This window comes from Heterodontus francisci, chromosome 7 (genome assembly GCF_036365525.1).
Source record: "Heterodontus francisci isolate sHetFra1 chromosome 7, sHetFra1.hap1, whole genome shotgun sequence".
NCBI lineage: Eukaryota > Metazoa > Chordata > Chondrichthyes > Heterodontiformes > Heterodontidae > Heterodontus > Heterodontus francisci.
This window is the reverse complement of record NC_090377.1, coordinates 101,352,451-101,469,786: the sequence shown is the minus strand read 5'-3', so window position 1 is coordinate 101,469,786 and position 117,336 is coordinate 101,352,451. Positions and strand designations below refer to the sequence as shown.

Genomic DNA, 117,336 nt, shown 5'->3' with positions numbered 1-117,336 from the left:
TTAAGAGGCCTATTGACAGCAATTTTATTGTCAGGTTTGGGTTTTGCAAACAGCACACGGGTTTCACGGTGCTTCAGAGGCTCACCTCCTTCAAAGAGGCAACTTGGAGGCGGGAGATCATTGCTGGCTGCAAGGGGAGGCCATCAGGACAGGAACCATCAACTGCCAGGCAGGGTGGAGAAGGGCGGGGGGGCATTGTGTGAGGAATGAAGGCAAAAATCTCAGAAATGTGGGGGGCATTGCAAGGGGGTGCAACGGGCAAGTGCCACCTCATCAGAGCTGGCAAGTGGGGGGAAGGAGGGGGTGTCCACTGGCAGAGAGGGACTTTTATTTAAGGAGAGGTCATCTATTTTGGGCCTCATTCATCCAGACTTCAAGGTCCCGATTGAAGAGGAGGTGCAGCAGAGTGGGAGAGAGGGCCAGGCACTTGCAGTGGGACTGCAACGACCTTGAGGTCTCAGGAGGGTCAGCAGCAGCCTCCAGGTGGTGGAGAAGAGTGCAGAGGAGAAAGACAGGTAGCTTCTTCACACAGAAGAAGGTATCCTCCTGAGAGGGTCTACAGGTCGCTGCTCAACTACCTGCAGATATCCGAGAGGCAGTGCCAACAAAGATTCTGCCTCTCCAGGGAGGCCGTCACTGACCTATGCGCTCTGATGCAGGTATGCTGTGCCAGGGGACTTGGTGGAAATGCAATGCCAGTGGTGCTGAAGGTCACCGTGATGCTGAACATTCCAAGGATCCACTGGGGACATATGTGGCATCTCTTAGTCAGTGGTCCATTGGTGCATCAAGGAGATTACCATTGCCCTTTTCAGGAGGTCTGGCAACACTTCCGCACAGATCCCAACTCTCAGGCCAAGAGGGCCATCAGGTTCAGTGCCATCACTGGATTCCCGCAGGTGCAGGGTGTCACTGTATGCATTTGGTAATCAAGGGTTCTGAACACCAGCCAGCAGCCTTCATCAACAGGAAGGGCTTCCACTCCCTCAATGCACAAATGGTCTGCGACCTCCATAAATGGATCCTGCAGGTCTGTGCACGCTTCCCAGGAAGTTGCCATGATGCCTACATTTTGAGGCGCTCCCAGGTGCCAAAGCTTTTCAGGCCTCCCTCCCACCTTCAGGGATGGATCCTTGGAGACGAGGGGTATCCACTGAGGACATGGCTACTGACGCCTGTGAGGAACCCATACACAGGTGCAGAAGAGAGGTACAACGCCTGCCACAGGATAATGCGAGCAACCATAGACAAGGCCGTTGGTCTACTGAAGATGAGATTCCAATGCCTAGATCAGTCCAGTGGAGCACTTTAGAATGCCCCATCAAGGGTTCCACATATCCTGGTGGTCTGCTGTGCATTGCACAACCTGGCACTGCAAAGGGGGGGAACCGATGAGCAACAAGGATAGCAAGGAGCATATTGCCTCCTCGGATGATGAGGATGCGGAGGGGCAAGATGAGCAAGCAACACCAGATGAAGGACCCCAAGGACAACAGGAGAGTTGCGATGCCCTTATACATTCGTTTCCTTTGATCCTTACTGCCAGTTATACCTTGACCAATAAAGACCTTTATGCAGTCCTATGGTTGCCTTTCATTCTTCTGGAAGCATTTGCTCATTGATCATTTGCGCAATACTGAGTTGGCCAGGCTCCAAAGTTCACCCCTTGCAGCATGATGTTTTGCCTCCAGCCTCTTCACAGAGGCTAGGTTGAAACAAAGGGCCAAAGATCCAATGGAATAAGAGGGAAATCATGTTTGCTTTAGAAAAACAATTTCGTCAATTTTATAGCAGACGCTACCCTTTGCATCCATAGCACACAATCATCCGTGATAACCCCATGAATCCAGGTGCTCTTCTTTATTCTTTTGTGTGCATTCTTATGAAATGCTCCCCCTGCATTGTCAGCTGAGGTGGAGGCAGGTTGCTGACCTTCCTGTGCCTCGGCTAGGATGACTGGTGGTCGTCGACTGGATGCTTTAGGCCTGGAGGGCTCCAGTATGCTGAGGGCCTCCTGCAGAGAAGCAATACCACACTTTGTGGTCAGGGATGAAGGAGGATCTGGCAGAGGAGCAGCTGCCCGCATCAGGAGTACCCTGAGAGGAGCCCCCCAGCTGCGGGAGGCAGCCACTTATCCTCCTTATAGCAAGGCAAACGTTTGCCTCCCCGCTAACCTGAGAATGTAGAGGACCTGGTGGTGACCCCAGATCCCCTATCACCCTTTCGCCTTGCCACTGATGCTTTGTGCCCATGGTCAGGATGAAGATATGCAGATCTGCACGAATGTCCTGCAGACACTGAGTGCTTTGCTGGATGTAGCTCCCCATAAGAGCTGCCAATCTCTTGATGGAGGACGCCACTCGTGCACCAGTCAGAGAAAGGCCGAGCTCAAGGCCTGGATGGACTTTTCCATCATTCACTCTTGGATGCACATGGCCTGTGGCATATCTGCCAGATGTTACCCGACCTCTCGCTGCAGCTGCTGCATTTCCCATGATGCTTGTGACACCAAAGGCACATCATGAACCTGGGGCTCAGCATGCACCTGGTTTCCCACAGTCCTCCAATTGTCAGAGACCTGGGCTGTCAGCTTCCGTCAGCTGCTCAGGTGTATCAGGGCTGTGCTCTCCAGCTTGTGTGCCCAAATCTTAATAGTGATCGCAAATCCATCGACGTGCGAGATTCTGCACTGGTGAAGGGTGCAGGGGGTATGAGGTCCAGAGGACCTTCTGAGGTGCCATTCTCTCCTCAGAGATAGCAGGCTCTCCCATAGTCTCGGAGGCTCTTCAAGTAGACACTGTGTGACCTGCATGAGAGAACAGAGACATGTAAGGGTAAAGGGCCTCCCATCCCAACATAGCATACACCCTTATTTTGTAGATCCCCGCATAGAACATATTGCCTGATGAGCAACAAGGATCCATTGCTGCAGATTTACCCTTGTGCTGCATGACAATTTTACTGTCTTGGGAAGGTACCCCTGTCTCTCCATCCACGATGCTCCGTCCGTCCTGCGGTCCAGCCAACTCCATGGCCTCCTTCTCCATCGGGCTCAGGACATGGCAAATTGGCAACCCATTGCTGGTCTTGGCCCCCTCTCTGCGATTATGTGCAATCTTTTCCTGCAGGCAGAGGAACGGATGCTGTTGGTCCCCCAGCCATAACAATTCCAAGGCATAGCTGGTGGTAGTCCAGCTGCCATTAATGCGGTGCACCAGATGCCTCCTACATGTGGTCCCATTCCAGGGATCTCGCATTAACAAGCACCCCCCTTTCAGGGCTATTTCACAGTCAGTTTGCATGCACCCCCTGACTCCACAGAATCACAGAATTGTTGTAGTGCACAGGGAGGCCATTCGGCCCATTGTGTCCGCACTGGCTGTCTAAAAGAGCAATTCCCTCAGTTCCATGCCCCCGCCTTCTCCCCGTAACCCTGCACATTCTTCCTTTTCATATGTGTCTAATTACCTTTTGAATGCTTCAGTTAAACCAGCCTCCACCACGTTCTCAGGCAGTGCATTCCAGACCTTAACCACTCGCTGCGTGAAAAGGTTTTCCTCATATCACTTTCTCTTACCAGATACTTTAAATCTGTGCCCTCTTGTCTGCGATCCTTTCGCAAGTGGGAACAGTTTGTCTCTATCTACTCTGTCCAGACCTCTCATGATTTTGAATACCTCTATCAAAGCAGCTCTCAGCCTTCTCTTCAAGGAAAACAGTCCTAATTTCTCCAATCTGTCCCCATAACTGAAATTCCTCATCCCTGGAACCATTCTCGTGAATCTTTTGTGTATTTTCTCCAATGCCCTCACATCTTTCCTAATGTTTGGTGGCCAGAACTGGACACAATACTCCAGCTGAGGCCGAACTAGTGTGTTATACAAGTTCAACATAACTTCCTTACTCTTGTACTCTATGTGCCTATTAATAAAGCCCAGGATACAGTATGCTTTATGAACTGCTCTCTCAACCTGTCCTGCCACTGCCAATGACTTATGCACATATACACCTAGGACCCTCTTCTCCTGAACCCTCTTAAGAATTGTACCCTTTATTCTATATTGTCTCTCCATGTTCTTCCTACCAAAATGAATCATTTCACATTTCTCTGTGTTGAATTTCATCTGCCACCTGTCTGCCCATTCCACCAACTTGTCTATGTCCTTTTGAAGTTCTACACTATCCTCCTCACAGTTCACAATGCTTCCAAGTTTCATATCATCCGCAAACTTTGAAATTGTGCCCTGTCCACCAAGGTCTAGGTCATTAATAGGTATCGGGCAAAGCAAGGGTCACAACACTGATCCCTGGGGAACTCCACTACCAACCTTCCTCCAGCCTGAAAAACACCCATTAACCACTACTCTTTGTTTCCTGTCACTCAGCCAATTTCGTATCCATGTTGCTACCATCTCTTTTATTCCATGAGCTACATGTTTGCTCACAATAAAAACAGAAAGTGCTGGAAAAACTCAGCAGGTCTGGCAGCATCTGCGGAGAGAGAAGCAAAGTTTACGTTTCAGGTCAGTGACCCTTCATCAGAACTGGCAGATATAAGAAATGTAAAAGATTTTAAGCAAGTAAAGCAGGGATGGGGCAAGAGATAACAAAAGAGAAGGTATTGATAGGACAAGGTCACAGAATAGCTGGGTCTGTTTTCCCTGGAGCGAAGGAGGCCGAGAAGGGACATATAGAGGTATATAAAATTATGAGGCATAGATAGAGTAGATAGCCAGAGTCTGTTTCCCATGGTAGGGGGTGACTAAAACTAGAAGGCATAGATTTAAGGTGAGAGGGAGGAGGTTTAAAGGGGATCAAAGGGGTAAATTTTTCACACAAAGAATAGTGGGTATCTGGAATGAGCTGCCTGAGGAGGTGGTGGAGGCAGGAACAGTAGCGACACTTAAGAGGCATCTGGACAGGTATTTGAATGAGCAAGGCATGGAGGGATATGGAATTAATGCAGGCAGGTGGGATTAGTGTACATAGGCATTATGGTCGGCATGGACGCAGTGGGCCGAAGGGCCTGTTTCTATGCTGTATGACTCTGACTAATAGCTGACCAGAAGGTCATGGAGCAAAGGCAAACAATATGTTATGGTGTGCTAAAAGACAAAGCATAAGTACAGATAGGGTGTTAATGGACTGAAAACTGAACAGCCACAAGCACAAACTTGAAAAAGTAGAAACAAACTAAAATAAAATAAGCACAAAAAATAAAAGAAAAAATAACTAAAGATAAAAGTAAAATGTAGGGGCCCATCATGCTCTGAAATTATTGAACTCAGTGTTCAGTCCGCAGGCTGTAACGTGCCTAATCGGTAAATGAGATGCTGTTCCTCGAGCTTGCGTTGATGTTCACTGGAACACTGCAGCAATCCCAGGACAGAGATGAGAGCAGGGGAGTGTGTTGAAATGGCAAGCAGCCAGAAGCTCGGGGTAATGCTTTCGGACTGAGCGGAGGTGTTCCGCAAAGCGGTCACCCAGTCTCTGTTTGGTCTCCCCAGTGTAGAGAAGACCACATTGTGAGCAGCGAATATAGTATACTACATTGAAAGAAGTACAAGTAAATCGCTGCTTCACCTGAAAGGGGTGTTTGGGGCCTGGGATAGTGAGGAGAGAGGAGATAAATGGGCAGGTATTACATCTCCTGCGCTTGCAGGGGAAGGTGCCGTGGGAAGGGGACGAGGTGGTGGGGGTAATGGAGGAGTGGACCAGGGTGTCGCGGAGGGAACGATCCCTTCGGAATGCTGACAGGGGAAGATGTATTTGGTAGTGGCATCAGGCTGGAGGTGGCGGAAATGGCGGAGGATGGTCCTTTAGATATGGAGGCTGATGGGGTGGAAAGTGAGGACAAGGGGACCCCTGTCGTGGTTCTGAGAGGGAGGGGAAGGGGTGAGGGTCGAGGTGCGGGAAATGGGCCGGACACGGTTATGGGCCCTGTCAACCCCAGTGGCAGGGTGTGAAGACAGGCTGTCCATTCCATTTTCCCAGTTTCTCTGACATATTTGCTCTGATGATGCTACTTTCCATGACAGCGCTTCTGATATGTCTTCCTTTTTCCTCAACCGAGGATTCCACCCGCACTGGGGTTGACAGGGCCCATAACCGTGTCCGGCAGGCAAGGTGGGAGGTCCTTTTCACCTGCGATAGGGTAAGAAGAGGCCCTCCCACCTGAACAAGGCAGCCTGGCCGGAGATGGCAGAGGAGGTGAGCAGCCGTGAGCCATCCGGCATCAAAGGGTTCAATGCCGGAAGGAGATGGATGATCACTCTCCCAACCAACCGGGGCCCTCTAGGCTCATGCGCACAGGGTATGACCGCGAAAGTCAGCCACAGCCAAAGGACCATCATATCAGCAGCCTTCCTACAGTCAGGCTGCTAGTGCAGAAGTGGCACCGTGCAGGAGCATCCGCAAGCATTTCCAAAAAGCATCGTGACACAAATGGGTCTGCATGGGTGACACAACAATGTAGAAAGGCCGAAAACAAAATCTTCACTAACATGTGCGTTGCTTTCACTGTGTGAATGAAGTGTGCCAGCATGTACTGATCGTGGCTCCTCCCGTTACATCATTGGCCTTTCAGAACTGCCAATGCATGGAATAACATCATTGCCATGCCACTTTCACACATGTGCATCTCCACGGATGCAGTAATATGGACAATGGCTCAGTGTCCTGCTGCCAGTAATGGAGGACGCAAAGATGTTGCAGATATGGACTGCTGCAGAGGAAGTGAGCAAGAGTGATGTGTGGCTTGCAGAGCTCATGTTGGTTCCTATGGAGCAGAGGGCCTTTCTCTTATAAGCCACTGCGTACATCCCTAGCTCACTGCTAGCCATGCGTACAGAGCCTGGGTGCCATCTGCCCTCCAAGGCGCCTTTCCTGTTGTAGGTCCTCAGCTTCCTCATAGGCAGTGAAGGAATCCTGTTGACGTCTCTCCTCATCATGCCAAGGCTACTCCCTATTGGGTGCGTAGTTGTGCAGAGCACAGTGAGCAGCAAAGAAAGGAGCTGACCTTACAGGGCACCACCCTATCTATCCAGGCATTGGAAGTGCTTTTTCAGCATTGCAGTTGCCTGCTCAATGGTGTTTCTTATAGTTCAGTGGCTGGCATTGTATCTCTCCTCTGCAGCAGTGGCAGGGTCTCTCACTGGTGTTAGGAGCCAGTCTGCAAAGGATAGCCCCTTGTCTCCAAGAAGCCACCCCTCCATTTGAGCCAGTTCACTGAACAGTGGCAGCTGGGACTGGCGAAAGGCGAAAGGCCCAGTTGTCATGGCAGCTTCCTGAGAAGCGAGCCCAGATTTGCATGAAGCATCTCTGGTGATCACATACCAGCTGCACATAGATGGAAAGGATTCCTTTAATTGCAACGTCTGCAGATGGTAGCCTGGCAGTTAGCCTGATGGCCACATAGGTGCAGTCTATGAACCTTGAGGACTGTGGTTCTCTGGCAATGGTGCCGAGACCGATGGCCCTCTGGGCCTGGCTGTGAGGGTCTGTCCTGAAGCGGACATACTTACTGGCCCTCCGGTGCAGAGCAATGGTGTCCTCCCTCATGCAGTGATGCACTGCTGACTGTGTGACCCCACAAAGGTGGGCCCCTGAAATGCTGCATATGCATCAAGCTTAAGAGCCACTGCCACTTTGAGGACTGCAAGCATAGGATGTCGACCGAAGCCCATGGGATGCAGGTCATTGTTGAGCAGGGCAGTAAGACGTGCCACTACCCTCTCTACATGCGCAATCGCCTCTGAAACTGGTGCACTGACATCCAATGGTATGTCATGTGCGACCATAATGGCGAACTTCTCAGGAAGCTGCCATGACAACTGGGCCTTTCGCCAGTCCCAGCTGTCACCACTGTTCAGTGAACTGGCTCAGATGGAAGGGTGGCTTCTTGGAGACAAGGGGCTATCCTTTGCAGACTGGCTCCCAACACCAGTGAAAGACCCCACCACTGCTGCAGAGGAGAGACACAACGCCAGCCACTGAAATACGAGGGTACTGTGTACCCTCCCTTCCAGTATGCAGAGTGAGACCCCTGTATATTCCCCCTCCATTCTCCCTTCCAGTATGCAGAGTGAGACCCCTAAGAATCCCCCCTCCCTCCTTCCTTCCAATATTCAGAGTGAGACCCCTGAGTATCCCACCCTCCCTCCTCACTTCCAGTATGCAGAATGAGACCCCTGAAACAGAACTTACTTTCCGTCGCTAAAACTTCTGCCTCTGAGGGCCAATCGGCTTTTTTGTTCGTGAATGGGACGGCACGTGACGGCTGCTATTCAAAGTACAGTGAGAAAGTGTGCAGGAGAGTCGGTGGGCTGCCTAATCTGCAGAGGTAAGTACTGTTTTTCATATTCTAATTGGGGTGCCGCTGCCAAGTGGTGGAGGGGCCACACCGAGGTCCCCCCGCCGTCGGTAATTTGCAGTGGGCTCTTCTTGATGTTGCGGGTTGAGGCGGGCCTCTCCCCGCGAAATTCAGCCTGCAATGTATTTTTAGAAATTTTTTATGAATAAAGTATATTTTTGGAAAAAAAAATTAGGATTGGTAATAAATGCTGGCCTAGCCAGTAACGTCCACATCCGACAGATGAATAAAAAAAATTTCCAGTCCTGGCAACATTCTTGTAGAGGATGCAGTTACATCCTTTCCGGAATGAAATGACCAGAACTGAACACAGTATTCAAGTTGTGGCCTAAGCAATGATTTATACAGTTCCAGCATGACTTCCCTCCTCTTATATTCTACACCTTTGCTAATAAAGGAAAGGATTCCATATGCCTTCTTAACCACCTTATCGACCTATTCTGCTTTCTTCAGGGATCTGGACATTCACTCCAAGGTCCCTCACTTCCTCTACACCTCTCAGTATCCTCCCATTTATCGTGTATTCCTTAGCCTTGTTTGACCTCCCAAATGCATCACCTCACACTTCTCTAGGTTAAGTTCCATTTGCCACTTTTCTGCCCACCTGACCAGTCCATTAATATCTTCCTGCAGTCTACAGCTATCCTCCTCACTATCAACTACACGGCTAATTTTTGTGTCGTCTGCAAACCTCTTGGTCATGCCCCTACACTTACGTCCAAATCGTTAATATATGTCACAAAAAGCAGGGGACCTAGTACTGAGCCCTGCGGAACGCTACGGTAAACAGCCCTCCAGTCGCAAAAACATCTGTCAACAATTACCTTTTGTTTCCTGCCATTGAGTCAATTTTGTATCCACCTTGCTACATTTCCCTGGATCGCATGGACATTTTTTTTAACCAACCTGCCATGTAGGACCTTGTCAAAAGCCTTGCTATAATCCATTTAGACCACATCACCTGCACTACCCTCATCAATCTTCCTTGTTACTTCTTCAAAAAATTCAATCTAGTTAGCCAGACAAGATCTTCCCTTAACAAATCCTTGACAATCCTTGATTAATCCATATCCTTCTAAGTGACAGTTTATCCTGTCTCTCAGAATTGATTCCAATAATTTGACCACAACTGTGGTGAGACTGACTGGCCTGTAATTATTCAGTCTATCCCCCGCTCCCTTTTAAAACAAAGGTGCAACGTTAGCAGTCCTCCAAGCCTCCGGCACCACATCTATATCTGATGAGGACTGGAAAATTATGGTCAGAGCGTCCACTATTTCCTCCCTAGCTTCTTTTAACAGCCTGGGGTACATTTCATCCAGCCCTGGTGATTTATCTACTTTCAAGGAAGCTAATCCCATTAATTCTTCCCTCCCTATGATCTTTGATGCAGTGTAAAATGGATTTGGAGGAGACATGTGACCTCACACCAAGTCTGTCCAGAGACAAGCCAGGCGTCTTGGTTACCATGACAACAAGGAACCCAGATCAAAGACTCTTCTGAAAGCAGAGTACAAGGTTGAAATATCTAAAGGACAATGGGTTTCGCTCTCTCAGACTCTCAAATTGTTAACAGGGAGCCAAGGGCTCTAAAAGTGCAAAGTCGAGTTGCAATTGTTAACACCTTTTCACATCTTTTGCTCTGGTCAGACGTATGGACTCTGAAAATTGTAAGAGGCAAACGACTATTGACTTTTTGTTCTGGATAAATTCAACAGGATTTCCTAGGTTTGGCAGGCTGAAATGAAGACATGAAGACCAGCAGTGGCAGCCTCAAAGAGAGAGAGAGATAATCAACTGCTCTCAGATCACCGATGCAGCAAAAGGCTGCTGACACGTGAACCTAATTTGAAAGTTGATGTTTGCAGAGGAGAAAAGACCAACAGGTCACCAGAGATTGCCTTATTAACGGAAGACCAGTCAAATGTCCTCGAAAGAAGTGTGCGAAGCGGACATTTGTTTTTGAGAAGGACTGGGATATCTGACCCATTGCAACTGGGAGGAGTTTGGGACTTTTAACTTCAAATATACCAATTCACTGAGAACAGTCCATAATGTATAAATGTGGTTTGGCGTTTTCAAGTGTTATAAGAAGTTAATGGGAAATGCCTTTGTCTGTAATTTAGTGTATTAGCAACCTACTAAGTACTGTTTAGTTCATGTTTTTTTAGTTTAATTATAGTAAAAGTCTTAAAATGCGATATCTTATCTTGTAATTCTTTAATTGGTCTGGGGAGTTCATATCTCTTGTATAAAGTTAAGTTATTGAGGTTGTGACAATAGGCACAAATCCTGAAACTAGGCGGCTTTGGAAAATTATGTTTAACACACCTGCAATTTCCTTCTCTATTTCTATTAATACTCTGGGGTGGGAACATCATATCCTTAAGATTTATGGGGTACCACAAGGATCAGTACTTGGGCCCCAGCTGTTCACAATATATATCAATGATTTAGATGAGGGAACTAAATGTTATATCTCCAAATTTGCAGGTGACACAAAACTGGGTGGGAGGGTGAGTTGTGAGGAGGATGCAGAGAGGCTTCAGGGTGATTTGGACAAGTTGAGTGAGTGGGCTAATGCATGGCAGATGCAATATACTGTGGATAAATGTGAGGTTATCCACTTTGGTAGCAAAAACAGGAAGGCCGATTATTATCTGAATGGCTATAAATTGAGAGAGGGGAATATGCAGCGAGACCTGGGTGTTCTCGTACACCAGTCGCTGAAGGTAAGCATGCAGGTGCAACAGGCGGTAAAAAAGACAAATGGTATGTTGGCCTTCATAGCGAGAGGATTCGAGTACAGAAGCAGGGATGTCTTGCTGCAATTATACAGGGCCTTGGTGAGGCCACACCTGGAATATTGTGTGCAGTTTTGGTCTCCTTATCTGAGGAAAGATGTTCTTGCTATAGAGGGAATACAGCGAAGGTTTACCAGACTGATTCCTGGGATGGCGGGACTGACGTATGAGGAGAGATTGAGTCAGTTAGGAATGTATTCGCTGGAGTTCAGAAGAGTGAGGGGGGATCTCATAGAAACCTATAAAATTCTAATAAGACTTGACAGGGTAGATGCAGGAAGGATGTTCCCAATGGTGGGGGAGTCCAGAACCAGGGGTCATAGTCTAAGGATACAGGGTAAACCTTTCAGGACTGAGATGAGGAGAAATTACTTCACCCAGAGAGTGGTGAGCCTGTGGAATTTGCTACCACAGAAAGCAGTTGAGGCCAAAACATTGTATATTTTCAAAAAGGAGTTAGATATAGCTCTTGGGACGAAAGGGATCAAAGGGTATGGGGCGAAAGCCGGAACAGGCTACTGAGTTGGATGATCAGCCATGATCATAATGAATGGCGGAGCAGGCTCAAAGGGCCGAATGGCCTACTCCTACTCCTATTTTCTATGTTTCATTAAAATGTGCCCCATCATGGTCAGTTACCTTCAAAACTGTGCCCAAATTGTGGAAATGTTCATCGAGTCACAGTGCCATGTCCAGCTCGAGGGAAAAGATGTGCAGGTCATCAAAGACAAAGACTTCATCGGCTCGACATGTGGGCCAGTCTCTTCTCGAGGGTGTAGTACAACATGTACTTACCAGCACAAAAAGAAAAGGACCAGGTCACTTGAAGGAACGCTCAGTCGAGATCACAGGCATCTCAGTGTCACTTCTTATCGATGTTGGTGTGAAAGGGTCTATTTTGAGTGACAAACTCTACCTTCGGTATTTTTCGCAATTCTCTCTCACTCCTGAAACAGACATTCTTCAAGCTTATGACTACACTATCATTCCAGTTTTGGGGACGATCACAATTCCAGTTTGCTACAAAAATGTCACCCCAGACAGGTCCACTTTCTATGTAGTTAAAGGCTGAAGCGTTATGGGGGTAAATCTTTTTGATAGGCTTGGATTCAAACTCACTGACCCTACCGGAGCACACATTAATGGAATTGATAATGCAGATTATACACACCAGTATCCTTCCATATTTACTGGATTTGGGGAGATCAAAGGGTACTGTCATGCTCCTTGCATCGACACATCAATTCTACCAGTTTCACAAAATTTGAGGCGGTTGCCGTTTGTAATCCGTGCTGAAGTGTCACAGGAGCTGAAACAACTAGAAGCAGACAGTATCATTGAGCGAATCGACTCATCGCCATGGAAATCAAATTGCACGTCAGAAAAATGGTGAAGTTAGACTATGCATTGACCTAAAGGCAGTCAACAAAGCTATCATACCAGACAAGTATCCACTTCCTACAATTCAAGAACTGTCAGCATCATTTCTTGACACCACAGTCTTCACAAAGCTTGATATGCAATGACGTATGAGGAGAGGTATCTTCAGATACCTCTAGCAGAACAAAGCCGATATCTTACAGCTTTTATTACCCATGATGGTGTGTTTCAGGACCGCAGAATGCCATATGAACCAAGTCCAGCACCTGGAGCATTCCAGAAGATAGTTTATTCAGTCATGTCAGATGTTGAGGGGCATTCAACCTACTTGATAACGTCATTGTCCACGGAAGGGACAAGGCTGAACATGATCAACAATTATCAGCGCTGCTCATTCACTTACAAAATACAATTTGATGCTCAACGAGGACAAATGCATATTTGCGGCACCTGAGATTGACTTTCTAGGTTACAGAGTGACAGCAGCTGGAGTAAAGCCTACACACTCTCTGACCGGAGAGACACCATCCGAACTTAAGATAGGTCGTGACATTCACATGCCACTGACCATTCTTAAGTCATCACTACCAGTTAACGAGAATGTCAGAGCGAAAGCAGATGAAATCATAAAGCGACAAGGTAAGATAAAAGCATACATTGACAAACATACAGGCGCAAGAGAATCACAATTTAAAGTTGAATATTGGGTTCGAATGAAACGGCCAAATCGCACCCATAAACTTGCTTCATCAGTATCAGGTCCAAAGCAGATTAAACGTTTGCTCGGTACCAATGCTTATCTGTTGGATGACAACAGCAAGTGGAATGCAAGACGTTTAATGGGGAGCAGACCAGGATATTTTGAGGATAGTGGTTATGAGGATACATTTCTTTTCATTGATCATCCACCTCATCAAAGTGATCAAACAGATCCACAATCTCAAATTCATAACTAATCCCAGACCTAAGAGACCTTTCTATATCAAAGACTATTTCTGTACTTAGTGAAAACATACAAGTTGGACCCTAAGAAATAAGTTGATGTATATATGTTTGTTGTTTAGTATGCTTTAATTCACAAATAATGCCTTTAGTCAAAAGGGGGAAAATGTAGTGTTTTATTGATCTGGGTTTGATTGTATTAGTCTGTCCTCTTATTTGTGTTAACTGTGTTTGATTGCTTGCTCAGTACCTTGCTGTATGGCAGCGAGGCCTGGACAACGTATGTCAGCCAAGAGCGACGTCTCAATTCATTCCATCTTCGCTGCCTCCGGAGAATACTTGGCATTAGGTGGCAGGACCGTATCTCTAACACAGAAGTCCTCGAGGCGGCCAACATCCCCAGCTTGTACACACTACTGAGTCAGCAGCGCTTGAGATGGCTTGGCCATGTGAGCCGCATGGAAGATGGCAGGATCCCCAAAGACACATTGTACAGCAAGCTCGCCACTGGTATCAGACCCACCGGCCGTCCATGTCTCCGCTATAAAGACGTCTGCAAACGCGACATGAAATCCTGTGACATTGATCACAAGTCGTGGGAGTCAGTTGCCAGCGTTCGCCAGAGCTGGCGGGCAGCCATAAAGACGGGGCTAAAATGTGGCGAGTCGAAGAGACTTAGTAGTTGGCAGGAAAAAAGACAGAGGCGCAAGGGGAGAGCCAACTGTGCAACAGCCCCGACAAACAAATTTCTCTGCAGCACCTGTGGAAAAGCCTGTCACTCTAGAATTGGCCTTTATAGCCACTCCAGGCGCTGCTTCACAAACCACTGACCACCTCCAGGCGCGTATCCATTGTCTCTCGAGATAAGGAGGCCCAAAGAATGTGTAGGGTGTGGCTTAAGAGTTAAAACTGAAACTAGAAGGTTCGACAGCAAAAGAAAACACACTGCTCTGAGGACACATTGTACTGAAATTGTGTAAGAACTGATATATTTTAAAGTGCTGTAAATAAACCAGTTGGTGGTTTAATACAAGTGTGAGATCTGTATTGCTGAAATAAATCAGATATACATACTATATCCAGCGACCCAGCGCAAACAAAACACCAAGCACTGGAACACCCTTTCCAAATATCTTTATCTCTCCGCCTCCCTTCTTTCTTGTAAGACAATCTTCAAATCAACCTCTGGCCAAGCTTTCAGTTACCCCCTCCGAATATCTCCCGTCCATTCCGGAGGTGCCTTCGCAGCTTTTCCGCGTTAAAGATGCTACATTAATGCAAGTTGTTGTTAGAACAATCCAAGCCGCTTAGATCATTCGGTTTAGCCTTTATTGATTTTAACAGTTTCACTTCATCATAGCCACTCAAATATTTGGTCCCAAAATACTTTTTTTTTGCAACAAGTTTGACACAAGTCGCTGTTAACCGGTGAAGCTGGTCGATGTCAGTGAGTGGCGGTAGTGTCCGACAGTCGGCGCTGCTGCCGGCGGGCGTGGGGGAGGAGCGGAGCCGCCGCCGTCAACACAATTACAGCGACGTGTTCACTGTATTCCTGCCAGCGTCAGAAGCAGCAACTGCCGCCGGCCGCTGGCAGGAGACATGGCATTCGTAACGGCGAACTGGAATCCTCTTGGGGATGGGTTTTATAGGTCAGTGTCGGCGGAGCGTCCGGCCCACTTGGGCCGCATGACTGTGAACCGAGGTCTGGGGTAGGATGAATCTCGTGACTGAGGGCGGCCCTGCTATATTTCCCGGGCCCGGCTTGACTCCCCGGCTCTTGCTTTACTCCCACATCCATTTGTTTTTGCCGTGCCTGTTTATCTCCGGAGGGCGGTGCACCGGATGGCTGGACCACTTGCTCGGGATTCGGGCTGGTTGCAGTGTTTGGGTTTTTGCCTTTGATTTAGAATATACCTCAATCCAATTATGAAGCTCTTCCTTTCCAGTGAATAATGGAAGTTCTTGAAAATTCACTACATTGGGAAGATTTTACGAAATTTTTTTTTCTAATTGAACTTCACTTGCAAAGGTGATACTTTTGCACATTTGATGCCATCTCCGTGAAATAATTTTGCATTTCGTGGAAGTAATGTAACAATAGGAAAGACAGTTGCATCTGAGACAAAAAGACTTACATGACAGCCAATCCTTCCATTAATGTTGTTTATATTAATATGTAGGCAAGTAAGAGAATATGAAACGGAAACAGAAAGTGCTGAAAATACACAGATGGTCTGGCAGCATCTGTGAAGAGAGAAACAGAGTTAAGTTTCAGGTCTCGAGTTCTGATGAAAGGTCACAGACTTGAAGCGTTAATGGCTTCTCTCTCCGTACTTGCTGCCAGACCTGCTGAGTATTTCCAGCATTTCTTGTTTCTATCCCTCATGTACTTAACTAGTTTCTTCCTAAAGACACTGTGCTGTTCATCTCAACTGCTCTTCTGGTACCAAGTTCCATATTCTCTTTTATACAAGCAAAATACTCCATTTGCTGTAAATCTGAATAAAAACAAAGTGCTGAGAAGAAACTAGTTAAGTACATGAGGGATAAAAACAAGAAATGCTGGAAATACTCAGCAGGTCTGGCAGCATCTGTGGAGAGAGAAGCAGAGTTAATGTTTCAGGTCAGTGACCCATCTTCAGAACTGGCAAATATTAGAAATGTGAAAGGTTTTAAGCAAGTAAAGTGGGGGTGGGGCAAGAGAAATACAAAGGAGAGGGTGTAGATAGGGCAAGGTCACAGAATAGGTGACCAGAAGGCCATGGAGCAAAGGCAAACAATATTGTTAATGGTGTATTGAAAGACAAAGCATTAGTACAGACAGGGTGTTAACGGACTGAAAATTGAACAGCCGCAAGTACAAACATGAAAAAAAGTGGGTAAGCAAACTGAACAAACTAAGATGAAATAAAATTTTAAAAAAGAAAAATGAAAAAATAACTAAAAATAAAATGGGGGGCCCGTCATGCTCTGAAATTATTGAACTCAATGTTCAGTCCGGCAGGCTGTCGTGTGCCTATTCGGTAAATGAGATGCTGTTCCTTGAGCTTGCATTGATGTTCACTGGAACACTGCAGCAATCCCAGGACAGGGATGTGAGCAGGGGGGAGTGTTGAAATGGCAAGCAACCGGAAGCTCGGGGTCATGCTTTCGGACTGAGCAGAGGTGTTCCGCAAAGCGGTCACCCAGTCTGCATTTGGTCTCCCCAATGTAGAGGAGACCACATTGTGAGCAGCGAATACAGTATACTACATTGAAAGAAGTACAAGTAAATCGCTGCTTCACCTGAAAGGACTGTTTGGGCCTGGTATAGTGAGGAGAGAGGCGGTAAATGGGCAGGTATTACACCTGCGCTTGCAGGGAAAGGTGCCGTGGGAAGGGGACGAGGTGGTGAGGGTAATGGAGGAGTGGACCAGGGTGTTGCGGAGGGAACGATCCCTTCGGAATGCTGACGGGAAGGGAGGGGTAGATGAGTTTGGTAGTGGCATCAGGCTGGAGGTGGCGGAAATGGCGGAGGATGATCCTTTGGATATGGAGGCTGATGGGGTGAAAAGTGAGGACAAGGGGAACCCTGTTGAGGTTCTGGGAGGGAGGGGGAAGGGGTGAGGGTAGAAGTGCAGGAAATGAGGGAGAAAGGAATTGAAGGATATGTTGATGGGGTGAGATGAAGTACGGTGGTAGAGGCTTGGGAGCATAAACACCAGCATAGACCATTTGGGCTTAAAGCCTATTTCTGTGGTGTACATTCTATTAATATATTCATGATTTTCTTCCACTTGACATTATTTGCTGGTCATTGTGCTTTTTAATGTAAAATATGTTGCATTTTTTTATAGGAAGTGTAAGCAGTGGAATATACTACTTCGCCTGAGAGTAGTTTAGTTTAGAGATACAGCACTGAAACAGGCCCTTCGGCCCACCGAGTCTGTGCCGACCATTAACCACCCATTTATACTAATCCTATACTAATCCCATATTCCTACCACATCCCCACCTGTCCCTATATTTCCCTACCACCTACCTATACTAGGGGCAATTTATAATGGCCAATTAACCTATCAACCTGCAAGTCTTTGGCATGTGGGAGGAAACCCATGCAGACACAGGGAGAACTTGCAAACTCCACACAGGCAGTACCCAGAATTGAACCCGGGTCGCTGGAGCTGTGAGGCTGCAGTGCTAACCACTGTGCCGCCCCAGATGTATTCCCCTTATTGCTATTGCTGAAGATAGAGACATGTTGTCGAAGCTTTTCATCTTGCACTCATCAGGACCATCATCAAGGCTACCAATGTAAGGGAGAACAACTACTTTAGACTGTATGAGACGTGGGTGCTGATTGGTTAGCAAGTGAACTCTGACTGGTAGAGGTGTTGCCATGGAGAATGCACCAATCAGAGTTCACTTGCCAACCAATCAGCACCCACTTCTCATACGGTATAAAGTTGTTGTTTTCCCTTACATTGGTATTATTGCTAATGATAAGCGAGTGAGCTGTGCAGATCTAGCAGAGGTCTGCTGGGGGAAAAAAAAGCTTCAGCAGTATATTCCTGAGAGGTGTTGGGCAAGTTGATCTTGGCCGGGATGGTAATAGAACCTTTACAGTTGGTCTCTGTGTCCCTGGGCTTGAGAGAGCGAGAATCCACCAGGTTCCTGGTACTGATTGTTATCTAATGACTCCTGTTGAAAAGAGGATGCGGAGAAGGTCAGACTTGATTGTGTTGCTGTAATGGTTGAACACCTGCCAACACTTAATGTCTGGCCGCATACTTCAAAATTGGGCATTTGATTGAGATGGTGGGCTTGCTCAGTACATGTGGAATTATACTTCATGAGTGCCTGACACAAAGTGGTAGAAGTGAATTTGTCTTCTGATCCAATACTCAGTGAGTTTCCAATGTTGGACTATTCTGATAGTTGAAGGAAATTAATCAATGACCGAAGAAGGAGATAACTGTGATCAGTCTTAGAAATGTCATTTCAACAAAGCTGCTGCCAGTCATGATCTGCAAAATTTTGGGTGTCCTTATAGATAGTAAAGGAAAATGCCAGTCGATGTTCAGAAGCGAACAGTTACCATAAATACTCATACAGATGAGTAGTCCTTTAGAGGAAATTGTGTCAACCTGTCAATCATGCGAATCATTGGTATTTGTATGTTTGACGCATCACCTAAGTTTTTTGCTTTGGTAATTGTACATTTTGTTCCCTCTGTAAAGGAAGTTTCACCTGTATTCCGAGTGGATGATAAACGAGGACATCAGTAATTGTTTAATTGCAGCTGCGCCATATGCTGGCCCTATTGGTAAGATATTCTGTTGCTTATTTAATGTATTTTTTTTGCCACGTTCCCGTTTTTAGAAGTGCTGTTTTCCCTGAAGCTAGGTTAGGTATGACTGGTGGTTATGTGAAATGGTCATTAATGTCTGTTGCAGCTTTGATGATCAATGGATCGCGCAAGGAAAGATCTCCAGGTTTTCGGCCTGTTGTGGAAATCTACTCCTCATCGGGCAATCGGATAGTTTCCTTCCCAGTAAGCTTTACTTTGCTATTATTTCTGTTATAGCGGTTTGAAGTTCAAACTTGGCAAAGGAATAATAATATAAAAGCAAAATACTACGGATGCTGGAAATCTGAAATAAAAACAGAAAGTGCTGGGATACTCAGCAGGTCTGGCGGCATCTGTGGGGAGAGAAGCAGAGTTAACGTTTTGGGTCTGTGACCTTTCATTATTGTTTGAATAACAAAAATAGTTCGCATGAATAATCTATACCTTGCTGGAACTGAAGTAACATTTTAAATATTGTATAAAATTTCAAAAGTTTTACTTATAGCATAATAAAACTCCAGAATTGAGTTACATTTTGGTGTAAGATACGTTGTTAATAAATTAGTGATCAGTGCAGCACGACAGCAAAAGTGGAGAAACACATAATATGTTAACTGGTCATGAGTGTCCACCCTCTCCCCTTCCACCAACCACCCCCCCCCCCCCCCCCCCCACCCAAACATTGTTGGGAGAGTTTATCTATTTTTATCTAAGTAGCCATGTATAAACACAAAAAGCCAGTGAATTGTTATTAAAAAATTAGGTGCATCCAACCTTTTACCACTTGCCTAGATGGTCTTGTATCCCTGGTTTATTTTTCTTTGGCTGCGGTTGTGTTAAAGCTAAACTATAAACTGGAAATTAATATTACTTATATTTTCTCTACCTTTTGTCCCTGCAGTGGAAAAGTGGTCTGGTGGTTCACATTGGGTGGACTGCCAATGAGAATCTGCTCTGTGTACAAGATGACGGGACTGTTCTAATCCATGACATTTTTGGCACATTTAGGAGGCACTTCAGCATGGGAAATGTAAGTTGATGTCAAACGTTATACTGTACAAATAAGACCACCCCGTAGAAGAGATTGCACGTAACATTGGTGTGTTTATTCCTCCTACGAACAATCATGCTTTCCCTTTTCCCTAGCCAATGTTCACAACCTGTTTCAGTCCTTACCAGCCTAACATTCTTTCTTAAAATGAATTACTGGCAGCTTCCTTCATTTCTTAGTTAGTAAGCACACTCCCCAGCGTGAAATGGAGATCCCAGTTGCAAACCCTGGTCTGTTATACCAGTATCCCAACAAGGCTGCTGGCATTCACCAGGGCACCTTAGGTCAAAGGAACAGAAGGGGCAGTCAGCCAGGGCTTCTTGTCCTGATCATTATTCAGTGGGCCATGAGAAAAATACACAAGATCATGAGTGAGAAGCCTACTGTTCAGGCTAATGCAAGAAAGATGGCTGATTGACCGATACTTCATGATTAGCCAGAACCTTCTAGAGCCGAGGAAAGGAAGTGGATTGGGGGGCGGGGGAAACACAAAATAACCCCTAGGGAGAATACAGTGTTGTCAGTTAAAACATTTTTGTATAAGCCCTAGAAGAGAAATTTTGTTCCAGTGTCAGAAGAACATAAAAAAACTCATTGCCCTCTTCAAGGAAGAGCAGAGCATTCTCTTGGTGTCTACACCAAGTTTTAATCCTCAGTCAAAACCATCAGAAACAAATTAACTGTTTCTCTCATTGTGGGATTTTGCTGTGTACTGGGTACCAGATTATCTATACAACATAGGACTTAAGAGCTGGCCATTCAGCCCTTCAAGCCTGCTCCGCCATTCAAAAAGATCATGGCTGATCTGATTGTGGACTCAACTCCACTTTCCTGTCTGCCCCCTGTAACCCTTGACTCCCTTGTCTATCAAAAATCTATCTAACTCGGCCTTGAATAAATTCAATGACCCAGCCTCCACTGCATTCTGGGGAAGAGAATTCCACAAACTAATAACCCTTTGAGAAAAAAAAATTCTCCTCATCTCCGTTTTAAAAGGAAGACTTCTTATTCTTAAACTGTGTTCCCTCGTTCTAGTTTGCCCCACAAGAGGAAACATCCTCCCAGTACAACAGAAGTCACATGCACTTCAAAGTAGTTCATGAAACGAGGTGAGGTACTACATAAATGTCATTTTCCTTCCTCCACATAGCTTGGTCAAGAGTAGAAAAGCTTTAGTCTGCACATAACTTCTGCTCTCCCCAACCTGGCAGGCTTGATGGTGATGCTACTCATTCATCAGCACTGACATCTCTTGCTTTGAGCACCACATTAATTGTTTCTAATGTGTGTGATCTGGTCGAAGTTCCAACCAGTTTTTTTTTTAATGAATGAAAAATTGACACACATGAGTTGGAAATTACAATTATTTCCATCCTACTTGGAGAATAGAATTCAAAACATTTTTGAAGCACTTGTCTCTATTGCACATTATGTCTCAGTGCAGCTCCAGTGCCATCGTGCTACTACTAATGGATTACCTTTCGTCAGTGAACTTAAGTGCTATCCTTCTGGTGTGAGCTCCAAAAAAAGGTCCATTGTTAAGTTGACTATAATGTAATGGTCACAGATGTGCATGTATCAATTGACTGTGAAATACAACTGCATCCCAAGCTGGCTGTACTATCTGCAATGATTCTATAATATAATAAAGCAGTTTAAAAATAAATTTACATAATTGTTAATGACTTGCTGTTCAAAACAATATTTAGTAATGAAGTTCATTCATTGCCCTGATTTTGAAGGAGGTGATGCAGAATCGAGTTATGGAGGCCAAGGTTTTCCATACTGCCTATGGCTCAGGAGTTGCTATATTAACTGGTGCTTTTCGATTCACACTTGCCACAAATATAGATGACCTCAAACTCCGGCGACTTCCGGAAGTTCCAGGTAAATATTCTAACATTTAACTGTGGAATTAAATTGCTGCAGTGTAACCCAACTCAGCCAGGCTATTGGATTTATGTAAACATTTGAAATATTTTGAAGCTGTGATATTTGTTGATGCAGTATATCTGTTTTCATAATTCGTTTGAACTCTAATAAGGTTTTGATTCTATACGTAGAAAGTTGAACCTTTTGGGGGAGTGGGGGTTGACACGAGATGTGCAGTTGGATTTTTCTGTGCTGACAGTTCATGATATCAATAACTCTATAATCCCATTGTACACAACTATTTTCCAGCATAAATTTTTGTATCATTGTAAAAGCTGCCTAAAGTGTTCATTGTGAAATTAGTTTCAAAACTCTCCATGGGGCCCATGTTGAAGTTTCATTTCAACAATGGAAATACTTTGAGAGATAATTGTAGGGAGGAGCATAACATTTAAAATAATGGAGTGATATTACATGGGACGAAATAAATTGTGCAGTTCTGTCTACAGAAAAATCTGTCTAAATTGAATGTATATACTACCATTTCTTCCTATTGATCTTCAGCAAAGCAAACGTGTGCATATTCCATGCAATGTCATTGACAGTGTGCTATCAAAATAATGGTGAGGCTAATGGCCTTCGCCATAATTTATGTGCAAATGCTACACCAACTCAGAGGAGGTGCAGAAACATAATTAAATACAGCAATTGTTAAGTTGTTGTGAAAGTTGTGCCTCTCACCTGTTAGCTTCACGAAAAAGGCATCTTACTGTCTAATTCGCCATTCAAATGCATTGAGCATCATCAAAGTACCCTTTGAACAATGTATTAATTGTTAATTATTGCCAGTCAATAGCTCTTGCACTGAAAATTAATCAATACAAGTGCAGAGTCTCATTCATTCAGGTTTTAATTGCTGGAGATTTAAATAAAGTAATATTTGGAACATGGGGTCACAGTCTCAGAATAAGGGGTCTGCTATTTAGCACTGAAATGAAGAGAATTTCCTCACTCAAAGAGTTGAGGATCTTTGGAATTTTCCGTCCCAGAGAGTTGGGAATGCTTAGTCATTGAACATATTCAAGACAGAGATTGGTGGGTTTTTGGGTAATAAGGGAGTTAAGGGATATGGGGACAGTGCGGGAAGGTGGAGTTGAGGTAGATCAGCCCTGAACTTATAGGATGGCGGAGCAGGCTCAAAGGGCCGAATAGGCTTCTCCTGCTCCTATTTCTTATGTTCTTTTCTTTCTCCATCCTGAAACTGACCACTGCTCCATGGCCAGCCCTGACCCAAAAGCCAATGGTGCATTAAGTTGACATTCTTCACTATTTAACAGGCAAAAGGTAACTTTACTCCAATATTAAGAGAAATCAGTGTTAGTATAAAATTAGTAGACTTCAGGACAGTCTGATTAATCCTTTTCTTACAAGCAGAAAGATATGGATTCAGAAAGATTGCAAGGAAATATTACTGAAAGGGTAGTTGGTTATTGGAACAACCTGCCAAGGGAAGAGATCCAAGGCAAAATTATTGAAGTACTTTGAAGGGAAACACATTATGATATTCGCTTGGCCGTAAGAATGCCAAATTTCAAAGGGACAGCAATTTGTACTGCATGAGAAAAGGGTGCTGATTGGTTGGTAAGTTGACTCTGGTCGAGGTGTTGCATTTAAAATGCACCAGGGAACTATTGTCCCCCATTCTTTGTTCATTCAAAAAAGGCACAACATTGCATCTTTTTTGAATTAACAAAGCGTGGGGGACAGTAGTCCCTTGGTGCATTCTCCATGGCAACAACTCAATCAATCAGCACCCTTTTCTCATGCAGTATAAATTGTTGTCCCTTTGAAATTTAGCATTCTTGCATCTGTCCTGATTGCAAGACGAAAGCCTTCGACAGCATGTCTCTCTTTCAGCAATGCACATTATGATATACAACTGGTAGGAGACCAAGAAGGACTAGATGTGATGAGTATCTGTGCCAGCTTTGAGTTTTTTATGTGTTGTAATACTAACTAGGCTAGCAGTATCAGCATGTAAGTATTTTACCATTAACCTCAGATGATATAAAGGAGAGCAAAATATTCCAGGGAGGTTTATTTTGGTATATATGTACTAGCAGACACTAGATTTTACTTTTTAATTTTTTTCTAACAACAGGACTACAGCGCCCACCGACATGCTGGGCTGTATTGATGCAAGATCGACAGACCAAAATTGTTCTGGCTAATGGGAAGGATTTGTATGTCTTAGATAATGCTTCCTGTAAAGCTGTGGTAAGCATAAAATCTGCCTGAACATCATAATAGGCATTTAGAACATAGAACAGTACAGCACAGTACAGGCCCTTTGGCCCACGATGTTGTGCCGAACCTTTAACCTACTCTAAGATCAAACTAACTACCTACCCTTCATTCTACTATCATCCATGTACCTATCCAAGAGTCGCTTAAATGCCCCTAATGTATCTGCTTCTACTACTACCACTGGAAGCGCATTCCACGCACCCACCACTCTCTGTGTAAAGAACCTACCTTTGACATCTCCCGAAACCTTCCTCCAATCACCTTAAAATTATGCCCCCTGGTGATAGCCCTTTCCACCCTGGGAAAAAGTCTCTGGCTATCCACTCTATCTATGCCTCTCATCATCTTGTACCCCTCTATCAAGTCACCTCTCATCCTTCTTCGCTCCAATGAGAAAAGCCCCAGCTCCCTCAATCTTTCTTCGTAGGACATGCCCTCCAGTCCAGGCAGCATCCTGGTAAATCTCCTCTGCACCCTCTCTAAAGCTTCCACATCCTTCCTATAATGAGGCGTCCAGAACTGAACACAATATTCCAAGTGTGGTCGAACCAGGGCCTTATAGAGCTGCAGCATAACCTCGCGGCTCTTAAACTCAATCCCCCTGTTAATGAAAGCCAACACACCATACGCCTTCTTAACAACCCTATCAATTTGGGTGGCAACTTTGAGCGATCTATGGACATGGACCCCAAGATCCCTCTGTTCCTCCACACTACCAAGAATCCTGTCTTTAAGCCTGTATTCCGCATTCAAATTCGACCTTCTAAAATGAATCACTTCACACTTTTCCAGGTTGAACTCCATCTGCCACTTCTCAGCCCAGCTCTGCATCCTGTCGATATCCCGTTGCAACCTACAACAGCCTTCCACACTATCCACAACTCCAGCAACCTTCGTGTCATCGGCAAACTTGCTAACCCAGCCTTCCACTTCCTCATCCAAGTCATTTATAAAAATCACAAAGAGCAGAGGTCCCAGAACAGATCCCTGCGGAACACCACTGGTCACTGAGCTCCAGGCTGAATACTTTCCATCTACTACCACGCTCTGTCTTCTATGGGCCAGCTAATTCTGTATCCAGACAGCCAACTTTCCCTGTATCCCATGCCTCCTTACTTTCTGAATGAGCCTACCATGGGGAACCTTATCAAACGCCTTGCTAAAATCCATATACACCACATCCACTGCTCTTCCTTCATCAACGTGTTGTCACATCTTCAAAGAATTCAGTAAGGCTTGTGAGGCATGACCTGCCCCTCACAAAGCTATGCTGACTGTCTCTAATCAAACTATGCTTTTCCAAATAATCATAAATCCTGTCTCTCAGAATCCTCTCCAATAATTTGCCCACTACCGACGTAAGACTGACTGGTCTATAATTCCCAGGGTTATCCCTATTCCCTTTCTTGAACAAGGGAACAACATTTGCCACCCTCCAATCATCCAGCACTACTCCAGTGGACAGTGAAGACGCAAAGATCATCGCCAAAGGCGCGGCAATCTCTTCCCTCACTTCCCGTAATATCCTTGGGTATATCCCGTCTGGCCCCGGGGACTTATCTGTCCTCATATCATTCAAAATTTCCAGCACATCCTCCCTCTTAACCTCAACCTGTTCGAGCATATCAGCCTGTTCCACGCTGTCCTCACAAACGACCAGGTCCCTCTCACTAGAGAATACTGAAGCAAAGTATTCATTTAGGACCTCCCCTACCTCCTCCAACTCCCGGCACAAGTTCCCTCCACTATCCCTGATCGGCCCTACCCTCACTCTGGCCATCCTCTTGTTCCTCACATCAGTGTAGAATGCCTTGGGATTTTCCTTAATCCTACCCGCCAAGACTTTTTCATGTCCCCTTCTAGCTGTCCTAAGTCCATTGTTCAGTTCCTTCCTGGCTACCTTGTAACCCTCTAGAGCCCTGTATGATCCTTGTTTCCTCAACCTTAAGTAAGCTTCCTTCTTCCTCTTGACTAGCTGTTCCACATCTCTTGTCATCCAAGGTTCCTTCACCCTCCCATCCCTTCCTTGCCTCATCGGGACAAACCTATCCAGCAGTCGCAGCAAGTGCTCCCTAAACAACCTCCACATTTCTGTCGTGCATTTCCCTGAGAACATCTGTTCCCAATTTATGCTCCCCAGTTCCTGTAACAAACAAGAAACAAAGTACAGATTAAAATATATTCAGTAATTGACACATTGACAGTATGTAAGTGTCCTAGACAACCAAATAGGAGACTTGAACTTGAATCCTATTACAGGGTGACAGATGAGTTACAGATATTGATATTGGTGTTGATCTGATTAGAGGTAAGATGCTATCAAATTGTACTGCACCTTGGCACTGACTGAAGTATGAGATATCTCTGGAGTCAACTCACAATTTCTTCAGACTGAAGAATATGCACTAGCTGCTGTGAAGAGGAAAAAAAAATGTGCACTTGGGAGAGTACTCAGTGACAATTGTGATTCCAGATTTATGAGCCAAGTATATGTTTTAACATTTAGATAGGAAGTATTGCCTCCATAGCAACAGTGACTACGTTAGAAATAATTAATTGGCAGTGGAAAACTTTGGAATATTCTCAAGGTATGAGAGGTGCTATGCAAATATAAGTTTAATCATTCCTTCTGTTTAGAAGCATTGAAGAAACAGAAAGACTTTCATTTAAATAGCACCTTTCATGACCTCGGGACATCCCAATGCGCATTCGAGCAATGCAGTACTTGTGAAGTGAAATCGCTGTTGTAATAGAGGAAATTGACAGCTAATTTGAATACAATAAGTTCCCATTCCGGTTAATGGGATAATTGGATTGTCATGCAGGCCCCCAACTGCCAAGAATGAGGCATATTAATTTTGCCACATGGACATTAAATTTCAAATTGTTGCTGGGAAGAGAAGGCCTGATACAAGGGGTTGCCAAGCCTCCTGGCTGGAAAGGCATTTTTGCATACTAGCAGACAGTGTTGGAACAAAGGAGCTATCCCCTGCCCCAATACACAGAACAGGCGTAGTCAGACCATTTTAGACACATGACTATCTGGCTGTTGCAGAGTTTGAACTGGGAGTTTTAAATTGGAGAAACAGTGTTTGAAGACAGAAAGCTCTTGGTTCCTGGACTGAAAAGACCTCCTCCCCTCCTGTCTGCTCCCATCTCTTTCTCACAGAACTCCAAGACCCATTGGAGACACATGAACCCCAAGAGAGAAAAGTCTCCTACAGTGAACAAGGTTTAAGAAGAATACTGGGCCCCAACGAAAAGCAAGATCAACCTACAAAAGGACTCTACAGTGAGCTTGAAGATCCGTAACAAACTCTTCTGATAGTGCCTCAAATCTTTCCACTTTATTTTTCTTCACTTTTCTGTCTCTGTTTGCATGTATGTATCGCGTATGCATGATAGCGTGGTCATGTTGTGTATTCGTAGGCGTCAGCCAAATTGGAGTTTAAGTTTTAATAAATTTCACCTTCTTTAAACCTACGAAAGCCTGTTTGTGCTCATTGCTTTGTAATTGGAAAGTGGTGAACAAGGATTCACCAAGGGGGAGCTCAAAATACAGTGTGTTTAAAATTAAACCCTGTTACTGTAAGACCAGGTGAAGGCTGAGAGGGACCCCTAGACACCTTTCTCACCTGGTCATAACAGAATAATCTGGTTAATGTTGATTGAAGGATAAATGTTGGACAAGAAACTGGGGAGAACTCCCCTGCTCTTCAGATAATGCCATGGGATCTTTTACATCCACCTGAGAGGGCAGATGGGGCCTCGGTTTTATATCTCGTCCGAAAGACACACCTCAGATAGTGCAGCACTTCCTCTGTATGGAGCGTCAACCTAGATTTTGTGCTAAAGTGTTTGGAGTAGGGCTTAAACTTATGACATTCTGACTCCAAGGCAAACGTGCAACCACTGGACCACAGCTGAATTAGATGGTTATGAATGGAAGTAGTAATGACAAATACTTATGATCCTTGTTGACATAAACTGATCCATAAGAGCCTTAGTCCTCTACTAATTGAAAGGTATTAATTTAAATATGTAATGGTGCTAAGGATTATATGCTCCTGAGTAGGCCTGGTGGAACAGCACAATTATATATTTAGCCATGAATTGTTTAAACTCAGACCCTCCCCACAATGGGATAGTCTTAACTGTGACTGTATGATGAGGCAGGTTCTTTAAAGTTGGGAAAATCAAAGAGTAAGCCAACCTGCACCATTTCTATAGATGGCACATAGTTAAAGAGGCGCAGAGGGTTGAGGTCTCTGTACTCTTAGGGAGTGGGGAAAAAAGTAATTGGTCAAAAAATCTTGGACACAACAAAAGTGAATCAAGATTGTAAATGTAATGTTATGAAAGTGCTTCCATTTTTGTGTGTGTGTGGGGGAGGAGGGGGGTGCTCATCTGGGATAACCCAAAGCTGACCACGTGCAATTGTAAGTGGAGTAAAAATAATTGAAAAAAGGAAAAGGAAAAAACAGATTTCTTGTGCATTAGAGTAAAGTTTACATTACCGGAATGGCTTTGTCGGTTGCTGCGACCTTTCTATAGAAGGAGGACTTATCCCTGAGTGATTTGAGAAACTTAACCAAGGTTAGGCAAATAGCATTGACAGTAAAATTGCGGTTAGAGTTAAAACCAGGAGCTAAGAAAGCAGATATAATTAAAGTAATAGCACAGCATTTGTAATTGGGAGAAGAAGGCATTTCTGATGGTAATTCAATTGAATTAGCTAGGATTCAGTTGCAGATGAAGCAGCTTAAGCTTCAACAGGAAAAAAGAAATGAAAAAGCTTGAGCTTGAACAGGAAAGAGAATTGACAATGAAGAAACTTGAACTTGGAAGAGAGAATAGGGCAAAAGAAAGAGAAGGAAGGAAATTTGAATTAAAAATGTACAGCCTATGGCAAGTGGGGAGTCATGGGTGCACCATGTGTCCTAGACAAACACATCTGCAGGAATTTTCATCGGCTGCAGAAGCTTGAGCTCCGGGTTTCGGATCTCGAGCAGTGGCTGGAGTCACTGTTGTGCATCCGCGAGGCGGAGGACTACGTGGATAGCACGTTTAGGGAGGTGGGCACACCGCAGGTTAGGAGCATGCAGGCAGATAGGGAATGGGTGACCGCCAGGCAGTCTAAGAGAACCGGGCAGGTAGTGCAGGAGTCCCCTGATATGATCTCACTCGTTAATCAGTTTTCCATTTTGGATACTGGTGAGGGTGATGGTTCCACAGAGGAGTGCAGTCAGAGCTAAGTTTGTGGCACCACAGGTGGCTCAGCTGCACAAGAGGGGAGGAAGAAGAGTGTAAGAGCAGTAGTGATAAGGGGACAGACATACATTTCTGCGGCAGTAAACGTGACTCCAGGATGGTATGTTGCCTCCCTGGTGCTAGGGCCAAGGATGTCATGGGGCGGCTGCAGGACATTCTTCTAGAGGAGGGTGAACAGCCAGAGGTCATGGTCCACATTGGTACCAATGACTTAGGTAAGAAGGAGGATGAGGTCCTGAAAGCAGATTTTAGGGAGCTAAGCAGGAGATTAAACAGCAGCACCTCAAAAATAGTAATATCAGGATTACTCCCAGTCCCACGTGCAAGTGAGCATAGGAATAGGAGAATTGAGCGATTAAACACGTGGCTGGAGAACTGGTGTAGGAGGGAGGGCATCAGATTTCTGAGACAGTGCGACCAGTTCTGAGTCAGGTGGGACCTGTACAAGATGGATGGGTTACATCTTAACAGGACTAGGATGAATATCCTCGCAGGGAGATTTGCTAGTGCTGTTGGGGAGGATTTAAGCTAAATTGTTGGGGATGGGAATCTGAGAGGGAACTCAGATTGGTGGGAAGCAAAACTGGTAACTTGTCAGGGGTGTGAGAACCAGGGGTAAGTATCAGAGGAATACCAAGGAGCACAGAATACTGGGGCAGCTGGATAGCACGAGAGTAGGGAATAGTAAGTTATTAGGTGGGGTCAAAGTAAGGGAGAAAGGAATAAAGTCTAAATCAAGGTTAATGTGCATGTATGTGAATGCACGGAGTATGGTTAATAAGATTGGTGAGGTACAGGTGCAGATTGCCATGTGGAAATATGATGTGGCTATAACAGGGACCTGGCTCAAAGAAGGGTTGTTAAATATTCCTGGATACAAGGTGTTGAGGAAAGATAGGAAACGGAAAAATGGGGCAGCGGTGGTGGTTTTGGTTAAGGAGAGCATTGCAGTGCTGGAGAAAAAGGATGTCCCAGAGGGGTTGAAGACAGAATCAATTTGATTGAAGCTAAGGAACAAAAAGGTGTGGTTTCGTTGTTCAATGTTCTCTATAGGCCACCAGCTAGTGGGAAGGACGTGGAAGAACAAATTTGCAAGGAAATTACAGAGAGGTGCACAAAATATAGGGTAGTTATAATGGGAGACTTTAATTATCCAAAGATAGACTGGGATAATAGTAATGTAACGGGCAGTGAGAGACAAGAGTTCCTAGTGGGTGTTCAGGAAAATTTTCTACAACAGTATGTTGCTAGTCCAACGAGAAAGGAGGCACTGCTGGAGCTGGCTCTTTGAAATGAGGTGGGCTAAGTGGATCAAGTGTCAGTAGGAGAACATTTAGGGGATAGTGATCATTGTATCATAAGATTTAGGCTGACTATGGAAAAGGACAAAGAGCAATCCAGGGTAAGAATAATTAACTGGGGGAAGGCCAACTTCAATGGGTTAAGAACTGAGCTGGGCTAATAAATTGGAGTCAAAAGCTGGCAGGAAAACAGGTAGATGAACAATGGGCGACCGTCAAAGAAGATAGTTCGGGGACAGTCAAGGTATGTTTCCTCAAAGGGGAAAGATAGGGCAAACAAATCCAGAGTTCCCTGGATGACAAAAGAGGTAGAGATTAAGATAAAGAAGAAAAAGTGTGCTTATGACAGAGGCCAGTTAGAAAATACTATTGGGAACCAGGCTGAATATAGAAGGCCCAGAGGGGAAGTGAAAAAGTGAATAAGAGAAGCAAAGAGAGAGCATGAAAAGAGACTGGCAGCTAGCATTAAAGAAAGCCCCAAAGTTTTCTATAGGCATATAAGTAGTAAAAGGGTGGTAAAAGGAGGATTGGGGCCGATTAGGGACCAGAAAGGGGATTTACACATGGAGACAGAGGGCATAGTTGAGGTATTAAATGAATATTTTGCATCTGTCTTTACCAAGGAAGAAGATGCAACCCAGGTACTGTTGAAAGAGGAGGTAAGTCAGACACTGGAGGGGTTTAAAATTGATAAAGCAGAAATATTAGATAGGCTGTCTGTATTTAAACTGGATAAGGCACCAGGACCAGATGAGATGAATCCGAGGAAAGTGAGGGTGGAAATCACAGAGGCACTGGCCAGAATTTTTCAGTCTTCCTTAGACTCAGTAGTGGTGCCAGAGGACTGGAGAATTGCAAATGTTACACCATTGTTCAAAAAAGGGTTTAAAGATAAGCCCAGCAACAACAGGCCAGTCAGTTTAAGTTCGGTGGTGGGAAAACGTCTAGAAAAAATAATTTGGGACAAAATTAGTAGTCACATTGACAAATGCGAGTTAATTAAGGAAAGCCAGCATGGATTTCTTAAGGGAAAATCATGTTTAACTAACTTGCTGGAGTTTTTTGAAGAGGTAACAGGGTGTGTTGATGGGAGCAGTGCTGTTGATGTGGTGTACATGTACTTTCAAAAGGTGTTTGATACAGTGCCACGCAAAAGACTTATGAGCAAACTTGCAGCTCGTGGAATAAAAGGATTGGTAGCAACATGGATACGAAATTGGCTGAGTGACAGGAAACAAAAAGTAGCGGTTAATGGATGTTTTTCGGGCTGGTGGAAGGTTTGTAGTGGAGTTCCCCAGGGATCAGTGTTGGGACCCTTGCTTTTCCTGATACATAAAAATGACCTAGACCTTGGTGTACAAGCTTGCAGATAAGAAATTTGTAAGCATTCTGAACTGTGAGGAGGATAGTGTAGAACTTCAATAGGACATAGTCAAGTTGGTGAAATGGGCAGACAGGTGGCAGATGAAATTCAATGCAGAGAACTTTGAAGTGATTCATTTTGGTAGAAAGAACATGGGAAGACAATATAGAATAAAGGGTACAATTCTAAAGGGGGTGTAGGAGCAGAGGGACCTGGGGGTATATGCATAAGTCATTGAAGGTGGCAGGACAGGTTGAGAGAGCGGTTAATAAAGCATATAGTATCCTGGGCTTTATTAATAGTTGTCATAGCGTACAAGAGCAAGGAGGTTATGTTGAACTTGTATAAGATGCTCGTTCGGCCTCAGCTGGAGCATTGCGTCCAGTTCTGGGCACGGCACTTCAGGAAAGACGTTAGGGCATTGGAGTAAGTACAGAAATGATTTACAAGAATGGTTCCAGGGATGAGGAATTTCAGTTTTTAAGATAGATTGGAGAAGTTAGAACTTTTTTACTTGAAGAAGAGAAAGGTGAGAGATCATTTGATAGAGGTATTCAAAATCTTGAGAGGTCTGGACAGAGTAGATAGGGAGAAACTGTTCCCACTCATGAAAGGACCTAGGACAAGAGGGCACAGATTTAAAGTATTTGGTAAGAGAAGTAAAAGTGACATGAGGAAAACCTTTTTCATGCAGCGGGTGGTTGAGGTCTGGAATGCATTGCCTGAGATTGTGGTGCAGGCAGGTTCAATTGAAGCATTCAAAAGGGAATTAGACAGTTATGAACATAGAACATAGAACATAGAAAAATACAGCACAGAACAGGCCCTTCGGCCCACGATGTTGTGCCGATCCTTTGTCCTCTGTCAAGGACAATTTAATCTATACCCCATCATTCTCCTTTATCCATATACCTATCTAAAAGCCGTTTGTAAGTCCCTAAAGTTTCTGACTCAACAACTTCCCCAGGCAAGGCATTCCATGCCCCGACCACTCTCTGGGTAAAGAACCTTCCCCTGACATCCCCCTTATATCTCCCACCCTTCACCTTAAATTTATGACCCCTTGTAACGCTTTGCTCCACCCGGGGAAAAAGTTTCTGACTGTCTACCCTATCTATTCCCCTGATCATCTTATAAACCTCTATCATGTCACCCCTCATCCTTCTCCGTTCTAATGAGAAGAGGCCTAGAATGTTCAGCCTTTCCTCGTAAGACTTATTCTCCATTCCAGGCAACATCCTGGTAAATCTCCTCTGCACCCTCTCCAAGGCTTCCACATCCTTCCTAAAATGAGGCGACCAGAACTGCACACAGTACTCCAAATGAGGCCTTACCAAGGTCCTGTACAGCTGCATCATCACCTCACGGCTCTTAAATTCAATCCCTCTGCTAATGAACGCTAACACCCCATATGCCTTCTTCACAGCCCTATCCACTTGAGTTGCAACTTTCAACGATCTATGCACATAGACCCCAAGGTCTCTCTGCTCCTCCACATGCCCAAGAACCCTACCGTTAACCCAGTATTTTGCATTCGTGTTTGTCCTTCCAAAATGGACGACCTCACACTTTTCAGGGTTAAACTCCATCTGCCACTTTTCAGCCCAGCACTGCAACCTATCCAAGTCCCTTTGCAGACGACAATAGCCCTCCTCGGTATCCACAACTCCACCAACCTTTGTATCATCTGCAAATTTACTGACCCACCCTTCGACTTCCTCATCCAAGTCGTTAATAAAAATCACAAACAGGAGAGGACCCAGAACTGATCCCTGTGGCACGCCACTGGTAACTGGGCTCCAGGCTGAGTATTTACCATCTAAGACCACTCTCTGCCTTCTATCAGTTAGCCAATTCTTAATCCAACTGGCCACATTCCCCACTATCCCATGCCTCCTGACTTTCTCCATAAGTCTACCATGGGGGACCTTATCAAATGCCTTACTAAAATCCATGTACACCACATCCACTGGTTTACCCTCATCCACTTGCTTGGTCACCTGCTCAAAGAATTCAATCAGGCTTGTGAGGCAAGACCTACCCCTCACAAAACCGTGCTGACTGTCCCGAATCAAGCAGTGTCTTTCCAGATGCTCAGAAATCCTATCCCTCAGCACCTTTTCCATCAACTTGCCTACCACCGAAGTAAGACTAACTGGCCTGTAATTCCCAGGGTTGTTCCTATTCCCTTTCTTGAACAGGGGCACAACATTTGCCACCCTCCAATCACCTGGTACCACCCCCGTCAACAGAGAAGATGAAAAGATCATTGCCAGCGGCTCTGCAATTTCATCCCTTGCTTCCCATAACATCCTTGGATATACCCCGTCAGGCCCGGGAGACCTGTCTATCTTCAAGTTATTCAAAAACCCCAACACATCTTCCCTCCTAACGAGCACTTCCTCGAGCTTACCAGTCTGTTTCACACCGTCCTCTTCAGTAATACACCCCTTCTCATTCGTAAATACCGAAGAGAAGTACTCATTCAAAACCTCACTTATCTCTTCCGGCTCAACACACAGTCTCCCGCTATTGTCCTTGACCGGACCTACGGTCCCCCTAGTCATCCTCATATTTCTGACATACGCGTAAAAGGCCTTGGGGTTTTCTTTTATCCTACCCGCCAAGCATTTTTCATGCCCTCTCTTAGCTCTCCTAATCCCTTTCTTCAGATCCTTCCTGGCCATCTTGTATCCCTCCAGAGCTATGCCTGTGCCCTTTTTCCTCAACCTTATATACGCATCCTTCTTCTTCCTAACAAGACTCTCAACCTCTCTTGTCAACCACGGTTCCCTCACATGACCATCCCTTCCCTGTCTGACAGTTATATGAAAAGGAAGACTGTGCAGGTTTATGGGGAGAAGGCAGGGGAATGGAACTGAGGGAATTGCTCTTTCGGAGAGCCAGTGTGGACATGATAGGCCGAATGGCCTCCTGCACTATAACGATTCTGTGAAAAAAGCTGGAACTAAGACAAAGGGCTGGCCTTGACGCCAGTGAAACTTCTGGTGAGGAAAGATCTGACTGCAGCCCAGGACCCAGTGGAGAGAAATTTAAATTTGTATAAGCCCTCCTGAAGTTTGAGGAAAGGGACGTAGAGACATTTTTCAATTCTTTTGAAAAGATAGCCAGATAAATGAAGTGGCCGAAGGAAAGCTGGACACTGCTTATGCAAAGCAGGTTGATGGGCAGAGCTCATGAAGTTTATGCTATGCTTTCTGTGGAATCTTCTGCAGATTGAGATGACAAAAAAGGCTATTGTCGCTGCTTATGAGTTCGTCCCTGAAGCTTACTGACAGAAATTTTAGAACCTCCGGAGACAGCCCGGGTGGACTTATATAGAATTTGCAAGAGTAAAGCAAATTAATTTTGATGGTTGGATGCGGGCACTAAAAATAGAGGCCACGTATGAGAGCTGTTGGGAAATAATTCTCCTGGCAGAATTTAAAAATTTACTCCCTCCTTTAGTAAGAACCCACGTAGAGAACCAGAAGGTTTCAACAGCCAGACAGGCAACTGAGATTGCTGATGATTGTGAACTGGTTTGCAAACCAAAACCCTTTGTCCGTCAATCCTACAAACCCGCGAAGGATAGAAGGTGGGTGGGTGAAAGGAAGGCAAGTAGCCGGGGACAAGAAGGGACAGCTGGGAACACCCCGGGGTCTCCTCAGGCCAGAAAGGAACATGCTGAGGCTGGAAGTGAGGTCTGTAAACCCAAGTGTTACCATTGCCACAAGGTGGGACATCTTCATGCAGTTGCGGAGTAAACTGGGTCTGACTGGGGTACACAAGGCCAATGCAGAGAAAGGGGCCCTGGCTGAGGGTACGACAGATCAGGATGTAGCTCTGACTGCAGCAGTAAGGCCAAGTACAAAAACGGCTGTCGGAGCAGGGGTCGTGAATAAGATATATGAGAGTTATAGGGAATTCTTGACAAATGGAAAAGTAATTCCTTATCCCTCAAGTGAGGCAGGTAAAGTTATACTTAGGGCTACAGGAGCCACCCAAGCTCTTTTCCACCAGAGAACGCAATGAATGCCAAGGTTTTAGTGAATGGTATCGGCAGGGCGTATATACCCGTACCATTGTATCGGCTGCACCTGGAGTGCGACCTAATGTCTAGACTGGTAACTGTAGGAGTTGTCCATAGTTTGCCTGTAGATGGAGTTGACCAACTCCTGGGGAATGATTTGGCTGGAGCAAAGGTAGTAGCTTCTCCTTGTCATGAAAAGAATGATCCAGAGTTAAGTCAAGTGGCACAATCGGCTCTAACGGAAGCTGAGGCAAAGGAAGTTCCGGAAGGCTACGATATTAAAAATGGGATTCTGATGAGAGGAAGTGGAGACCTCCTTACAGACCTGCGGATGAAGAATGGACGGTTGTTCACCAGATAGTAGTACCACCCAAGTATTGGGAAACATTTAGGATAGCCCATGAAATTCATTTGGCAGGACATGTGGGTCTTCCGGATCCCCACATCACATACAGGTTGACATTTTTATTGGCCAGGTCTTTCCAAGGACGTGGTGCAGTTTTGTAAAACGTGCCAGATTTTGGGAAAACCATAAGCTGCCATAAAACCGCCACCTCTCATTCCCATACCAGTTTTTGGGAAAACAAAACTGTGGTAGACTGTGTAGGACCTTTACCGAAAACAAAAGCGGGACACTAATACATACTCACTATCATGGAAATGGCTACTTGGTCCCCAGAGGCCATTCCCTTGAGAACAATTTCTGCTAAGGTAGTGGTAGAAAAGTTAACCCAGTTCTTCACTAGATATGGATTATAATTAAGATGCAGTCGGATTAAGGTTCCAATTTTATGTCTAAAGTTTTTCAGGAGGTTATGGGTAATTCGGGTATAACACAGTTAAGTCCTCAGCATACCAACCACAGAAACAAGGGACTTTAGAACAGTACCATCAGACCCTCAAAACGATGATCAGGGCATATTGTCATGAATATCCCCAAGATTGGGATAAAGGGCTAGAATTTCTTTTGTGTGACACTAGGGATTCACCTAATGAATCTACCGGTTTTAGTCTTTTTGAATTAGTTTCTGGACATGAGGTAAGAGGTCCTCTAAAACTAATTATGAAAGGTTTTTAGAAAAGAGTGGCGAATCTTCTGTGTTAGGTTATGTATGTGTGTTCCAGGAACAGCTCACGAGAGCCTGCAAAGTATCTCAGGAGCACCTGAAAGCTTCCCAAACAACCATGAAGAAATAGGCAGCCATGCATGCTAAGACCCGAACATTTCAACCAGGGGATGAAGTGTTAGTATTACTGCCTTGGGTGAACCGCTGAAAGCAAGATTCAGTGATCCGTATAAAGTGGTGAAAAAAATTGGTAAATTAAATAATTGACACCCCCAGATCGCCAGAAAAAGAATTGGCTGTGTCATATCAATATGTTGAAACAATATCATCGCCCGGAGGAGGAAAAGCAAGCACAGGTATGTCAGGTAGAAATGACAGGGAAGGATGAAAGGGATAGTGAGGATGAGGCAGAAGGAGGCCTAGACAATTCTCAAATTGAACCTCCTATTATCCGGTTCGCTAATACTGAATTGTTAGGGAGATTAGACACTATGCTTTCATACTTAGATGTCGAACAATGAGAACAGCTAACAAGGCTACTCACAGCATTTAAAGGAGTCTGTAAGGACAAACCAGGATTTACAATCTTAGCCATACATAATATGGATGTAGGGGAATCTTCTCCTATAAAGCGGCATCCTTATCCAGTCCAGAGTAACAGGCCCAGGTGAAAGCAGAAATCCAATACATGTTGGAAAACCATCTAATAGAACTCAGTCAGAGCTGCTGGAGTTCCCTAGTGTTGTTAGTGCCTAAACCTGACGGTTCAACTAGATTCTGCATAGACTATAGAAAGGTTAATGCAGTAACAAAGGCAGACACGTACCCAATTTCTCACTTGAAAGACTGTGCCAGTTTTCTTACAAAAATAGATTTGTTAAAGGGATACTGGCTGGTTCCTTTAATACCCTGAGTTAAAGAAATATCGGCCTTTGTCACACCAGTCTTATCCAATGCCAACTGATGCCATTCAGGCTAAAATATCTCCTAACCATTTTTCAGAGACTAATGAACCAAGTGGTAGCCAGTGTTCCTAACTGTCTAGTTTACCTTCACGATGTGCTTGTGTACGGTGACACTTGGAAGGACCACTTGGTACGGTGACACTTGGAACAACTAGAAGCTCTGTTCAGAAAATTACAGTCAACTGATTTACTAATAAACCTTTCCAGAAGTGAATTTGCAAAAGCGAGGGTAACCTACCTCGGGCATATAGTAGGGCAAGGACAAGAGTTGCCAAGAACAGCAAAAGTGCCAGCATTGATGGAGTTCCCTACCCCTAAAACTAAGCAAGAAATCATGAGGTTTTTGGGGAGGGTGTGGTTTCTGCCACAAGTTTGTACCAAATTTAGTGCTATAGCTGCTCCACTGATGGATTTGCTTCAAAAAAAGAAAACCAACGTAGTGTGGTCAGGGGAGTGCCAAGCATCTTTTGAGAGGCTGAAAGCCATTATGATTAATGAACCAGTGTTGGCTGCCCCAAATTTCACTCAGCCCTTCAAGGTAGCAATTGATGTGAGTGACCTGGGGGTCGATGCAATCCTGTTACAAGGTGATGAATCAAGCATAGAAAGACCAGTGGGATACTTTTCCACAAAGCTAATCGAAACCAAAGGAGATACTCAGTGGAAAAAGAAACCCTAGGCTTATTACTAGCTCTTAAGTATTTTGAAGTCTATGTCTGCCACGACTGCAGAGAGACACTGGTATATACAGATCATAATCCTTGTGGAAAAATTCAAAAACCAGAATGCCAGACTATTCCAGTGGAGTTTACTAATTGTAACTTTATCACTTAGAGTATCCACATTGCAGGGCAACAAAATGTAATTGCGGATGCTTTGTCTAGGATTTAAATCTGCTTTGAGTTATTTGAGTGCAAAGATGGTACAAAGCAGAATTGTATTAGCTACAGGTAAATGAGTGAGTGTGTAAATATGTTTTAATTTTTTTCATCTTGTGTTTTTCCATACTTTGGAATGAAATGCATTTAAAGATGGCATTTCATTCCTCCAAGGGTGGAAGTGTTATGAAAGTGCTTCCATTTTTTGTTAAATATTTTTTGAGGGCTCATTTAAATTGTAGAAATGGATTCATTTTGGAAGGCTTAAGATTTCATAGAAGGTGGACTTTGTTTTCTGTTGCACATTCACTGAAAGGATACTGAGAGATCTTGTTTGAAAACAAACCTTTACTGGATATGATATGCCTTAAGCTCAATAAACAACAGAAACCTTGGTGACTAGAGAAGATGTTTACAGAGAAGTGACATGTCAAGATTTGAGGGTCAGGAATTGGTTTTGCTTCTGAGATATTATTTTGGTTCTGTTGCGATGTTGAAAAGCAGTTGGTTTTGTGGCCTGCTGAAAAGAAGCCCCCAGCTCATCTTTCCTGCACCTCTCTAAGAGTCCCTGAGAAATCCAGAGTGTCTGCTCCTCTTTCTCCACCTCGTTGGAAAAACTCTGCGAATCCAGAGTGTGATAACTGAAACCATTGATGCCACATTTCCCCTGGAAAGCCTACCAGACTAATTCTCGACATCTCCAGAATAAACTGCTCCAGAAAAGATCCCAGTAACCTGACTCTAGACACCAGGATCAAAAGGGACAACTGACATCCTTCCATATCTTTTTTTTTTCTTCAAGGATTAGCAAGTATTTGGCCAAAGTATTCCTTTTGCTGTAAAAGACCTCTGCCGAGAGAATTTTTTTTTTCCAGCGTGTGTATGGAGTATTTGAAAAGGGAACTTTCATATTTCAATCTGCTTTGCTTCGTTACGGGATAAGTCTTGTTTTATAATCTGATAATTTTGTTGTTTATTAAAGAAACCTGGTTGGTGTATTTTTATTCTGGGATAAAGAGTAGAGTATATGATTGACCGTATTGGTAACTGGGTAAACATTTAAAATATATGTTGTGACCTGTGGCGAAGTGGAATCGGAAAAGAGAGTGCACTCCTCCCACCTCGGTCGTAACATGAACTTAAATTAAAAAATCACTTTTTCTGTTGTAGACTCCTCCTGGCCTTGGACCGCAAGTGTGTGCATTTACCCAAATTGCTATTTCGTTCAATTATAAATGGCTTGCTCTGTTTACAGACACTGGTAACATTTGGATGGGTTCTTCTTCATTGAAGGTGAGCTGAACAGTCTAAGCATGATTGTAATGACATTTTTAGCTGCTGTGAGATGATCAAATGAACTAATTTGTTGATGTACTAGTTTCAGCATCATTTTACAGAGAACATAAAAAAATAGGAGCAGGAGTAAGGCCATTCAGCCCTTCAAACCCACTCCACCATTCAATGAGATCATAGCTAATCTTCTACTGAAACACTATTTTCCTGCCCTATCCCCAAAACCCTTGGTGTTTTTAGTATGTAGAAATCTGTCACTTTCCATCTTGAATATACTTGACGACTGAGCCTCCACAGCCCTCTGGGGCAGAGAATTCCAAAGATTCACCACCCTCTGAGTGAACAAATTCCTCCTCATCTCCGTCCTAAATGGCCTACCCCTTATTCTGAGACTGTGTCCCCTGGTTCTGGACTCCCCAGCCGGGGGAAACATCCTTCCTGCATCAACCCTGTCAAGTCCTGTAAGAATTTATATGTTTGAATGAGATTACCTCTCATTCTTCTAAACTCCAGATAGTTATAGCCCAATCTATTAAATCTTTCCTCATAGGACAATCCCTCCATCCCAGGAATTAGTTTGGTGAACCTTCATTGCACTCCCTCTATGGCAAGTATATATTTCTTTTGGCAAGACCAAAACTGCACACTATACTCCAGGTATGGTCTCACCAAGGTTCTATATAATTGCAGTAAGACATCTTTACTCCTATACTCAAATCCTCTTGTAATAAAGGCCAACGTTCCATTTGTCGTCTTAATTGCTTGCTGTACCTGCATGTTAGCTTTCAGTGACTCATGAACAAGGGCACCCAAGTCCCTTTGAAATTCAATACCTCCCAGCCTCTCAGCATTTAAGAAATGCCCTGTATTTCTGTTTTTCCTCCCACAGTGGATATCCTCACATTTCTCCACATTGCATACCATCTGCCAAATTGTTGCTCACTCGCTTAGCCTCTCCAAATCCCCTTGAAGCATCTTTGCCTCACAACTCATGCTTCCAACCAGTCTTGTGTCATCTGCAAACTTGGAAATATTACATTTAATCCCCACATCCAAATCATTGATATAGATTGTGACTAGCTGGGGCCTAAGCACTGATCCTTGCGGTACCCCACTAGTCACGGCCTGCCAATCTAAACATGACCCATTTATTCCAATTCTGTCTTCTGTCCGTTAACCAGTTCTCAAGCCATGTATATTCTCCCCCTCCACCACTCCCATGTGCTCTAATTTTGTTTACCAACCTCTCGTGCAGGACCTTATCAAAAGCTTTCTGAAAATGAAAATATACCACATTCACCGGTTCATCCTTGTCTATTCTGCTGGTTACATCCTCAAAAAACTCCCAACAGGTTTGTTAAGCATGATTTCCCTTTCATAAATCCATGTTGACTCTGCCCAATCCTACCGTTATTTTCTAAGTGTCCTGTTATCACATCCTTTATTATAGATTCTCACATTTTTCCTATGACTAATATTAGGCTAACAGGTCCGTAGTTCCCTGTTTTCTCTCTCCCTCCTCTCTTAAATATTAGGGTTACATTTGCCACCTTCCAATCTGCAGGAAACATTCCAGAGTCTATAGAATTTTGAAAGATGACCACCAATGCATCGACTATTTCTACCGCCAGCACTTTCTACACTCTGGGATGTAGATCATCAGGTCCAAAGGATTTATTTACTTTAGGTCCCATTAATTTCTCTAGTACCTTTTTTTTTTACTAATATTAAAATCTTGTAATTCCTCATTTACACTAGTCTGTTATTTCTGGGAGATTCTTCGTATTTTCCTCCGTGAAGACAGACACAAAGTATTTATTTAGTTTCTCTGCCATTTCTTTATTCCCCACGATAAATTCTCCCGACTCCACTTGTAATGGATCCTCATTTGGCTAGAGAGTAGTCAAAAACAACAGTTTGCATTTATATAGCCTTTAATACAGTAAAAACATCTCAATGCACTTTGCAGGAGCATTGTCAAACAATATTGGACACCGAGCCACATAAGAGATTAGGACAGGTGACCAAACATTTGGTCAAAGAGAGATTTAGAGAGAGAATCCCAGAGTTTAGGGCCTAGGCAGCAGAAGGCAAAGCTGCCAGTGGTGGAGCAAATAAGATTGGAGATGTACATGGGATCAGAATTGGAGGAGTGCAGAGATGTCTGAGGGTTGTAGAGCTGAGGTAGAGAGGGGCAAGTGCATGTAGGAATTTGAAAACAAGAATGTGTATTTTTTAATATGAGGTGTTGCCGAACTAGGAGCCAATGTAGGTCAGTGAGCACAGGGCTGATGGGTGAATGGGACTTAATGCAAGTTAGGATACAGCAGCAGAGTTTTGGATGAGCTCAGGTTTTTGTAGGGTGGAAGATGGGAGGCTGGCCTAGAGATTACTGTTCCCTCTAAATTTGACTATTCCAAAGGCATGGATGAGGGTTTCAGCAGTAGGAGAGCTGAGGCAGTTGCAGAGTCGGGCGATCTTACGGAGGTGGAAGTAGGCAGTCTTTGAGATGGAAGAGCTGTTGATTGGAGGCTCATTTCAGGGTCAAATACAGCACCAAGGTTGCAAACAATCTGGTTCAGCCTCAGACAGTTGCCAAGGAATGGAATGGAGTTGGTGGCTAGGGAACAGGGTTTATGGTGGACACCAAAGACAATGGCTTTGGTTTTCCCAATATTTAGTTGGAGCAAATTTCTGCTCATCTTGTACTGGATGTCAGATAATCAGTGTAACAAATCAGAGGCTGTGGCAAGGTCAAGAGAGGTGGTGATGAGATGGAGTGAGTGTCGTCATATGTGTGAAACCTGCCAGTGTGTCTTCGGATGACATTGCCAAGAGGCATCATGTGGATGAAAAATAGGAGGGGACCAAGGATAGATCCTTTGGGACTCCAAATGTAATAGTCTGGGAGCAGAAAGAGAAGCCATTGCAGATGATTCTCTGGCTATGAAAAGCTAGGTAAGAAGCAGGTGAGGGCAGTCCCACCCAGCTGAACAATTGCGGAGGGGGGTTGGAGGCAGATGGCGATATCAAAGACTGCAAGTCGCGCAGGATGAAGAGAAATAGTTTGCCACAGTCACATAGGTAATTTTTGACTTGATAAGGACAGTTTCAGTACTGTGACGGGTAGAAACCTGATTGGAGGGATTCAGGCATGGAGTTAAAGGAAAGATGAGTACGGAATTGGAAGTGAACAACATTTTCAAGGACTGTGGAGAGGAAAGGAGTTTGCAGATGGGCCAGTAGTTTGCACAAACAGACGTCAAATAAGTTGAAGGTGAAGCAGGGACAGAGGGACCTGTGGGTTCAGCATAGCTGTTTGAAGGTGGCAGGACATATTAAGAGAGTACCTAGCAAAGCGTATGGGATCTTGGGCTTCACAAATAGAAGTATTGAGTACAAAAGCAGGGAAATTATGAAGGACCTTTATAAAGCTCTGGTTTGCCACAACTAGAGTATTACATTCACTTCTGGTTACCACACTTTAAGAAGGATGTGTGGGTTCTTGAAAGGGTGCAGAAGAGATTTGCTAGAATGTTTCCACTGATGAGGGATTTTAGCTACAAGGTTAATTTGGAGAAGGGGTTGTTTAATTGGAGCAAAGGAGGTTATGAAAGGTTTGGATAAGGGAGACAAAGCAAAGCTGCTCCCATTAGCTGATGGTACAAGGATTACAGACAGCAGGCATGGACTTGATGGGCCTTCTGTGTTGTAATGACTCTATGACTCTAGCAATTACAGCTCCTAAAATTCTAATTACACTGTGTTCACTATCAAATTAGCTTGTCATGACGATTATATAATCTGATATGGCACAGTTAAATATATATAACTATTTCTGGCATGGAAAACTGTTTCATGGGGTGCACTTATGAACTATGAAAGAGCAGGGTATGCGCTGGACCCTGTGGGATTTGGGGGATACAGTACTTCTGTGAGGGGTAATGATAAGTGGAGTAAACTGGAAAAAGATCACACAAAGGTCATAACCCTTTGAAAAGAAAAGAGTAGAGTTGAGGTTGCTAAATAATGTTTTCTGTGGCTGCTTTATTGATCTAGTTGTACAAAACAAAGAGATAAATATTGAGGATTTATTTGCCATATTAATAAGTAAATACTTAAAACTTGTGCTGCTTTATTTCTAGGACAAATTGTACGTGGTTGACACAAACCTCCAAACACCACCTAAGCAGTTTATCTGGTAAGTAGTACATTGGCACACACTGTTAGACATGGCTCATTGAGAGAGTAGTGACCAACAGAGAACTTCTAAATTTACTAATAGCCGAATTAGTAACTTTTTTATTCTCTGTCTGCCATCCTCTGAATTAGAGCTAGTAGGGAGTGTGTAAGAGCAGCCGGGAGGAACTGCTACATCCCTTCCAGCAGAGAAGTGGCACATCTGCTCAACACCCTCCGCTGAATGGCACACGTGTACTGAGGCGCTCTCCTTATGAAGAATTGAGTGGAAATTTACCTTTTACCAGTCTGTGATAGTGTGTTGGAGGATGTTAGATGCTCCACATCTCCTGAGTCTTCCCAAGTTCTTGCAATGTATCATCCCACCTCCTTAAAAATAGAATCTCAGCTTAATGTCTCGTTCCAAAAGACAGTAGCTCTGACAATTTGAAACTCTTCCTGTACTGCAGGGATTGTCAGCCTAGGTTATGAGCAAGGTGCAGGCCTTGAATAGGGAATTTCCTATCACTGATGCAAGGGGGAAAGTCAATCTGTTCTGCTGTTGTGCAACTCTTGGAAGCTGGTTTATGAGTATAAATGGAAGATACCTTAGAATTATATGCTTAGCCACATGTCTGAGTTGGGAAATGGAATCTTGAACTACTGGGGTGAGAAGTGATGCAGAGACTCTATTTTAACAATAGTAATGTTCTAAATTGCTTAAGAGGAGATGATTTATATATGTTTTATTGAAATAATTTACTTGGAGGAGTAAGAATAAGCACAGATCCCACGTTTGAACTTTGTTAACCTGTTTTTAAGGAAATTCCTCATTAGCCTATTGGATGGCTTTCAGAAATTAGCTTGCTAGTCAAATAATATTGCTAAACCCTCCGTCTATCTAGCTGATTTTGAGCCTGATACTCAGTGTGCATTAAAATCCTTTTTGAAGACCTTTTTTGTTCATTTCTGACATTATTATAATTTACAGATTAAATTTAGGAGCATACAGAGTTATAGGACTGGAAAAGTCTCCTTTTGGCTGCACCAAAGTTCAAAAAATATTGTATACTTTTTCAATTGCAAATTGACTGTTTAAATCCTGGATCCTAAATGTTCTAACTTATTTGTATGCTGACCTATTAATATATTTGCTCTGGTAGTGTTTGGCAGTGAATCTGTGTCAGCAAAATTACTTGCACTGTAAAATTTACAGTAAACCAACAATTAATAAATTCTAAAACCTCTTATTTAACAATGTTGGCTTTGGTAACTTTTCTCTTTGCATTTTCAGGTGTAGCAGACCCAAAAGCACCAATCCTACTGTAGTTGGTATTTGGGATAAACTACTTTTGATAGCAGGAATTTCAAAGGAGACCATTAAGTATCCTTATGCTGTTGCTACCATTGATCCCTGTAGTCATTGAATGCTGCCTCTTGCTTTCAAAACATAGGGGCATACAGGACTAAAAAGGCCATGTTAGTCCATCAGGTCAGTGTTAGGGTCCAAAAAATATACAGCAAATAGTCACACACTCTCTCTTGAAGTTACTAACACAACCTGCCAGAAGTTGCATGTATTTTCAAAACTGGAGTTTTAGTAGTTCTTTGCTGAGAGAGTGAAACTTTTTAGGATTGGAGTGAAGGAGGGATGGGGAAAGAGAGAAAAAAGATAAAGTTGGCAAGGACGTCTTCTACTGTGGAGCAACATTAATTCAGGTAATGGAGAAATCCATACTGAAACTCGGCTACCATTCCCCATGCTAAAAATGTAAGTAGTATACTGCAGTGCTAAGAGAGCGAGAAAATCAGCAAAAATATACGTAGCTCCTGTTGCAGAACACTTACAGTAGTTTTCTTTTACCTCAACCGCTGGAGAAGGAGACAAATACAATAATGTTGTAACCAAGAAAAAGTTCTGAGTTATCCTAAGTATCCATCATTGAGTATATTTAAGGTTGAGATAGACAGATATGTGGTTTCTCAGGGAATCGAGGGATATGGAGAGCGGGTGGTAAAGATGATTTGAGGCAGATGATGAGCCATGATTGTACTGAAGGTTGGAGCAGGGTTGAGGGGCTGCTATTTCTTATGTTTTTTTCATTAATAAATAAGAAATCTGCATTGGATTTACCTTGCTGTCAAGTAAAGTGTAGTTGTCTTACTGAGTCATAGTCATAGTGTTATACAGCACAGAAACAGGCCCTTCGGCCCATCGTGTCTGTGCCAGCCATCAAGCACCTAACTATTCTAGTCCCATTTTCCAGCATTTGGCCCGTAACCTTGTATGCTATGGTGTTTCAAGTGCTCATCTAAATACTTCTTAAATGTTGTGAGGGTTCCTGCCTCTACCACCACTTTCAGGCAGTGTATTCTAGATTCCAACCACCCTCTGAGTGAAAAGGGTTTTCCTCAAATCCACTCTAAACCTCCTGCTCCTTACCTTAAATCTATGCCCCCTGGTTACTGACCCCTCTGCTAAGGGAAAAAGTTTCTTCCTATCTAACCTACCAATGCCCCTCATAATTTTGTATACCTCAATCATGTCCACCCTCATCCTTCACTGTTCTAAGGAAAACAACCCTAGCCTTTTCAGTTTGTCTTCATAGCTGAAATGCTCCAGCCCATGCAACATCCTGGTGAATCTCCTCTGCACCCTCTCCAGTGCAATCACATCCTTCCTATAGTGTGGTGCCCAGAACTGTACACAGTACTTCAGCTGTGGCCTAACTAGCATTTTATACAGCTCCTTCATAACCTCCCTGCTGTTATATTCTATGGCTCGGCTAATAAAGGCAAGTATCCCATATGCCTTCCTAATTCTTATCTAATGCCTTATCTACCATTGCTGCTGCCATCAGTGATCTCTGGACAAGTACACCAAGGTCCCTCTAACCTTCTGTACTTCCGAGGGTCCTACCATCCATTGTATATTCTCTTGCCTTGTTAGTCCTCCCAAAATGCATCACCTCACACTTCTCAGGATTAAATTCCATTTGCCACAGCTCCGCCCATCTTACCAGCCCTTCTATATCGTCCTGTAATCTAAGGCTTTCCTCCTCACTATTTACGACACCACCAATTTTCGTGTCATCTGTGAACTTACTTATCATACCTCCTATATTCATGTCTAAATAATTAATGTACACTAGAAACAGCAAGGGTCCCAGCACCGATCCCTGTGGTACACCACTGGTCACAGGCTTCCACTCGCAAAAACATCCCTCAACCATTACCCCTATTTCCTGCCACCAAGCCAATTTTGGATCCAATTTGCCAAATTGCCCTGGATCCCATGGGCTCTTACCTTCGATCCCATGGGCTCTTACCTTCTGAAAAGTAGGTAATTGCATGATGTTGGTTAGTTATGCCGTTGTGTTCACTATATTATTGTGAACATTTAAATCCTTAACCGAAGTTCAGATTTTATCAAGATGAAGATGTTCACTTAGTGCCTGAGATTGATGGTGTTCGAATCATTAGTTGTTCTAGTCATGAATTTCTACATGAGGTCCCACGTAAGTACTGTGGTTATTCAATAAGGAACGTGGTACTAAATATTTGTAGTTTAATCTTATGAGCGTACTATGTGTAAGCTTGGAGCTTTCCACTAAAGAGAGAATGCTGGAAATAAGCAGCATCTGGAAAGAGTTAACAGGTTAGTGTTTTGAGTGATATAGGTTCTACGTTTGATATGCTATCCCATTTTTATCTCGTTTAGATTCTGCCAGATTGATGTGTATTTCCAGCACATGCTGTTGTTTGAGCCCTATTATTCTCTCTTATCTTGAATTTCTAAATTGTTCTTGGTACTCAATGTATCTATCAGTGTACTCTGTAACTGGTGTTAGGAAGTGCCAGGCAAGACTCCTGCAATTTCTTTTTTTCCTTATACAGGTCATTTGTACTCTATGCTCAGCATCTCATTGTGATACTATGCCTGAGGTTGGTGACTAGCCACATGCAACATCACGAGCATAAACCAATCTGTTGCTGCACTTGTCTATATTGCGTGAAGCAGGCTTTTTATTTCATGATGAGTGACTGATATCAGAAACATCTCTTTCATTAAAAAAAATCACATGATTTGAAACATCTCAGAGCAGCATTTTCCACGTTGCACAGTGATTTCAAAGTTGGGTACCTGTCTTCATTGGGATTGCTGTCTTATCTTTAAACATAGTTTGGTGACAGTAGATTATGTGGTTGTACAAGCTTCTTGTGTCATTGGTTATTTACTTTGCTGCTTTCAGCTGCTTGTCAAGATATTTTCAAAATTGCCTCAATGGCACCTGGTGCACTTTTGCTGGAAGCTCATAAAGAATATGAGGTATGTTTTGCTGTTAACCTTTCCTGTAATTTTGTGTTTAGGGTCATTTACCCCTTAATCACAACTATTCTATTTTGACCGATGAAAATTAAAGTGGGTCATTTGTCGCATGTATGTTTTATCCACCACCCTCTCTAAACTACAGCTCATCCAGGACTCTGCTGTCCATATCCTATCCTACACAGGTCACGCTCGTCAATTACCTTGTTTTTGATGACCAACATCGCATCCCAGGCCCCCAACATCTCAAATTTCAAATTTTTGCTTTTGTTTAAACACCTTCATGGCCTTATCCTTCCCTGTCTCTAATAACACCAGCCCCCCCCTCCTCTCCCCCCTCCCCCTCCCCCCCCTCTCTCCCCCCCTCTCTCCCCCCCTCTCTCCCCCCTCTCTCCCGCCCCTCCTCTCTCGCCCCCTCCTCTCTCGCCCCCTCCTCTCTCGCCCCCTCCTCTCTCGCCCCCTCCTCTCTCGCCCCCTCCTCTCTCGCCCCCTCCTCTCTCGCCCCCTCCTCTCTCGCCCCCTCCTCTCTCGCCCCCTCCTCTCTCGCCCCCTCCTCTCTCGCCCCCTCCTCTCTCGCCCCCTCCTCTCTCGCCCCCTCCTCTCTCGCCCCCTCCTCTCTCGCCCCCTCCTCTCTCGCCCCCTCCTCTCTCGCCCCCTCCTCTCTCGCCCCCTCCTCTCTCGCCCCCTCCTCTCTCGCCCCCTCCTCTCTCGCCCCCTCCTCTCTCGCCCCCTCCTCTCTCGCCCCCTCCTCTCTCGCCCCCTCCTCTCTCGCCCCCTCCTCTCTCGCCCCCTCCTCTCTCGCCCCCTCCTCTCTCGCCCCCTCCTCTCTCGCCCCCTCCTCTCTCGCCCCCTCCTCTCTCGCCCCCTCCTCTCTCGCCCCCTCCTCTCTCGCCCCCTCCTCTCTCGCCCCCTCCTCTCTCGCCCCCTCCTCTCTCGCCCCCTCCTCTCTCGCCCCCTCCTCTCTCGCCCCCTCCTCTCTCGCCCCCTCCTCTCTCGCCCCCTCCTCTCTCGCCCCCTCCTCTCTCGCCCCCTCCTCTCTCGCCCCCTCCTCTCTCGCCCCCTCCTCTCTCGCCCCCTCCTCTCTCGCCCCCTCCTCTCTCGCCCCCTCCTCTCTCGCCCCCTCCTCTCTCGCCCCCTCCTCTCTCGCCCCCTCCTCTCTCGCCCCCTCCTCTCTCGCCCCCTCCTCTCTCGCCCCCTCCTCTCTCGCCCCCTCCTCTCTCGCCCCCTCCTCTCTCGCCCCCTCCTCTCTCGCCCCCTCCTCTCTCGCCCCCTCCTCTCTCGCCCCCTCCTCTCTCGCCCCCTCCTCTCTCGCCCCCTCCTCTCTCGCCCCCTCCTCTCTCGCCCCCTCCTCTCTCGCCCCCTCCTCTCTCGCCCCCTCCTCTCTCGCCCCCTCCTCTCTCGCCCCCTCCTCTCTCGCCCCCTCCTCTCTCGCCCCCTCCTCTCTCGCCCCCTCCTCTCTCGCCCCCTCCTCTCTCGCCCCCTCCTCTCTCGCCCCCTCCTCTCTCGCCCCCCTCCTCTCTCGCCCCCCTCCTCTCTCGCCCCCCTCCTCTCTCGCCCCCCTCCTCTCTCCCCCCCTCCTCTCTCCCCCCCTCCTCTCTCCCCCCCTCCTCTCTCCCCCCCTCCTCTCTCCCCCCCTCCTCTCTCCCCCCCTCCTCTCTCCCCCCCTCCTCTCTCCCCCCCTCCTCTCTCCCCCCCTCCTCTCTCCCCCCCTCCTCTCTCCCCCCCTCCTCTCTCCCCCCCTCCTCTCTCCCCCCCTCCTCTCTCCCCCCCTCCTCTCTCCCCCCCTCCTCTCTCCCCCCCTCCTCTCTCCCCCCCTCCTCTCTCCCCCCCTCCTCTCTCCCCCCCTCCTCTCTCCCCCCCTCCTCTCTCCCCCCCTCCTCTCTCCCCCCCTCCTCTCTCCCCCCCTCCTCTCTCCCCCCCTCCTCTCTCCCCCCCTCCTCTCTCCCCCCCTCCTCTCTCCCCCCCTCCTCTCTCCCCCCCTCCTCTCTCCCCCCCTCCTCTCTCCCCCCCTCCTCTCTCCCCCCCTCCTCTCTCCCCCCCTCCTCTCTTCCCCCCCCTCCTCTCTTCCCCCCCCTCCTCTCTTCCCCCCCCTCCTCTCTTCCCCTCCCCCTCTCTTCCCCCCCCCCCTCTCTTCCCCTCCCCCTCTCTTCCCCCCCCCTCCCCCTCTCTTCCCCCCCCTCCCCCTCTCTTCCCCCCCCTCCCCCTCTCTTCCCCCCCCTCCCCCTCTCTTCCCCCCCCTCCCCCTCTCTTCCCCCCCCTCCCCCTCTCTTCCCCCCCCTCCCCCTCTCTTCCCCCCCCTCCCCCTCTCTTCCCCCCCCTCCCCCTCTCTTCCCCCCCCTCCCCCTCTCTTCCCCCCCCTCCCCCTCTCTTCCCCCCCTCCCCCTCTCTTCCCCCCCCTCCCCCTCCTCTCTCCCCCCCCTCCTCTCTCCCCCCCTCCTCTCTCCCCCCCCTCCTCTCTCCCCCCCCTCCTCTCTCCCCCCCCCTCCTCTCTCCGCCCCCTCCTCTCTCCCCCCCCCTCCTCTCTCGCCCCCTCCTCTCTCCCCCCCCTCCTCTCTCCCCCCCTCCTCTCTCCCCCCCTCCTCTCTCCCCCCCTCCTCTCTCCCCCCCCTCCTCTCTCGCCCCCTCCTCTCTCGCCCCCTCCTCTCTCGCCCCCTCCTCTCTCGCCCCCTCCTCTCTCCCCCCCTCCTCTCTCCCCCCCTCCTCTCTCCCCCCCTCCTCTCTCACCCCTCCTCTCTCACCCCTCCTCTCTCACCCCTCCTCTCTCACCCCTCCTCTCTCACCCCTCCTCTCTCACCCCTCCTCTCTCACCCCTCCTCTCTCACCCCTCCTCTCTCACCCCTCCTCTCTCCCCCCCCTCCTCTCTCCCCCCCCTCCTCTCTCCCCCCCCTCCTCTCTCCCCCCCCTCCTCTCTCCCCCCCCTCCTCTCTCCCCCCCCTCCTCTCTCCCCCCCCTCCTCTCTCCCCCCCCTCCTCTCTCCCCCCCCTCCTCTCTCCCCCCCCTCCTCTCTCCCCCCCCTCCTCTCTCCCCCCCCTCCTCTCTCCCCCCCCTCCTCCCCCTCTCTTCCCCCCCCCCTCCCCCTCTCTTCCCCCCCCCTCCCCCCCGCCTTCAGCTGTCTAGGCACAAAGCTCAGGAATTCCCTCCCTGAACCTGTGTGCCTCACCACCTCCTTTAAGAGCCTCTGGGGCCAAGTTTTTGGTCATCCCTTCTAATATCCCCTTTGGCTTGGCACCCATGTTTTCTTTACACCTCTGAAATGTCTTGGGACTTTATTTTTTATGTTAACTTCACATTTGAAAGGAAAATAGATTTTTAACAGCCCAGGAATCCCATTTACTTTTTTTCTGGCTTTTTTATAGCTTTTTCTATCTGCACTCCTACCTTTTAAAGATCTCTGTATTTGCATGCCTGGATCTCGCTTCATATCCTCTGTTAAGCATCTGACTGTTTTCTGGACATTTTCTTTCACTGTTTAGATTAGAGATACAGCACTGAAACAGGCCCTTCGGCCCACCGAGCCTGTGCCAAACATCAACCACCCATTTATACTAACCCTACACTAATCCCATATTCCTACCAAACATCCCCACCTGTCCCTATATTTCCCTACCACCTACCTATACTAGTGACAATCTATAATGGCCAATTTACCTATCAACCTGCAAGTCTTTTGGCTTGTGGGAGGAAACCGGAGCACCCGGAGAAAACCCACGCAGACACAGGGAGAACTTGCAAACTCCACACAGGCCTACCCGGAATCGAACCCGGGTCCCTGGAGCTGTGAGGCTGCGGTGCTAACCACTGTGCCACTGTGCCGCCCCTTCTGTTCTTTTTCCCAAAATATACTACTACACATTCCTTTGCAATGCATTGCATTGTCACTCATCTGCCCACTCTGCTAGTTAGTCTAATATGTTCTCCTGCATTCCTTCTCACAGTTTGTCATGCCCTTTAACTTCAATATCATTTTATTTGTGCCTATGTTCAAATTATTTACAATCCCGAAGATTCATCATTGTCTGCAAAAAAATTCTAATAACCCTAAAATCCCCCAAAAGATTAACTTACCACTATTCTCTACTTTCTGTATCCTTACCATCTTTTTAGCCATGCAGTACATTTCCTTTACTATCACATGTCTCCATTTTTGTAATAACTTTTATGTTGCACCTTGTCAAACACCTTATGCACTGTGGTTTCCTCAAAATTAAATTGTTAAATTATTGAAGCACTGTTGCAAATTTAGGCCTTTCTAAGTATTCATTGATTTTGTTACTCCAGAAACTTAACCCACAACTGAGGTATGAATAACTAGTCAATGATTTTGCTTGCCCGTCTTTTGAATAATGCTGTAACATTTGCTATCCTTCAGTTTTTTTGGCACAATTCCTGTGGTTATTAGTTCTGCTACCTCCTTCCATCCTCTTGTACTGTTCTGGCATGCATACCATTTGGACCTGGATAATTTTCTGTTTTCAATCCATTACCTTTTTTTAATAGCTTTCCCTTGAACGTCAGTAGATTTGCAGCATTGCTCGCAGTGAGTTCTTCTCCCATTGTGTGTATGTGTCTGTCTTTATCACTCTTTGTTCTGTTTGACATGTCTGTGTGTCTCTTTGTTGCCTGCATCACTCTTTCTCTATGTACTGATTTTTTTCCCTCTGTGTCCCAATGTCTCCCTCTGTTCCTTGATTTGTCAATGTGAAGAGAAAAATTAGTAGGAGATCCATTTCTGTCATCTCACCACCTTTCTCGCAGTCTACCATATGTCTGATATCATTCTGCCTTTCTGATGTATATTATTCTTTCTTCCAATCTGCGTCTGTCCAATGTGTCTATTTGTGATGTCATTTTTAAAATCTCTGCTATCTTTTTTGGGCACATCCCTGCCACCGCTTTGCAACTAGCCCGTTTGAAATTTTTTTGAGACATGTCCACGCCAGACAGAAGAAATATTGGGTGAACTAAATCACAAGGGAAAGAACAGGCAAGGTGCACACTGTCTCTCTCTGTCTGCCTTGATTTCTTGTGTCTTTTCCCACCCAGTTTTTCTTTGCATGAATTGCATGCGAGCATGCAAGAGCAAGATAGGTGAGCAGGGTTGTCACTTCTCCCTATTGCCTGTGTGTCTCCTGGAATAGGGCATGGATCCTCCAGGTGCTGTTGTTGAGATTAACAGAGTCATCTTAAATTCAACTCAGCACCAACTTTTCTGAACTGCTTGCTGGGGATGGATTCAATAACGGAGAGTTTTCAGAGATTGATAGAATTTACAGCACAGGAGGAGTGTCTATGTCTGTGCCAGTGCCTTCTCCTGTAACTCCATTTCCCCAGATCCTTTTATATTCCTGCCATTCAGAATGTGAGCCCAGGAGGTGGTTTTGAAATGTTGGTGCTGAACTGACTTGAGGACAATGTACTCTGAGAAGTGTCCAAACACTGAACCCACATTGCCTTTTAAGATCTCTCTGTTTGGTTCGGGTTGATCTCGGCCAGCTGGTTTTACATGTGAAGTGCAAGTAAAGTTCAGCTGTGACTGAGGCTCCCAGTTGTGAGTTGTCACCTTTCCAAAGGACCTGAATCCACAGGGATGGGGAGAGAGAAATCAGGCCTATGAAAAGGCCTAGCATTAACTGAGTTTGATGAATCTTTGGAGGAAAAAAGCTTTTTATTTATGTCTTACTGAAATTAACATATTATAATTTTGGAGAGCATGTATCTTTAGTATGTCTGTTAGATTAAATGCCATCTTAATTTGTGTTCATAGAAAGAGAGCCAGAAGGCAGATGAGTATTTACGAGAGATAAAGGAGCAAAACCTCTTGTTTGAGGCTGTACAACAGTGCATTGAGGCAGCAGGCAACGAGTATGAACCTGAGATGCAGAAGACTCTGCTGAGGGTAAGAATGGAATGATGCATATCTTGTAGATGTGGTACAGCACAAGTTAAAACCAAGAGAGTTCTTGTCCTGTGTGAAATATTATTGTAGTTTAAACCCTAGGGGGAGGTGTAATAAATTCACATCACTGTGATGTGTTTTATACCAAAGTTTATGATTATTTTTCTCTCCATGTATAGCTATTCTCTAATTTATATTGATGCAATGTTTTTGAGTGAAGAGTTACAGCACAGAAGGAGGCCTTTTGGCCTGTTGTGTCTATTTGCTTTTTAGTAATGGTTCTCTGCAAGAGCCACCCTGCTAGTCCCACTCCCCTGCCCTTTCCCCATAGTCCTGCAGATTGTTTCTCTTCAGACAATTATCCAATTCCCTTTTGAAAGCTGTGATTGACTCTGCCTGCACTATACTCAGGCAGTGCATTCCAGATCCTAACCAATCACCGCATGAGGTTATTCTTCACGTTACCTTTGGTTCTTTTCCATTCATCTTAAATTGGTGTCTGCTGCTTCTTGACCCTTCTGGCAGTGAAAGAAGTTTCTCCCTTTCTACTCTGTCCAGACCCTCATGATTTTGAGCACCTCTATCAAATCTCCTCTCAAACTCCTTTAAGGAGAAAAACCGCAGCTTCTCCAACCTATTTACATAACTGAAGTCCCTCATCCCTGCAGCTATTCTTGCAAATCTTTTCTGCACCCTCTGGAATGCCTTCACATTCTTCCTGAAGTGTGGTTCCCGGAATTGGATGCAATACTCAATATGCAAGATCAAACCAGTGTTTCATAATGGTTCACCATAACGTCTTTGCTTTTGTACTCTGTGCCTATAATTATAAAGCCCAGGATTCTGAATGCTTTATTAACCACTTTGTCATCCTGCCCTGCCACCTTCAATGATTTTTGCAGATACCCACTGTTATGGCCAGGTGGTTGATGGCGTAGCTTGTTCCCACTGTTCACAGCCGAACTGACGACAGCAGATGTTTTTGTTACTAGTATTTTAACAAGTTGCAGGCCTGTCTGCTGGTTATCTGGTATTCATTGGGCTGTTGCAGTCTCCTGGCGGTTTACTTTAGGTTTAAGACAGTCCTGATGTCTTAGGTCAATTCTAACCAATAGAAAAGTTGTTTTTGGAAAGGCACTCTCTGTCTTTGCTGTAGCTAGCTTCCAACTTGTCTCAGTAGGGTTCAACTGTGTGGGCTGGAAATGATCGATCTCTCTCTCTCTCTCTCTCAGCCTTGCTGGAATTCAAGATGGTTTTTTGTTGCACTATGTCACTGAGGAGAGACCAGACTGATGATGATGTCTCTAGTCCTGTCCTGAAAAGACTCCCCTCTCACACTCTCACACCCCCACTCCCACCTTTGTTCCCTAAGACAATTACATTTTAAGGTGAATTTTTACCAAGATTGGCTTCGCCCATGTGGCTTCAGGTTTCATTTCTTGCTGGGCTGTATAATGGCCTTGAAGATGGTCCCATTCTGAGGAGATGAGGGTAGTTCACACTCCATTGTAATGGAGGTTGTTCTGCGAAAGGTCTTGTGTTTGAGTATAGCTCACATCTAGGTATGATTATCTGTTGCATTTCCATGCAAAAGGGACTTAATTGGTTTTTATACTTAGTAGACACAGATGTGGATTGAGTGCACAAGATGCTGAGGGTCATGTGTCTTGTCCTGTATTTTGTTGACAGCACATGGACCATCTCTTTAAAATTATTCCAGTTTTTTATAACTCTTCAGTTTGGTTCCATGTTATCGTCGCTGCACTTCTCGTGAGTATGACAAAACCCAGATCCCTGTGCCCCTGCACACCCATTAGCATTGTATTCTTTAGTTTATATTGCCTTTCCTCATTCTTCCTATCAAAATGTATCACTTCACACTTCTCTGTATTAAATTTTATCTGTCAACATGTCTATTCGTTCTACCAGTCTGTTTATGTTCTGTTAGAGTCTATGACTATCCTCTTCACAGTTCGCAATACTTGCAAATTTTGTGTCATCTGCAAATTTTGAATTTGTACCCTGTACACCCAAGTCAAGGTCATTTAATTTAGATCAAGAAAAGCAGTGGTTCTTGCACTGATTCTTGGGGAATCCCACTGAATACCTTCCTCCAATCCAAAAAAACAACCTTTCACCTCTACCCTCTGTTTCCTGTCACTCAGCCACTTCGTACCGCTTTCCCTTTTATTTCATGGGCTTTCCTTTTGCTGACAAGCCTATTATGTGGCACTTTATCAAATGCCTTTTGGAAGTCCATTTACACCACATCAATCGCATTACCGTCATCAACTCTCTCTGTTACCTCAACAAAAAACTTGATCAAATTAGTTAAACATGATTTGCCTTTAATAAATCCATGCTGGCTTTCCTTAATTACTCCACATTTGACCAAGTGACTGTTAATGTTGTCCTGGATTATTGTTTTTAAAAGTTTTCCCACCACTGAGGTTAAACTGATTGGCCTGTAGTTGCTGGACTTATCCTTGCATCTTTTTTTGAACAAGGGCATAACATTTGCAATTCTTTATTTATTTTTTAATTTGTTTTATTTTTATTTTTTTAGAGATACAGCACTGAAACAGGCCCTTCGACCCACTGAGTCTGTGCTGACCATCAACTACCCATTTATACTAATCCTACATTAATCCCATATTCCTACCACATCCCCTAAATTCCCCCACCACCTACCTACCTACACTAGGGGCAATTTACAATGGCCAATTTACCTATCAACCTGCAAGTCTTTGGCTGTGGGAGGAAACCGGAGCACCCGGCGGAAACCCATGCAGTCACAGGGAGAACTTGCAAACTCCGCACAGGCAGTACCCAGAATCGAACCCAGGCCGCTGGAGCTGTGAGGCTGCAGTGCTAACCACTGCACCACTGTGCCGCCCTGAAACAGGCCCTTCGGCCCAGTCCTCTGGCACGATCTAAGGAGGATTGAAAGATTATGGCCAGTACCTCTGCAATTTCCACCCTTACTTCCCTCAGTATCTTGATGCACCTCATTCAGTCCTGGTGAATTTTCAACTTTAAGTACAGCCTTTCTAATACCTCCCGTTTATCCATTTCTGGCCCAAGATTTTCACAAGTAGTCTTGTGATTGAGGTCTGAACATGTAACTGAATAGGGGGAAGTTTCTATTCTATATTACGAAGCCCAATTTGTTCAGCTTGATGGACTGTCCAAGAATACTACTGGAACATTTCAGATAGTAGGCAAATGTGAACTTTTGGTTCTACAGTAATGAAGTTTACTGTATTCTTGAAGCCTTGCATCTTTTGTTCTTTTAATCTTCTGAACCAAACTTGTAATATGTTGTTGATTTTAAATTCTGATCAATAACAGTATCAGTTGATGTACCATCAACAATATTGAGCTGGTGATTGTGGTAGAAAGTAGGTTAAGCTGATGTTCCCAGATCCTATGGTTCCATGAGGATTTCTGGTTCCTGTCAGCCTGTCATCTGACTTCTGTTTTTTATTAACATGGCCTTTTATTTACTAACAAAAACATTTTCAGCAGTGATTGCATTGTTTATTTTTCTTTGGGCAGCAGACACACTTTCCGACGTTAACTCAAGGGATCCCTGGTAGTGTCTCAATATTTGTAGAGGATGCAAAGGAATATAGAAATGTGCTAAGCATAGCTCGCATACAAGAGTTTGAAAACTATTGGGCTAAAGAACTCCCCTAATTGATTAGTGAGCTCATAGTGACTTGCAAAAAAGCATGACTGAATAATGGAAAATTCTTAACTTTAAGGTACCAGACAAGATACCTTCTAAATCTTTTTGGGAGTGCGCAGCTGATTTGCTTAAGTGTGTGGCCCCTTTAAATTTTTTTTGTGCAACCATGCAGGCATGGTAATTTAGAGGGCTGACTCGTGTGCGGCTTGCATGGGAACTTTCGGGTTGCCGTGTGGCCATGAAACTTAAGACGAAACTTTGGTTCCGGGTTCCATTCCTGTTTGGAGTCTGGTTGCTTTTAGCATGAGTGATGAGTAAGATGCTCCAATAGCTTCAGTATCCATGAGTTCCTGTCCCTAATCACTATCCATTGCAACTTGTTGGTAATGTGGATGCAAGTTGAAAACTTGGAACAGCCTCAGCAGTGATGCCTGCCAGAGTCAAATGTCTGCCGCTAATCGCTATAAGCATTCATGGGTGAAGAATGGTCATTTGGACGTAGTACTGTAAGGTGACTGGTAGTTATAAATTGGTAACCTAGCAGGGAATCAAGGCACTCAGAACAGAATGGCAGAAAGTTGACATGGGTGAAACAAAATAGTATATTAACAATTTATTGTCTTATTGGGGAGGTTAGAAGGCAATGTGATCATGTTATGAGAGCAGTGGCATCAATTCAGGATCATCCAAGGAAGGATGTTGTGGCAGAGTGTGCCTCTTCTGCATGATCATTAGGTTTTTGAGACTTCAGAAGCAGGTTGTATTGTTGAGCTTCCATTCAGCAAATCCTTTGAGAGAACACTGTCAGTAGTGCAGAACATCTGCTCTTTGTTACAGTTGCATAGACTGAACAGCCGCTAGCCAGAAACCTACCTTGAAATTAGGAATTTTCCATTATTCAGTCATTTTTTTTGCAAGTCACATGAAAAACCTTTACACAACAGGGATAATTTTCTAGATGTCCAAATCAGCCCACTATGTAATCTATAACTAAATTTTTGCTTATAGACCTTATGTGAGCTGTGGAAGTATACAGGACTTAGAACATTTCAGTGCAGCTGACTAACTCCAGAGTTCAAAAATGGAATGTGCAGTTCACTATCTATATCCCTGAATCAGTTTTCTCTATAGAGCTATATATAGCTATTTTGCATAGCAACAATTAGACATAAAAGACTATGATGATTTACTGCACCTTTAACCTTGGTATATCTGATTGAGGTTTTTGCAATTCCTCCTATTTTGCTGTCTCATTACCATCTGAAGTTGAAATGATTGTTTCTTTTTGATAACAAAATTTAATGACATGACTGCTATTGTAATGTAGGTAACTGCCAGTGCGTTGCATCTGGTAGTACAATATTGTAGATCTTGTAAAGCTGACGCTCTGCTTTGCAAGTGATTTTATTGTGGTAATTTGTGACCATTCTATATCATAGTTATGACCATCTGTCGCATTAATTTCCTAATCTGGAAAAGAGGAGGAATTAGATGTATGAAATTCAAATGTATAATATATACTGACCTTGGTGATGTTTACTTTGGACATAGGCAGCCTCCTTTGGTAAATGCTTCATCAGCAACTTTCCACCAGATACGTTTGTGAAGATGGCCCGAGATCTACGGGTATTGAATGCCATTCGAGACCATACCGTCGGCATCCCTCTCAGTTATCCCCAGTATCCTTGTATGTGATCTGTGACTAGGGTGATTTTGTTGCACAACAGTTTTTGTTTAAAAAAGTTTTTTTAGAACTGCATATATTGCAACAAAAGTTTTTGTGTCCAGTTATTTATTTAGTTGGATACATTAATTTCTGCTTGTGATGTTTCACTAAATATATTATCTTTCATTTATTACCATTCTTAATAGAATTCCTTTTGTCTATTTACAATGAAACAATAGTTTTCAAGGTGCAATCAAAATTGCAAAAATACCTCAATTGTGAATAGTTAGGGGGCAGTCTTGTAGTTGTACTAACACTGCTTACTGATTCCATTCCCGTTCAAAGGGCCCAACTTCTCGTTCTAGTCTTGACTGTCACTTGATCTTGATTCCCTTCAATGGACAATTTTGTGTGTTAGTGTGAGCTAATAGATTATGTGGTGCGGTTGTTTAGGGGGCAAAGACCCCACCAGTCCTGGCTTCTGGCATCACGGCTTCTATAGGCTGATAACAATAACAGAGCTGGTGGTCCAGGAGAACGTAATCTTCCAGGACATCCAATCTCCCCACTGTAGGAGGAAGTGTTGCCATAGATAATGATGGCAAGGATGATGAGCAAAACATTCATTTGAACAAAAATTGAGAAAAATTGATATTTTAATGATCTCCGGGATTCCAGAACTATTACAAATAAAGAATTCCATGTACTTGGAAGTGATTGAAAGACTTAGTGAGTGATTTAACTGACATCACAAAGTAATCGATCAAAGCTGTCATCTGAATCCACAAATTTAGATCATAGCCTTTAAAATAGCCTTGCTTTTTCTTCATATTGGCAAGTATACGGAGACAACAACGATGTTGATATAGGCTAACAATGTCTATCTTATGTGAGTTTATTGAGTGATAATTTGCCATTGATTATGCAGAATAACACTACTGGAATACTGCAGTATGCTAATTTAATAGTGGTATATCTCTGATTTGGGGATAAAGGGACATTGTATATCTTATCAGTTGGTTCTCCTGTTTCTTACCAGTAAGTCTTTAATATACATCATACTTTATGGTATTTGATCTAATTTGTTTATAGCCTCTTATTTTGGGCTCATTTTGTGTCATAAAGCTGGTAAGCGTTTGATTATTTTCAAGTTTATCTTTAACTTACAAATTCAGATATAAGCAGCTCACTATTGAAGTTCTAATAGACAGGTAACTTATGGATTAGTCAGTGTGTCTATTGTTTTGTAATGATTTGCTTCAAAAAGATGCAGTTAAGCCATTTTACCCTACTGAAATGGTGGCAGACTGATTTGATCACAGCTCTCTTCAAATCTGTTGACAAGCTGACTCCTAAATATGTGACCGTACTTTGGGGTGATATTAGATTTTACTAACATTTTGGCAAGCATAGAGCTAACCAAAATCCTGCCATATAATAATTCTTGGACACAGTGCTACATTTGACCTCTACATGGCGTATAATGTTTCTATAATTAACAAAGAGTTAATAAGGGAATAGTTTCAGTCCTGCTCATCTTTTTCATCTCCTCAGATTAGTTTTGCGTAGACGCTATCCTCTTGCAATAAGGATTTGTAAGTATATGAAAATATCAGAATTTCAGGGAGCAAGTCGGATCTTGGCTCACTGGGCCTGCTATAAGGTAAATGTTTCATCTTTGCTTCCCCTGTCAAGAATACGTATTGACTAATCTACCTTTGTCTTTACACTTTATTTAAATTAAAAACATCTTTTTACCTCTGTTATGATGGCAAACCTGTGATGAGATTTGCTGTCAAATGCAGAATCATAAAACTTTGCACTGGTCATTTTGCATATGAGCATCTGTAGGTTTCTAATCATTGGGGCCCAAGACTGCACTTGCCTTCGCCCCACACCCAAATACGTTTGGGTTCCAGCATTCACTCAATGAGCTGGCAACCTGTTCCACAGGTTTACTAATCTTTGGGAAAAGAAGAACCAGCTAGCATCCAACCTAGAACTGCCCTTGCACAACTTGTAAGCGTGATTAGCATTCATGAGAGGGATTGTAGCATATTTTTTGGTGCAGGAGATTGTGGCTGCTGTCCGTCTCTTCATTATTGTTCCACTGTTCTGTTTTTATCCCTCACAGCTGCATGTTTCAGTAACTGTGGTTAAGGTAAAGACACAAAGTTGAAATTCAAGCAGGTGGGGAAGTTGGAACATGAGGACTCAGTGGGGAGAGCAAAGCATTGGGACTCATACAGACTTTAAGTGGTCTCAGCATTGTAGAAATACAGCACAGAATGAGTTGTTTTGGCCCATCATGCCTGTGCCGACTCTTTGAAAGGGCTACCCAGTTGGTCCCACTCTCTTCCTTTGCCATAGCCTTGCAACTTTCCCCCTTCAATTAAGTAGTCTTGGAGCATTTTCTTTTCATTTTTGGAATTTTCAGGTCTAGCAAAGTAGCAGCTCTGATCAACAGTTAAAACCAGTCCTTGCTTTGTAAATTCCATGTTCCAGGGGAGACGGCAGCGTAGTGGTAATGTCGCTGGACTAGTAATCCAAAGCCCAGGCTAATGCATGGGGACATGGGTTCAAATCTCACCACAGTAGATGGTGAACTTTGAATTCAATTAATAAATCTGAAATTAAAAGCTAGTCTGATGATGACCATGAAACTATTGTCAATTGTTGTAAAAACCCATCTGGTTCACTAATGTCCTTTAGGGAAGGAAATCTGCCACCCTTACCTGATCTGGCCTACATGTGCCTCCAGACCCACAGCAATGTGGTTAACTCTTAAAATGCCCTCTGAAATGGCCTAGCAAGCCCCTCAGTTCAAGGACAATTAAGGATGGGCAATAAATAATTAGAAAAGCAAAGAAAGGACATGAAAACTTGTTGGCAGGCAAAATCAAGGAAAGCCCAAAGATGTTTTATCAGTACATTAAGAGCAAGATGAGATGTACAAGGAAACTTATGCGTGGATGCAGAAGATGTGGGCAGAGTTCTTAATTTTTTTCTCCCTGTCTTCACAAAGGAGAGGGTTGATGCAGACATTGTAGTGAAAGAGGAGGCGTGTGAAATATTAGATATGATAAGCATAATAAGTGCGGAAGTACTAGAGAGTCTGACATCCTTGAAAGTGGATAAATCGCAGGTTGTTAAAGGAAACCAGAGAGGAAATAGCGGATGCGCTGAGGATAATCTTCAAATCCTCACTAGATACAGGCGAGGTGCCAGATGATTGGAGGTCTGCGAACGTTGTACCATTGTTTTAAAGGGGTGTGAGGGATAAGCCAAATAATTATAGGCCAGTCAGTCTGTCGTCGGTGGTGGGTAAATTGTTAGAATCAATTCTGAGGGACAAGATAAACTGCCACTTAAAAAGGCACGGATTAATCAGGGATAGTCAGCATGGATTTGTTAAGGGAAGGTCGTGTCTTACTAACTTGATTGAGTTTTTTGAGGAAATGACGGGGAGGATTGATGAGGGTAGTGCAGTGGATGTGGTCTTCATGGATTTTAGTAAGGCATTTGACAAGGCAGACTGGTCAGTAAAATGAAAGCCCATGGGATACATGGGGAATGTGGCAGGTTGGATCCAGAATTGGCTCAGGGACAGGAAACAAAGGGTAGTAGTTGACGGATGTTTTGGCGAATGGAAAGCTGTTTACAGTGGCGTTCCACAGGACTCAGTGTTGGGTCCCTTGCTATTTGTGGTATATATTAATGATTTGGAATTAAATGTGAGAGGCATGCTTGGGAAATTTGCTGATGACACAAAAATTGTGTCGTTAATAGTGAAGAGGATAGCCGTAGACTCCAGAATAATGTCAATAGTTTGGTTAAGTGGGCGGGAAAGTGGCAAATGGAATTCAATCCAGAGAAGTGTGAGGTAATGCATTTGAGGAGGGCAAATAACGCAAGGGAATACACAATAAACGGGAGGATATTGAGAGGGGTAGAAGAAGTGAAAGACCTTGGAGTGCATGTCCACAGGTCCCTGAAGATGGCAGACAGGTAGATAGGGTGGTGAAGAAGGCATATGGATTGTTTTCCTTTTTTGGCCGAGGTATAGAATATAAAAGCAGGTATGTGATGCTGGAACTGTATAAAACACTGGTTAGGCCACAGCTGGAGCATTGCTTACAGTTCTGGTCACCACATTACAGAAAGGGCTTAATTGCTCCGGAGAGAGTGCAGAAGAGATTTATAAGAATGTTGCCGGGGCTTGAAAGTTGCAGCTGTGAGGAAAGATTGGATAGGCTAGGGTTGTTTTTCCTGGAACTGAGGAGGCTGAGGGGAGACTTAATTGAGGTGTACAAAGATTGAGGGGCCTAGATAGAATGGACAGGAAGGACCTGTTTCCACTGGTGGGGAGGGCAATTACCAGGGGACACAGATTTAAGGTGATTGTTAGAAGGATTAGAGGGGACTTGAGGAAAAACCTTTTCACCCAGAGGGTAGTGGGTGTCTGGAATTCGCTGCCAGGAAGGGTGGTGGAGGCAGAAACCCTCAATTCTTTTAAAAGGTACCTGAACTTGCACCTGAAGTGATGTAACCTGCGAGGCTATGGGCCAGGTGCTGGAAGGAGGGATTAGATTGGGCGGCTAGTTTTTTCAGCCAGCAGGGACACGATGGACTGAATGGCCACCTCCTGTGCCGTAATTGTTCTATGGTTCTAAATGCTGGCCTGGCCAGCGATGCCCATAATCCCACAAAAAAACAATTGTAAAAAAATGTACAAAGTGAAGCCTGTTCCTTTATGCTGCAGTAGACTAGCATGACTATGACAATTGGTTTATTGTAGACCTTGATTGCACAGATGCTTTGAGATGTTTTGGCCAAAAGAGTTTGATCATTTCAAGTGAATGATTCCTCAGACTGAATTCTATAGTAGATAGACTGCAGACTTTGAAAATATCATCCAAAAATGGAAGACATGGGAATGTTTCTGTTATAAATGGGTACAATTTTAACATTCAAAATGATTTGTTGTAATACCTTAAGTAGTAGATGTTCCGACAGCCGTGAATATACACAATATTTGTAAACAGCTTTTGTTCTTAATCTCTTAGCCTTGTGTTGCAAAAGACAAATAACTTGGAAGGGAATTGCATAAACTTCACCTTCCTCAAACGATTACCATCTTCTGTGATCCACAGGTCCAGCAGAAGGAAGAGCCTGATGACAGCATTGCTCGTGCAATCAACAACAAACTTGGGGACACTCCTGGCATTTCCTATTCTGAAATTGCTGCCAAGGCTTATGAGTGCGGTAGAACAGAGCTGGCAATAAAGGTGAATAAAATTCAATTCTTGCATTAACTTAGTTTTGGATTTCCTATTTTAAAAAATTAGCGAATCACAAAATATTTTGTGGTAGCACTTTGTAATAGGGAATTCTGCTAGATTTCGGTTTTGGACATCACACCTTCGGAAGGATATATTGGACGGAGTGCATCGTATGTTTCCCAGAATAATATCTGGAATCCCAAGGGTTAAGATACGAAGAGAGATTACACAAATTAGGGTTGTATTCCCTTGAAGTTAGAAGGTTAGGTATTCAAAGTATTCAAGTTATTAAGGGGAACAGATCAGGCAGGTAGAGAGAAAAAGTAGTTCCGCTTTTGCCTAGGATTAGGGGGCATAGTCGAAAAATTAGAGCCGGACCTTTCAGGGGTGAAATTAGGAAGCACTTCTATGCACAAAGGGTGCGAGATGTTTGGAATTCTTTTCTGCTAATTGTAGTTGATGCTTGATCAATAGTAAATTTTAAATCTGAGTTTGATAGATATTTGCTCTCCAGAGTTATTAAGGGATCTGGGGCAAAGATGGTTTTATGGAGTTAGTTTGCAGATTAGCCATGATCTCATTGATTGCTGGAACAGGCTCAAGGGGTTAAATGGCCTACTCCGTTCCTGTGTTCCTAAGTTCTCGAGTACAAAATTGCATTTTCTTGTAGAGCTGAAACTACAGGAGTATTTGTTTTGGGCAAAAAGAACTTCAGTCGTTGACTATGTACAATCCCATTCCACTACCTAATCATGGAAATGAAACAACAATATAACTGCATCAGCGGTAAATGAGTGAGGGGAAGGGAGCTTTGAAGAAAATGTTTTCTGTAAATAATTGTAGTGCTGATGTATTAATGAAAACAAGGGGAGTTTAAATCAAGTGCCAACAATGTAGCCTCATCACTCTTGTAATATATCACTTACCTTCTCTCAGCATTCATTTGTTCTTGTAATTTTCCCTTCTCTCCTCATGTTGTTTCCAGGAGTTTGGGATAGTGATTTTCTGAAAAAAGGTTTAACATCGTAAGCTCCATCCATATATGACTTATTGTTTGTAAATTGTTTTGCTTGAGGTGCTGATTCATGTAAGATTTAGCCAGGCTTAGCAGAAGTTCAGTCATTTTGAAACAACACATTGTTTTCAACACATTGAATTTAATGTTGCTGGTGAATAAATAGTACCCACCACTAGTTAGACTTGCCCTCACCCGTTTTGATTTCCATGAGCTTTTGCATGGCAAATTGCTATTAGTGGGGGATCTTAGCAGCCCCGCCCCCTCTATGGGGCATCTGTGCCTTGTGGGAACAGGGCAAGCAACTGTAGTTATTAAGGAGATACAATCAGATTGAAGAATCATTAATGAGCAGCGCAGAGTCTGAACGAGGAAATGCAAGTTAGAATAGTGGATTCAGTGTCAAATCAGGGACAGAAAGTGAAATATAGGGAAGAAAAGAAAGATTGGATTAAGAGAGAAAAAAGTAAATGGGCGTTTTTAAAAAAAAATTTAATTAAAAGCTGAAGAAATAAGACTTGATATTTGTAAAAGTAAATATATTGTGGCAGAGGGGTTATTTAACAGTAATTAAAACTTATCATCCTGTTAAAAAGAAACTTAGACTGAAATGGACAAGCTCTAACTTTCTGTGGTGAATTTCCTGTACTTACATGGTAGAGACAATGAATTTAAATGGTGAGTCAGGCAGCGAGATTGCTGTTTACAGGCAGCTGAAGCAGCACAAATTGGACAGCATCTTCTGACTTCTATGGTCAATAGAGTGGTCAAGAAGGCATACGGCATGCTTTCCTTCATCAGACGGGGTATTGAGTACAAGAGTTGGCAGGTCATGTTACAGTTGTATAGGACTTTGGTTCGGCCACATTTGGAATACTGCGTGCAGTTCTGGTCGCCACATTACCAAAAGGATGTGGATGCTTTGGAGAGGGTGCAGAGGAGATTCACCAGGATGTTGCCTGGCATGGAGGGCGCTAGCTATGAAGAGAGGTTGAGTAGATTAGGATTATTTTCATTAGAAAGACGGAGGTTGAGGGGGGACCTGATTGAGGTTTACAAAATCATGAGAGGTATAGACAGAGTGGATAGCAAGAAGCTTTTTCCCAGAGTGGGGGATTCAATTACAAGGGGACACGAGTTCAAAGTGAAAGGGGAAAAGTTTAGGGGGCATATGCGTGGAAATTTCTTTACGCAGAGGGTGGTGGGTGCATGGAACGCATTGCCAGCGGAGGTGGTAGACGCGGGCACGATAGCGTCTTTTAAGATGTATCTAGACAGATACATGAATGGGCAGGAAGTAAAGAGATACAGACCCTTAGAAAATAGGCGACAGGTTTAGATAGAGGATTTGGATCGGCGTAGGCTTGGAGGGCCGAAGGGCCTGTTCCTGTGCTGTAATTTTCTTTGTTCTTTTGTGTCTAACCATGCATCTGTCCTTGCCTAAAGTTGGTGTGTGATTTGCGCATAAATAACGGTGAATGCTGTTAGCCTCACCGTTGTTTTGACAGTATTTTCTAGCCCAATATATGTTAAATTATAGATGTAATTTTTATTTCTACATTATTGCAAAGTGTAGCTTTGTTACTTTTTCTTTACTTGATGTGGAGCTGTACTGAGAGAATCACGGAAGAAAGTTGGACATCATTTCTATAGGATTTATAACTTCTATTTTGTTCTAGCTTTTAGAGTACGAGCCAAGGTCTGGTGAGCAGGTGCCCTTGCTGTTGAAGATGAAAAGAAGTCAGTTGTCACTACTTAAAGCGATAGAAAGTGGAGACACTGATTTAGGTAACTGAAATATTAAAATAAATGTAAAGCCTTTACTTTCAGCTGATGACAGTGTTTATATTGGGTCATTTTTCCACTTGAACTTTGTCATGTTTAGCTTTTCATCCCTAAGGTCATTCCTAGTTATCAATTTTGAAACTTGCACTGTACAGGAAGTGATTGACTTTTAATCTGCTAGGTTTTTAAAAAACTGCTTTATGAAAAACATTAGAAGGATAGAATGTGTGGACATCCTTATTTTGGGGAGTAGGGGTTGGCAAGAAAAACAAAGATTTTATTTTATCTAACCTGGCTGAAGAGAGAAAGGGCCTAGTTATCAATTTTTAAATTACAGTGCGCACTTTTCTGAAGGCATTGTACACTTTGTCACATGACCCTTAAGAAATATGTGTAATGCACTACAATACTCAATGGAAATCTGTATATAGTACACATGTTGGATACAATGTTCTGTTAGAGGGGCACGGGAGTGATCAAGATGATTTAACAATAGTCACTGAGTTTTGGCTGGGCCAGGAAATGCCAGAAAATAGGATGGAGGTGGGATAGTTCCTATTTTATGGGCCCACTTTGCCTTTCTTAGTGAGTGCTCTGGTCTGTGTAAAGGGTTCTACATTGTGGGTTTCCATCAGTGGTTTCCAGATTTCTCGGTTATTTCCCAAGTTTATAACTTAATTCATACATTACCCTTTCTGATTGGGATATATCCCACAGATTTTTCATGCGCATATTTCTTGTGTGGAGTCTATTGCTACCTCATAGTGACGGGTGTTTCAGCATGGTAGTGACAATTACACTAGTCTGCATTATAATGGAAAAAGGGGGCACTTCTTATTAGGTAACCTTAATAGGCTTAGGCTTGCAACTGCAGCGATTTTGAGGTTTGTATGCTGTTTGTGGCTTTGTAGATGGTTCCCCAGAGAGGCGGAAAGTGGTAGAACACATGTAGCAGAGTTTCCCTCTTGGTGCAGCCCTCCAGCATTCATCACCCAGGAGGACCAGGTGTGGGGTGTGGTACACTGATGTCTTAGACAGAGCTGACACTTCCATGTTCTGTTGCAGGTGGTGTTTGTGAATGTTAACTTCCATATTTACTTTATTCTTGTTCTGTTTGTTGGAAAAGTTTTGCAATCAACCTTTAGGGGTCTTTGTGTCATCTTTTTATCTGAAAATATATATGGTACAGAAGGTGGATTTATCTTTGTGGAAATTTGTTGAGTGGTGTAGCCGTAGTTCTGAAGCGAACAGCTCCCATTGGAGTTTTACGTATGCAGTTGGGTCTTGTAGAAAACATTTAGTTTGGTGAGAGCAGGATAGCTCATGCTGGGTGATGTATTCATTATTGGGAAGGTGTAACTTAGGCTCTGTGGGGGAGGGGAACGTAGTCTGGTGATGCCTCTTGTCATGCAGGTTTGGAAGCACACCTGTAGCAAAGGCCTCTAGGAGTTCCTTGTTTAGGCCAGAGTGGCAAAAACACCAAAGCATTTACAGAGAGATGCAGACCTCTGTTCAGGCATATAATGTTGCCTTCGACAGGTTGACCACACAATCCTTCTGCAATGCCTCTCCTCTGTTGTCCAGTTGCGTGGAACTGCCCTTGCTTGGTTCCATTCTTCTCTGTCGAATTGTAGCCAGCGATTCACCTGCAATGGCTTCTCTTTCCACTCCTGCACTGTTACAGCTGGAGTCCCCCAACAATCTATCCAGGGCTGCCTTCTATTTCTCATTTATGGCACTATCATCTGAAAACACATCAGGTTCCACATGCACCGCAACCTCGCTGTACCCCTCCACTGTCTCTGATTTGTCACACTGCTTGGTCCAGTGTTCAATTTTGGATGAGCAGAAATTTCCTCCAACTAACTATTGGGAAGACTGAAGCCATTGTCTTTGGTCCCCACTCCAAACTCCGTTTCCTGGCCATCGTTTCTATCCTTGACAATTTTCTGTAGCTGAGCCAGACTGTTTGGAACCTTGGTCTTGTGTTTGACCCTGAGATGAGCTTCTGACTACACCTCCGAGAGGTGTAAAAATAATAGGGTAATAATGGTAGGGGATTTCAACTTCCCCAATATTAACTGGGATAGGCTTAGTGCAAAAGGCTTAAAGGGGGCGGAATTCTTAAAGTGCATACAGGAGAGCTTTTTGAGCCAGCATGTAAAAGTGCTACAAGAGAAGAGGCGGTACTGGACCTAATCCTAAGGAATGAAGCCGGACAAGTTGTAGAAGTGTCAATGGGGGAGCATTACGGGGATAGTGACCATAACTTTGTAAGATTTAAGGTAGTTATGGAAAAGGACAAAGATGGACAGGAAATAAAGGTACTGAATTGGGGGAAGGCCGATTTCAATATGATAAAACAGGATCTGGCCAAAGTGAACTGGGAGCAGCTACTTCTAGGAAAGTCTACATCAGACCAGTGGGAGTCATTCAAAAAGGAATCAGTGAGAGTTCAGGGCCAACATGTTCCCGAAAAGGTGAAGGCTAGGACCAATAAGTCCAGGGAACCCTCGATATCAAGGGATATAGAGGATTGGATAAGGAAAAAAAAAAGAGGCTTATGGCAGATTCAGAGGGCTGAAAACAGCGGAGGACCTAGAGGAGTATAGAAAGCGTAGGGGGAGTACGGAAAAAGTAATTAGGAGAGTGAAGAGGGGACATGAAAAAACATTGGCGGGCAAGATAAAGGAAAATCCCAAGGTGTTTTATAAGTATATTAAGGGCAAGAGGATAACCATTAAGGACCAAAGCGGCAATCTGTGTGTGGAGCGGGAGGACGTAGGTGAGGTTTTAAATGATTACTTTTCATCTGTTTTCACTATGGAGAAAGACAATGTAGGTGTAGAGATCAGAGACGGAGATTGTGATATACTTGAACAAATTAGTATTGAAAGGGACCGGGTATTGGTGGTTTTAGCGGGCTTAAAAGTGGATAAATCTCCAGGTCCAGATGAGATGTATCCCAGGCTGTTATGTGAGGCAAGGGAGGAGATAGGGGCTCTGACACAAATTTTCAAATCCTCTCTGGCCACAGGAGAGGTATCAGAGGACTGGAGGACAGCGAATGTGGTACCATTATTCAAAAAGGGTAGCAGGGATAAGCCAGGTAATTACAGGCTGGTGAGTCTAAATCATTAATGTACACTACAAACAGCAAGGGTCCCAGCACTGACCCTGTGGTACATCACTGGTGACAGGCTTCCAATCGCAAAAACGACCCTCGACCATCACCCTGGTTTATCCCTGATTTGTTTCCATAGCACCCATAATCAGTTTCTTTTGAAATACATAGGTGAGTCCAGCTTCTTTGTGCAAATCTTTCACACATGCATAGACTGCAAAATTCTGAGCATAGGGAAAAGGAGATATAATCAACCCTAAATTTGTTATGGTTTCTGAAGATGCATCTGAATGTAATTAGGCTGTGATGAGAGTCAGATACACATGCAGCAGTACAAATTCATGCTTCAAGTTTAAGCAGATTGAATTGTTAATTTCCACTAAGTTTATTTTAGACAACTAAATTAAGTGGTTCACAACACAGGTAATGACTTTCTAAACTCAATTGAATAATGATGTAAGGAATGTTGGAAGTGTGTTTAAAACTAAGTACTTGGAATGTTGATACCTGTCTTGATGCTTTTTCTCTTGTGTTTCAGTGTATACAGTTGTGACATATCTAAAGAATGAGATGAACAGAGGAGATTTCTTTATGACACTCCAGAATCAACCAGTTGCACTGAGCCTTTATCGTCAGGTATGGGCTGTTTGCCTTGTTAGTACTGCATATATATTGGCATTTCTGGAAGTTGAGTGCAGTTTTACACTTGTGTTAGCCATTGCTCCTTCTAAATTTTATATTGCTTTTTTTTTTGCTTTTTCCTTTAAAATGAAGGTGAAGGAAATGGGATGGGATACTTTTCCACTTTGACACCTGATGATGTCTGGTTCAAATGCACAAGATCATGTTGTAGAAGTCTGTATCAGATGCAGAGCAAAGCTTCTAATCTGCACCAATAATATATTTTAACATCAATCTTGGAGGTGCCTTCCCTATTTCCATCAGCGTGAATTTTTTCATTTCCTACAAAAGCCGCTTTAAGCGCCTTGGTGTGAGGGTGTCAAAAAGCAATTTTTGTTGTCAAGCACAACTAGGTTGAGTCTGTCTAAACCAGTTTCACATAGCACCCATACAACATTCAGAGATTTCCCTCCTATGATTCTGAGCTGGATTTGATTAATAGGGCAAAAGATACCTGTAGGATGGTGACTAACCTTTTGGGTAAATCTTGCATTTGTCAAGGAAATCATAGCAAAGACTTTAAAGTCATGAGCATACTTTATGGTAACCATACTTTTTTACTTGCTCTCCTTTCCTTCTTACTTTCTCTCTCTCTCTCTCTGTCCCTCTTCTCCCCTTCCCAACCTGCTCCCCATGCTTGCCTTTCCTACACCCCCACACCAAATTGCAACTGATAGGGATAGAATGAGACCAAATTACATCTAAGTATTTTTCTTTTTACAAAAACTGAATATTGATGCAATGAGCTGAGCTATTAGTTCAAAATGATGTACTTGTCGAACAACCCTAATAAACTTGTTTGGTGAAATCCTCCTTTAGTGTTCTTCAGCTGTATTAATTTGCTTTTTATTAAGTTTTTGAATACACATCATGGAAAATACCCAATACAGATAGGATTGTGTGGCTTTTGATTTGACATTTTTTGTCTGTTATCCTGTAAACATTTATGGCTGTTTACTTTCACTGCAACTGCAGAATCATTGTGGTTTTAATAAGGGTCCTGTAGCTCCCATCTTGTTTTGTCTGTGCTATGGTGAGTGCATTTTGGTAATTAATGTAAAGTAAATATTGAATGCATTGTTTTCAAAAGGCAATAAATGTTTTTTAAATTGTGAAGGTCTTTGACCAATGAATGCTTGCCCACAGTTCTGTAAGCACCAGGAGCCAGAGACACTCAAAGATCTTTTCAACCAGGATGACAACCACCAGGAACTTGGGAACTTCTATGTGCGTTCTAGTTACTCCAATGAAACGGTAAGAACAGAATACTGTTTCCAACGGGATCCACTATGACCTTTCTGAAATAGGTTTTATTTTCTTCATGACCATTGAGGCAGTGATAAAGATTACTTCAGTGCCCTTTTATGCAGCATCAAGTGCAGAGAATGTTGGCTCTGCCAGTGTTTGCACTAAAGCTGCAGAAATGGAGGTCACATTCACTAGATCAAAGGTGTTTTGGAATAATGGACCAGATCCTTGTGATGTTGAGTGGCCTGCATCTGAATTATGCGTGGACTTACAGTATAGGCTACTCTTCATTCAAAATTACTTAATTGAAATTATTGAATAATTACATTTTTATTCCACAAGGTTGAATTATTAGTAAACAGTATAACCTCTGTCCATTCGGCTCCCATTGAGTCTCTCCATTCTTCCTGAAGCTACCTCTCTCCATCACTTCTGTGTGTCACTTTCTGCATTCATTTCTGTCAATTCTCCTTTTTTTTTTCTCTCTCCTATTAGTCTTCTATTTTAGTTCTCTCTGCCTCTACAACTGTAGGCATTGAGAAGCAGTATCATCAAGACTCAGAGAAGTGACCAAGTTAGAGGCAGTAACAAGCAGAAATGTGGCCATTAGGACTCTGATGGGTGGCTGGTCATTGTCTAGGCCATAGTAGGAAGGAATTCTGGTGATTCAGCCTGCCCATTTTTGCCTGATCATCTCTGAAAAACCTTTGAATATTTTTCTGTGATAAGGGCATTATGTAATTAAAGGCATTATGCTGGGACATGGATCCGAGAATCTGTTGGAACTACTCAGCGGGTCTGGCAGCATCTGTGGAGAGAGAAGCAGAGTTAGCGTTTCAGGTCTGTGACCTTTCATTAGAACCGGCAAAGGTTAGAAATGTAATAGGTCTTAAGTAAGTGAAAAGGGTGGGGCGGGGGGGGCGTGGAAGAGAACAAAAGAGGTGTGTGATTGGGCAGAGGGCAGCAGAGATTAAATGACAAAGATGTCATGGGACAAAGGCAAAGGGAGTGCTAATGGTTGTGGTGAAAGACAAAGCATTAGTACAGAGAGAGTGTTAATGGCAGAATAATGAACAGCTCCGTCCAAAGGCACAAACACGAAAACCAAGTTTAAGGCAGGCACATGGTTGAAAAATAATAAGAAAAGACCTGTCATGCTCTGAAATTGTTGAACTCAATGTTGAATCCGGAAGGCTATAGAGTACCTAATCAGAAGATGAGACGCTATTCTTCGAGCTTGCATTGATGTTTACTGGAGCACTGCAGCAGACGGAGGACAGAAATGTTGACATGGGAGCAGGGTGGTGAATTGAAATGGCAAGCAACTGGAAGCTTAGGGTTATGCTTGCGGACTGAGCAGAGGTGTTCCACAAAGCGGTCACCCAATCTGCGTTTGGTCTCCCCAATGTAGAGGTGACCGCACAGTAGCAGCGAATGCAGTATACTAAATTGGAAGAAGTACAGGTAAATGGCTGCTTCATCTGGAAGGAGTGTTTGAGGCATTGGATGGTGAAGAGAGAGGAGGTAAAAGGGCAGCTATTACACCTCCTGCGATTGCATGGGAAGGGGGAAAGGTGTCGGGGTGATGGAGGAGTGGACTAGGGTGTTGCAGAGGGAATGATCCCTTTGGAATGCTGACGGGAGGGGAGGGGGAAGATGTGTTTTGTGGTGGCATCACGCTGAGGTGGCAGAACTGATGCAGGATGATCCTTTGAATGTCGAGGCTGGTGAGGTGGACAGTGAAGACAAGGGGAACCCTGTTTCGGTCCTGGGAGGGAGGACAGAAGTGCGGGAAATGGGTCGGTCACGGTTGAGGACCCTGTCTACCACAGTGGGGGTGACGGGGTGGATGGGTGGGAGAGTCCTCGGTTGAGGAAAAAGGAAGACATATCAGAAGCGCTGTTGTGGAAGTTTGCATCATCAGAACAGATGTGTCGGAGACAAAGAAACTGGGAGAATGGAATGGAATTTTTACAGGAAGCAGGGTGTGAGGAAGTGTATTCAAGGTAGCCTTAGGAGTTGGTGGGCTCATAATGAATATTAGTAGACAGCCTATCACCAGAAATGGAGACAGAGAAGTCGAGGAAGGGAAGTGTCAGAGATGGACCGTGTGAAGGTGAGAGAAGGGTGCAAATTGGAAGTGGAATTGAAGTTCTCCAGTTTATGGCGAGAGCAGGAAATGGCACTGACACAGCAATGTACTGAAAAAAGAGTTGGGGGTAGGGGTCTGAGTAGGGCTGGAACAAAGAATGTTCAACATATCCCACAAAAAGACAGGCATAGCTAGGACCCATGCAGGTACCCATAGCAACAACTTTTATTTGAAGGAAGTGAGTGGAGTTGAAGGAGAAGTTGTTCAATGTGAGAACAAGTTCAGTCAGATGAAGGATGGGGACTGGTTGGGCCTCTGTTTAAGGAAGAAGCGGAGAGCCCTCAGACTGTCCTGGTGGGGAATGGAGGCGTAGAGAGATTGGACATCAGTAGTGAAGAGGCGGTTAGGACCAGGAAACTGGAAGTTGCCGAAATGACATAGGGCGTCAGCAGAGACACGGAAGAGACTGGACAAGCAGAGAAAAAATAGTCAAGTTAGGAAGAAATAAGTGCAATGGGGCAGGAACAGGCTGAAACAATAGGTCTACTAGGACAGTCCTATTTGTGGATTTTGGGAAGGAGGTTGAAGTGGGCTGTTTGGGGTTGTGGGACTATGAGGTTGGAAACTTTAGAGGGAAGATCTCCAGAGGAGATGAGGTCAGTGACAGTCCTGGAGACAGTAGCTTGATGTTTGGTGATGGGGTCGTGGTCCGGGGGAGGTCGGATGAAGCGTCTGAGAGTTGCTGCTCAGCCTTTGCAAGATAGAGGTTGGTACGCCAGACAACAACAGCACCACTCTTGTTGGTAGGTTTGATCACAATGTTGGGGTTAGACCCGAGAGAACGGAGTGCAGCGAGTTCAGAGGGAGACAGGTTAGAGTGAGTGAGGGGAGCAGAGAAATTAAGCCAGCCGATGTCACGCCGACGTTCTCAATGAAAAGATCAAGAGCGGGTAAGAGGCCAGGTGGAGGGAGGCTGAATGGGTCCGCTGGTCAGGGGGGGAAGACTCCTGGCCAAAGAAGTAAGCCCGGAGGCAAAGGCAACAAAAGAAGAGCTCAATGTCATGCTGAGCGTGAAATTCAGTTGAGGTGGAGACGTAAGGGGATAAAAGGGAGTCCTTTGCTAAGTACATATTGGTCAGCGCAGAGAGGGGAAAGATCAGAGGGTATTGCGAGTACATGGAATGGGAATTAGAAGAAGAGATGGGATCAGAGGGGAATGAAGGGAAAGATCTGGAGGGGCGTTGGTACTCAGGAGTTGTTGGAGCTTGCATTGCTTAACACCTGAAAAGAAGAGAAAAAGTTTTTTGTCAATCCATCGGATGGCGAAGGATGAAATGAAACTGCGGAGCAGGACAGCTTTGAGATAAGGTGAGTCGGTGCTGCTGGAGAGGTCAAGTGTGTACATGTGGCAGCACATGGCACTGAGAGTGGATCTCAGGATGCAGTGAGAACAACAATACCATTTTAGATTGCATTTATCCCATCAACCTAAAATTGTATAAAAGTGCATTGCAGAATGTTTTGGTTTTGCCACAGTTCTTCTTTTGATATCTATATTGTTGTACTCGCTTCTCCAAAGCTGTAATTAATAATAGCTGAGAGCTGGCAAAATGTATTTACTTTAAAAGCGTTGCAGTAGCAGTCTTGTGCAAAATGTATCCAACTGCTCAGAAATCAGCTTTTTAGCAAGCATCTGAACTGAACAAAAACTGCAGGTCTCTGCGTCAAATTGCTGATCATGTGATTAGTGTAAAAGTGGTAAATCTAAATCGTTAGATGTCACATTTACACCAGATCACTTCCTCTACCTATGAATTTTCTAGTTTTTGAATTTACCATTTTTCTTGTCATAATTTTTTTATTTTAAATTGCAGTTCCCTTTTCACTTTTTAAATCCTTTTTTTTGTTTAACAGACAATCGAGGGACGAGTAGCCGCTTTGCAGAGTGCTGTTGACGAATACAATAAAGCTAAGAATGAATTTGCTGCCAAGGTATGTATAGAAATGGTAGAAAAATACAAGTACCTGGCTGGGTTTTTCCCTCTGCTGGAGTATAGTTTAAAAGGCTGCAATAAAATTGCACCACTGGAAGATCTTCAGTAAGGTTTGTGTTGTGTAACATTTACAGACCATATAGAGGAAGACAGTACTGTTACTTTTCTTTGTTCTCGACTTCCATTTTGATGCAGTTTATGCATTTGTCTATCTCATTCAGTGCTGTGGCAATTTTCTGGGCTTTGTCCAACTAGATGCAATGCAATGAAGTGAACAATCATCAGTGCTGCAGTGGTGACAACAGAATTCAAACCTAAGCCTGCACTGCATTCTGTGCTGTAGATCCCCTGTAGTTTTCTGCACAGTTTTATGCGATAGAACTCTTGCGTTTTGATTTCCTTTTAGGGGTGTGAGGGATATTTATTTTTGCAGTTAGTCATAAGGCTTGGGTAAGTTACCGAATCCAGTTTTCTTTTTCCCCTTTCTTTCTCTCCCGCCCCCAAAAAAAGTCACCAGACAATCCAACTGAAGTCTGGAGTCTGTTGTGGGGAAAAGTTATTGCGTCAGTGCTCTATGGAGCACTGTATTGTTGCATTGACACATTGGCCATTGAGCAACTTTCTAAGGACCTTTAACCGGAATATTATTAGAAAAGTGGCACCTAAAAGTTCACTGAAATTAATTTTACACTAAATTTCAAAGGGTTAAATATCTTCCCTATCCTTACATTGGCTTCCGGTCCCACAATGTCTCAAATTTAAAATTTGTATTCAAATCACTTCATGGCCTTGTTCTCACTATCTTCATAATCTCCTGCAGTTGTACAATCCTCCCTGTGAACTCTTTTTCTGACTCTGGTCTCTTATGCATCCGCTTCAACCTGTGCCCCAGTATTGGTGGCTGTACCTATGGCCATCAATGCCCCACACTTTGGAATTCCCTCCCTGAACCTCTCCATCTCCCTCCCTTTTTCAAGCTGAGCTTAAACCTCTGACCTAGCTTTTGGTCACTTCTGCTAACATCATCTTTGTCTTAGTGTCCATTTTTGTCTGATTGCGCCTCTGATGCGCCTTGAAATATTATTCTGCGTTAGAGGCGTTATGTAAATGCAAGTTGTAGTGTAGTATGGTTCATATTGCTTTCAAAATCTGCGCTACCTTGACATTCAATCAGAGTGGCTCTTTAATCAGCTGGTTTAAAATTTAAGAAAAACAGAAAATACTGGAAAAACTCAGCAGGTCCGACAGCATCTGTGGAGCTAGAAACAGAGTTAATGCTTCAGGTTGATGGCCTTTTGTCAAAACTGGTAAATGTTAGAGATGTAACAGGTTTTAAGCAACTGCAGAGATGAGGAAGGAGGGGAGGGATAAAGAATTAAAGGAAAGGTCTGTGATAGGGTGGAAGGGGGGCAGAAGGGAATAAATGACAAAAGGGGTGATGGTGCAAGACAAAAGGAGATGGTAATGGGACAAATGAGAAAAAACAAAAGATGGGTCTATATGAGTAGCAGAATCGCCAACAGGTGCCATCTGAGAAAGTGGGGACAGAGGTTATGATCTGAAATTGTTGAGCTCAATGTTGAGTATAGTAGACTGTAAAGTGCCTAATCGAAAGATGAGTTGCAGTTCCTCAAGCTTTCTTTGAGTTTCATTAGAAAAGTGTATGAGGCCACGGACAGATCAGAGTGGAAGTGGGGCAGAGAATTAAAATGGTAAGTGACTGGAATCTCAGGGACTGATCGGAGGTGCTCTGCAAAGTGGTCACCCAATCTGCATTTGGTCTCCTCCAGCATAAAGGATACTTCATCGAGTAGCAAATACAGTATACTAAATTGAAAGAAGTACAATCATTGTTTCATCTGGAAGGAGTATTTGGGACCCAAGACGGTGAGAGGGAGGAGGTAAAAGGGCAGGTATTGCATCTCCTGAACATGCATGGGAAGGTACCAATGGAAGGAGAGAGGGTGTTGGGGATAATTGAGGGGTGGACCAAAGGTTCATAGATGAAAGGGTCTCTTTGGAATACTGTAGAGGAGGGCAGGAGAAGATGTGTTTGTGGTAGAATCAGGCTGGAGATGACAGAAATGGTGGAGGATGATCCGTTGAATGAATGTGGAGGCTGGAGGGGTGGAAGGTGAGGATGAGGAGAATACTATTGTGGTTCTGGGAGGGAAGGAATGGGCGAGAGCAGAAGTGGGGGTAATGGAACAAACATGGTTGAGGGCCCTGTCAAGCCCAGTGCATTGGGGGGAATTCTTAGTTGAGGAAAAAGGGATACATCGGAAGCACTGGTGTAGAAGGTGGCATTGAGCGAACAGATGTGATGGTGACGAACAAACTGGGAGAATGGAATAGAGACGTTATAGGAAGCGGGGTGGGAGGAAGTGTAGTCAGGGTAGATATGGGAGTCGGTGGGCTGATAGTGGATATTGGTCGATAGCCTATCCTCAGAAATGGAACCAGAATAGTCGAGGAAGGGAAGAGTTGGAAAATGGCCATGTGAAGGTGAGGGGAAATTGGAAGTTAGGGTGAGAGCAGGAAACAGTCCCGATACAGTCACCAATGTACTGGAAAAAGAAGAGAGGGTGGTGACCTGAGTAGAAATGAAATAAAAAATGTTCCACATATCCCATGAAAAGGCAGGCATGGCTAGGACCTATATGGGTTCCCATAGTAACACTTCATTTAGAGGAAGTGAGTGGAGTCAAAGGAGGAGGTGTTCAATGCAAGAACAAGTTCAGCTAGGCAGAGGAGGGAGGTGGTGGATGGGAACTGGTTGGGTTTCCATTCAAGGAAAAAACAGCGCACTCAGGCTGTCCTGATGGCGGTTGAAGTTATAGAGGGATTGGACGTTCGTTGTGAAAAGAAGACAGTTAAGGCCAGGAAACTAGAAACTGTTCAAGTGGCAGAGGGTGTCGAAAGAGCTGCGGATGTATGTGGAAAGAGGCTGGACAAGGGAGAAGAAAGAGTTGAGAAAGGAAGAAAGCAATTCAGTAGAGCAAGAAAGGCTGAAACGATAGATTGTCGTGGGTGTGGATCTTGGGAAAGAGCTGGAAGCAGGCTGTGTGGTTTTGGGTGACTGAGGTTGGAGGCCGTGGAGGGAAGATCTCCAGAGGAGATGAGATCAGTGACAGTCTTGGAGACAATGGTTTGATGTTCGGTGGTGGGGTCATTGTCGAGGGGGAGGAAGGAGGAGGTGTCAGAGTTGACGTTCGGCCTCCGCCAGATAGAGGTCAGTTCACCAAATAACAGCACTACCCTTGTCAGCAGGTTTGATGACATTGTTAGCATTGGACCTGAGAGAATGGAGTGCTGCAAGTTCAAAAGGAGATAAGTTACAGTGGAGTGGAGCAGAGAAATTGAGGTGGCTGATGTCACAGTGGCAGTTCTCAATGAAAAGATCTAGGGAGGGTAAGAGGCCGGTGGGAAGGGTTCAGGTGGAATGAGAATTCTGAAGACAAGCGAGAGGGTCTGGTGTGCGAGGGGGAAGACTGCTGGCCAAAGAAATGGGTGGGGAGGTGAAAGCTACCAAAGAAGAGCTCAGTATTGTTCCAAGCTCAAAGTTCACTAAGGTGCGGAACATAAGGGAGTGAAACTGAGGCCTTTGCTAAGGACTGATGTTTGGGATCAGAGAGGGGAAGGTCAATGGGGATAGTGGAAACACAGCAAGAGGTGATTTTGGAAGAAGTAATGAAGTAAGGGAAAAGTGAAGGGCAAGCAGGATCTGGAGCTGCATTGGTATCCATAAGTTGTTGTAACTTGCGGTCCTTGACACCTGATAGGCCATCAACCAATATCCACTATAAGCCCACTGACTCTCAGCTACCTTGACTACATTTCCTAGCACCCCACTTCCTGTAAGGACTCTATTTCATTCGCCCAGTACCTCCTTCATCCTCGTATCTGTTCTGACGATACCACCTTCCACACCAGAACTTCCGATATGTCTTCCTTTTTCCTCAACCAAGAATTCTCTCTCTCCCCCCACCCCTCCCCCAGCCATTGTGGTTGACAGAGCCCGCGACAATGTCCATCCTATTTCCCACACTTCTGCTCTTACCCCTTCCCCTCCCTCCCAGAACCATGATGGGGTTTCCCTTATCCTCACCTTCAACCCACCAGCCTCCACATTTAATGGATCATCCTCCACTGTATCACCACCAAACACTTCTCCTTCCCCCTCCCCTTTCGGCATTCCAAAGGGACTGATCTCTCCTTGGTACTCTGGTCCACTCCTTAGTCACCACAACAACCCCTTCCTTTACCATAACACCTTCCCATGCAGGCACAGGAGATGCAACACCTGTCATTTTACCTTCTCCCTTCCCACCATCCAAGGTCCCAAACACTCCTTCCAGGTAAAACATTGTTTTTACTTGTACTTCCAATTTAGTATACTGTGTTAGTTGCTCATGATGCAGTTTCCTCTACGTTGAGGAAACCAATGTTATTTTAATTTTCCGCCCCACTCCCACTCTGATTTCTTTGTTCTTGGCATTCTGCATTGTTCCAATGAAGCTCAATATTAGCTTGAGAAACAGCACCTCATTTTTTGGTTAGGCATTTTACAGCCTTCTGGGCAATTTCAGATCACAACCTCTGCCCCTTTTTCTTTGGAGGGCAGCTGTTTGTGATGATTCTGCTTTTCCTTTTTACACCCCCTATATACCCATGTTTTGTTTCTTTATTTATCCCATTACCATCTCCTTTTGCCTTTGCACCGTCATCCCTTTCATCATTTCATCTCTCTTGCCTTCCCACCCTATCACAGACTTTCCCTTTAGTTCTCCCCACCCTCACCCTGCCTCTGTATTTGCTTAAAACCTGTTTCATCTCTAATATTTTGAGTTCTGATGAAAGGTCATCGACCTGAAATGTTAACTGTTTCTCTTTCCATGTGCTGCCTGACCTGAGTTTTTTCAGCATTTGCTGTTTTTATTTCAGATTTCCAACATCTGCAATATTTTGCTTTTGACCAGAAGAACATTGGATGAAAAATTTGAAGTCATTTTTCAAATAGATTTTATTATAGGTATAATTATAGAAATCTAGCATTTAGTCAAGAATCTTGCCATTTAGAGGTGTTGGCTGAAATTTCTTCGATGTACTGGTTACCACATACATGAACATATTGAGCCACATCCCTCGGGGAATTTATTTGTAAGCTCTTCAATGTGTATCAGATTGTGTGCACACACAACATGTGATTGCTGTTGAGAATTCTTCAGTAAGGAAGGCAACAAGGAATCCTTTTCAGAAACCAGATAACTGTCCCAAGATATCTACTGGCTGTTCCTCAGTATTTTATGGTGCGATTCCCCAAGATAGACTCAGCTGAACATCATGTTGCAGAAAACCAGTACTTCAACACTATCATTCAGAGCTTCATCAGTCAATTTGTGCCTAATGTGTTCCCTCACTCTAATATTTCGCCTCCCCTCCTAAATGCAGGGGCTCATATTGAGATATGGTTCCACAAGGAACCATCTAGGATATCGCCCAAGTGGCCAAAGAACATAAAGAATAGAGCAGGAGCATTCGGCCACTTGAACCAGTTCCACCATTCAAAAAGATCATGGCTGATAGCTCAGCTACACCTTCCCGCACTATATTCATGTTCCTCAATTCCCTGAATATCCAAAAATCTGTCAGTCTCTGTCTTGAATATACTCAACGATTGAACATCCACAACCCTCTGGGATAGAAAATTCCAAACATTCACAACTCTTTGAGTGAAGACGTTTGTCCTCATCTCAGTCCTAAATGACTGACCCTTAGTTCTAGATTCCCTTGTCAGAGAATACATTCTCCCAGCATCTTCCCTATCAAGCCCCTTAAGGATTTTATGTTTCAATGAAATCATCTCTCATTCTTCTAAACTCTTTAGGGTGTATAGGTTTTGTCTATTCAATCTCTCCTCGTACAAGAATCTCCTTATTCCAGATATCTGTCGAGTGAGCATTTGTTGCACTCCCAAGTATATCCTTCCTTAACCAAGGAGACCAAAATTGTACACAGTATTCCAGATGTGGTCCCACCAAGACCCCATACAACTGCAGTAAGACGGCTTCACACTTGTACTCCAATCCCTTTATAATGAAGGGATTATTTGTTTTCCGAATTGCTTGATGTGTACATTGCCTGAACAGCAAGGGGCAGCAGGCTGATTGCTTATGAAGCTAATCATAAGAAGTGTGCAGTGTATCAAAATGTATTGGTGAAAACTAACTACTTAGGAAAAGTATTTCATAATCTACTCTAAATTGTATTGTATGTTGGGCACAATTCCTACATTCTGATGCATCCTTTGGTATTTCACAGACTGAGTATACAGTGAGACAATTTTAGGAGACTAAACTCCTTCCCTCCTTTCTCTCACCTCCCCTCCCCCGACTCATCCACCAGTATGGCTTTGTAGTTAAATGTAGTGTATGGTATGGTAGTATAGGGGGGAAAAGGCCTTGCATTTATATAGCGCCTTTCGTGACCTCAGGATGTCCAAAGCCCTTTACACCCAATGTAGTACTTTTGAAGTGTAATCACTGTTGTAATATAGAAAATACGCCAGTCAATTTGCACACAGCAAGGTCCCACAAACAGCAATGTGATCACCACCAAATAATCAAAACTTCGGTTTGATTTCTGTTCTATATTAACTTCATTTGGAAGCAATAGGCAAGTTACAATTGGCCTCACTGCCTTCAGACCTGGAAGAAAAATGAACCAGGATACTTGGATTGCTAATCAGTGATCTGCCCTGGAATTTGTGTATGTTTTGGTTGAGTATGATGCCCTGTGTGTTTATGCATGAAAAATAGCTACTTGGCGGCAAAACTTGAGGCCTGAACAGAACAATATCCCAACTTCTGTTAGAGCCATCAGAAAAGGAGGTGAGAATATTGGAAAGACGAATTAGTATGCAGAAGAAGCCTCCTTGTTTTGAGACAATTACCAATAACAATCCAGTTGTGTATTTAAACTGTCTTCTCACTTTGTCAAATTCCAGATCACAGAAGAACAGATAAAATTGCTGCGATATCAATTTCGCTTGCAGAAAGAATCTGGTAAAACATACCTAGATTTACCGTTACATGAAACTGTTTACAGACTGTTACTGGAAAGCAAGCAGAAACAAGCTGAGCAGCTTTACAAAGACTTTAAAATTCCTGACAAAAGGTATGATCAAAACACTTGAGTTCCCATTGAAATTGTTCATTTATATTTCCATAGCAATTTATGTAGCAACTAAATTAATCCTTTTTTGTCAGTTTAAGTAAAAACAGGTTAATGTATAACTAGCATTTCAGGCTAACAAGTCATAGAGAGATACAGCACCGAAACAGGCCCTTCGGCCCAATGAGTCCGCGCCAACCATCAACCACCCATTTTATACTAATCCTACATTAATCCCATTTTCCCTCTCACATGCCCGCCTTCCCTCAATTCTCCTACCACCTACTTACACTAGGGGCAATTTTTTTTTTACAATGGCCAATTTACCTATCAACCCGCAAGTCTTTGGCAGGTGGGAGGAAACCGGAGCACCCGGAGGAAACCCACGTGGTCAGAGGGAGAACTTGCAAACTCCGCACAGGCAGTACCCAGAACTGAACCCGGGTTGCTGGAGCTGTGAGGCTGCAGTGCTAGCCACTGCGCCACTGTGTAAAATGATAAAGTACTGGAAATCCTGAAATTAAAAACAGAATACTCAGTATGTCAGGAAGCATCTGTGGAGAGAGAAACAGAGTTAATGGCCTGGATTTTGCGGTCAGTGGTGAAGTGACGGCACTCTCGTTGACCTTGAAGAAAGCTGCTCACAGATCTAGCAATTTCTGTGGTGTGGATTTTGCCTTTCCTGGCATCAGCTATAGGGATCTCTGGCATCCTACAACAGTGATGTCATCAAGCAGGCTAAACAGCCATTCACATTGAAGAGTTCTCACGGCAAACCAGGATTATCCTTCACTTTTTCATAATTTTACAGAGTGCGAAATAAAGATTGGGACGTATGTGGGTTTAAAGTAGAAGCATAAATATCATAAATAAACTTTACGCATAAGTAATTATCTAAAAATCTATAGATTTTTTATCATAATGGAAAAATTTGACATTCTACAAATATATAATTTTTCAGAGCCAGAAATGTTGTTCAACAGTAATTACGACTTAGTACACTGTTAGAAACTCAGTTACACCTCATTCAACAAAGCGTAACTTTTTTTGTGGGTTTTTAGAGCAAATTTAGAGCATAAAAAGTGAAAGTTCTTGCCAAGTCAAGTGATTTCTAAAGACTTCTATTATGGGGACTACAACAGTGCACCCTGTAGAGAAGCAGGGAATCACTCAAAGTAAATTCTTGATTTCCGTGTTTGTGCATGTGTGGATGCTAGAAATTGCTGTCCGTTTCATAATTGTAACGATGGTGAATGCTGACAGATTCGCCATCATTGACAACTGCAAAATCTGGGCCATTAATGTTTCAGGTGGAAGACCTTTTGTCAGAACTCTTGTGTAAAATGAGGATTGGAAGGTGACTATACACAGCACTTCAGGGGAAGTTCAATCATCTGTCATAATGATGGGTAATAGAAATTAGAGCCCTGATAATGGCAGCCTCGAAGGCACACACCAATATGTACTTTTATGGTTTCCTCTTTACCTTGTGAAAAGAAATCTGACTTCTACCTGGTGCATTCCGAACACAGTTGCACTGAAATCCAAAACTGGTGTGTAAAGAGTAGGAAGAATCAGACCTGTAACATTCACTGCTGTTGCACCAAGCTGTAATAAACCACATCATTTTTTTATTTTAGAAATGTATTTGCATCACCTATACTTAATATTTCAGGGGCTAAATAGTGTGTTGCAGATTTTTGTAATTCAGGGGCCAAATAGAAAAAAAAATCAACTTTGAGGGAAAAAGTAGTATATGTTTTAAATCAATGTCAGAAATGAGAAAACAGTTTATACCTTTAATTGTTTTTGAGAAATAATACTGATACAAAGTTAAGAATGGGCACAATCTAAGGAATACTGATTTTTGGTCTAGCTATTTAAACAGGAGATTAATTTCTAAATAATTGTGCCGCTGTGTTAATGCAGAATGCATGGTGATGATTAGATTTTGATTTTGTTAAACAGGAAAGGATAGAGAGTGATTTGCAGTGAGCAGGTATCACAGTATTTTGCAGCTCTGAAAACGAACAGCATACTTAAAAGTGATTGTTTTATCCCAGATGGTGAGTGTAAAAGTCCTAATCACTTTGAAGGGTAACAGTTTTTTTTTGTGGCACTTAGGTTTTGGTGGCTGAAGATTGCTGCACTGGCACAGAAAGAAGACTGGGAGGAACTTGAAAAATTTTCTAAAAGCAAAAAGTCCCCAATAGGGTATATGGTATGTGCTCTATGATCCTGAACACTACATAGTGTGTTTTCATATTTAATTGTTACCAAAATTGTTCTTTTAATTCTTTTTTCCATTTACCAGCCTTTTGTTGAAATCTGTGTAAAGCATCATAACAAGTATGAGGCTAAGAAATATGTAGCGAAGGTCACTCCAGAGCAGAAAGTGAAAGGATATATAATGGTTGGGTAAGTAGAAAAATGTTTACTGCAATTTTTGGGAATTTAAACTTACTGGAACGCTCCCTAATCCCCTGTCTTTTGCTACAGCTTTCTGCCACCTTCAAAACCCTCCTTAAAACCTAATTAATTGATACAGTTTTGGTCATCTCCCCATATAATCTTAATTCCCTTCTTATCTGACGCCAAGCCGTGGCAAGCTTCAGTACATTTTGCAACATTAATGGGTCAGTGTAAATGTAAGTTAGACATACTGAAGAGGATTTTCAATATAAAATACTCTTCCACACTGCCCCACCTAAGGTAGGTAATATTCAAACACTAAAGGTATTCATACCTGTTGGAGATATGTTTTATTTTTATTTTTCCTTTCCTTCTGAAGACTGGGGTTTCTGTGTACAGCTGGAACCCATTTCTGTTTCTGTTCCTTTCTGTTTCTGTCTGTCTGCGTCTCCGTCTCTTTCTCTCTTGCCACATTGTCTGTTTTTCACCCCCTTCAGCTTAATGAAGTTTATAGAAACCAAAGCAAAAGCCACAAGCATGTAATCAGTAATTTCATTTTTCCTTTTGTTCATTTAAAAAAAAAAGACTTCAATATAAATTAAACATGATTCAGTACTTGCATGTTCGGTAGTAACTTTCAAAAAGGAATTGGATAAGTACTTAAACAAAAGATTTGCAGGGTTAGGGGGAAAGAGCATTGGAGTAGGGCTAATTCAATAGTTCTTTCAAAACATAGAAAATAGGAGCAGGAGTAGGCCATTCGGCCCTCGGGCCTGTTCCGCCATTCAAAAAAGATCATGGTTGATCGTCTAATTCAGTACCTTGTTCCCGCTTTCTCCCCATATCCCTTGAACCCTTTGGCATTAAGAAATATATCTATCTCCTCCTTGAATATATTTAATGACTTGGCCTCTGCTGCCTTCTGCAGTGGAGAATTTCACAGGTTCACCACCCTCTGAGTGAAGAAATTTCTCCTCATCTCGGTTCTGAATGGCATACCCCGTATCTTGAGACTGTAACCCCTGGTTCTGGACTCCCCAGCCATTGGGGACATCCTCCCTGCATCTAGCCTGTCTAGTCCTGTTAGAATCTTACAGGTTTCTATGAGATCCCCTCTCATGCTTCTAAACTCTAGTGAATATAGGCCTAGTCGACCCAATCTCTCCTCATACATCAATCCTTCCATCCCAGGAATCAGCCGAGTAAATCTTCTTTGCATTCCCTCCATGGCAAGAACATCCTTCCTCAGATAAGGAGACCAAAACTGCACACTATACTCCAGATGTGATCTCACCAAGGCCCTGTATAACTGCAGTAAGAAATCCTTGCTCCTGTACTCAAATCCTCTTGCAGTGAAGGCCAACATACCACTCACCTTCCTGAATGCTTGCTTTCAGCGACTGGTGTACAAGGACACCCAGGTCTCGTTGCAAGTGCCAGCGCAGGCCTGATGGGCCAAATGGCATACTTCTGTGCTATAAGATTCTAAAGCTTCTGTAATTTGCCATTTTTCTTTCTAAATAATTTTGAAAAATAACTGAGTAGACATTGCTAGAAGTTAAAGAAAAATATCCCATCAGTACAGCCAATTGAACAGTACTTAAGCAACCTGAGAAATTTGGTTCACAGCACATGCTCAGTGAAGAAACCAATTTCAGCTCATAGCAAGCTAATAAAGAATTTTACTTGGCTCTGCCCTAAAATATCAAGTCCAAGTTTAGCTTTTGGGAGTGGCTGAAGCTGCCAAATAAAAACTTCAATAAGAGCTTAAAGTGACATAAAAATGAATTCAATGGATAAATGTGATCATATTATTGTGGAATGTTATTTTGTTGAATTTTTACTTTGACCCTTATTTTGGTTATTAGAAATTTTAATATGTTTTTAATCTACCAATTTTTAATTCACATTCAGAAGAAATATTTTCAGAAAGCTTTATGACCAATTTTTGGGTGAAAGTGGCAAGTTTATTTGATTATAGATGTGAGCAACACTGGTAAGATGATATTTATTGCCCATCTCTATTTTCCTGGAGGGCATTAAAGGTCAACAGCATAATGTAGCACTGTAGCCACACTACGTAAGGGTAACAGGTCCTTTTACCTGAAGATCCATAGCAAACCAATTGGGTTTTTACATCAATTCAGCAACTTTCATGATTATTTTAACTGATGCCAGAATTATTGAATTTGTTCCCCAACCTGCCACAGTGGGATTTTAACACTCAACTTCTGAGTTACTAGACTAATAGCATAACGAGTGAATGATCCATCTTGGCCTCCTCCTGAAGTCCCAGCATCACAGATGCCAGTCTTCAGCCAATTCGATTCATTCCATGTGATATCAAAAAAACAGCTGAAGGCACTGGATACTGCAAAGGTTGTGAGCCCTAACGACATCCCAGCTGTAATACCGAAGACTTGTTGTGCAGAACTAACTGCTCCCCTAGCCAAGCTGTTCCAGTACAGCTACAACACTGGCATCTACCTGATAATGTGGAAAATTGCCCAGGTATGTCCTGTACACAAAATGCAGGACAAATCCAATCCGGCCCAATTACTGCCCCATCAGTCTACTCTCGATCATCAGCAAAGTGATGGACGATGTCGTTGACTGTGCTATCAAGTGCCACATACACAGCAACAACCTGCTCACATGCTCAGTTTGGGTTCCACCAGGACCACTCCGCTCCTGACCTCATTAACAGCCTTGGTCCAACCACGGACAAAAAGCTGAACTCAAGAGGCTACCCATCACAGATTGTTCATCAACCTCACCTGGAAAGATTTCAAGTGTCCCAACTTTGGGACACCTCGCCAAACCGAAGAACTTCCTTCCAGATCGTGACAGCCTAAGTTTTTAATTCTTATGAAACAGCTGTAAACCAAATTCCTTTTTTCCTGGTTAACCGGTTTTTGGATGTGTGTGCGTGTGCATGAGGGCTAGAGAAAATAAGGAGCTTTAATATCTCAATTCGTATATAGATTTATGCCATTATTGGTTAAGACTTGGTTTTATAATAAACAGTCAATTTTGTTGTTGATTAAAGAAACCTGGTTGGTGTGCTTTATTCAGGCACAAGTAGAGCATCCCACCCCAAACTGGAAAACTTTATCAACTTTGCTTCCAATTTCCACCCTTCTCTCACCTTTACATGGTCCATCTCCGACACTTCCGTTCCCCGACTTCTCTGTCTCCATCTCTGGGGATAGGCTGCCTACTAATATTCATTATAATCCCACCGACTCCCACAGCTACCTCGATTACACTTCACATCCTGCCTCCTGTAAGGACTCCATTCCATTCTCCATAGCTTCTGTCCTGATGATGCAACCTTCCACAACAGCGCTTCTGATATATCTTCCTTTTTCCTCAACCGAGGATTCCCCCCCCCACTGTGGTTTACAGGGCCCTCAACCGTGTCCGGCCCATTTCCCGCAGCTCTACCCTCACACCTTCCCCTCGCTCCCAGAGCCAGGACAGGGTTCCCCTTGTCCTCACTTTCCATCCCACCAGCCTCCACATTCAAAGGATCATCCTCCACCATTTCCGCCACGTCCAGTGTGATGCCATTACCAAATGCATCTTCCCCTCCCCACCCCTGTCAGCATTCCAAAGGGATCGTTCTCTCTGCGACACCCTGGTCCACTCCTCCATTATCCCCAACAACTCGTCCCCTTCTCACAGCACCTTCCCATGCAATTGTAGGAGGTGTAATACCTGTCCTTTTACCTCCTCTCTCCTCACTATCCAAGGCCCCAAACACTCCTTTCAGGTGAAGCAATGATTTATTTGTACTACTTTCAATTTAGTATACTGTATTCGCTGCTTACAAGGTGGTCTCCTCTACATTGGGGAGATGAAACGCAGATTGGGTGACCGCTTTGTGTAACACCTCCGCTCAGTCCGAAGGCATGACCCCAAGCTTCCGGTTGCTTGCCATTTCAACACACACCCCTGCTCTCATGGCCACATATCTGTCCTGGGCTTGCTGCAGTGTTCCAGTGAAGATCAACGCAAACTCGAGGAACAGCATCTCATTTACAGATTAGGCACGCACAGCCTGCCAAACTGAATATTAAGTTCAATAATTTCAGAGCATGACAGGCCCCCTTCGTTATTTTTAGTTATTTTTTCTTTGTTTATTTTATTTTAGTTTGTTTCATCATTTTTGCACCATGTGCCTACCCACTTTTTTTTCATGTTTGTGCTTTGGGCCAGGGCTGTTCATTTTTCTGTCAATTAGTGCCCTCTCTGCACTAACACTTTGTCTTTCAGCACCCCATTAACATACCGTTTGCCTTTGCTCCAAGATCTTCCGATCAGTTATTCTCTGTGACCCTCTGTCCTATCAACACCTTTCCTTTTGTTATCTCTTGCACCACTGCTTTATTTGTTTAAAATCTGTTACATTTCTAACATTTGCCAGTTCTGAAGAAGGGTCACTGACCTGAAACGTTAACTCTGCTTCTCTCTCCACAGATGCTGCCAGACCTGCTGAGTATTTCCAGTATTTCTTGTTTTTATTTCAGATTTCCAGCATCTGCGGTATTTTGCTTTTATTATATTTTAGAGAATCTAATTGGCTGTTACGGTAAGTGGGAAAATTTAGTGATATGGTGTGACCTGTGGAGAAATGGGACTGAATTAATAGTGCACTCCTCCCGCTTCGGTCAGAAGTAGGAATGTTCGCTGATGATCGCACAATGTTCAGCAACATTCGTGACTCCTCAGATACTGAAGCAGCCTGTGTCCAGATGCAGCAAGACCTGGACAATATCCAGGCTTGGGCTGATAAGTGGCAAGTAACATATGTGCCACACAAGTGCCAGGCAATGACCATCTCAAACAAGAGAGAATCTAAGAGAGGCAGGGATTAGTCAGGGATAGTCAGCATGGCTTTGTCAGGGGGAGATCGTGTCTAACAAACTTGATTGAATATTTCGAAGAGGTGATTAGATGTGGGTAAGGCAGTTGATGGAGTCTACATGGACTTCAGTAAGGCTTTTGATAAGGTCCCCCATGGGAGATTGGTTAAGAAGGTAAGAGCCCACGGGATCCAGGGCAATTTGGCAAATTGGATCCAAAATTGACTTAGTGGCAGGAGGCAGTGGGTGATGGTCGAGGGTTGTTTTTGCGAGTGGAAGCCTGTGACCAGTGGTGTACCGTAGGGATCAGTGCTGGGACCTTTACTGTTTGTAGTGTACATTAATGATTTAGACGTGAATATAGGAGGTATGATCAGTAAGTTCACACGAAAATTGGTGGTCGTAAATAGTGAGGAGGAAAGCCTTAGATTACAGGACGATATAGATGGGCTGGTAAGATGGGCGGTGCTGTGGCAAACGGAATTTAATCCTGAGAAGTGTGAGGTGATGCATTTTGGGAGGACTAGCAAGGCAAGGGAGTATACAATGGATGGTAGGACCCTAGGAAGTACAGAGGATCAGAGGGACCTTGGTGTACTTGTCCATAGATCACTGAAGGTAGCAGCATAGGTAGATAAGGTGGTTAGGAAGGTGTATGGCATACGGGATCCTTGCCTTTATTAGCTGAGGCATAGAATATAACAGCAGGGAGGTTATGATTGAGCTGTATAAAACTCTAGTTGGGCCACAGCTGGAGTACTGTGTACAGTTCTGGGCACCGCACTATAGGAAGGATGTGATTGCACTGGAGAGGGTGCAGAGGAGATTCACCAGGATGTTGCCTGGTCTGGAGCATTTCAGCTTTGAAGAGAGACTGGATAGGCAAAGGGTTGTTTTCCTTAGAGCAGAGAATGCTGAGGGGGGGGTTCTGATTGACGTATACAAAATTATGAGGGGCATAGATAGGAAGAAACGTTTTCCCTTAGCGGAGGGATCAATAACCAGGGGGCATAGATTTAAGGTAAGGAGCAGGAGGTTTAGAGGGGATTTGAGAAAAAAAAAATTTCACCCAGAGGGTGGTTGGAATCTGGAACACACTACCTGAAGGGGTGGTAGAGGCAGGAACCCTCACAACATTTAAGAAGTATTTAGATGAGCACTTGAAACGCCATAGCATACAAGGCTACAGGCCACGTGCTGGAAAATAGGATTAGAACAGATAGATGCTTGATGGCCGGCACATACACGATGGGCCGAAGGTCCTGCTTCTGTGCTGTATAACTCTATCTCTTCTTGATGTTCAATGGCATTACCATCGCTGAATCCCCCACTATCAACATCTGTGGGTTATCATTGACCAGAAATTGAACTGGAACAGCCACATAAATACTGTGGCTACAAAAGCAGATCAGAGGCTTGGAATTCTGTGACGAGTAGCCCACCTCGTGACTCTCCCTGTCCGCCATCTACAAGGCACAAGTCAGGATTGTGATGGAATACTCTCCATTTGCCTGGATGAGTGTGTCTCCAACAACACTGAGGAAGCACACCATCCAGGACAAAGCAGCCTGCTTGATCAGCACCCCATCCACCACCTTCAACCTTCACTCCCTCCACCACTGACGCACAGTGGCATCAGCGTGTACCATCTACAAGCTGCACTGCAGCAACTCACCAAGGCTCTTTGGACAGCAATTTCCAAATCCACGACCTCTTCCACCGAGAAGGACAAGGGCAGCAGACGCATGGGAACACCACCACCTGCCACGCACCATCCTGACTTGGAACTATATCAACTTACCTTCACTGTTGCTGGGTCAAAATCTTGGAACTTTTGCCACGCCCCCCCACCCCAATCACACTGTGGGTATACCTGCACCAGATGGACTGCAGCAGTTCAAGAAGGCAGTTCACTACCACCTTCCGGAGGGCCATTAGGGATGGGCAACCTTGCCAGCAATGTTCACATCCCATGAAATGAATAAAGAAAGATTAGTCGAAGTTACAGTGACATAATTAAATAGGCAAAACTGAATATAACAATAGTCTTAGGAATTTCTGATAGTAAAAAGTTGACAAAAATGTAACAGCCGAAAGTCAGGTTTTCTCGATAGGAAGTACATGCAAGTATAAAGTTTTAGTAAGATGTAGACATAGATTTTCATCATTGATTTTATCAGAAAATAACTTTACCAGCGTTGTATTGAAGATACCAAAAATATTAAGAGAAATTGCTCTTTCAGAGAGCCAGTGCAGACGCAATGGGCTGACTGGCCTCCTTTTGCACTGTAGCGATTGTGATATTAACCTGCCTCCTCCTCTTGCAATAAATGACATGCTGTGCATCTCCAGCATTTTTTGTTTTATATTTCACATTTCCCGCACTTGTGTTTATCTTTTAAACTGATGGGATTTTGGTCTTTGTTTTACAATTTGAATTGTGCTCCTGGTGTAGTTCTAATCTGTTTTTATCTTTGTTCTCTGACACAGAGACCTGGATCAAGCTGTGGAAACTGCAACAGAACGCAAGAATGAAAGTGAATTGAACACTATTCTTTCAAAGTGCACACCAGCTACTGATCAGTTAATTATGGAAAAAATCAACCGAGCAAAAGCTCAGATTTTAAAGAAATAAAATACTTTCCAAAGGTGACAAGTTCTGACCATGTTCCCCACTGATCATAAGTTAATTGTTTTTTATGTGTTTGAAGATATGTTTTAGTCTCATGTACAGTTATGTTTGAAATACAGTTGCTCACATGGATATGAGTGGTAAAATGGCAAATTAATGTAACCTGCAAAGGTTGAAGTACTTTAGTTATACAATTATGTTGCTGTGGAAATGCTGATTATGCAATTTTTTGATGATCCATCTTGTATAATGAAATATTACTTTAAAATCTGATGTTTAAATTTTCAGAGTCTGCACTAATATGTAAACTACTTAATCTGTTGACCAAAAGAAAGTCAATGAAGTATGCATTAGATTGAATGCACAGTTAATTATCTTTGTAGTTATCTGCTTTAAAACAAGGCATACATTTCTTCAATAATAAAAACAAAAAGTGCTGGAAATACTCAGCAGGTCTGGCAGCATCTGTGGAGAGAGAAGCAGAGTTAACATTTCAGGTCAGTGACCTTTCATCAGAACTGGCAAAGGTTAGAAATGTATTGGGTTTTACGCAAATAAAGCGGGGGTGGGGGATAAAGAACAAAAGGGAAGGTGTCGATAGGACAGAGGGTCACAGAGAATAACTGATGAGGTCATGGGGCAAAGGCAAAGAACGTGCTAATGGTCTGGTGAAAGAAAAAGCATTAATGCAGAGAAGGTGTTAAATGACAGAATAATGAACAGCCCTAGCCAAAAGCACAAACATGAAAAACAACAGTGGGCAGGCACATGGTAAAAAAAAATTATGATGAAACAAACTAAAGTAAAATAAAAAAGGGCCAGTCATGCTTTGAAATTATTGAACTCAATGTTCAGTCCGGTAGGTTGTAGCGTGCCTAATCTGTAAATGAGGTGCTGTTCCTCGAGCTTGCATTGATGTTCACTGGAACACTGCAGCAAGCCCAGGACAGAGATATGGGCATGAAAGTGGGGGGGTGGGGGTAGGGGGTTGAAATGGTAAGCGACAGGAAGCGCAGGGTCATGTTTTCGGACTGAGCGGAGGTGTTCTGCAAAGCGGTCACCCAATCTGCGTTTGGTCTCCCCTGGAAACAGCATCAATGTACTAGAAATAGAGTTGGGGGAGGGTGCCTGCGTAGGACTGGAAAAAGGAATATTAGACATATCCCACAAAGAGACAGGCACAACAAAGACCCAAGTGGGTACCCATGGCAGTACCTTTTAGTTGAAGGTGAAGTTGTTCAATGTGAGAACAAGTTCAGCCAGGCGGAGGAGGGTGGTGGTGGATGGGGTCTGGTTGGGCCTCTGTTCAAGGAAGAAGCAGAGAGTCCTCAGACCGTCCTGGTGGGGGGTGGAGGTGTAGAGAGAAAACACATTTCTTCAAGTGGACTTCTGATATCGCAATAAAAAGTATACTTAAAATCATTACAATTTTTTATTGCTGCAAAATCAGGAGAAACTGGTACAGAATTAAAAAGCCACTCCTCTCTGCACTGTTAAAATGGTTTTGCTTTTCTGCATAGTCCATTGGCAGTGTAATTGAAACCGCCCTGAAGAAAATAGTTTACTCATTCCAGTTGATTAGAGGACTCTGAGCCAACGACATTTTGCTTGTATACTGCAATTAATAGATTTTTGTTAATTTTTTTATTCATTCAAGGGATGTGGGCGTCGCTGGCTAGGCCAGCATTTATTGCCCATCCCTAATTGCTGGTGGTGAGCTGCCTTGAACCGCTGCAGTCCATGTGATGTAGGGACACCCACTGTGCTGTTCGGAAGGGAGTTCCAGGATTTTGACCCAGCGACAGTGAAGGAACGGCGATATAGTTCCAAGTCAGGATGGTGTGTGACTTGGAGGGGAACTTGCAGGTGCTGTTCCCATGCATTTGCTGCCCTAGTCCTTCTGGTTGGTAGAGGTCGCAGGTTTTGAAGGTGCTGTCTAAGGAGCCTTGGTGCATTGCTGCAGTGCATCTTGCAGATGGTACACGCTGCTGCCATTGTGCGTCGGTGGTGAAGGGAGTGAATGTTTGTGGATGGTGTGCCAATCAAGCGGGCTGCTTTGTCCTGGATGGTGTTGAGCTTCTTGAGTGTTGTTGGAGCTGCACCCATCCTAGTAAGTGGAGAGTATTCCATCACACTCCTGACTTGTGCCTTGTAGATGGTGGACAGGTTTTGGGGAGTCAGGAGGTGAGTTACTCACCGCAGGATTCCTCACCTCTGATCTGCTCTTGTAGCCACGGTATTTATTTGGCTGCTCCAGTTACTGGTCAATGGTAACCCCTAGGATGTTGATAGTGGGGGATTCAGCGATTGTAATGCCATTGAATGTCAAGGGGAGATGGTCATTGCCTGGCACTTGCCACTTATCAGCCCAAGCCTGGATATTGTCCAGGTCTTGCTGCATTTCTACACGGACTGCTTCAGTATCTGAGGAGTCGCGAATAGTGTTGTACATTGAACATTATGATTGAAGGAAGATCATTGATGAAGCAGCTGAAGATGGTCGAGCCTAGGACACTACCCTGAGGAACTCCTGTAGTGTTGTCCTGGATTTGAGATGATTGACCTCCCAAAAACCACAACCATCTTCCTTTGTCTAGTATGCCTCCAACCAGTGGAGAGTTTTCCCCCGATTCCCATTGACTTCAGTTTTGCTAGGGCTCCTTGATGCCATACTCGGTCAAATGCTGATGGCCCACAGCGCCTCATGGATGCCCAGTTTTGCATTTCTAGATCTGTTTGAAATCTATCCCATTTAGCACGGTGGTAGTGTCACACAACACGAGGGAGGGTATCCTCAATGTACGATAATACATTCCATTAAAAAACAAAAAGTCAGTAAGTAAGATCCACCTTGGATTCCTAAGGAAGTTAAGGATGGTATTAGATTAAAAGATGAGGCTTATAATGTTGCAAAGAACAGTAGTAAGCCTGAGGACTGGGAATGTTTTAGAAACCAGCAAAGAGAAGTTGACAAAAAGGAAAAAAATAGAATATGAAAATAAACTAGCCAAGAATATAAAAACAGATTGTAAAAGCTTTTACAAGTAAATAAAAAGGATGAGAGTAGCTAAAGTAAACGTTGGTCTCTTGGAGGCGGAGACAGAAGAAATTATCATGGGAAATGAGGAAATGGCAAAGACATTGAACAAATATTTTGTGTCTGTCTTCACAGTAGAAGACACAAGTTATATACCAGAAATAGAGGGTAACCTAGGAGCTAATAACAGTGAGGAAATTAAGATAATTGATATCAGCAGAGAAAAAGTACTGGAGAAATTTAAGGGACTAAAATCCAGCAAATCCCCAGGACCTGATGGCCTACATCTTAGTATTCTAAAAGAGGGAGCTGCAGAGATAGTGGATGCACTGGTTATGATTTTCCCAAATTCCCTAGATTCCAGAATGGTCCCAGTGGATTGGAAGTTAGGAAATGTAACACCGCTATTCAAGAAAGGGGGGGAGAGAGAAAACAGGGAACTGTAGGCCAATTAGCCTGACATCAGTCATCGGGAAAATGCTGGAATCTATTAAGGAAATTTTAACAATGCACTTAGAAAAGCATAGTATGATCAGACAAAGTTAACATGGTTTTATGAAAGGGAAAATCATTTTTGACAACTTTTTGAAGATGTAACTAGTAGGGTAGTTAAAGACCAGTAGATGTAGAATACTTGGATTTACGAAAGGCATTCGATAAGATGCCACACAAAAGGTTAATATGCAAAATGAGGGTTCATGATGGGGGTTAACGGACAGGAAGCAAAAAGTAGGGATAAACAAGGCATTTTCAAGTTGGCAGGCTGTACTTGTGGAGTACTGCAAGGATCAGTGCTGGGGCCTTAGTTATTTAGAATCTATATTAATGACTTAGACATCGAGATACAGTGTAATGTATCTAAGTTTGCTGACAATACAAAGCTAGGTGGGAATGCAAGCTGTGAGGAGGACACAAAGAGGCTGCAAAAAGATATAGACAGGTTAAATGAATGGGCAACAAGGTGGCAGATGGAGTATAATGTGGGGAAGTGGGAGGTTTTGGTAGTCAGAATAGAAAAGCAGAATATGTTTGAAAAGGTGTGAAAGTTGTAAATGTTGATGTTCAGAGCGACTTGGGTGTACTTGTATGAGGAACACAAAGTTAGATAGGTACAGCATGCAATTAGGCAAATGGAATGTTGGCCTTTATTGTAAGGAGATTTGGGGGGTACAAGAATAAAGAGGTCTTGCTACAATTGTGTAAGACTTTGGTGACACCACACCTGGAGTACTGTGCACTGTTTTGATCTCCATATTTAAGGAAGGATATACTTGTATTCGGCAGTACAGTGAAAGTTCACTAGATTGATCCTTGGGCTGAGAGGGTTGTCCTATGATGAAAGGCTGTATAAATCGGGTCTATCTTCTCTTGAGTTTAGAAGAATGAGAGGTGATCTGATTGAGCCAAACAAGATTCTGAAGGGCTTGACAGGGTAGACACTGGGAGGTTGTTTCCCCTAGCCAGGGAATGGTCTTAGGAGAAGGCGCCAATCATTTAGGACTGACGAGGAGAAATTTCTTCATTGAAAGGGTTGTGAATCTTTGGAATTCTCTACCCCAGAGGGTTGTGGATGCTCCATAGTTGAATATATTTAACTGCTGAAATAGACAGATTTTTGGTCTCTCAGAGAATCATGGGTTATGGGGAAGGGGTGGGAAAGTGGAGTTGATGCCAAAGATCAGCCAAAATTTAATGGTAAAGCAGGCTCGATGGGAATTATGGTCCACTGCTGCCCTATTTCTTATGTTCTTAATCATTCAAAACAGGCCCCTAGGTATTCACCTTCCAGCAGATGCACCAGCTGAAGAGTCTCAGCGCAATTGCTTCTGATGAACATGGCTGGATTGTGTGTCCAGGCCTCTTACTGACCCCTCAGAATGGCTCAGAGCCATAGAGCCATTGAGGACCTGTCACCACTAATACATGTAGCTTCTAATGAATTGGAGCAGCTGTCATTGGCCATAGAGGACAGTACTGCCTTATCATGCCCTCTTTTGTCCTTGCATGAGAAATGGGCTCATTATGCCTGGGAGAGGGCCCAAACTGGCAGAGGCATCCCCTTCCTTCAAGTTATCACACCATGGAGGAGGGAGCAATTCAAATAGCCAGGATTGCAGACCATGAGGAAGTAGGCCATGGCGAGATGGGCGCTCCACCCTATCCAACAGGCTACTGAACATATAGTTGCTTTGGGTAGCCTCAGCACTACAGAAGCTTGAGCTCTCCAAGGCTAGCTCTCATGATCTCTTCTTGTGACTCCCACAGGTGCTGACATCAAGCCAAGGAGACCATTTCCCTCACCATCACCAGGCCAAGAGCAGCAGCAGAGCTCTGAAGAAGCACCGTCAAACCTTACAAGCACACTGTCCACTAGCACAGATACAGTCACCTCAGAAATTCCTTGTGCGTGGTTAGATAGTGTGGCACTGGGTGAGAAGCATGACACTAGTGTACAGGAGGAGGTGCCAGAGGCAAAGGCAGCTGTGGGCAGTCCCCCTCAGAGGAAACAGAACAGACACAGTCCTGCTCAGCTGGGCACAGATGCAGGGTCTCAGGAGTGACTAGAAAGGAGGCTGTACCTAGACCAGCAGCAGCAGATGTGCTCCCACATATCGCACTTTCCTGAGGCAGTGCAGGGTCACGGGAAGAAAATGAAGAAGTCCATCCAGCTCATGTGCACCACAATGGCTCAAAGCTTTGATTGCATGAGCTCCTCCATTGAGAGGGTAGCCAACCTTTTGGAGAGCCATATGCTGCAGCACTTGGAGTGCAGACAGGAACTGTGCACTGGCATACATAGGGTGCATGCCACACCTTGTAGCCTGGACTGGTCTGTGGCGCTAGTGATGCAGCGATGTTTGGAGGGGATGCCAATTACGCCCCAGCTGGTGCTCCCTTCCAGGCATCCAAAGTGCCAGCTAAGGGCTGAGGACATCACCGAAGTGGATGAGGGTGCCACCCCTCATGGGGCGCCATCATCATCTTCAGCTTCCTTGGCTCTTCTGAAGGAGCATCAGTGCAGCAGGGCCCAGTGACAGAGGCTGCCCCTGTGATGATTCGAAAGTAGCAGCCTTAGGAGATGCCCCATGGGATACTCCATGATGAGGATGACTGCCACGGGCATCTCAGCTGCAAGCTGAGACAAGAGATCAGGCTGCCTCCACCTCTTTTGAGGCCACATTGGGAGCACCATGCAGAGGTGGCCAAGCACAGAGAACACCACGTCATGCAGAGCACTGAGTGGGTCACTGGGATGTCTTCTTTCTGTAACTGTGCAAAGTTTTCCTTACTGAACACCATGTAAATGATGACTTGCAGCCACATGTGTGAAACTCCTTTTATTAATGGCTGGACAAGACATGAGATATGAGGTGGTGAAGGAGAGCAAGGGTTTGTCAATGGCTGGTGATGGTGAAAACTCTGGGCAATATACATCCTTCATTGCAGTAAGAGTTTACATATTCCAGGCTGCGTCTTCAATGGAAGTGTTAGCATAGGGCACTTCAGAGTGAGTTCCATGCCATGCCATTCATCCTGAGTCAGAAGGGCTCAGTTGAAACATGCCTGAATCAGATGATCGCTGACACTCATGACATCCTGATGAGACCTTTGAGCCCTGCACCGAGCCCGGCCACCTCCCTGTGCAGCCCGGGCACCTCGGTATTCTGCATCTTTCCCCACCGCCTCCTCTTCCAGACCTTGCTCCTCTTGCTTTGATGAACTGTGTTCTTCAAGGTCCACACCTCTCTGGTTGGCTGTGTTATGGAGAGCACAGCAGACCACTACAATGAGTGAGGGCACCACACGACCGGTTCAGGCACTAGAACCGCATCTTCAGAAGCCCAATGGCCTGCTCAGTGTTGGTCCTGGTGAGCAGATGGCTTTGGTTGTATCAACTCTGTACCTTTGTCTGGAGCACTCATAGAGGGGTGAGTAGCTATCTCTTCAAGGGATATCCCTAGAATCCATCCACGGAGTTTGTGGGGGCAGAGGGTAGAGCTGTGGCAGTCTGGAGGATGAAGGAGTCATGGCAGCTGCCAGGAAAGTGAGCAAACACATGGAGGAATCTCTTGTGCTCACAGATCAGTCAGCTGAATGTTGAGGGAGTGGAATCCTTTCCTGTTGGTGAATCTGACTGCTCAATCACTGGGTGCCTTGATAGTCACATGGATACAATTGATGATGCTCTGTACCTGGGGGAATCCAGTAATGGTGGCAAAACTCTGTGCCTACAAGGCTTCATCTGTCTGGAATTGAGTGTACTGTCCAGCTCTGGCAACCGCGACCTCTACCATCTAGAAGGATAAGGGCAGCTGATGCATGGGAACACCACCAACTGCAAGTTCCTCTCAAAGTCACACATCACCCTGACTTGGAACTATAACACCGTTCCTTCACTGTCGCTGGGTCAAAACCCTGGAACTCCCTTCCAAACAGCACTGTTGGTGTACCTACACCGGATGGACTGCAGTGCTTCATGAAGGCAGCTCAGCACCACCTTCTCAAGAGCAATTAGGAATGGGCAATAATTGCAGGCCTAGCCAGCAATGCACACATCCCATGAATGAATAAAAAAAACTCCAGAACCTCCTCAGCTCTGCTCACAACAGTCTAGATGGCGTGGAAGCACCAGTATTACCTTAAGCAACCAAAACAGCTGCAGCCACTCATATTTGTCTATGGCCAACTCCTAGATTCAGCTTCCACTGTCTTCAGTTTGCCTGTACATTGCAATGTTGTGATCTGAGCTTGGATAACTCTGAATCTGTTTTATTTGGTTCCAACTTGTTTTGTCTCCCCAGACAGAACCCTGAAATTTTTTAGTTTCACTTTTAATTAGGGACTGTCTCAAAAAAGCGTGCTTTGAAACCAGAGCCAACGCACCTAACGGAACATTCAATAAGTCATCTATTCAGACAACAGCTTGCACATACTTCTCTAATAAAAGCAAAATACTGCGGATGCTGGAAATCTGAAATAAAAACAAGAAATGCTGGAATCACTCAGCAGGTCTGGCAGCATCTGTGGAAAGAGAAGCAGAGTTGTTGTAACTCTGCTTCTCTTTCCACAGATGCTGCCAGACCTGCTGAGTGATTCCAGCATTTCTTGTTTTTATTGCACATACTTCTCCACTGGTCCTGCAAACCACGGACTCTATCACAATACAAGGGTGCTCCAAAAACTGTTGTGTCGTCTGAAAAACCATTTTAACACGGTACAATATTTTCATCAAAAAAGCTCTTCCCCAGTAGGTAGAAGATAGAATTGGAGAGAAAATTTCCTTTCGGACAGTTTAGTATTTGTCTACAATTTAAATCAGGTCATCTTGTTGCTTATAAAGAATATCAATATTTTCTTTAAAAATTGACCGAATTAGAAAATAGAAAGTCTATTTAATCTGGTAATTTAAAAAAAAACTTCAAAGACCAGAAAAATAAAAGGCAGTCCATCTTTCCAGTTCCAAAGTTTGATAAATCCTTACAGAATTGTTGGAAGAAATTTACTGACATCCCAGAACAGGCAAGGCTACAGGAGACAATCATACCTTGTAACAGTGCACTGTAATAAGCATGTTTCTCATTTCCAGCCACCATGTCCTCACTACTTTGATCATAATGTACAGAAAGTATCACAATACCCTTCATACTCCCTTCTTCTCGTGTCAGATGTGGCTCATTTGGGAGCATCTCACCTCTGAGTCACAAGCTTACAGGTTCAAGTCCCACTCCAGGGCAGATATCAGGGCTGCCATTCTGGGGGTGCTGTCCTTTCAGATGAGACATTAAACGGAGGCCCTATCTGTCTGAATAGGTAGATGTAAAAGATTCCATGGCACTATTTCAAAGAAAAGCGGGGAGTTGTCCTGGCCAATATTTATCCTTCAATCAACATTTCCAAAACAGATTATCTGGTCATTATCACATTGCTGTTTGTGAGAGTTTGCTGTTTGCAAATTGGCTGCTGCGTTTCCTCCCTTGCAACAGAGACAACGCTTCAAAAGTGCTTCATTGGCTAGAAAGTGCTTTAAGACTTCTGGTGGTCATGAAAAGTGCGATATAAATGCAAATCTTTGTTTCTTTCCCCTGAAATCACAGCATATGGGTCAATAATGAAAGGCTAACATGATATGCCATCTTATTCCCTACATCTGTGATCACCCCAATTAAGGAATGCTTTCTGGCATCTGATTGTATTCTATACGATGGCAAGTTTGGTGTCTTCACATTCTTCACTTCCTTCTGAGGGGGGAAAATGGCCCACAGTGAAAGAAAAGGAGATCCCATCTCAGTCCTCCAACACTCCTGCTGGAATATATCAGCCAACCACTACAAAGCCTCTGGGCACCAAAGGACCACTGAGGAGAAATAGGAGATTTAGATTGAAAATATACACAATTACAGGCACTAAGCAGATGCATCAAGGAGTGGTTTTAAAAAGTAGAAGGGACACAGTTTTGTTATCCTTCAAAAGCTTTTGCATTGAGGGGGATATGTGCAGGATGATTTGAAGCAAGACTAGGGCATGTCTGTGACAAAGAATTGGAAGAATGTTTTTAAAATGCCAGCTTTGGTAGTTGTCAGGAGAACTACATGGCAGCAAGTGAATGAGTTGGTGTTGTTGCCAAACGGAGACCATGACAGAACTGGTTTTGCAGTTGACATGGATTTTATTTAGGTCAAGATGTCCCCTTATGAGCTGCATCCACAAGTCATCAGCTAGCAATGGGTTTTCCTGGGTGAGATCTTCCTGAAACAAGGCCTCAGCTGCCTGCTTAACTTGTTGCCCAACTTCACTTTCTTCGATCTCTCTCTTCATAACACAGGTATAGGGGGCCGCCCAGTGGAACCACCATTGTGTCCTATGGTTCATGGTTGAAATATGCGGAAAAAAATCTCCAATACCAGTGGCAAAGCAGAAATTGTTAGCAAGCTGCAGATAGAGGCTCCCCACCTGACCAACCGCCCCACAATCAAATAAAAACAATTCCTCAATAACAAAGTTTGCCCAAGTTCACTATCCTCATAAGGTAGCCTTTAACGAATGTCACCTGGCAACCAGCAACACCTCTTTTATACAGCAATTTGTTGAGGTGGTTGATAGACAGTGTAGGAAGAAAATCCACTGTTGTGCTTCAGCTTATTTAAATCAAATTTGGGTTCATTGGCAGGATTCCAATGGATCCTATATTCTGGCTACATCAGGGTGAAGGAAAATGACAGCAGGGTTATGGACTGGCTTTCCATTCACCATCTGCCCAGATTCCATCACAACATGGTCACTAAATGGGAAATAATTCTAATTCTTCCTATCTTCCTTTCTGTATCTTTGTTTGTCTTTCACATTTTCTGTTTCCTACTTTCTCTTTGTATGGCTCTTACACATTTTGCAATCTCATTTTTCTATACTGCTATCTCAGACTCTTATTCTTTCTCTCTTCTTTCTGTGAGAAAAAAAGCAGGTATTTCCCCTTTAAGATCTACGTGATCTTGCAGTTATCTGGTTATAGTTGCCATGGCAATGCTTGTGAGTTGCTGCAAAGACTTTTCGAGCAAATGGGCACTCATATTCAAATATGCTGCCTGATCTCCTTCCTGGATATTTTTCTAAGTTACATTGGGAGTTTGCTACCAATTGAGCCATCAAAAGCCTCACATGTTTTTAAATGTTTTATTTGCTCTTCTGTGGGAAAGAAATCGTGCCGAGACATTGGCTACATGCTCACACATATCACCAAACGAGATCAACAATATGAATCATTACCATTTCCCCATCCAAAGAACAAAGAACAAAGAACAGTACAGCACAGGAACAGGCCATTCGGCCCTCCAAGCCTGCGCCGATCTTGATGCCTGCCTAAACTAACACCTTCTGCACTTCCAGGGACCGTATCCCTCTATTCCCATCCTATTCATGTATTTGTCAAGATGCCTCTTAAACGTCGCTATCATACCTGCTTCCACCACCTTCCCCGGCAGCAAGTTCCAGGCACTCACCACCCTCTGTGTAAAGAACTTGCCTCGCACATCCCCTCTAAACTTTGCCCCTCGCACCTTAAACCTATGTCCCCTAGTAACTGACTCTTCCACCCTGGGAAAAAGCTTCTGACTATCCACTCTGTCCATGCCACTCATAACTTTGTAAACCTCTATCATGTCGCCCCTCCACCTCCGTCGTTCCAGTGAAAACAATCCGAGTTTTTCCAACCTCTCCTCATAGCTAATACCCTCCAGACCAGGCAACATCCTGGTAAACCTCTTCTGTTCCCTCTCCAAAGCCTCCATGTCCTTCTGGTAGTGTGGTGACCAGAATTGCACGCAATATTCTAAATGTAGCCTAACTAAAGTTCTGTACAGCTGCAACATGACTTGCCATTTTTTATACTCTATGCCCAGACCGATGAAGGCAAGCATGCCGTATGCCTTCTTGACTACCTTATCCACCTGCGTTGCCACTTTCAGTGACCTGTGGACCTGTACGCCCAGATCTCTCTGCCTGTCAATACTCCTAAGGGTTCTGCCATTTACTGTATACTTCCCACCTGCATTAGATCTTCCAAAATGCATTACCTCACATTTGTCCGGATTAAACTCCATCTGCCATTTCTCTGCCCAAGTCTCCAACCGATCTATATCCTGCTGTATCCTCTGACAATCGTCATCACTATCCGCAACTCCACCAACCTTTGTGTCATCCGCAAACTTATTAATCAGACCAGCTACATTTTCCTCCAAATCATTGATATATGCTACAAACAGCAAAGGTCCCAGCACTGATCCCTGAGGAACACCACTAGTCACAGTCCTCCATTCAGAAAAGCACCCTTCCACTGCTACCTTCTGTCTTCTATGACCAAGCCAGTTCTGTATCCATCTTGCCAGCTCACCTCTGATCCCATGTGACTTCACCTTCTGTACCAGTCTGCCATGAGGGACCTTGTCAAAGGCTTTACTGAAGTCCATATAGACAACATCCACTGCCCTTCCTTCATCAATCATCTTCGTCATTTCCTCAAAAAACTCAATCAAGTTAGTGAGACACGACCTCCCCTTCACAAAACCATGCTGCTTCTCGCTAATAAGTTCATTTGTTTCCAAATGGTAGTAAATCCTGTCCTGAAGAATCCTCTCTAATAATTTCCCTACCACTGATGTAAGGCTCACTGGCCTATAATTTCCTGGATTATCCTTGCTACCCTTGTCATATATCAGCAGTACTGCCCATTCTGATTTTCTTTCTGATTGTGCTTTTTATTTTATATCAAAATATCCTAACAATTTCATATAGATATAACTATTAGTCACAATCTCCTTTCCTCTTACCAAACCCGTTCTCAGCTCACTAGTGTGGCAGGGTACCACACATTTGATATAATTTGCAGCTGTGTTGTCACTCCCTTGCACCTTGCACTGTACCCAGGACACTACTCAGCTGGGAATGGAGGAACAAATAGCATGCTGAAGTATGATTTCTGTTGAATCTAATACATTGTGATTTGTTGTCAAATAGAAAAGGGACATTGAACAAAGAGAGGGATACCTGCTGGAATACTACATCCAATAATATAGTTTTTGGAGATCTAGAAACTGATTGAACTCAGGAATAATGCAGAATTAACAGAGAACCACAATGGAGGTGTTGCCATTAGTCAGTCTGTGCTGACCATTGTGGATTTCTTTCAATACAGCATGTGAATAGAACAGATTTCATTGTCACTATATGACTGCTTGCATAGTAACGCAATTTTACAGTTCTCTTAATCTTTTAGACCTTTGGCTTTTCCTTTGGAATTAATGTAAGTAATCAGTGTTCTGTCTGTAATGGATTTCTTTCCACTGTGGAGAATTTTTATTGACTGCTTTGACCTGTCATGCTGTGAAAAATTGAATCAGATCAAGTTGGGTTAATCAAACCTTTCTAGCTTGAACTTTCCTTCTTGTGATACAAAGGTAACTGAGTCCTGGGAATATAAGCTGTCAAATATTTGGGACCAAAATCTTTGGACTTATTGGAGTTCCCCTCTTTTTAAACTGCCTGCTTACCTGCTATCCTATCCTATATATAGTATATGGATATGTGTGTGTGTATAAATATGTATGCACATATATACAATTAAAATATTTGCAAATTAATCTCAGAGAACAAAATGTTTTATATTTAACTTCTCATTCTCTAACCTCAGTTTGCAAATATTCAGGTTTAATGTTGCTCATAAGAATGTTTAGAAATCCGAAAAGGTAGTAGATCCAATGAGCCCATCCTTTTCTTATCTTCCACAAATTTCATGCTCCATTCACCTGACCAGTGCAAAGTAAATGGGGTGGTAATGATAGTCTATTTAGACAGGCGATTAGTTCAAAGAGATGGATTTGGGTGTTGTCTTTAAAGACAATGGGATGAATATTAACTTTTGGATCCACTTGCAGTGGGGGAGGCCTGCAGGAGCTGAGGATCCGAAATGTTCATGGAGTGAGTTTTGCTGGGGCTCTTTAACACAGCATTGGCATTGGCATCCCACTTCCGGGTTTCCTTACCAATTGGAGTGGGCAGGTGAGATCCTGACCCACACCTGTCTATTCAAGCCTCAGTATTTAAAGAGATCCTGGCAAGGGACAGAATGAATCCATTCTACAATTGTCAACTCTACTGATAGAGTCTCAGTGTGGGAAGGCTGCCCCAATTCTCTGAGGTTTCCCTGTTTCCCTGTGGATCATGCTGCATGCTGTAATGACCTGAAGAGAAGTATCATTCCCAGCAAACTGGAGGAAGAGGCCAGCCTCTGAAACCAAGCAGACGTGGCTGGAAGTGGCTGAGGAGGTGAGCAGTAGGAGTGTAGTCCCTCACTCATAGATACAGGTACGCAAGAGGTTCAACAACCGCATCAGGGCAGGAAAGATGGGTGGTATGCCTCATTCAAGTGCCCAACCCCACATTCTAACTTTACCAGCCTTCTCCTGCACAGCACTCCTCAGACCAATGTACTGTGCCGGTTCACCCATTCCTCTCTCTCAAAGCACCTTCTCACATTCTCATCTGAACAGCTACCACTGACACTCATTCTCATCTTATTGCCACCTCACACCCATCCCTGCACAAATGTTGCCATTCCATTCTCTCAACAAATTCCATCTCTCACATGCATAGCTCTCTTCTTTCTCTCCTTGCAGAGGAAAGCGCAGAACACCAGGGAGAGGCAGAGAAAGATGGGGTAGGGGCGATGGTGAGGGTGGCCCTGAAGAGGAGGATGCCATGGAGATTGGCAGGGTGGCACAGTGCATGGCCATTGGAGATGAGGGTGCCCCAGATACCTGGTGACACAATTAGATATCACACTGCCATATGACACGTAACAAACACTCATGTTGACTTGATGCCACCACTAACTGAAATAAGATTATCTGCACAATTATGACTTTTTACCCTGTCACCTTGTCAGTTGTAATTCATGTCTTTCATTTCCTCCAGATCCTTCAAGCATGATGCAGGATCTGGTGTGGGAGGAAGCCGAGGAGTCTTCAGAGGAGGTCACGCACTCTGAGGAAGCACTGTCATATGACTCGTGCATGTTCCACCAGCTCAGATACAAACACCTCATTGGGGACTCCAAGACAGGTAGTTGGGATGTCACCAGGTGAACTACTCAACATAAGGGAGCAGGAACAGGTGTTGGAGACAGGGACAGCAGTGGGAAGTCCCTATTGGAGGGTGCAGGACCTTCCAAGTTATGTGCAGCTGGACGCAGATGTTGAGACTCAGGGGTCAATGATGAAATGGACTATTCGGGAGCAGCAGCAGAAAATGTGTCTGGTTCCGTCAGCATTTCCAGAAGCACTGCACATCACTGGAGAGAGATTGGATGAGTCTCTCTCTACCATGAATATCTCATTTCCACCTCCTTGGAAAGATTGGCCATCTGCATGGAGAATCAGACGTGGCAGGCAACCAATTGCATGCTGGTCCTTACCAATGGCCTCCAAACACATATACAGTCTTCCAGTTTATATAAAATGGAGGAAAGCCTCACTCTGACCATTCAATGCCTGACTAAAGTGCAGCAAAGTGTTCTCCAGCCCTTGGCTAGCAGGGAAGTGCAGGTGGGCCATGAGAGGGAAGATGGAGGAGGGGAACATGAAAGTGGGGACTTTGCTCAAGGCACCTCTTCCCTTGCTCCCCAATGCCCCCACCTCCCACCAGTCAGAGGCTCGCATGCTGACTCCTGTTCCGATGGTCCTGACTGCCCCTACACTGGTACATGTGGGGCAGTCTTTCGTGAGGCCCTCACTGGCTCCTAAACCCAGAGGATGTCCATTACCCGCATCTCAGGTGTCAGAGTAGAGGAATGAGCAGCCTGCCTCCAGCTCTGCTGAAGCCACAGGGGTAGCACTATGTAGGAGTAATAGGAAAAGGAAGAGAAAGATTTTGTGGTTTCATAAGGGTGTTTTTAAATCTCCATTGTTCAGTCATGTCCATCGTAGCCTCTCACCTGCCAAGTGGGCATCAGCCTTGCGGAGAATGGTATTAAAGGGAACGAGGAGCAGTGGGTGTCAGTGAGATGGAAGGACTATTGACTGCGCAAATGCTTTGTGTTGGGGGGAGGCACCCAGTGGTTTCAGCATTGGTGTGCTATATGGCTGCACAGCCTCAGGTTAGCTGAACTGTGCCCATATGAGTCTGTCCCAGATTTCTCTGACAGCTAGCTGAGCAGCTGCAGGGACACTGGCCACATCAGGCTCCTCCTCTTCCTCTTCCTCTGAAGATGTATAGCAGTCCTCAACTTCCTCCTCCTATGTCTCCAATCCTCTCTGTAGCCCTATGTTGTGCAAGGCACAGCAGACTACAACTATTCTGGACATCCATGCTGCTGCATAATGACGGATGCTTCCAGATCTGTCCAGGCACCTGAATTGTATCATCAGCAGCCCAATGACTTGCTCAATGACCACTCGTGCTCACGTGGCTTCTGTTTTACCTTTCCTTTGCATCAGTGTCATCAGCCATGTCCTTAGAGTGTAGCCCTTGTCTCAAAGGAACCATCTGATGAGTCTGCTTGGAGCTTGGAAGATCTGTGGGAGACTTGACTGGCACAGAATGAAGGCATTATGGCAGCTTCCTTGCACAGACATGCATGATTATCTTCTGGTGGTTACATACCAGCTGCACATTAATGGAGTGGAATCCCTTTTGAATGATGTATACTGTTGGTTGATCTGAGGGAGCCTTGATTGTCACATGGGTGCAATCTATGACTCTCTGGAATTATGGGAATCCAGCCAGAGCAGCAAATCTGAGGGCCCTCTCATTCTGACTGGACTTATCAGTAGCAAAATGGATGGAATTGGCATCCCTGGCAAACATGGCATTGGCCACTTGTGTACAGAACATTGTGAAATCCTGCAGATTTCACCAGGAGATCCCAGGAAGGAGCGAGAAGCAAAGAAATTCAGGGCTATGGTGACCCTGATGGCCACTGCCAATGTTGCGGTTGAAGGAAGGCTATATTTCTCAGGCCATTGGCAGGTTAAGCAGTTCAACCCTCCCTCCTTACCGGTCTGAATAGAGATGGTGCCGTACATCAAACAAAAAATAAAGTCAAAGATTTACCAATTTATTATTCTGCTGTTGTGGAATTCCACGGTAATATAAATAGGCATGAATTTCATATTATTGAGAACCCTCAGACTACGTTATAGTAAAAATCAAGACTGATTTGCTGGATAAAATCAACTGAATAATCAGGTTCGAAAGCCTTTGAACTTTCATCCCAGCCTTGCAAACAGAGAAATCTGCAGTGATGCAAAGTACTTCACATGATAACATCAGATTTGCTATATGCACAGGAAAATGCTAGCTAATATTTGCTCTACACAGGACCCATTACTGCATTGTTGTTGTGAGCACTCAATATCAGCAGCAATGAACTGCATATGGTCTGGAAGGATATTTTTGCAGTATAAATTAAGCCCAAATAATCATCAGCTATAAAACAGACATTTAATTTTTTTTTTAATTTGTTCTTGAACTGTGGTGAACACTGGTAGGCCATGCTTATTGCCCATCCCTTCTTGTGCTGGGAAACTGGCATTGGGTCTTCTTGTAATATTGCAGTCCTTGTGATGGTGGTGCTTCCCCAACATGTCAGGTAGGAAATTCCAGGATATTGATCTCAGCGACAATGAAGGAATGGCAAAATATGTCCAAATCAGGAAGGTTTGTGACTTGAAGGAGAATTTGGACGATAGTGTTTCCATGACATTGCTACTTATGTATTTTCAGTGGTAGAGGTTGCAAAGGAGCAAGTATCAAAGTAACTTGGTTCAATTGCTGCAGTGCCTCCCGTAGTTTGTACATACTGCATCGATAGTTTACTGGTGATGGAGGAATTGAATGAGTGTCAGGGTGCTGATAACGTGTCCTGCTCTGTTCTGGCTGGTGTTGAGTTTCTTGAGTGTTGTTGTCGGTGCACCCATCTAAGTTGTGGTGGCTTTTCCATCATCCTTCTGACTTGAGCTTTGTAGGTGGTGGAGAGGCACTAAAGGGTCAGGAGATGTGTTACTCATTGAAGAGTATCCAGCCTCTGCCCTGCTCTTGTGATCATGGTATTAATACCACTGGTTCACTTGAGCTTCTGGTCTATGGTGACCCAAAATAATGATGGGGAACCTGGTGATGGTGATGTCATTGAAGGTCAAGGGAGATGACTGGGATTTCTCTTGTTAAATGATAATCATTACCTCATACTTAAGGAGTGCAAATGTCACCTGTCGCGTGTCAATCCTAGCCTGGATATTATACAAATCCTTCTGTAGGCTGGTATGCACTTCTTCATTATCAGAGGAAGTATAAATGGAATTGAACATTGCGCCCATTCCTGACATTATGATGGAGTGAAGGTCATTGAGGAAACAGCTAAAAATGATTAAACCAATGATTCTTGCCTGAGCAACTCCTGCAGCAAAGTGTCCTGATTATACAGATTATGGACATATTCACTCAAAGTACATACACAGACTACAACATCCCCTTTTTTCTAAAGTTGAGATTGCACACTTATAACAAATAAACAGATAATAACAAGGATGTCATAACATTATTTACATTATAGTAAACCTTTTGTGCATTGTGAGTTCACAACTTTACTAGGTTACAAGTTTCTGAAGCGTAAAGGTGGTTTGCTAATATGACCTAATTGCATCATAGTGAAACTTTTTTGAGATCTCCAACTGTTATCACGGTGGTATTGATTCGTAGGTGTGTTGCTTCCTTGCACAACGACATCACGTTGGTTGTTTTCACCATGATCTTCCACAGTGCTGTGTTCAGGTCTCACCTTTGAATGTGTTCTATTTGTGATAGAACTGCTGGGTGTTGCATAATCTCACTGAGTTGGCATTAATTTCTACATAATGTCACTCCATTTGGTGTCACTGGGCTGCATTTTACCAGCCCCTCGATGCCATGGGTTGCAGCGGGGGGCTGGTAAAATTCTGCAGGGAGAGGCCCGCCTTGACCCCTGATGTCAACAAGGGCCCGCCGCATATTACTGGCGGCGGGGGAACCTCGGTGCAGCCCCCGCCACATGGCGGCGGGCCCTTCATCTAAATATTTAAATGCACAATAATGAAATGTAATTGAACTTAACTGCAGGCGGCGGCCGTCCCATGCGGATTTTACGGCCACCCAACGCAGCTCGTGCACCTTCGGAACTGCGTACAGAGTTCCGAGGCGGGAAACTGATGGGAAGGGGGAAGTAATCAAATTTTCTGTGCGGGAGCAGCAAAAGCGAACATGATTGGGTGAGGGGATGGTGGGAAGGGGTTGAAGGTTAAAGGAAAGAAAGTTCGGGCGGGAAAGGTTGTTTTGGCAACTTTAATGTTTTTTTGGGGGGTAGGACAAATATTACTCGGCTCTCGACAAACCTTAGTTATTTCAGCTGGAAACCAGGTTCCCTCTGTCGGATGTGGTACACAAACATTTTGTCCTAGGGGCAAACTTGGCAATTCTATAATAAAAGAAAAATACTGCAGATGCTGGAAATCTGTAATAAAAACAGTAAATGTTGGAAATACTCAGCAGGTCAGGCAGCATCTATGGAGAGAGAAGCAGAGTTAATGGTTCAGGTCAGTGACCTTTCATCAGAACCCTGAACTCTGATGAATGATCACAGACCTGAACCATTAACTCTGCCTCTCTCTCCACAGATGCTGCCTGACCTACTGAGTATTTCCAGCACTTTCTGTTTTTAATGGCAATTCTTTACCTGCATGTATGTCCTTCATCCTCCCCTGTTTCTCCAGTAACTCAATGTGCACAGCTGTAAATTTGGGTAGGTGGTGGCCTGGAAGAATCGTTCAGACTCGCCTCCCAATCATGTGCTAAGCAGGTGAGGGTAAATTTGCACTCTATGGTGTTGCCCTTAGATGTGGCATTGTGACCTGGAGATCCTGCTTTGTTTCCTGGCATTTAATAATCAGGGACTTAACAGTAAGAAGCATGCGTTCCACTCGGCCAATTGATCAAGGATAATGTGGCGACAATGTAATGTGATCAAAGCCCTACTTTGCAGACGTTTTGAAATGGCTTGCCCTTGTACTAGAGACTGTTATCTGAGACAATTTCTTGTGGCGTCCCAAACAAACTGAAAATGGCACTCAGTGTACTGGCAACGGCTGCAGTCGATGTATTGTGTAGTTGTCAAATTATCAGAAACTTGGAAAAATAGTCCGTCACTATTGAAAAATGTCATTATGAACACTCAGTAGGTCTGTAGCAATTCTGTTCCACAGGTGTGATGGATCTCACGAGGTATCAATGGCTCTTTGTGCTGGCTTTGATGGTGTGCCTGACATGCTGGGCCTTTGGATGTCTCTTCTTGTAATTGTTGACATTTGTGTTGCCCAAAATTCATCAAATCGACTTGTAATACATCTTCGACTTCTGTATCTGGTTTTGGATATTTAAATTTCAAGTTGAGAACTGACTCTTGATATCTGGTGTCCCCACTGGTCGCTTGTTGATCCCATGAATAGTAACAAGCTTAATGTCTCTGCATGCGGGTAGGCCTGCTAAAGCAGAGATAAAAGACCTTTGACAACCGTGCTGATTAATTGTAGCTGCACTTCAGTGTTATCGTACCAATGCAATGAATCGGCGATCCGTTATATGCAGTTAACTTAGCTGTAGTTGGTTGTATCGTTGCCTTCCTATTCTGGAGATACATATCCTTGCAGTCAATAGAAGCTTTGTGAACTGTGAAGCATAAAAATTCACAGCACTGTTTCCTCCCCCACCCAACCACCCACCCCTAGGAAGAGTGTACAGGATGGCAGAGGGTAGACCAAGGGTGGCCCCACTCTTCAGTGATGCCTGCTTGCTGATTCTCCTCCAGGCTGCAAGGGAAAAGCGGGAGGTTCTCTTCCCCAGTCATGGCAAAAAGAGGTTTTCCCACCTGACCAAGCAAGCCTGGGTGGAGATCGCAGAGGAGGTCAGCAGCTATGGGGTCACCTGATGCAACTGGGTCCAGTGCAGGAAGAGGATCAGTGACCTCCTGTGTTTAGCCAAGGTGAGTGCTCTGTTCCAATTCTCTTTCTGGGGTTTGCCTGTGACTACAGGATGTGCAACATGGTGAGGTTGCCACTACCAGCGTGATGACAGAAAGGTTATAACCTCATCATGACAGATGCATGGCTGCATCTGGGCTACATGCCATCCTCATTCATAGCTCACCCCCAGTAAATCCCATGACAGTGTGTGTCATCATAAGATAGATTAGAACCCCCATTTGGGGATAAGAGGACCATAGTAGCAGAACTGTCATGGTGATACTTATGCCAATTTATAATTTCTCCATCCTTCCTCTTGCAGGAGAAGAGGAAGGAGGCAGCCAGGACTGGTGGAGGGGTCCCTGACATTCATCCTCAAAGCCTGGCCTAAGAAGAGGCTTTAGAACTGGCGGGGAGCCAGGGCGATGCACAGTATCTGGTGGGGAAACTAGAATCCCTGCGCGAGAGAGTGATTATTGCCCTTCATCGAAAAATTCATGAAATATAGAGAACCACTTCAGTCATGTTTGGCATTATGGGATATGTACAGCCAAACCCACACATCTTTCTGTTCTGTCATGGGGTTGGCATTCGCAGGTGACTGCAGCCATACACAGACATCTGTCAGCCTCTGAGGAGGAGGACCACTCAGAAGATGCACCATCCCATGACCCTCCTGCACCTTCCACCAGCGCAAATACGTTCGCCTCAGTGGGTAATCGATCGGCATTAGAATCAGGGTCACGAGTTGGTGAGAGCATTGCACACATGCCCGAGCAGCTCTCTTAGGCTGAGACAGCCGAAGCCTGTGGGTGGCCAGGCCCATGCTGAATCCCAGGCTGATGACGAGCCTCTACTGTCGATGGCATGGTGCATACTGGAGTAGCTGATAGAGGGAAGGCAACATCTGGTAGAGTTGCTAGATGCCATGTGCAGCCATGAGCCGACGACTAAGGGGTCCATCCATGCCATGACTGCTGCCCTGTCCCAGGCATACAAGCACATAGCTTCCTCCATCGAAAGGCTAGCGAAGCTCGTGGAGAGCCAGATACCACAGATGCGCGAGGACCTGTACACCATCGCCTTAGCCAAGAGCTCAACGCAGCAGTGGCAAAGCAAGAGAATGACCAGGAGCCTGCAGACTTCTCCCACTCCTCTTACTTCTCTGGTGAGCAGGGAGGGTCAAGTGAGTCTTGAAAGTGAGGAAAGGCTTCCCTCCACATCTGGGGGCTCCCCTCAGGGCACTCTGAGGGTGGACACCGGCTCCTCAGCCCTTCTGCCAGTGAGCCCAGCTCCAGCAGCCATGATGCTTGAGGAGCATCCTACCCCTGTTCAGGAAACCCTTAGGTAGCTGGGGCCCTCCAGGCCTCAGGCACCTAGAGAAGGGTCACCAAAGTCATCTCAGGCCAAGAGGCATCCTGATTAGCAGCCTGCCTTCAGCCTCTAGCACAGGGGTTGCATCGCGTAGGGGCAACTGCAAGTGTATTTAGAAAAGCACCTAGCCATACTTGGGCATTCACCGGTGTTGCAAATATGTTATTTAGACTTTAATGAAATGTTCTTTTGTGCCAAAATTAGCCATCATTGTGCAAAACTCATTATGCCTTAACTGTGAGCTTTTGACTTCCACCCTACCCTTTAGTGTAATGCGAATGTGACCACAGCGCTCATCATCATAGCAATGTGACTGCAGATCTCATTACACATATTCTCCCAGGGACACAAGTGCGCATTGCAGCTGGTCGACATTCAGGGAACACAGATGGAAAGAAGACGGCAGAGAATATGCGTGAACGTGAGTCTTGTGACAGAAATCACACCTGCCAAAACGTATTAATTTTGTCATATGGGACACTACTTGAAACTTTTCACTGGACATGGAAATAACTTGTTTAAAAAAAGTAGAGCTGAGCGGCTGAAAACATGGTTGCACATTTGCTTTCTAAGAGACATGAATGGAGGGACAATGGAGTTGTTCCTTTATTCAATTAACACGCTTGGTCTGGACAATGGTGGTGATCAACATCCTTTGACTGTGTAAGAGCCAGAACTCCACCCTCCACCGAGTGAGTCTGGAATGTTTTGCTTTCCAACAACCCTCTCAGAAGCTGCTGTTTCAAACAAAAAGATGGTCACATGTCCTTCCTGCTGGTAAGACTGGGGCTTTTGAATTGTGCCACTCAGAAAGACTGCAACTGGACTGGCAGAAGAAAAGTCTCACTCTCTGTCTCTCTCTCCAGTAAAGTCCCAGGGAACCCACGGTGGCAGCTTGGACTTCAAGACTACAGACAAAGCCCTCTTTGGCCTTCTAGTCTGGAAATAAGTCTGGAATTGTGAACGTGGCCCCAGCAAGGACATTACATCAAGGACAAAGGACAGTAACCTGTATTCCATTTATTGCAACTCTACTTCAACCACCCCCCAATTCTTTCTTCCCCTTTGTATTTATTTGTGTGTTGTGCCTCTT

General features: G+C 44.2%; 1 protein-coding gene across 2 annotated transcripts; it reads left to right on the top strand.

Annotated features, from left to right (window-relative positions):
* Positions 1-14,971: 14,971 nt before the first annotated feature.
* vps16 (VPS16 core subunit of CORVET and HOPS complexes) lies at positions 14,972-94,752 on the top strand. Of its 2 annotated transcripts, none has more exons than XM_068035745.1 (24): positions 14,972-15,146; positions 18,717-18,802; positions 18,933-19,030; positions 19,728-19,856; positions 21,620-21,764; positions 23,911-24,026; positions 40,105-40,227; positions 44,373-44,428; positions 45,701-45,790; positions 47,830-47,924; positions 48,660-48,736; positions 54,501-54,632; positions 59,875-60,002; positions 61,165-61,200; positions 61,544-61,652; positions 65,143-65,277; positions 67,966-68,074; positions 71,734-71,831; positions 73,023-73,130; positions 77,131-77,208; positions 84,217-84,386; positions 86,508-86,604; positions 86,698-86,801; positions 94,154-94,752. In XM_068035745.1, exons 1-24 carry the CDS (start codon positions 15,097-15,099, stop codon positions 94,296-94,298), a joined length of 2,514 nt encoding a protein of 837 aa, XP_067891846.1. In that variant the 5' UTR covers positions 14,972-15,096; the 3' UTR covers positions 94,299-94,752. The 2 variants fall into 2 exon arrangements, with proteins under 2 accessions (XP_067891846.1, XP_067891845.1); XM_068035744.1 differs by lacking the exon at positions 14,972-15,146 and adding an exon at positions 15,175-15,526.
* Positions 94,753-117,336: the final 22,584 nt, after the last annotated feature.

Excerpts from the sequence above, each read along its gene's own strand:
- vps16 (XM_068035744.1), top strand. The coding sequence starts at position 15,450 with ATGGAAGTTCTTGAAAATTCACTACATTGGGAAGATTTTACGAAATTT. Across the intron at positions 84,387-86,507 it reads TTTAAAATTCCTGACAAAAG|GTTTTGGTGGCTGAAGATTG; the intron begins GTATGATCAAAA and ends TGTGGCACTTAG. Across the intron at positions 86,605-86,697 it reads AGTCCCCAATAGGGTATATG|CCTTTTGTTGAAATCTGTGT; the intron begins GTATGTGCTCTA and ends TCCATTTACCAG.